Below are 144,179 nucleotides of genomic sequence, written 5' to 3'. Positions count from 1 at the left end.
TGGCAGTGTCCTTGCAGAAGGGGGCTATGGAATAATGCATTTTCTAGGACTTTGCATATTTAAGCTATAAAAAATACATTCCTGTTACCTTTACATATGAACAACAACTTAGTGGAGCCAAGAATTATTGGGTCACAATCCTGGGACTCTGTTCCTAAGTAATTCCCAAAGTAGTGGGAATTATCTATGGATATTAACAGAGGCATAATATTTGTTAAAGGGAAATATTGAATAAACAAAGATAAACCATTTATTTTTTACTAAATTATGGGACTTTGTAAACTTAAAAAGGAACTATGTAGTTTCTAGCATTTCCCAAGCATGTATCTTTCTTCCAGGACAGTGATAGACTTAACGTCCTCTTAAGAGATGATACTGCAGCATTTACCCCACTTTCTTTATCAGGGAGAAATCTGAGTCCAGACTGAATTTCTTTTCTCAATATATCTGAAATATGAAATCTTCACCAGAATGCATTAAAATATCAGGCTCTTTGTTACTCTTTTTTATTGAAACACAGTTCAGTTCTTTTGATTTTTATCGTTTCTCATCTCAGGGAGTACTATTTATGCCTTTAATTATTGCTTCCATTTCATTTTTGTAATGGGCTCCATGCTGTCTCTTCAGAGTTGTCATCCTCTCTCTCATCAGTTTCATCTCTTTGACCTGTTGCATGGCATTCTAGGAGATTTTCCTAAATTGCCCTCTCCATCCCTAATTTTATTTTCTACAATGTCATTTAGGTTCTTGACTATTTTCAATGCATACTTAATGGTGTTATTGAACTTTTGTCTTGCTTGAATAGATAATGCACAAACAGGATGCAAAACTGAGAAAGGAAAAATGCAAACAGTGAAAAGTAGGTCTTCCTTCCAACCCTGTCCCTGAGGCATTTCTCTCCGCAGAGGTAAACATTGTTCCCAGTTTCTTAATCCTTCTAGAGATTATCTATATACAAGTGTATATACAAACACACACACATACCTATCTATGTATTTCTTTATGTTTTTAGTGGTAAATCCCTATACTGTTTGGGATGGTAATATGTATGACAAATAAGTATATTTTCTAACTTTCTCCAGCCTCATGGTGTCAGTTATTACAGCAAAAAACAGATAGCCCAACTCAAAGTAGAATATAAGGACATGAACTGTTTCCCACAACAGAATGGCAGCTTCAGGGCTTCTTGACTCACCAGCCCACACAAGTCATCAAGAACCCAGATTCCTTCCATCTTTTTGTTCCACCAGGTCCACCAAATTATCTTGTTAATGCGAGTCTTTGTGGACCCAAGATGACTGCAGGACTTCCAAGCATTGTACCAGAAATAATAATTTCTATCGAAAAAGTGGCTATCTTTTCCTGTGTCTTTTATAAAGAATTATAAAATAATTCCCAGAAGACATCCTTTTGCTTTCCATTAGACAGAATTTCATTTCAGGCCTATACCTCAGCTAAACATTAGGTACAAAAACAGGATTTTTTGATGGCTTTAACCAATTAGGACCCACTCCCTAGGGCTAGGGAAGGGACAAATACAAAGCTTGAAGATAGAGAGCTAAACAACCACAAGGCTCTTTTAGAAAGTGGGGGAAAGTACAGTGAGGAATGGATGTTGGGTAGGCAGTAAACCATGTCTCAATGCCACACATCCTTAATCATATCAGTTACCATTAGTCCTCCCAAAACTCCCAAATCCTCAGCTAATAACTCCCTGTGACTACCTTTCGTGATGTAAACCACCACCTTTCCCTGCCCTCCTAAACACTTCTACTGTGTCCTCCCACTCTATGAGAAGCACTCCCGCACTACAAGAGAGGAATTCTCAGGACATTCCACTCACCTCTTGCTTTAGTCTAGCTGCCCCTATGACACTCCTTCCCTGAGACCCTCTCTAGTGGTTATCTGTTTCATCTTTCACATCCCCAAAATCTCAGGCTTGGATAATTGCTATGGACTAAATGTTTGTGTCCCTCACCTCCAAATTCCTATGTCAAAGTTTTAACCCCCAATGTGATAGTATGAGGAGGTGGGGCCTTTGGAGGTAATTAGGTCATGAGGAAAGAGCTCTCATGAATTGGATTAGTGCCCTTATAAGAAGACATAAAACAGCTCGCTTTCTCTCTCTGCTCCCCACCATGTGAGGATATGAGAAGATGGCCAACTGTAAACCAGGAAGTGGACCCTCACCAAACACCAGATCTGTTGACACCTTGATCTTAGACTTATCCAGAACTATAAGAAATAAATGTTTGTTGTAACCAGTCTTTAGTAATTTGTTATAGTAGCGCAAAACAACTGACAGTAGTCCTATTGCTTCCTAACCCAGGTCTCCCCACTGGCTTATTGAAACTCCAGACACTTTGAGGTTCATGTCATATGGTTTTGTCACCTTTTCCTGTTTCTCACTGCTGCCATCCCTCAACCTCCTAGTCACTCTTCCCATTTGCTAACAATCATAGCACCTAATGACAGTCTTCTTCTCATTTCCAGTTCTTGTGATTTCAACATCTACAACTATGACCCCACTCAAAACCCTGGTCTTAACTGTGACACTTCCTTCTCCACTCATCTTCCATCAACTATTCCTAACTCACACTCTAGACTTTTGTATCACACAAATAATCTCTAATAACTACTTGTTTTTTAAAAGCTCTCTCATTTGACAATACCTAGGAAAATTCACATATGTATGTACTCTTCGATGCAGCAATCTCACTTCCAGCAATCTATCCCAATGCTGAACTATCAAAAATATAAAAATGTGTGTGAATAAAGCTGTTCATGGCAGCAGCATTCTTTGTACAGTGAAAGACTAGAAACGATCTAAATATCAAAATACGGAAGTGGTTAAATTAGTTACGGTTCATGTATGCAATGGACTACAATGCCACTATAAAAAGCAACAAGGAACTCTCTACATACAGTTAAAAAGTGATCTCCCAAATATTTTAAGTTCAAAAAGAATCAAGGAGTAAGACAATGTGTATAGTTTGCTATCTATTTATAAGAAAAGAAAGAGAGAGGGAGGGAGGGAGGGAGGGAGAGAGAGAGAGAGAATGTGTCTAAAAGTTAGGTGTCTTAGTCAGTTTGGGTTGCTGTAACAAAAATACCATAGAGGGACTTCCCTGGTGGTCCAGTGGTTAAGACTTCACCTTCCAATGGAGGGTGTGCAGGTTCTTTTCCTGGTCGAGGAGCTAAGATCCCACATGCCTCGGGGCCAAAAAAGCAAAACATAAAACAGAAGCAATATTGTAACAAATTCAATAAAGACTTTAAAAGTGGTCCACATAAAAAAAAAATCTTAAAAAAAATCATAGAATGGGTGGCTTAAGCAACAAACATGTATTTCTCATAATTTTGGGTGCTGGAAAGTCTAAGATCAAAGCACTGGCAGAGCCAGTGTCTGGTGAGAGTGCACTTCCTGATTTGTAGACAGCTGCATTCTTGCTATATTCTCACATGACTGAATGAGTAAGAGGAAGCAAGCTCCTTCATGTCTCTTCTTATAACAGCACTAATCCAAATTGCCTCCTAAAGGCTCTACCACCAAATACCACCACATTGGGTATTAGGGTTTTTCAACATATGAATTTTGGGGTAACCAAACAAGAAGGTAAGCCAAAAACTAATTGTTTAATAGTTAATAATAAGGAAAAAGGGAGAACTTAGCAGGTGAAATGGAATTTTGGAATCATGTAAATATTTCATTTTTCTAATAAATAAGTTAATTCAAAAAGAAAAAAAGCATCTCTACAAGTAAAAAAGTAAACTGAAGCAAATGAACTGACTGTATACAAAGTTGGTGGAATAACCATACAGAGGCAAATTATTTCAACTGACTTAGAAACAGTATTTTGATGATGCATCCCTAGTGAGTCATATTCTAAAGACAAAATGAACCACAAAGAAATCTTAAACTATATGCAGTAGTCTTTTTGGTAGAAATAAAGTTGGTGTCTTGGTTTTCTATTGCTGCTGTAACAAATAACCACAGATTTAGTTATTTAAAACAACACAAATATATAATCTTATACTTCTGGAGGTCAGAAGTCTGAAATGAGTCTCACTGGATTAAAATCAAGGTGTCAGCAGGTTTGTGTTCACTTCTGAAGGCTCTAGGAGAGAATCTGTTTTCTTGTCTTCTCCAGCTTCCAGAGGCTGCCCATATTCCTTGGCTTTGTGGGTCCTTCCATCTTCAAAGCCAGCAATGTCCAGTCTAATTTTTCTGCCATCTCTCTGGTTCCAACTCTTCTGCCTTCTTCATCCCCATTTAAAGACACTTGTGACTATTTTGGCTCACTTGGATAATCCAGGATACTCTTCCTGTTTTAAGTTCAGTTGATTAACAACGTTAATTCTCCTCTGCAGACTTTTCTCTTGCCATATGATAAAACATATTTACGGGTTCTAGGGATTTGAAGTGGACATCTTTGCAGGGTCATCTTCCCACTGGCCCCCAAATATTCACAACTATTCCACATGAAAAATGCATTCGCTCCATCCCAAGGTCCCCAAAGTCTCAATTCATTATAGCATGAAGTCCAAAATCTCATCTAAATATCATTAGTTCAAAAATCTCAAATCTCATCATCTAAGTCAGGTGTAGGTAAGGCTCTGGCTATCATCCACCTTAGACAAAATTCCTCTCCATCTGTGAGCCTATGAAACTCCAGAAATAAGTTATCTCCCCCCCACCAAGGACAATGGTGGTAAAACCAATTATAGATATTTGGTTCGAAGAAGAATAAAGTGGAAGGAAAAAAGGAGTAACAGATCCCAAGCAATTTCAATATCCAGCTAAGCAAATTCCATTTGGTTCTATGGTCTGGGAATAACCCTCTCTAGCTCAAGCCTCCACCCTTGGAGTCATGCTCTCTCTCTTTTATGAAAGGTCTTGGGTCTGCAGCTGAATAGTTTTATCAGCTTGCTTCTTTCCTATAGAATTTTAGGGGTCCAGAAGCTTTCTTTCATTTTCTCCTTTCTCTGTACCATTTGAGCCAAGTTGGCAGTGTTTCTGCTGGCATAAATTCTCAAAAGCCTTGTGGATTTCCTGCACATATCTCAGGGATTCACTCCACTAGACGAGAGGTTCCCCTACAGAAATTTCCTGAATGATCCCATCTCTATTCCTGGCTTTGGCTGAGACAGGTGAGGGATCCATGAGTCACGCACCTACAAAGAGCTCTCTGTATGATCAGAAATTCTGAACTTTGATATTTTCAAGGTACTAACAAAAGTTGTCCATCCATAGCCTTAGATTTCTCTCTAGAGTGTGCTTTCCTGACATTGAATCTCCTAATTTAGCTTCTTTTGCAATCTGGATAAGCTGAAAACTTCCCAGATCATCAATTTCTGGTTCCTTCTCTTTTAACAGTTCTTTCTTCAACCTATGTCTTTCCTTCACATTTTGCTATAAGAAGCAAGAAGAATTAAGACCACACATTTAACACCTTGTTTAGAAAGCTCAGCTAAATATCTAAATTCATCATTTGCAAGTTTTGCTTTCCATGTAACTGCAGAACACAATTCAGTAAGCTTTCAGCTAATCACCTTTCCACCAGTTTCCAATAACATGTTTCTCATTTCCATCTGAGCCCTCACCAACAGTACTTTTAATATCTGTGTTTCTATCCACATGGATATTATTCTATCTGTTCATGGAGACATTGCTCTGGGAAAGATCCTCAGTGTTCTCCTTACTTGCTGCAAGTAATAAATCCTTCCTTCTCAAACAAAAACAAACAAAAAACATTCTGTTCATAATGATTTATGTACCCTCTAAGACAACTGAGGCTTTCTCTACCATGCCTCTCACTTCCTTCTGAGTTACCACTAACAAAGCTATTAACATCCATATTTCTATTAACAATCTATTCAATGATCTAGGTTTTTTCCTAGATTCATTCTCCTAAAAATTCTTCCAGCCTCCAGCCACTGCCCACTTTCAAAACCTCTTGCACATTTTTAGGTATTTGTTTCAGCAGCACCTTGTTTCAGACACAAAATAATTGTATTTTCTTCCTATTGCTGCTATAACAAATTACCACAAATTCAGTAGCTTAAAACAATGCAAATTTATTATCTTACAATTTTGGAGGTCAGGTGTCCAGAATGGACCTCACTGGATTAAAATCAATGTGTTGGTAGGGCTGCACCCCTTTCTGGAGATTCTAGGGAGAATCTGTTTTCTTGCATTTTCCAGCTTCTAGATGCTGCCCCACATTGCTTGACTCGTGGCCCTCTTCCATCTTCAAAGCCAGCAATGGCCAGTCTAATCTTTCTCATGATGCTGTCTCTCTGGTTGTGACCCTTCTGTCTTCCTCCTCATCATTTAAGGGCCCTCATGATTGCATTAGACCCACCTGGAAAACCCAGGATGTTCTTCTTGTTTTAAGGTCAGCTGATTAGTAAATTTAATTCTGAAGCCTTAATTTCTTTCTGAAAACCTTATTTCCCCTTGCCTTAAAATATTTAAAAATTTATGGGTTCTAGGGACTAGGTCATAGACATATTTTGGGGGGGGCATTATTCCACCTACTATAGTTGGTACTGTTATTTTGAAATATAGTCACAGATACATGTAAACACACATACATGTATGTATTAGGATAAAGCAAATTAGTAATTATGTTAAGGTTATAAGGAATCAAACTGATTTTCAGCATATGATAAAAGAGGTACAAATATAAAATCAAATAAAGTCAAGTAAAACCCCTGTGATTTTAAATTGAATTGGAAATGCTATATTAAACTTATGATTAATTACTCTTTCTAAAATATAGATATGTATTTTCAAACTCTGTCTACTGGAAAGGCAGTATGATGGTCTTAAGGCTTGTACACAAATGTCTGCAAATTCCTTGACATTCCTTTCATCAAGATGTAGAGTTTATGTCCTCTCCCTTTGAACTTGGGTAGGGGATGTGACTGCCTCTATAAATAGAATACAATGGAAGTAATGCTTCACTACTTCCAAGGCTAAGTTAGAAAATACCATATTGTTTCTGCTCATTTCTCTTGCAACACTTGCTCTGGGAGTCTTCATTACCATATAAGAAGTCCAGATATGCTGAGGCTGCCAGATGTAAAGAGCACAGAAAGGGTGGTGAAGAGAGAGATGCCCAAGGAATTTCAGACATTTCTACCCCTAGAAGTTATTCTAGTCCAGACGTTGGACATCTAAGTGAATAAGTAGTTAGGACCCCAGACACAGGAACTAGCTGAAACCACATGAGAGATCCCTACCCCTGCAGGTGGAAACTACCAGAGTCCAGGTCAATTGCCAGAACCCTTATTGAAAAAAACGAATTCTTGTTACTATTTTAAACTTCATCCTTGGGGTAATATGTTACACAGCAATAGATAATCAGAACAAGTGGTTAGCACTTATATTGTGATCCCTAAAATTAAAGCAAACCAGGATTCCTTGGAGAAACAGCTGAGCCCAGGTCTAGAGCAGGAAATGTACATGATGATCTTGGAATATATTGTTGTGACTGAAAGATCCATAGTAATAAGCTGGCATAGGAGCTAACTTAAAGGATCTTCACAGCTTTAGGAGAGAATCTTCATATTGCCCAAGAGATAAAAATGACTGCAGTGAATTGAAACACACCAAAAACATAAAAATCCATGAGTACTTAAGAATTTTTTGAAGGACGAATAGAATTGATAGGACACCAACTCATTATTCTGAAAGTTGATAAAGAAAAAAAAATCAAGCTTCACATAAAGACAAATAAATAGATCAATGGAATAGAATATAGATCCAAGAAATAAACCCTCACATATGATCAAATGATCTTCAAGAAGAGTTCCAAGACCACTCAGTGGGAGAAGGACGGTCTCTTTAACAAATGGTGTTGGGGAAAAACTGAATAGCCATACACAAAAGAATGAAGTTGAACCCTTATTTAACACTATATACAAAAATTAACTCAAAAATAGATTAAAGACCTAAACATAAGACCCAAAACTATAAAATTCCTGGAAGAAAACATAGGGGGAAATCTTCCTGACATTGGATTTTGACAGTGATTTCTTGCATATGACACAAAAAGCACAGGCAACAAAAGCAAAAATAGACAAACAGGAATACATGAATCTTTAAAACTTTTGTGCATCAAAAGACACAACCAACAAAGTAAAAAGGCAGCCCATTGAACGGGAGAAAATATTTGCAAATCATATACCTGATTGGGGGTTAGTATCCAGAATATCTATGTAAAGAACTTCTGCAACTCAATAACAAAAAAGTAAATTATCTGATTAAAATATGATCAAAGGACCTAAACAGGCATTCTTCCAAAGAATATATACAAATGGCCAACAAGCATATGAAAAGATAATCAACATCACTAATCATCAGAGAAATGCAAATCAAAACCACAATGAGATATCACCTTATACCCATTAGGATGACTACTATTTAAAAAACCTAGAAAATAACAAAGGTTGGTGAGGATGTGGTGAAATTAGAACCCTTGAGCACTGTTGGTGGGACTGTAAAATGCTGCAACCACTATGGAAAACAGTACAGAGGTTTTTCAAAAAATTAAAAATAAAACTACCATATAATCCAGCAATCCCACTTCTGGGCATATACTCAAAAGCAGGATCTTGAAGAGATATTTGCATACCCAAGTTCATAGCAGCACTATTTACAATAGCTAAGAATCAGAAGCAACACAAATATCCATCAACAGATGAGTGGATAAACAAAATGTAGTATATGCATACAATGGAATATTATTCACCTTCAAAAAAGAAGAAAATCCTGTCACATGCCACATTGATGAAACTTGAGGACATTATGTTAAGTGAAATAAGACAGTCATTGAAAGACAAATACTGTATGGTTCTACCTATATGAGGTATACAAAATAGTCAAATTCATAGAAACTGAAAGTAGAACGGTGGTTACCGGGGGTTGAGGGGAAGGGGGGAGGGGTGGTGATTGTTTAATGGATATAAAGTTTCAGATTTGCAAGTTTAAAAAGTTCTAGATCTCTGTTTCACAATAATGTGAATATAATTAATACCACTGAAATATACACTTAAAATGGTTAAAGTGGTAAATTTTGTTATGTGTCTTTTTGTCATAATAACAAATTTTTAAAAAATCAAATTTCTATCCTTCTTTTCTTGCATAATTATATTCCAGAATAACCAAAAAATGATGACAGAAAGTTCTTCATAGATGAATCACAGCTAATAAATGCAGAAGGAATGACAAATGTAGAAAAATCACAGTTTCACAACCTCTAAAGAAATAATGAATCTAGGCAAAAAATGGCTACACAAACCATTGTGTGAAGTTTGTGAGGAAGCTTTATAACGAAGAGACTGGGCTGACAACACCTAAACTCACAGTTTAGTCTTAACATCCTAAATATATGACAGGATATTACAGAATTCCTAATGTGATGCAGTAGGAAATATACAACACAACCTATGAAAGGTACTTGCTAAAGAAATAAAGACAAGAAAAGAAAACAGAAACACAGAAAAACAAAACAAAATCTAAAAACACCCAGATGAATATGTTAAACAACATCATGAGGAGATGGCATGAGCAAAAATGGCAGAGTAAGGAACTCTGAAAATTGTCTCCTCCATAAAAGCAAAATTCATCAGAATTAGCATTTTTACAACTCTGGTAATTAACCAGGGTTTATTGTTAACAGAGTTATTTATTCAAAGAAAAACAAGTGAATCTTATTAAGAACAGTGAGCTTTGTTGCATTTTAACTTGTCTTCATCTCATTCCCCACTCTCCAGCTCCACAGTAGTCTTAAGAAAATAACAACCCACAGTCTCAGTGAAAAGTAGCTGCCTGGCAGCCACCAAGAGCACCACAGAGTTGGAGCGCTTTCAAAACTACAATCCTTAAGAATTTCCATAATTTGACCAGTTTGATGATTCCTTGGAAGATCTGCAGACTTGCAAGGCTGTCTGTATTTGACCTGACTCAGTGCTTTCCAAATATGAAAAATGATTAAAGGCAAATGCTTAACTCCATGCTATCTATAGTGGTGGACAGCTGTTGGATCAAACATTAGACTAACCAAAAATTTTAAAGGAAAACATTAAGAGTGAGATATCCATAGGGACTTTGAAAATCTCTGACATATTCCTGGGAATCTAGAAGACCACTTGCATGCACAGGGCTGCGCACATGCTCAGAAAAGGCCTGAGAAGGCCCTCAATTCTCATCCCTGGCTGACTTTGAGGAGATACACAAGCAAGAGAAGGCAAAAGGAGGAAGAGGTATCAATTGCCTGGCTGAGTGTTAAGTTTGTGCCTCAATATGAACACAGATCCCCTTGGTCAAGAATGGGAGACTTATCTAAGGAAATCTCTGTTTATTCATTATCTGACAACTGAGCTACCAAGCAGACATTTCAGTGGCCACACATGACAAACAACACAGACTTTACAGAAGTAGTTCAGAAAAGTCATTAAACAAACAAAAAACAAAAACGCCTACAAAAAACAGCAACAATGGGCTTCCCTGGTGGCAGAGTGGTTAAGAATCTGCCTGCCAATGCAGGGGACACATGTTCAAGCCCTGGTCCAGGAAGATCCCACATGCCGTGGAGCAACTAAACCTGTGCACCACAACTACTGAGCCTGCCCATGAGCCACAACTACTGAAGCCCTGTTACCCTAGAGCTCATGCTGCACAAGACAAGCCACTGCAATAAGCCCGCACACAACAACGAAGAGTAGCCCCCATTCACTGTAACTAGAGAAAGCCTCTGCACAGCAATGAAGACCCAACGCACCCCAAAATAAATAAATAAATAAATTTATTAAAAAAACAAACAAACAGCAACAACAACAAACCCTGATGGGGAGGAGGGGGAAGAATCTGATTTCCAGACTTGCCATACTGTATTTTTTTACAGACTGTATTTTTAAATGTACAGATTTCAGCAAAAATTTAGGAGACATGCAAAAAATCTAGAAAGTATGACCCATATACAAAAAAAGGGCAATCAATAGAACCTATTCCTGAGAAACCCAGATGAGGAATTAACTAGACAGAGACTTTAAATCAGCTACTTTAAATAGAATGGAGCAATATTCATCCATAAAGAGGAATGAAGTACTGAAACATACTACAACATAGATGAATCTTGAAAATATTAAGCAAGGTGAAAGAAGCCAGTCCCAAAAGACATATACTATTCTGTTTGTATGAAATGTCCAGAATAGGCAAACCTATGGAGATAAAAAGTAGATTAGTGATTGCCTAGGACTGGAGAGGGTAAGTGTGAAGGCATGGGGAGTGACTGCTCATGGGTAGGGATTTTATTTTGGTGGAGGAGGGAGAGTAAGTAATGAAAATGTTCTAAAAATGACTTTGGTGGTAGTTGTTCACATCTATGAATCTAATAAAAACCACTGAATTGTACTCTTTAAATGGGTGAATTGTATGGTATATGACTACATCAATAAAGCTGTAATTTTAAAAAATAATAAAACTAGACCTAAGCAAGAAGTGCAGCCAAGGTGTGACCATACAAGGGAAAATCATTTCTTTGCCAAATGCTGCTTACCCAGCTTCTTCACACTCAAAGGAACTCTTGAAAAAAATTGTACTTACATACCATGTCTACTTTAACTTGCCACAATAACCACTTGTGCCCATTCAATTCAGCCTTGATGATTTAGATGCTGATGCACTGAGAGAGAGTTACTTGCTGGCTTAAACTGCTGCATGGAATTAAAGTGGAAACCAGCTACTATTCATTTATTCATTACTTCAGTAAGTATTTGCTGGGGTTTTTATTTTCTCCTCTTTTTTGCTATTGTGGTTCTGTTTTACATTCTGGTTATTGTTTTGTCTATATTTTTATTTTTTTAATTTTTTCTAATATATCTGTTAGTTTTCTAATATATTTTAATTTTGCTCTTTGTTATTTTTCTTCTCATTTTTTCTGCCACCCCATGTGGCTTGTGGGATATAGGTACATGAACATGGGGTGGGCCCTGAGCTCCTACAGTGGGATCTCTAAGTCCTAATCACTGGACTAACAGAGAACCTCAGACCACAGGGAATGTTCATTGGAATGAGTTCTCCTAGAAGTCCTCATCTTGGCACCAAGAACTAGCTCTACCCAACAGCCTACAAACTCCAGTGCTGGAAGCCTCAGGCCAAACAACCAGTAAGAAAGGAATAAAATTCCACACATCAAAAAAAAAAAAAGTGAGACAACAAAAAAATATGTTACAGATTAAGGAGCAAGGTACAAACCTACATGACCAAATAAATGAACAGGAAACTGGCAACCTACCTGAAAAAGAATTCAAAGTAATGATAGAAAAGATGATCCAGAATCTCAGAAATACAATGGAGGCATGGACTGAGAAAATACAAGAAATGTTTAACAAAGACCTAGAAGAACTAAAGAACAAACAAACAGAGATGAACAACACAATAACTGAAATGAAAAGTACCATAGAAGGAAGCAATAACAGAATAACTGAGGCAGAAAAACAAAGAAGTGAGCTGGAAGACAGAATGGTAGAAATAACTGCTAAGGACCAGAATAAAGAAAAAAGAATGAAAAGAATTAAAGACAATCTCAGAGACTTCTGGGACAACACTAAACACACTAACATTCAAATTATATGGGTCCCAGAAGAAGAAGAGAAAAAGAAAGGGTCTGAGAAAATATTTGAAGAGAGCATAGTGGAAAACTTCCCTAACATGGGAAAGGAAATAACCACCCAAGTCCAGGAAGCACAGAGAGTCCCATACAGGTTAAACCCTAGAAGAAGCACACCAAGACACATATTAATCAAACTAACAAAAATTAAATTCAAAGAAAAAATATTAAAAGCAGCAAGGGAAAAGCAAAAAATAACATACAAAGGAATCCCCATAAGGTTATCAGCTGATTTTTCAGCAGAAACTCTGCAGGTCAGAAGGAAGTGGTAGGATATACTTGAAGTGATGAAAGATTACTCTACCCAGCAAGGATCTCATTCAGATTTGACAGAGAAATCAAAAGCTTTACAGAGAAGCCAAAGCTAAGAGAATTCAGTACCACCACACCAGCCTTACCACAAATGCTAAAGGAACTTCTCTAGGCAGGAGAAACAATAGAAGAAAGAGAGCCACAAAAACAAACCCAAAACAATTAAGAAAATAGTAATAGGACCATACATAACAATAATAACCTTGAATGTAAATGGATTAAATGCCCCAACCAAATGACACAGACTGGCTGAATAGATACAAAAACAAGACCCTTATATATGCTGTCTACAAGAGACCCACTTCAGACCCAGGGACACATACAGACTGAAAGTGAAGGGATGGAAAATGATATTCGATGCAAATGGAAATCAAAAGAAAACTGAAGTAACAATACTCATATCAGATAAAATAGACTTTAAAATAAAGACTGTTACAAGACATAAGGAAGGACACTACATAATGATCAAGGAATCAATCCAAGAAGAAGATATAATAATTATAAATATTTACACACCCAACACAGGAGCACCTCAATACATAAGGCAAATGCTAACAACCATGAAAGGGGAAATCAACAGTAACACAATAATAGTAGGGAACTTTAACACCCCACTTACACCAATGGACAGATCATCCAAAAAGAAAATAAATGAGGAAACACAAGTATGAAATGACACAATAGACAAGATAGATTTAATTGATATTTATAGGACATTCCTCCTGAAAGTGGAAGAATACACTTTCTTCTCAAGTGCATATGGAATTATAGGGGTCCCAGAAGAAGAAGAGAAAAAGAAAGGGTTTGAGAAAATATTTGAAGAGGTTATTCTCCAGGATACATCACATCTTGAGTCACAAGTCAAACCTCAGAAAATTTGAGAGAATTGGAATGGTATCAGGCATCTTTTCTAACCACAGTGCTATGATATTAGAAATCAAGTACGTGTTAAAAAAAACTGTAAAAATCAAAAATACATGGAGGCTAAACAGTGCACTACTAACTAACCAAGAGATCATTGAAGAAATCAAAGGAGAACTTAAAAAATACATAGAAATAAATGACTTTGTAAACATGATGACCTGGCACTTCCCTGGTGGAACAGTGGTTAAGAATACACCTGCCAATACAGGGGGACACAGGTTCGAGCCCTGGCCCAGGAAGATCCCACATGTCCCAGAGCAACTAAGCCCATGGTCACCTGTGCTCTAGAGTCCACGAGCCACAACTACTGAGGCTGTGTGCCACAACTACTGAAGCCCACACATATAGAGCCTGTGTTGTGTAACAGGAGAAGCCACTGCAATGAGAAGCTCATGCACCACAACGAAGAGAGCCCTCACTTGCCACAATTAGAGAAAGCCCATACACAAAAATGAAGACCCAACACAACCAAAACTAAATATATTAATTTTTTTTTAAAGTAAAAGAAAATATGACAACCTCAAACCTATGGGATGCAGCAAAAGCAGGTATAAGAGGCAAGTTTATAGTAATTCAATCTCACCTCAAGAAACAAGAAAAATCTCAAATAAAAAATCTAACCTTACACCTAAAGCAACTAGATAAGGAATGAAGGAAACCTAGGGTCAGGAGAAGGAAAGAAATCATAAAGATCAGAGCAGAAATAAATGAAATAGAAATGAAGAAAATAGCAAAGATCAATAAACTAAAAGTTGGTTCTTTGAGAAGATAAAAAAATGGATAAACTGTTAGCCACACTCACCAAAAAAAAAAAAGGGAGAGGACACAAACAAATAAAATTAAAAATGAAAAAGGAGAAATCAGAACTGACACCACAGAAATACAAAGGATTATAAGAGAATACTATAAACAGTTATATGCCAATAAAGTGGACAACCACAAAGAAATGGCCAAATTCTTGGAAAAGTACAATTTTCCAAGACTGAACCAAGAAGAATTAGAAAGTATAAACAAACCTATCACAACTAATAAAATTGAAACTGTAATTAAAAATCTTCCAAGAAACAAAAGTCCAGGACCAGATGGCTTAACAGGCGAATTCTATCAAACATTTAGACAAGAGCTAACACCTACTGTTCCAAAAATTGCAGAGGAAGGAACACTCCCAAGCTCATCCTATGAGGCCACCATCACCCTAATACCAAAACCAGACAAAGATGCAACAAAAAAAGAAAATTACAGACCAATCTCACTGATGAATATAGATGCAAAAATCCTGAACAAAATCCTAGCAGACAGAATCCAACAGCACATTAAAAGGATCATACACCATGACCAAGTGACATTTATCCCAAGGATGCAAGGATTCTTCAATATATGCAAAACAGTCAATGTGATACACCATATTAACAAATTAAAGAATAAAAACTGGGCTTCCCTGGTGGCGCAGTGTTTGAGAGTCCACCTGCCGATGCAGGGGACGCGGGCTCATGTCCCAGTCTGGGAAGATCCCACATGCCATGGAGCAGCTGGGCCCGTGAGCCATGGCCACTGAGCCTGTGCATCCGGAGCCTGTGCTCCGCAACGGGAGAGGCCACAACAGTGAGAGGCCCACATAGTGCAAAAAAAAAAAAAAAAAAAAAAAAAAGAATAAAAACCGTATGATCATCTCAACAGATGCAGAAAAAGCTTTTGACAAAATTCAACACCCATTTACAATAAAAACTCTCTAGAAAGTGGGAATAGAGGGAACCTACCCCAACATAATAAAGGCCATATGTGACAAACCCACAGCAAACATCATTCTCAATGGTGAAAAACTAAAAGCAGTTCCACTAAGATCAGTAACAAGACAAGGATGTCTACTCTCGCCACTCATATTCAACATAGTTTTGGAAGTCCTAGCCATGGCAATCAGAGAAGAAAAAGAAATAAAAGGAATACAGATTGGAAAAGAAGAAGTAAAACTGTCTACTGTTTGCAGATGACATGATACTATACATAGAGAATCCTAAAGATGCCACCAGAAAACTACTAGAGCTAATCAATGAATTTGGTAAAGTTGCAGGATACAAAATTAATGCACAGAAATCTCTTGCATTCCTATACACTAACAACAAAAGATCAGAAAGAGAAATTAAGGAAACAGTCCCATTGACCATTGCAACAAAAAGAATAAAATATCGAGGAATAAAACTACCTAAGGAGACAACAGTCTTGTACTCAGAAAACTATAAGACACTGATGAAAGAAATCAAAGATGACAGAAACAGATGGAGAGATACACCATGTTCTTGAATTGGAAGAATCACTATTGTGAAAATGACTATACTACCCAAAGCAATCTACAGATTCAATGCAATAACTATCAAATTACCAGTGGCATTTTTTACAGAACTAGAACAAAAATTCTTAAAATATGTATGGAGACACAAAAAGCCCCAAATAGCAAAAGCACTCTTGAGGGAAAAAAACAGAGCTGGAGGAATCAGACTCGCTGACTTCAGACTATACTATAAAGCTACAGTAATCAAGACAGTATGATACTGGCACAAAAGCAGAAATACAGGTCAAAGGAACAGGATAGAAAGCCCAGAGATAAACCTACACACCAATGGTCAACTAATCTCTGACAAAGGAGGCAAGGATATACAATGGAGAAAAGACAGTCTCTTCAATAAGTGGTGCTGGGAAAACTGAACAGTACATGTAAAAGAATGAAATTAGAACAGTCCCTGACACCATACAAAACAACAAACTCAAAATGGATTAGAGACCTAAATGTAAGACCGGACACTATAAAACTCTTAGAGGAAAAGATAGGAAGAACACTCTTTGACATAAATCACAGTGAGATCTTTTTTGATCCACCTCCTAGAGTAATGGAAATGAAAACAAAAATAAACAAATGGGACCTAATTAAACTTAAAAGCTTTTTCAAAGCAAAGGAAACTACAAACAAGATGAAAAGACAACCCTGAGAATGGGAGAAAATATTTGTACATGAATCAATGGACAAAGGATTAATCTCAAAAATTTCCAAGCAGCTCATGCAGCTCAATATTTAAAATTAAAAAAAAACCCAATCAAAAGATAGGCAGAAGTCCTAAATAGACATTTCTCCAAAGAAGACATAAAGATGGCCAAGACGCACATGAAAAGCTGCTCAACATCACTAATTATTAGAGAAATGTAAATCAAAACTACAATGAGGTATCACCTTACACCAGTTAGAATGGGCATCATCAGAAAATCTACACACAACAAATGCTGGAGAGGGTGTGGAGAAAAGGGAACACTCTTGCATTGTTGGTGGGAATGTAAATTGATACAGCCACTATGGAGAACAGTACGGAGGTTCCTTAAAGAACTAAAAATAGAACTATCATATGACCCAGCAATTCCACTACTGGGCATATACCCAGAGAAAACCATAATTCAAAAAGACACATGCACCCCAATGTTCATTGTAGCACTATTTACAATAGCCAGGTCATGGAAGCAACCTAAATGCCCATCGACAGATGAATGGATAAAGAAGATGTGGTACATATATACAATGGAATATTACCCAGCCATAAAAAGGAATGAAACTGAGTCATTTGTGGAGGCATGGATGGACCTACAGACCATCACTTTACAGAGTGAAGTAAGTCAGAAGTGCAAAGCAAATATCATATGTTAACGCATATATGTGGAATCTAGAAAAGTGGTACAGATGAACTGGTTTGCAAGGCAGAAACAAAGACAAGATGTAGAGAACAAATGTATGGACATGAAGAGGCGAAAGCCAGGGATAGGGTGGTGGTGGGATGAATTGGGAGATTGGGATTGACATATATACATTAATATGTATAAAATAGATAACTAATAAGAAGCTGCTATATAAATAAATAAATTTTTTTTAAAAAAAACACTACTTAACACCATACACAAAAATAAACTCCAAATAGATTAAAGACCTAAATGTAAGACCAGACACTATAAAAACTTTTAGAGGAAAACATAGGAAAAACACTCTTTGACATAAACCACTGCAAGATTTTTTTTGACCCACCTCCTAGAATAATGAAAATAAAAACAAAAATGAACAAATGGGACCTAATGAAACTTAAAAGCTTTGCACAACAAAGGAAATCATAAGCAAGATGAAAAGACAACCCTCAGAATGGGAGAAAATATTTGCAAATGAAGCAACAGACAAAGGATTAATCTCCAAAATATATAAACAGCCCATGGAGCTCAATATCATAAAAACAAACAACACAATTAAAAAATAGGCAGAAGACCTAAATAGACATTTCACCAGAGAAGGCATATAGATGGCCAAGAGGCACATGAAAAGATGCTCAACATCACTAATTATTAGAGAAATGCAAATCAAAACTACATTGAGGTAGCACCTCACACTGGTCAGAATGGCCATCATCAAAAAATCTACAAACAATAAATGCTGGAGAGGGTGTGGAGAAAATGGAACCCTTTTGCACTGTTGGTGGGAATGTAAATTGATACAGCCACTACGGAGAACCTTAAAAAACTAAAAATAAAACTACCATATGACCCAGCAATCCCACTACTAGGCATATACCCTGAGAAAACCATAATTCAAAAGGACACTTATACCCCAATGATGATTACAGCACTATTTACCATAGCCAGGACATGGAAACAACCTAAATGTCCATCAACAGATGAATGGATGAAGAAGATGTGACACGCATATACAATGTAACATTACTCAGACATAAAAAGAAATGAAATTGAGTTATTTGTAGCGAGGTGGATGCACCTAGAGTCTGTCATACAGAGTGAAGTAAGTCAGAAAGAGAAAAATAAATAACATATGCATATATATATATATATATAAACAAAAAATAATAAAAGGTTCTGATGAACCTAGGCACAGGACAGGAATAAAGATGCAGACGTACAGAATGTACTTGAGGACATGGGGAGGGGGAAGGGTAAGTTGGGACGAAGTGAGAGATTAGCATTGACATATATACACTACCAAATGTAAAATAGATAATGGGTAGCAGCTGCATAGCACAGGGAAATCAGCTTGGTGCTTTGTGACCACCGAGAGGGGTGGGATAAGGAGGGTGGGACGGAGACACAAGAAGGAGGGGATATTGGGATATATGTATACATATAGATGATTCACTTTGTTATACAGCAGAAACTAACACAACATTGTAAAGCAATTATACTCCAATAAAGATGTTAAAAAAAAAAAGGTGTGGTACATATATACAATGGAATATTACTCAGCCATAAAAAGGAATGAAATTGGGTCATTTGTAGAGATGTGGTTGGACCTAGAGTCTGTTACACAGAGTGAAGTAAGCCAGAAAGAGAAAAATGAATATCATATATTAACGCATATACGTGGAATCTAGAAAAATGGTACAGATGAATCTATTTCCAGGGCAGGAATAGGGAAGCAGATGTAGAGAAAGACATGTGAACACAGGGAGAAAGGGGAGGGTGGGACGAATTGGGAGATTAGGTTTGACATAAATACACTACAATGTGTAAAATAGATAGCTAGTGGGAACCTGATGACTAGCACAGGGAGTGCAGCTCAGTGCTCTGTGACAACCTAGATGAGTGGGATTGGGGGAGTGGGAGGGAGGTCCAATGGGGAGGGGATATAGGTATACATATAGCTGATTCAGTTAATTGTATAGAAGAAACTAATACAACATTGGAAAGCAATTATACTCCAATAAAAAAATAAAAAACATTTGCTGGACACTTGTAAATCTCTTGCAAGCAGGAAGCATGTGGAATGGTCAAGCTCATAATCAGAAGAGTTGCTTCTACCTTAGATGGTCAGTGGGTCAGTCATGATGAGTGACCCAAGCCCAGAGTGGAAACCCAAGGGTGAACAGAACCCCCATGCTCCTGCCCTCAGGCACCCTCGAGTCTAGTGGGAGAGGCAGCCATGAACCATATCATCAGTTCAGGTGAGGACTGAAGGAAAGATGGCTGTCCTGCAGGAGCCCCTAACTAAGGGGCCTCACCAGGACTGGCAGCTGAGAAGGGCCAGTTGCTCACCAAGAGTCTCCAGTGGGATGAGAGTGGGTTAACATTGGGTTTCTTGATCTGGGCAATGGTTACACAGGTAGGTTTACTTTGTGAAAATTCAGCAAGCTATTTACCTATGATTTGTTCATTTTTCTCTATATATGTTATACTTTAAAAGTTTACTCAAAAACATTCCATTGTGTAGAAATTTGAAGTTAAATACAGATGCACAGATTTCTACATCCCTGTGTGCCCCCAGCTTCCTCTCTAGCAGCAACTCATGCCCTCAATCCTCATACTCTATGCTCTAAGCTCACCAGCCTTCATTTGGTGCCAAGAATGCCAAGATTTTCCTGGTCTGAGACTTTTCTACTCACTTTTCTTATGTCTGAGGTGCATTTGTCTGCTCTTCACAAATCTGGTATTTCTGAAAATCCAATCTCAGTTGAAATGCCACACTCTCACCTAAGTTGCCTAGTGCCCTCCATGATCCGGCACAGTGCCTTGTGTGTGTTCCTTGCACTAGATTCATTGCACTTTTGTTTTTATCATCTGTCTCCCATGATAGACTATAAGACCTGTGAAAGTCAGAGCTGTGTCTTGCTCAACATTTTATCACCAGTGACCAGTAAAGTGCCAAATATATAGTGCCTGATACACTTGTAATTCATATTTGAATGAATGAATCAAGAAATGGAAGGCAATGCTCAACCCAAAAGAGTGGAGCAATATGTGGCCTTTCTGGCACTGTGGTAAGGAGTGAGTGAGGTTTCAAAGATGACATAAATGTATGGAGAAATATACCATGTTCTTGGATTGGAAGAATCAATATTGTGAAAATGACAATACTACCCAAAGCAATCTACAGATTCAATGCAATCCCTATCAAACTACCAATGGCATTCTTCACAAAATTAGAACAAAAAATGTTACTATTCATATGGAAACACAAAAGACTCCAAATAGTCAAAGCAATCTTGAGAAAGAAAAATGGAGTTGGAGGAATCAGGCTCCCTGACTTCAAACTATACTACAAAGTTACAGTAATCAAGACAATATGGTACTGGCACAAAAACAGAAATATAGATCAATGGTACAGGATAGAAAGCCCAGAGCTAAACCCATGCACAGATGGTCACCTAATTTATGACAAAGGAGGCAAGAATATACAATGGAGGAAAAACAGCCTCTTCAATAAGTGGTGCTGGGAAAACTGGACAGCTACATGTAAAAGAATGAAATTAGAACACTACCTAACACCATACACAAAAATAAACTCCAAATGGATTAAAGACCTAAATGTAAGACCAGACACTATAAAACTCTTAAAGGAAAACATAGGAAAAACAATTTTTGACATAAAACACAGCAAGATATTTTTTGACCCACCTCCTACAGTAATGAAAATAAAAACAAAAATGAATGAATAGGACCTAATTAAACTTAAAAGATTTTGCACAGCAAAGGAAACCATAAACAAGACAAAAAGACAACACTTACAATGGGAGAAAATATTTGCAAATGAAACAACTGACAAAGGATTAATCGCCAAAATATACAAACAGCTCATGGAACTCAATATCAAAAACACAAACAATCCAATTAAAAAATGGGCGGGAAACCTAAATAGACATTTCACCAAGGAAGATATACAGATGGCCAAGAGGCACATGAAAAGATGCTCAACACCAAATGCATTATCTATAGATAATAATACATGAACCCCTTGCGCCTTGCTGCTCATGGCTTGTCAGATCCATGCCAACCTGGTAAATTAGCACTGGGCTTGAACTCCACACCCTTTGTATTGAATTCTCAGCTGTTTATTACCAGTTTAGCACCCAGGTTTTGTTATTGGTTCTCATTTGTTTGCATCGTTGGTGGAATTAGGACATTCCTTTTCATCTTTTTGGTTCTCTTTTATGCTTCTATTTTGAGTGATGCTGTTAAAGTTGTTTTTTGTCACAAGAAGGAGAAGCACAAGGAAAAACACAGACATAGGCCCCCTTTAGGCTTGTTGATCAAGCCAGCCTCATACCCCTCATAGGTGACTTTGTGGTTCTCATTTATACTGGCTGTAGGTCACCAATAAAACTGGGTAACATTCTTCTTTCATCCCAACACTTTTCCCAGAGAGAGTATTCTCCCTGGCTTTCTGTAGGGAGTAAATTGTCAGCTCTGCATTTGGAGACAGCCAACTGTCAAGCTGAGGGTCCGAGACACAAGATGCCCAAACATCACATTTCTATCCACCATTGCCAGCTCTCATGGGGTCATCAAAGTCCTCTCCTCCTCCAGGAAAAACTACTGTTTTTTGTATGTATTCTCATTAGAATCCTAATTCTCTCTCTAAATGGATAAACTTCACCAGGGATCATTTGGACCTGCAATTGCCACTCTAGGAAATATGTGACTTGAACAAAATTGTTCATTTTAGAGGTGCTTTAGAAAACAAAAGGAATAAGATACTTTGATCAGTATTCAGAGGCTTCCAAAGGAAATTCTGATTTTAAAACTGCTTCACTAAAAGATTCTTTGGCCTATAATGAGCAATAGGACAAACTTAGGCAACAACAAACTAGACTCATTTTTATAATAAATCTCCCCCCTCCTTTTCCTCCAGTTAATTCTTTAGATCTAATCCTACCTCTTCCACCTTCTCCTCCCAAATGTTCAGCCTTCACACCTCCACTGATGCTTCCCTGCTCATCCCCTGTCCAGCCCTTACACTTTCCTAACAAATCCAAAGATCTTTAAATATCAGTTACCTCTAAAGATATAGATAGCCCTTCCATAAGGTAGCTATGCAGACAGCTGTAGAATTTAAACCTTGGACCAGAGCTGAATTAATGACTATAATTAAGGATTGTCCTAAACCCAGACAAGACCAGCAACTAGTCACAGAAGAATTTAGAATTCTTTTGGGCACATATGACCCAGGGTTTCCTGACCTATATCAATTTTTTACATGTTGGTCAGAACCTCAGGTACTGAATCATGGATGACAAAAGCTGATTAGACTGACTTGGATTCCTCTTTCTACTATAAACTTGAAGGTCAAAAACAGGTCCAAAAAGCAGGGTAAAGTCTCCTAAAAGCCATAGCTAAAACATTTCTATAAAAATCTATTGGCCCATAATTCAATTATGCAAAAGTATAAAAGCTGGGCTATGGTTCCCTGTTGTTTGTTCAAACACTAACCTAGGTGTTGCAGTGAAGGTATGTTGTAGATGAGATTAACATCTACAATCAGTTTACTTAAAATAAAGGATACTACCCTCAATAATGTGGGTGGGCTTCATCCAATCAATTGATGGTATTAGGAGCATAAACTGAGGTTTCCCAGAGAAAAGAAATTCTGCCTAAATAATGTAAAATAGGGGAGAGCAACCAAGATGGCAGAGTAGAAAGACCCTGAGCTCAGCTCTTTTCATGAGCACACCAAAATCACAATTATCTACAAACCAATCACAGATTAAAAGGACTGGAACCTACCAGAAAAGCTCTTCTATGACTAAAGATATAGAGAAGGAAGCACAATGAGACAGGTAGGAGGGGCAAATTCATGATATAATTAAGTTCCATACCCTCAGTGGGTGATGCACAAACTGTAGAATAATTATATTGCAGAGGTTCTCACACAAGAGTGAGAGTTCTGAGCCCCACATCAGGCTCCCCAGTCTGGGGGTCCTGCACTGAGAAAACAAGGCCAGCAGGGCTTAGTTTTGGGAGCCCCACAGGACTGGGGAAAATAGAGACTTCACTCTTAAAGGGCACACACAAAATCTCATGCACACTGGGACTCAGGGCTAAAGAAGTAATTTGATAGGAGTCAGGGTCAGACACACTTGCTGGTCTTGGAGAGTCTCCTTAAATGTAAATGGAGTGAATGCCCCAACCAAAAGACACAGAGTGGCTGAATACATACAAAAACAAGACCTGTATATATACTGCCTATAAGAGACTCACTTCAGCTCTAGAGACACATACACACTGAAAGTAAAGAGATGGAAAAAGATATTCCATGTAAATGGAAACCAAAAGAAAGCTGGAGCAGCTATACTTACATAAGCTAAATAGACTTTAAAATAAAAACTGTTACAAGAGACAAAGAACCCTAAAGATGCTACCAGAAAACTACTAGAGCTAATCAATGAATTTGGTAAAGTAGCAGGATACAAAACTAATGCACAGAAATCTCTTGCATTCCTATACACTAATGATAAAAAATCTGAAAATGAAATTAAGAAAACACTCCCATTTACCACTGCAACAAAAAGAATAAAATATTTAGGAAGAAACCTACCTAAGGAGACAAAAGCCCTGTATGCAGAAAATTATAAGACACTGATGAAAGAAATTAAAGTTGATATAAATAGATGGAGAGATATATCGTGTTCTTGGGTTGGAAGAATCAATATTATGAAAATGACTCTACTACCCAAAGCATTCTACAGATTCAATGCAATCCCTATCAAACTACCACTGGCATTTTTCACAGAACTAGAACAAAAAATTTTGCAATTTGTATGGAAACACAAAAGACCCTGAATAGACAAATCAATATTGAGAAAGAAAAACGGAGCTGGAGAAATCAGGCTCCCTGACTTCAGTCTATACTACAAAGCTATAGTAATCAAGACAATATGGTACTGGCAAAGAAACAGAAATATAGATCAATGGAACAGGATAGAAAGCCCAGAGATAAAGCCACACACATATGGTCACCTTATCTTTGATAAAGGAGGCAAGAATATACAATGGAGAAAAGACAGCCTCTTCAATAAGTGGTGCTGGGAAAACTGGAGAGCTACATGTAAAACAGTGAAATTAGAACACTCCCTAACACCATACACAAAAATAAAATCAAAATGGATTAAAGACCTAAATTTAAGGCCAGACACCATCAAACTCTTAGAGGAAAACATAGGCAGAACACTCTTTGACATAAATCACAGCAAGATCCTTTTTGACCCACCTCCTAGAGAAATGGAAATAAAAACAAAAATAAACAAATGGGACCTAATGAAACTTAACAGCTTTTGCACAGCAAAGGAAACCATAAACAAGATGAAAAGAGAAAACTCAGAATGGGAGAAAATATTTGCAAATGAAGCAACTGACAAAGGATTAATCTCCAAAATTTACAAGCAGCCCATGCAGCTCAGTAACAAAAAAACAAACAACCCAATCCAAAAATGGGCGGAAGACCTACATAGACATTTCTCCAAAGAAGACATACAGATTGCCAACAAACACATGAAAGAATGCTCAACATAATTAATCATTAGAGAACTGCAAATCAAAACTACAATGGGATATCATCTCACACCAGTCAGAATGGCCATCATCAAAAAATCTAGAAACAATAAATGCTGGAGAGGGTGTGGAGAAAATGGAACACTCTTGCACTGTTGGTGGGAATGTAAATGATACAGCCACTATGGAGAATAGTATGGAGTTTCCTTAAAAAACTAAAAATAGACCTACCATACGACCCAGCAATCCCACTACTGGGCATATACCCTGAGAAAACCATAATTCAAAAAGAGTCATGTACCAAAATGTTCATTGCAGCTCTATTTACAATAGCCAGGACATGGAAGCAACCTAAGTGTCCAACAACAGATGAATGGATAAAGAAGGTGTGGCACATATATAAAATGGAATATTACTCAGCCATAAAAAGAAACGAAATTGAGATATTCAATTTCGTAGTGAGGTGGATGGACCTAGAGTCTGTCACACAGAGTGAAGTAAGTCAGAAAGAGAAAAACAAATACTGTATGCTAACACATATGTATGGAATCTAAGAAGAAAAATAATGTCATGAAGAACCTAGGGGTAGGACGGGAATAAAGACACAGACCTACTAGAGCAAGGACTTGAGGATATGGGGAGGGGATAGGGTAAGCTGTGACAAAGTGAGAGAGTGGCATGGACATATATACACAACCAAACGCAAAATAGATAGCTAGTGGGAAGCAGCCGCATAGCACAGGGAGATCAGCTCAGTGTTTTGTGACCACCTAGAGGGGTGGGATAGGGAGGGTGGGAGGGAGGGAGATGCAAGAGGGAAGAGATATGGGAGCATATGTATATGTATAACTGATTTACTTTGTTATAAAGCAGAAACTAACACACCATTGTAAAGCAATTATACTCCAATAAAGATGTTAAAAAAAAAAAACTAAAAATAGAACTACCATGTGACCAAACAATCCCACTACTGAGCATATACCCTGAGAATACCATAATTCAAAAAGAGTCATGTACCAAAATATTCATTGCAGCTCTATTTACAATAGCCAGGACATGGAAGCAACCTAAGTGTCCATCAACAGATGAATAGATAAAGAAGGTGTGGCACATACATACAATGGAATATTACTGAGCCATAAAAAGGAACGAAACTGAGTTACTTGTAGTGAGGTGGCTGGACCTAGAGTCTGTCATACAGAGTGAAGTAAGTCAGAAGGAGAAAAACAAATACCATATGCTAACACATATGTATGGAATCTAAAAAAAAAATGGTCATGAAGAACCTAGAGGCAAGATGGGAATAAAGATGCAGACCTACTAGAGAATGGACTTGAGGATATGGCGAGGGGGAAGGGTAAGCTGGGAAAAAATGAGAGAGTGACATGGACATATATACACTACCAAATGTAAAATAGATAGCTAGTGGGAAGCAGCCACATAGCACAGGGAGATCAGCTCAGTGCTTTATGACCAGATAGAGGGGTGGGATAGGGAGGGTGGGAGGGAGGGAGATGCAAGAGGGAAGAGATATGGGGACATACATATATGTATAACTGATTCACTTTGTTATAAAGCAGAAACTAACACACCATTGTAAAGCAATTATACTCCAATAGAGATGTTTTTAAAAAAAGACGAAGAAGGACACTACATACTGATCAAGGGATCAGATGAAGAAGTTATAACATTGTAAATATATATACATCTGACATAGGACCGACAAATATATAAGACAAGTATTAACAGACATAAAAGGAGAGATTGACAGTAACACAATAACAGTAGGGGACTTTAACACCACACTTACACCAATGGACAGATCATCCAGACAGAAAATCAATAAGAAAACACAGGCCTTAATACATTAGACCAACTGGACTTAATTGATATCTATATAGAGCATTCCATATGAATGCAGCAGAATACACATTCTTTTCAAGTGCACATGGAACAGTCTCCAGGATAGATCACATGCAAGGTCACAAAACAATCTTCAGTATATTTAGGAAATTAAAATCATATCAAGCATCTTTTCCAACCACAACACTATGAGATTAGAAATCAACTACAAGAAAAAAACTGTGAAAAACACAAACACATGGAGGCCAAACCATATGGATGGCCAAAACAACCAATGGATCACTGAAGAAATTAAAGAGGAAATCAAAAAGTACCAAGAGAAAAATGAAAACAAAAACACCTATGGGATGCAGCAAAAGCAGTTCCAAGAGGGAAGTTTATATCAATACAATCTTACCTCAAGAAACCAAAAAAAATATCTCAAATAAACACCCTTACCTTACACCTAAAGAAACTTGAGAAAAACAAAACCCAAAGTTAGTAGAAGGAAAGGAATAATAAAGATCAGAGCAGAAATAAATGACATAGAGACTTTAAAAAAACAATAGAAAAGATCAATGAAACTAAAAGCTGGTTTTTAAAAAGATAAACAAAATTGATAAACCTTTAGCCAGACTCATCAAGAAAAAAAGGGAGAGGGATCAAATCAATAAAACTAGAAATGAAAAAGGATAAGTTACAAATGACACTACAGAAATACAAAGGATCATGAGAGACTACTACAAACAACTATATACCAATAAAATAGACAACCTAGAAGAAATGGACAAATTCTTACAAAGGTAAAATCTCTCAAGACTGAACCAGAGAAAAAATAGAAAATATGATCAGACTGATTACCAGGAATGAAATTGAATCAGTAATTTTAAAACTCCTAACAAATGGCTTCACAGGTGAAGTCTACCAAATATTTAGAGAAGAGTTAACACCTATCTTTCTGAAACCATTCCAAAAAAATTGCAGAGGAAGGAATACTTCTGAGCTCACTCTATAAGACCAACATCACCCTGATACCAAAAGCAGACAAAAAAAGAAAATTAGAGGCTAATATCACTGATGAACATAGATGCAAAAACCCTCAGCAAAATAGTAACAAACCAAATCCAACAATACAGTAAAGGGATTATACACCATGATCAAGTGGGATTTAATCCAGGGATGCAAGAATTTTCAATATCTACAAACCAATCAATGTGATACACCACATTAACAAACTGAAGAGTAAAAACCATATAGATGATCACCTCATTAGATGCAGGAAAAGCTTTTGACAAAATTCAACATCCAATTATGATAAAAACTCTCCGGAAAGCAGGTAAAGAGGAAACATACCTCAACATAATAAAGGCCGTATATATGACAAACCCACAGGTAACATCATATGCAATGATGAAAAGTTGAAAGCATTTCCTCTAAAATCAGGAACAAGGCAAGGATATCCACTCTTGCCACATTTATTCAACATAGTTTTGGAAGTCCTAGCCACAGCAATCAGAAAAGTAAAAGAAATAAAAGCAATCCAAATTGGAAAGGAAGAAGTAAAACTATCACTGTTTGCAGATGACATGGTACTATACATAGAAAATCCTAAAGACCCCACCAGAAAACTACTGGAACTCATCAGTAAATTCAGTAAAGTTACAGGATATAAAATTAATACACAGGGGCTTCCCTGGTGGTGCAGTGGTTGAGAGTCCACCTGCTGATGCAAAGGACATGGGTTCATGTCCCGGCCCGGGAAGATCCCACATGCTGCAGAGCGGCAGGGCCCATGAGCCATGGCCACTGAGCCTGCGTGTCTGGAGCCTGTGCTCCACAATGGGAGAGGCCACAACAGTGAGAGGCCCACATACCACACACACACAAAAAAATTAATACACAGAAATCTGTTGTATTTCTATACACTAACAACATAGTATCATAAAGAGAAATTAAGGAAACAAGCCCATTTACCATCACATCAAAAAGAATAAAATACCTAGGAATAAATCTGCCTAAGGAGGCAAGAGACCTGTACTCCAAAAACTATAAGATGCTGACAAAAGAAATTGAAGACGACAAAACAGATGGAAAGATATACCATTTTCTTGGATTGGAAGAATCAATATTGTTAAAATGACCATAGTACCTAAGGTAACCTACAGTTTCATTGCAATCCCTATCAAAATGTCAATGGCATTTTTCACAGAACTAGAACAAATAATTTTAAAATTTGTACAACAACATAAAAGACCCCTCCCAATAGCTAAGCAATTATTCAGAAAGAAGAATGGAACTGGAGGAATCATGAGCCCTGACTTTAGACTATACTACAAAGTTACAGTAGTCAAAACAGTATGGTACTGGCACAAAAACAGACACATAGATCAATGGAAAAGAATAGAGAGCTCAGAAATAAACCCACACACCTAGGGCCAATTAATCTATGACAAAGGAGGCAAGAATACACAACAGAGAAGAGACAATCTCTTCAATAAGTGGTGCTGGGAAAACTGGACAGCTACATGTAAAAGAATGAAATTAGAACATTCTCCAACACCATATACAAAAATAAACTCAAAATGTATTAAAGGCCTAAATGTAAGACAGGATAGTATAAAACTTCTAGAGGATAACATAGGCAGAACACTCTTTGACATAAATCGCAGCAATATTTTTATGGATCCATCTCCCAAAGTTAAGGAAATAAAAGCCAAAGTACACAAATGGGACCTAATTAAACGTAAAAGCTTTTGCACCACAAAGGAAACCATCAACAAAACGAAAAGACAACATACTGAATGGGAGAAAGTATTTGCAAATGATATGACTGATAAGGAATTAATATTCAACATATATAAACAGCTCATACAACTCAACATTGAAAAATAAACTCCATTAATAAATGGGCAGAAGAACTGAATACACATTTCTCCAAAGAGGAAATGCAGATGACCAACAGGCACATGAAAAGATGCTCAACATCACTAATCATCAGTGAAAATCAAAACTACAATGAGATATCATCTCACACCTGTCAGAATGGCTTTCATCAAAAAGAACACAAATAACAAATGCTGGTGAGGATGTTGGAGAAAAGGGAATCCTCATATACTGTTGGTGGGAACGTAAATTGGTGCAGTCACTGTGGAAAACAGGATGGAGGTTTCTTAAAAAGCTAAAAATAGAAATACCATATGCCCCAGCAATTCCACTCCTGGGTACATATCCAAAAAGAAACCAAAAATGCTAGTTCAAAAAGATACATGGATCCCAATGTTCACAGTAGCATTATTTACAATTGCCAAGATATGGAAACAATCTAAGTCCATCAACAGATGAATGCCTAAAAAAGATGTGAGATTTTATATATATATATATATATATATAATCTCACATACACACACACACACACACACACACACACACACACACACACACACATATATACACAATGGAATACCATTCAGCCATAAAAAAGAATGAAATTTTGCCATTTGCAGCAGCATGGATGGACTTGGAGGGCATTAGGCTAACGGAAAAAAGTCAGACAGAGAAAGACAAATACTGTATGATATCAATGGTGTCTGGAATCTAAAAAATACAGTGAACTAGTGAATATAACCAAAAAAAAAGAAGCAGACTCACAGATATGGAGAACAAACTAGAGGTTACAAGTGGGGAGGGGCAGGGAGGGGCATTATAATAAGGGGTGGGGAGTGGGAGGCACAAATTATTAGTTGTAAGATAGGTTTAAGGATGTACGATATGTATAATTTTTTAAATTAAAAATAAATAAATAAACAAACAAATAAATAAAACACCTTCCCCTCAGAACAAATAAAAAAATAAAAAGCACCTTCCCCTCAAAAAAAAAGTCTACCTGAGTATCCAGCCTGCTGGCCTGCCCTACAGATTTCAGACTCAAGACTGCAACTTAAACCCTTAATTTCCAGCCTGCCCTAAATACAGATTTTGGACTTGCCAACACACCACAATTGAGTGAGCCAATTCCTTGAAATAAAAATAAAGCTTAAATAAAGACTTCTAAATTTATTTATTTACAGATATGTATACCTCTCTCCTATTGGTTCTGTTTCTCTGGAAAACCTGACTGTTACAGCCCTGCAGATCAAAGAGCTAGATGGCCCACTTCGCAACTGACCACCTTTGTTAATAAGGACATGTGTCAATATTGTAAACAGAATGCACACTGGTAAAACATCATCCCATTTTACAAACAAACAAACAAAAAAACCCCAAGACAAATAAAAGTCCGTCAATTTAGGTCAATGAAGGTGCTACAAGAAAGGAAAATGCACCCAATATATTGTCTTACCCCTAAACATCCAAGGTATATTAACTATAAATATAGATGGTCACCCTCATCCCTGTTGATGCCTCTCAGAAGCATTCCTCCTAGGAGAAAGGTACTCATGCCTGCCCTAACAGACCAGGCTCCCTAGAATGTGTGAAAACCCTCCCCAGTCATCTATTGCAAAAGGCTGGAACTCTGGGACCGAGACATATACTCTAACCATCAGTGACACTCGAAGGTGCACAGTCCTTCATGCTTTTGTGCATTTATTCATTTCTTCATTTGTTGATTCATACTTTCACTATCTCCAGCTACCACAGGTAAACAATGAAATTACAAAACACTAATAAACAGAGAAATAAATCAAAGATACTGGGGACCCAGAGGAGGAGGTAAATGGGATTTTTGCCAACAATCCTCATGTGGGTCAGAGTTATTATCACTATTTTACACTTATGGGGAAACGAAGGATCAGAGAGATTAAGTGACTAACCCATAGAGGACAGAGGAAGGGAGAACTGGTAGAAGCCCAAGAGATAAGGCATGGAGAACACTAAAGTGGGGAGAGCCAGCCTCACTTCCTAATTTTTTTCCTGGGACACTTGGGATTTTTTGCTTCTTCCATTCTTCCTTTCCTCCAAGGAATCATTGTCAAGGGAAATTCTCCTTTCTTCACAGTCTTCTCCAGAGACTGAATCTTGCCCCAGGAAAAAGGAAATAGAAAATGGCTCTGTGCCATCTTATTTGTGAGCTGGAAGCTTGATATCCTAGCAGGAGTTGCCTCAGCCTCCCTAATTGGGATTGGAGTCATGCAACCCTCTCAAGTTGATTACATGTCACTTCCTCAGAGCTGACTGGCCTATTTTGATTCTGTTTTAGGAAATCTCCCTCATTAGCATTTGCTGCTCCATTTGGGGGTCAGGTTAGCCAAGTTTACACCTAGAATTTTCTCATATTTCTTTTCATTACCACAGAATATCCCTATGGAACTTGTTCCGCACTCCTCACAGTTCCACATCGCACAATGGGTAATCAGATCTCAGGGGCTGGAGGAGATGGTAACCTTATATGTCACCTCTACTAGGAGGTACAAAGAATTTGTAAAGTAATGAGAAACACTGGTTCTTGGAGTTAGAAGACCTAGATTGTAAGGGTGGGATTTGGGGCTGTAATAAAGGAAGGGAAGAGATTCCCCTTGCCACTGGGTGGACTCTACTAGAGAGGGGTTGCTTATTCTCCAGGGAGGTTAAAGCAATGCTAGCTGAGTTCCCACTGCCCACCTTAATTCTCCCTTTGCATTCCCAGAGCTGAGTGAATTGGAATTATCATTGTCACCAGCACATTCCCAAATGGCATTCTCAACTCTAATGTTTTTTTAGTAAGCCATACTGGAAATGTGTACATTGGGCTTGGTCTAGAAGGAATAGCCACATGAAAAGTGTCAGCGGCCTGGGTAGAATATTAGCCAGGGGTTCAGATCAGCCAACCTACCTGCTCTTTTCACAATCCACCCATCGGGAATTGCCTCATTAATGCTCCAATGGAGTCTTCCTGGGACTCTTGCTTTCTTACAGCATAATGTCCTGCAGGCTGAATGGTCATCAAGTCTATTCCCTATTCTTGAGCACTTGGCTGACCCACATTTCTCCCTTGCATCTAAGTGGGGGCATGAGCTTAGACACGAGCGCTGTGCTTGACTCCTAAAATGTCTACATAATCCTCCACAAAAGGAATCCCTTTTTTCTTTGGGCAGGTGGATGTAGACAATCTAGAAGAGGTCTCCAGGGCCCTGGAGAATTCCAGGGCTCTAGAAAATAGTGGCGCACACATTGTGGCTTTGTCCAATATCCTGCTTCCCAGCTTATTTACTCTCCTGAAGAAAATAAAAAGAAACAAAAGAATATCTCTTCGGGGCAGAAGAAAACACAGCTGCAAAGCAAACAGCCACACCAAGGGTCCCCAGAGCAGTAGGCTGCTTGCCAGGCTTCAACAAGGAATATCATTCCACTGGTGCCCATCCCCATCCTCTACCATTTCTACTATCATGGGAAATATAGTCACTAACTTCCAACTCGATTAATTTAGGCAAGTATTAGCATAAATAATCAAATAACGGGCTTCTCGTTCCCTGTAGCTTCTGTTGACATAGGAATGAGGCTGCAAATATGAACTACCAAGTACATATCTCCTTTCTGCTTATCTTTTCAATAATATCTTTTCCCCACATACTCAACAATATCTTTTCCCCACATACTCCGTAACCCACAACCACTGAGAAGTAGCCAGCAACAAACTGTACTGTCCTTATGGTGGAAGAGAGTAGCACTGAGCCCTCACCCCTTTACGCAGTACCCCTGTTGACCATAGTAGGCATCTAGGATGAATGGCACTATTAGGGGAATTGGAAGGCTTAAGTTTGGGGTCAGTCAGGTTGTGGGTCAGCTTGTAGCCAGAGCCATTGTAAGCTTAAAGGTCAGGCCAGAGGTAGAGATCCACTTGCAGCTGAAGAATAGAAAGGATGTCTATGTTCTTCATAGGAACTGATCCCAGGAAGTGGCAGCATTAGCCAAGTTTTCTAGTTGACATACATGAATTTACACCCTTTCAGCCTCCACTGCTATTCTGAGGCAGGGAAGAATTGGAAAACAGTTCCTTTGCATTTGGATTTTCTTTGAGAATTTAATTGAAAAGAGTCTCCAGGACCCAGATACCAAACCCAAAGAAAACTTTTTGTCCATAGGAAAGATCTCCTCTTAACTCTTCTGGGTAGCACTTTCTACAATTTGAATGTAAGCCCCAGGATGGCAGGGATTTTACTTTATACAACATCATATCCCCAGTGCCAGGAAAAGTTCTTAGCATATAGCTAGTGCTTAGTTAATTTGTGTTGAATGAATGAATAAAAGTTGTCCAGGCTTGGTGGGGTAGGAAGGAACTGTAGGTTGACTGGCTGGCCCCCACAAACAGGATATCTGTCAGGAATGCCTGCCTTCTCTCCCATTCAACACCCTGACTGAAAGAAACAACCACCCTGCACCATTTCCATGAGAGTCCAAATCTCCTCATACCTCTCATGATCTCTTGTAGGGTTCCTTTAAACCTCCTCTTTAAGGGCTAAAGTCCCAGTTTACCAGCCTAGGAGTTAACTTCTCAGTTGTGGGATAAACCTTTCCTTTTTCTTTACTCTCACTCTAAAGGGATCTCATAAAGGAGATGCTTAGTTTTCCTTCTTAAACTAGAAGCCATGCTGTTGGATCACAAAGAAGCCAAGGGCCAGCCAGGTCTCCAGGGCTCACAGGTCCAGCAATTTGATCCCTTCCCAGATTTGAGCATAATAAACTGGTAGAGAAAGCTCACAATTTCACACCTCCTGCCTTTCCCTGTTTCTTCCCCTAGAGCTCTAGAACCTCCAAAGCCCTCTTGTAGACCAAGATCTGAGACGTGGTAGAGCTGCCCCATCTCCTTCCAGGCACACTATCCCACAATTTCTCCTCACCCTGCTGGCAAGTATACCTCCAGCCAGCCTTATGCTGGTTCTCTAGACCACGATCAGGCACAGATCTCTATGTGACACCTGTCAGGTAGCCCCCTACCACCCCAGGCTCAGCTTAGATTTAACTTTGTCTCCTATTCCCAGTCATCCTTGAAAACTGACCCAGCCCAGAATCAGATGTACTCCACGAGGGTTATCCCTGTCTTACACTGTGAGATGGCAGCCAGTCACAGACACAGAGGCTGCCATCTGACACTCCCATGTGAGAAGCTCCTGGCCTCTCCTTCCGGAGCCCTCTGCCCCTCTCCTTCAGAGAGGAAGCCCAAACCCACAGTTCTGCTTTTGATCAGCTGCCAAATAATCCTCATAAGGCACCTTGCTTTCAACTCTCCACAGTAAGCCCCCAAAGACCCAAGTAAAAGATGGAAGATGGAATGGGAAGCTGAGGGCCTTGGAAGAGCTGTTTCTAAGCTATGACTCTAACAGCTTTGGCTTCCTAGGCTGGGGAGGGGATGGGGAGGGGGGGTTACCCATCTCTCTCATTTCTCCCATTTTTCTTCTTTTCTCCAAAGCACTTTCTCATCTAGGACTCTCATACATCCTGAGATGTCATTCACAGCTAGTGGGCACTGAGGCCATGAGTTCTTTGCCCCCTCCCAGATACCTCTGTAAACAGGTCCTCATCTCCCTGGCATGGCTCAAGACTTCCTCATCCTGCACTTACTTGGTGGCATTATTCTCCCTGCAATTCCCCCCTCCCCTGGCCACCCAGAGTGTCCAACATAGCTTGACACATGACAGCAGCCTGGTTAGTATTTTTATGTTGGCCAAAGGAATGGTCTCTTTTTGTTTCTCCCTACCCAGTCTTGTTAGTCAACAAGAGGCTCCTTAAACCCACCCCTCCACCTGTGGCCCGAGTTCATACCAGCTCCACATTCCCTCTGTCCTCTGTCCTACCTGTTCAAATCCTGCCCTGCATAGTCCCACTCAGCTAACAAATATAGGCACTGCTCTGGGGCCCTAACAGATATTAATTCATTCAGTCTTCACGCTGGTAGGTAGACACTACTCTTATCTTCATTTTACAGATGAGAAACTAAGACACAAAGAGGTCAAACAGCTAACATAGGGCGGAGCCTAGATTTGGAGCCAGACTGTCTGCCCCACCTCCTTTAACCATCCCGCCAAGTGGCCTTTCCCACCCTCCAGTACCTTTCCCACCCTCCAGTACTTAAACCCTCCCTCCCTAGAACGAGGCCACTTATTTAGTGTAGCAATGGGAAGTTTTATTTCGACATCCGATATGGAGTAAAGTAACAGTGCAGAAGTTGGTGTATGCAGACCAGTGTGTCCTGGGCAGGGTCTGAAGGCTGTAACCATATAAGTAGTCTCTTGTTCCTTCGCCCATCATAGGCCCGCAAAGCTTCCGACACCCTGTGGAGCTCTCCACGCCACGGCACTGGACAGAGGTGTTTGAGACCCTCCTTTGTCCAGTCCCCTGAGAGAAGGAAGGAGGTGCAGCAGCTCCATCCGCGGCATGGCGTGGTCCCGTCAGCAGGCTGCAGATCCCAGGCGCTTGCTGCTCTCTGGCGGCCGGAGCCGGGAGTCCGGGGACCCGGGAATCGCACCTTCTACACTCGGCGCGCCCAAGGGCACCAGCAGTGACCGAGACGCTGGGGAAAGGGCGGGAGGGAGACTTAACTGAGTGGTAAGAGAGAGGAGGCGGGGTAGGGGCGCGGGAGGTGGAAGGGAGCGGACCGCGAGGGGAGAGGGCGGGCGTGAGCACCAGCGGCGCGGCGGGGGTGGCTTCCGCGGGGTCGGAGCGCGAGCCAGCGCCACCGCCCTTTGGGACCCCGGAACGCCAGCTCGCCCAGAGCGCAGATTCCCTTCTTCCGGCAACTGTGGCGCTGGGTCCCTCGGTGCCAGCGTCCCCTCTTCATCCCCGGCGCTGCCCTTCCTCCGCTCCGTCCCGGCCCCGCGCCCAGTAGCTAGCTCCTCAGTGGTCGCCGCCCGCACCGCCCGGCCCCGAGCCGCCGCTTTGCCCGCTCGCCTGGGCACGCTGCGAGAGAGGCGCGCGTCGCCAGCTCGGGCTCTTCGGTCCCACTCCGCAGCCGCCCGCTCCGCTCGCGGGCAGCAGTGCTCCACGTCACAGGAACTGAGGCAGGACCCCGACAGGACCAGCGCGCGGGTCTGGAGCCGGAGCCCCCAGCCCTACCAGTCGCTCGTCCTGCGCCCAGCCCCGGCCCCCGACGGCTGCGCGTTGAGATGACTTTCCGCTATCTCCTGAACGCCAGTTTCGAGGGACCCTGCTCAGACAGCAGCGCCGGGAGCTCCAGCGCGGGCGGTGGCGGGGGTGGCGCGGGCGGCGCGGCCGCCTCCGAGGGCCGGGCGGTGGACGGCGTGCGGGTGACCGCAGGCGGTAGCAGCGGCGGCGGCGTGGTGGGCGCGGGCAACGGCGAGGACAACCGGAGCTCCGCTGGGGAGCCGGGGAGCACTGGCGCCGGCGGCGAGGTGAACGGCACGGCCGCCGTCGGGGGGCTGGTGTTGAGTGCGCAGGGCGTGGGCGTGGGCGTCTTCCTGGCTGCCTTCATCCTCACGGCCGTGGCGGGCAACCTGATGGTCATCCTCTCCGTGGCCTGCAACCGCCACCTGCAGACGGTCACAAACTATTTCATTGTGAACCTGGCCGTGGCCGACCTGCTGCTGAGCACCACAGTGCTCCCCTTCTCGGCCACCATGGAGGTTCTGGGCTTCTGGGCCTTCGGCCGGGCCTTCTGCGACGTGTGGGCCGCCGTGGATGTGCTGTGCTGCACGGCCTCCATCCTCAGCCTCTGCACAATCTCGGTGGACCGGTACGTGGGCGTGCGCCACTCGCTCAAGTACCCAGCAATCATGACCGAGCGCAAGGCGGCCGCCATCCTGGCGCTGCTCTGGGCCGTAGCCCTCGTGGTGTCTGTGGGGCCGCTGCTGGGCTGGAAGGAGCCGGTGCCCCCTGACGAGCGCTTCTGCGGCATCACGGAGGAGGCAGGATACGCTGTTTTCTCCTCCCTGTGCTCTTTCTACCTGCCTATGGCCGTCATTGTGGTCATGTACTGCCGCGTGTATGTGGTAGCGCGAAGCACCACGCGCAGCCTGGAGGCGGGAGTCAAGCGCGAGCGGGGCAAGGCCTCAGAGGTGGTGCTGCGCATCCACTGTCGCGGCGCAAGCACTGGCTCAGACGGAGCCCACGGTGGGATGCGCAGCGCCAAGGGCCACACCTTCCGCAGCTCACTGTCAGTGCGTCTGCTCAAGTTCTCCCGTGAGAAGAAGGCGGCCAAGACGCTGGCCATCGTCGTGGGCGTCTTCGTGCTCTGCTGGTTCCCCTTTTTCTTCGTTCTGCCACTGGGTGAGTGATCCCTCTCCCACCAGCCCCTTCTCTTCCTCCCTGAGCCTGTGACCGTCCCTTCCTGGCACCCAGACTTGTATGGCCCTTCCCAGTGGAGGGTGACTCTCCACCTGAACATGGAAGGTTTACTGCCTGGTCTCTTAGACACGTGCGCATGCTGCTTTGTGGGACACAAATAGGTTCTTCATGCTTGCAGGATTTGTTTTATGAGCTTCTAACTTTTCTGGCCTTCCCCCTTCTTCACTGCCATTACAAGCCCTGGGCTTGTTTTACACTCCCCACTCCTCTAAATACAAAAGGTCAGTGGAAATCTGTACGGGCATCTGCTCCCATAGTATGTGGCAAGCAGTGTATGTGCTTGTCTACATATCTCCCTCCCTCCACCACCAGGGCCTACATTCATTCATGGGCAGCAATCCCTGGCCAGTCTACGTGAACATCAGCAGACACCGGAAGCCACCTGCTTTCTCTGTTTTGGAAGCTGGGCCCCCCTGGGAGGCCCTCCCCAGCTGGTATCTGTGAATGCTGTGGGCTCTCATTTCTGAAATCTCCTCTTGGTTGGGGGGGGGGGTCTGTGTGGGGGTGAGAAAGAAAGGGAAAGGGCAACTTATCAAATGGAAAGTTAACATTGTTCATCGTAGTTTCTTAAATTTACGGAGTCCTAGCACTTCTGGAGAACTTTGTTATTTCTTTCACAGGCTTTCCTGTAGTCCTGGGAGGTGGGCAGCTGTTCTCAGGACCTTCCTCCCATGCCTTGAGGCCCCTCCTGGAAGCCTTGGGGCTCGGTCAGCACAGGGAGAAGAAAGGGAACGGCATCTATGGGGTTGCTTTTGCCCTGAGTCACTTCACCCACAGGTGCAACCAGCCAGCCCAAGCCAGGACCTCCCATGTACCTGTAATCACCCACATTGAACAGATGATAACATTTCGCCATATTTGCCTCAGATCACTCCCTCTCTCTCTTTTCAGATAAACAGAACAGCCACAACTAAGTTCCCTCCTCCTGTCCCTTCCTCATTTTCTCCCTCTCTCTGCAGAGGTAAATCTGGTGTTTATCACTCCCACACACATGTTTATACCCTTACTACAAACACCTGAATCTATAATAATAAATAGCATTGTTTTGTGTGTCCTTTGGACTTATATAAATTGCACCAGCTGTGCACATCCATCTTCCGTTTGCCCTTTTCACCCAATGTTTTGTTGTTGAGATTTATCCATTCTGGTTGTTTTAGCAACAGTATAGTATTCTGTTTGAAAGTATGCCATGGTGTGTTGATGCAGTCTCCTGCTGAGTGTTCGGTTTTTCTAATTTTTCGCTGTTATAATCTACACTGCAAAAGGCTACTGTTTTTTGAGGTCGAGATCACGTCTCCCTCTTCCAAAAAGCATCCCTAAATCTCCATGGCCTCTGCCCTTGCTGGCAGACACTGCTCTTCCTCAACCCCTCATCTCTGCTGCTCCTCACACCTCACGTGGGAACCCTGGGGCTATCTTGCCTCTCCCTTCCTGCCGGTCTGCACTGTGCCCAGCCTCCCATGGCATCTCACCAAGTCTAGAACAAAGCCCAGGGCCACAATGGAGCTGAATTTAGTGGAATCTGGTAATAATGAGCAAGCAGGACAGAGGCCAAGCAGGGAAACAGAATATTCTGATCTGCCATGACGTGGCTTGGAGGGCAGGACAGCAGAGAGAACAGGAGGACAGAGCCTGTGGTACAAGCAGGAGTGGCCTGAGGGTTGTGCAGGAAGAAGGGGGGCCAGGAGCAACCCCCCCCCCAGGAGCTCTGGGGCCAGGCCTGGGAGGAGGGAGGCATCTTTGGAGGAACAGGGAACATTCTGAGCAGCAACTTTTGGGGTTGAATGTGGAATCCAAGGGGCTGGCATATTTTGGTAGGAGGTGCCACTATGTGCTTGGGGGAAGAGGATGTTGGGAACTTAGATAAGGGGACCAAGGATGGATATGGTTGCAGAAGCAGGAGTGTGGGGTACAGTCTCCCAGAAAGAGGATGGATGGGCAAAGAGAAGAGATGGGCTGGGGAAGGAGCCTTGGGGAGTACCCACTTTGAAAGAACCCAGAAGGAGGCAGAGAAGGGGGCAGCCAGGAGAAGGTGGTACTGCCCTCCTTGCAGGCCCTGGTTCCCACACCAGGTGTGAGGAACAGCAAACGTGGGAGGATTGAGAAAAAGCACTGTGTGCCAGCCAGGGCCACGGGCCATGGAAATGAAGGTGCCCAGTAGGGCCACAACCTGGGGTTGTTGAGCAGACCCAGGGTGCCCTTCACCCACATCTCCACACACAAAGCCAAGTGGAAGCAGGAGCCCCAGCCACAGCAGTGATATGGCCAGTGAGCAGCCCAAATAGCCCGGAGGATATCAAAAGCTTTAGGAAGTGGACCCAGGGTCCCAGTGGTACACGCACAGGGGGCCATGAACAGCCATCTATCACCTGAAATGTTTTAGTCAAGCCAGAGCTGCAGCAGAGGGAGATATAGACAAGGTATGCTGACCTGTGGGGCCATTGGGGCTCAAGTTGCTGGGCAGGAAAGAATGGCACACAAGCACAGGGCACCTAAAATCCTGAGGGTCTCAGAGAGGGACTAGGGGTCATCCCCCACACCTCCGTTTCCCTGTCTGTGACTCGATCTAGGCAGTGACTACATTGGTGAATATATATGTAAAGTCATCAGTCTATACTCTTAAAATGTACACACTTTATAAACTTGACTGTCAGTATCTTATGCCTTAATGAGAGAGAGAGAGGGAGAGAAGGTGGGAGGAGGCAGGAGGAGGTTGTGAGCCATCTGAGGAAATGGTGTCTAGGCTGGAAAGCACACTTTGGCAGCCAGGTGTGGAGGGCAGATTCAGCGTTTGCGTCTCAGAGTGCTAGCCAAGTACCGAAGGACCCATCTCCACAGGCTCCCTGAGGTGGTGCAGGGTCCACAGACTCAAGGAGAGAGGCAGGGGGTGCGCTGCAGCAAGTTCTCAGGAATGGCATTACTGTTCCCTGGCCCAAAAGCCTGAAGAAGAGGCTGGCATTACATCTCCTATCTGTGCCTTTGTGGCACCTGGCACATAGTAGATGCTTGGTCAGTGTGTGTATAGGAGGAAGAAGTGGCAGAACCCATGGCCTTTTCACATCCTTCCGTGCCGAGGATCTGGTTGACAAAGCACAGCCCTCTATCTTTACTATTATTATTATTATTATTCCTGTGGTAAGAACATAACATGAGATCTACCCTTTTAACAAATTTTTAAGCATGCAGTATTGTTAACTCTAGGCACAAGGTTGTACAGCAGATCTGTAGAATTTATTCATCTTGCTTAACTAAAACTTTATGCCTATTGATTAGCAACTCCCCATTTCCCCCTCCCCTCAGCCCCTGGCACCCACCATTCCACTCTTTCTTTGAATTTGACTATTTTAGCTACATTCATGGAAGTGGAGTCATGCAGTCCTTCTGTGACTGGCTTATTTCACTTAGTATAACAGCCTCTGTGTAAGCAGAGACCTCCCTTACTCGCAATGCATTGGGGGTGATCCCCATTTATGTGACCTAAAAAAGTTTTTAAACATAACAGCTAACATTTATTGAGTGATTATTATGAAAAAGCAGTGAGCTAGGAGTTTTATTTTCCATTTTTAAAAATCATGGATAGTTTCAAACACATAAGTAGACAGAACGGTGTGATGGCCCCAGCTTCAACAATATCAACCCAAGGCTGATCTTCATTCATTTCAAACCCCGCCCACTTTCCACCACTGCTTATTATTTTGCAGAAAATCCCAGACACCATATCAGTTCATCTGTAAATTCTTCAATGTATATTTCTAGAAGAACTTTTAAAAAATAACCACAATCCATTATAACACAAAAAATAGTTGTTTAATAGTACCAAATATCTTAGTGTTCAAATGTTGCTGATTGCCTCATAAAATTTTAGTTTATTTGTTTGAATCAGGGTCCAAAAAAAAGTACATACATTGCATGCACTTGATTTGTCTCCTCAGTTTCTTTGATTAATAAGATTCCCCTACCCCCACCTTTTCCCTTTCAGCTTGTTTGGTGAAGAAACCAGATTGTTTGTCCCAAAGGAGTTGCCCACAGTTTGGAGTTTGCATCCCTATTAGTGCCATTTAATGTGTCCCCTTGTTCCCTGTACTTCCTGTAAACTGGCTTGATCAGATTCAAGTTCAGTGTTTGGGACAAGATTTCTTTTCTTTTGTGATGTTAAGATTGATCAGGGGTTCAGATGCAGTCAGCCTGATTCATTCATTATAAAATGTCCCATCAGCTTTTCACCTGCTAGTTTTAGCAGCCATTGACCATGGCCTGGACCCATTATATCACTGGGACTGAAAGTGGTGATATCCAAATTCTGTCATTCCTTCTGCATTTGTAGACTAAAATTCTAAAAAGAATTCACCACTAGCTGTTTGGTCACTTGAAATAGAGTACATACAGCAAAATCAGGAGAGCTGCTCGATGCTCTCCTTTATCAAAAGAAGAGTCGGGCTTCCCTGGTGGCGCAGTGGTTGAGAGTCCGCCTGCCGATGCAGGGGACATGGGTTCGTGCCCCGGTCCGGGAGGATCCCACATGCCGCGGAGCGGCTATGCCCGTGAGCCATGGCCGTGAGCCTGCGCGTCCGGAGCCTGTTGCTCTGCAACGGGAGAGGCCACAACAGTGAGAGGCCCGCGTACCGCAAAAAAAAAAAAAAAAAAAAAAAAAAGAAGAGTCAAAGTCAATTTCCTAGCAATCTTTCCAAAGGGGACCAATAGGTTTTTTAGTACCATGTTAAAAGTGATTTTTAAATCTGTCACACATTATAGACATCACTATTTTGGGGTTGGCCAATGGGTGCCCTTGGCCCTAGGGTCCTTGTTACTTCCTGCCTAGGTCAGAGATCAGAGATCAAACTGAAGCCAGGGTTAAGGGTCAGTTGACAGACATGCTTTAAGCTTTAAATCTCACCAAATGCCTCAGCACCTGCTTGCCTCCCCCCAGGCTCAGTTCCAGGCTCGCTTCTGCCCCAGATCCTGGCCATGAGGGCCCTGAGCATTGCCATAGGACATGACCACTTCCTGTGTGGCTTGGTCCTCCCAGACCGCCAGAGCCTTTGAGCCCACTCCTCATGGGAAAGTCTCTGAGTTCCTGAGCCCACCTCTGACCCCACCTGAACCCTGCCCCATCCCGCTTCATGAGCTATATGCCCACCAAAAAGGTCTCCTTGAATGCTAGAAGATTTGCCTGCCCTCCTTTGCAGATGGTGACCCAGCAGAACATTGGCCTGGGCCCCTGAGAGCCAGCATTGGGACCTAGTGGGCAATGCCCCAGCAACTCAGTGCTGGGACTCCTGGACAGAGTGACCACTGTCTGGGAACTTCTCTCCTCTGGCGAAAGCACTGATCCGCTCCAACTTATGAGCCATTTGTCAGTGTGGCCTGAGAACTGAAAGGTTCATGTTCAGATTAGGGTCATGTTCAGCCGAGCACAAGGGCCATTTGGCAGGGACTTCAGCCTTGGGCACGCAGAGCTTGGGGTGTGACCACTCCAAGGCCGCAGATCAGGGAATGAGTTAAGAAGTGACAACAAGAGTGGAAAAGAGAGGGAGAGAGGGAAGGTGGAGAGAGAGAAAGGGGAGAAGGGGAGGGAGAAGAGCTGAAGGGGAATGGGTGGGGTCCAGTGTAGGACACTGAACAGGTCTGTGACTCATCTCCCTGCCTTGGGCCCCACCAGGCAGCCTCTGTGGCTCTAGGAACTACCCCTCCCTGCCAATCCGCACAGCTGCAGAAGGATGTCCAGGGCCAGACCAGTAGCTCTAGGCCAGCCCCACAGAGCTCAAGGATCCTGAGGTAAACACAGGGCACAGAAGGACTTCTGATCTATTCTTTGTCTATCTTAAGCCAGAGGACCCACCAGTTACCTCTCACCATGGAAGATTGGCAATGCAAGGAATTCAAGAGATTTAGCTTGGCACAGCTAGCCCCACAATATCCTCAACTCTGTGTCTTTATAATCCATCTGAGACCTGGACCCTATTCAGGTCACCTCTTCCTGACAGCCTTTTATGATTGTCTCTGCTTCAAAATGGCCTTATCTCTTACCATCTCTCCCTCCCCTTCTCTGTTCCAGCAGTCCTAACTTCTTGGTTGTCCTTGAACTTGTGCGGTACCCTGCTGCCTCAGGGCCTTTGCACATGCCCTCTCCTCTGTCTGGAATTCTCTTTCTTCAGGTAGATGCATGACTCACTCCCCCAGAGGGTCTTCAGGTCTCAGCTCAAGTGTGCCTTATGAGAGAGGCCGACCCTTTAAAATATTGCAAAGAGGTCCACTGCTTCCCAGCCTCTCTTGGGGAAGGTGCAATTGAGTTCTAGAGTCAGAAGCACTGAGTGAGCAGCTGAAAGAACTAGGAGAGAGAAAGGGAGTCTAGGACTGGGAATTCCATCTCTGCTAGCCCTGTTGGCAGAGAAAGACCTGAATATGGTACATGGTATTTTTAACCCCTCTATTTCTTTCTGGCTAGAGAAAATGGCTGCTTGTGGATAGAAAAGTCACTGGTGAGGGAGGAGGTGGGAAAGGGGAAAGGCTGGGGTGCAGCCTAATAGTTCATGGTTGGCTGCAAGCTATGAACAAGACTGGCTGTGAATTATGACATTCTGCCAAGAACAAGTTCCCTTCTGGTGATGCCAAAAGAGTGCTGTTAATCACACAGTCCCCCCTTGGCTTCAGCGCTGTCACTCCTCAGCGAGGCTTGGCCAGATTGGCCAGTTTCAGCCTTAACCACCGTCTCAGCAGCATCTCCTGGGCCTGGACATTGCTCTTACTTAGGAGAGGGGACTGGCCTGTGATAAGGCTGCAGACCTCCGCCGCCAATCTCAGCCTGCCTTAGTTTCCCCAACAGTGTGCAGGCCAGGCTAGCCCAGCCAACATGCCAAAGAGTGGGGTAACCTGCTGACACAGGAGAGGCCCTGCCTCTTCTGACTAGTGGATGTTCAGCATCCCTGGACATTACGTTAGACTCCTGACAAAGGCACCCCAAAACAGGGAATAGGGGAAGGCAGGTGGGAGCAAGCTTGACGGATACATGCAAGAAAAGGCCAAGGAGCAGAGAGAAGCAGGCAAGAGTTGTGTTTGCAGTCATCTCCTACCTACATCCTGACGACCTCTCCTCATAGGTAGGTCAATGTGTTCACTCCTGCGCTCCAGCCTGCCTGTTGAGTGGAGAGAAATGGGCATGAACATGCAAATTCATGCCCTGCCTTTCTCAGCAGTGGGCGGAAGAGTTGAAACAGTGACCAAGAGCTAATCCCTGGATTATAGGTTTAGGACCAATCAAGAGAGCTTGAAGACACATCCATGCAAAGAGTGTCCTGGGTCATGTCCCTGTACGTAGAGACTGGGACAGGAGTTCTTATGCGAGTGATGGATTGAGGGAAGCTCTCAGGAGGTACCTGGGAGGGAGGGAAGCAGGATAAGTCAGAAAAGAGCTAAACCTAGGATGTGGTCTCAAAGTCTGGCCTCAGCCTGATCCCTGGAACAAGAACGACAGCAGAGAATTGTGCCACCTCGAGACAAGGAGTCTGGCCTTTTCCATCCCCGCTGTCTATCACTGGCTGTGGGCTGCCACCTTGGTGGGAAGGTGTCATCTCCCAGTTGAAGCAGCTCCCATTGGTCAAGGGCAATTCTCCATTAGCAGCCAACTATAAGCCATTAGCAGCCAACACTCACAGTAGCTGGGGACCTGGGGCACCTTGGTGGGGCACTAATAGCGTCAACTTCAAACCTTAAAGGTGACTTTTGAGCAAAGACTTGAAGAAGGGGAAGGAGATGGCCAAGTGGCTTTCTGGGGCTCCTTCCAGGAGGCTGGGGTCTGTTTCCTGAGATGCAGCGAGCAGGCAACAGCCCAGCCTTTCTGAGTGTTCTGGATGGGCATGTGTGCACAGGAGCCGAATTCAATGTGGCAGTCCTCACAGGCCACCCTAAAGGCCATAGAGAAGGCCAATGAATGCCACTTGGTGGAGGCAGAATCAAGAAGTGCTCAAAGGCACACACACTCCAGAAACCAGTCTCACCTCCGCAGACCCCGGGAGTGGAATTAATCACAGAACTGCTCCTGGAGAGGTGGTTCTATGCCCAAGTCTGAAGAACTGGAGAGACCTGCTATGGAGAAAGGAAGAGGGCCATCTTCCAGACCAGGCCAAATGTACGAAAGTCCAGAGGTAGGGATGGGCATGCTGCTTGTGGATCAGCTGCTGGAAGGTATTGAGTCTTTGTGGATCCTGACCCCAGGACCCCTGGAAGACCAGGGGAAGTTTTTTTTCTATCTTTACATGATGTCAAGGAAAGACCAAGCACTTTAGGGCTAGACTGACGCAGGTTCAAATCCTGATGCTGCCACTTGCCCTCCGGAGATAACTAGAATCTCTGCAAAGTGGGATGCTAATGCCATGAGAATTAAATGAGAAGTGCTACATACAGGGCCTAGCATGCAGCCTGGTAGGTACTGAACACTCAGAAAGCAAGCGTGAGCTCCCATTTCCTTCCTTGTCACTTTAGAGGCTACCTACATCTACGCAAACAGCACTTATTCACTCACTCAACAGATACTTTATGACCCCTGCTCTGGATCAGGCAAGTGTGTTAGAGGCTGGGATGAAAAGAATAATTAATCCCATCCCTGTCCTCAAGAAACCTAGAGTCTAGGAGAGTAGATAGAGCAGTAACAAATTTTATTTGTTAAGATGCAGGCATGCATAAAAGGGCACCTAACCCAGGCTTGGTGGGGGAGGACACCTGACCTGGGCTGGAGGGATGGGTGGACGGAAGCAGAAAGCACCATGGGAGCAGTTAGAGCCACGCAGGAAGGCAGAAGGAGCCCAGCCTCTGTGGGAAGACATGCTTGTGGCTTCGTATGGCCAATTTGGGAGGGATGTAAGCTGAAGACAGCTTAGGATTCTAAAAAGACTTGAATGCAACACAAGAAAATTTGGGTTTATTCCTCAGAGCCATTAGAAGCCACCAACGTTTTCAGAGGGGAAAGGAGAGAAACCATTTTTTTTTACAATAAGTCTCCAGCAGCTGTGTGCAGAGTAGAGGAGACAAGGGACCACTGGGGGCTGTCACAGCCATGTAAACAAAATGAGATGCCAGAGTCAGCAAAGGCTTCAGGAATGAGGTGAAGGGAGGGACTCCACTAGAGAGAAAACTGAATGTACCAGACATGGTGACATATAGCGTAGAAAAGAGGGACTCATTCAGCAAACTCAGCAAGTGTTGAGCGCCTACTGTGTTCAATGTGTTCATGAGGTCTTCTGGGCAATGGGAGTGCAGCATCAAGCAAAACAGACACTAGTCCTGCCCCATGGACTCTTACTGCAGGCAGAAAGGTGATAGACAAAATGAAGAATAACTCAAATAGTACAAGAGAAGGTGATAAGGGCCACAGATAGAGCCAGCTGAGGGAGATGGGGAGTATGGGGTGGGGGACACTGCAATTTTTTTTATTGTAGTTGATTTATAATATCGTGTTGTTTTCAGTTGTACAGCAAAGTGATTCAGTTTTTTTTCAGATTATTTTCCTTTATAGATTATTATGAGATACTGAATACAGTCCCATGTGCTATACAGTAAATTATTGTTGCTTATCTATTTTATGTATAGTAGTTTGTGTCTGTTAATCTCACACTCCTAATTTGTCCCTCCCTCCCTCCCTCTCCCCTTTGGTAACTATAAGTTTGTTTTCTATGTCTGTGAGCCTGTTTCTGATTTGTATATAGATTCATTTGTATTATTTTTTAGATTCCACATGTAAGTCATATAATATTGGTCTTTCTCTGACTTACTTCACTTAGTATGACAATCTCTAGGTCCATCCATGTTGCTGCAAGTGGCAATATTTCATTCTTTTTATGGCTGAGTAACATTCCATTGTTTATATATACCAAATCATCTTAAACCAGTCATCTGTTGGTGGGCCCTTGGGTTGTTTCCAGGCACACTGCAATTTTAGATGAGAGGTCAGGGAGCCATGTGGATTTCTGGGGGAAGAAGATTCTGGGGAAAAGCAAATGCAAAGGCCCAAGGAGGGAGTGTGTCTGGCATGTCCAAGAAGCAAAAGGAGGGTAGTGTGGCTGGAACAGAGTGGGGGGGGGAGTAGGAGAGGATGTCAGGGGGTCAGGGGACCACATGTCGAGCTGTGAGGGGGAATGGCAGCCCTTAGAGGGTTTTGAGCTTGAGGAGTGACATGATCTATTTCTATTGGGTTGGCCAAAAAGTTCCTTCGGTTTTAAAGTAAAAATAAAAGACACATCTTTAGTTTCACCCAGAACTTTATTGAACAACATAGTCACTGTTTTGTTCCACTACCTTCTGAAATTTTTCAGACAACTTCATAATTCCATCTTTCCAAAACTTTTTATCTTTTTGAGCAAAGAACTGTTCCTTTTACAGTCTTCCAGGGAATTGAAATTTTTTTCCATTAAGAGAATTTTGTAAAGACTGAAAAATATGGAAATCCGAAGGTGCAATATCTGGTGAATGTGGTCAATAGATCAGAACTTCCCACCCAAGCTGTAACAGTTTTTGCCTGGTCATCAAAGAAACATGTGGCCTTGCGTTATCCTGATGGAAGATTATGCATTTTCTGTTGACTAATTCCAGATGGTTTTTGTTGAGTGCTGCTTTCAGTTGGTCTAATTGGGAGCAGTACTTGTTGGAATTAATCATTTGGTTTTCCAGAAGGAGCTCATAATAGAGGACTCCCTTCCAATCCCACCATATACACAACATCATCTTCTTTGGATGAAGACTGGCCTTTGGTGTGGTTGGTGGTGGTTCATTTCGCTTGCCCCACCATCTCTTCCATTCCACATTATTGTACAGTATCCACTTTTCATCGCCCGTCACAATTTCTTTTAAAAACAGAAACTTTTCATTACATTTAAGTAGATAATCACATGTGGAAATACAGTCAAGAAGGTTTTTTTGCTTAACTTCTGTGGAACCCAAGCATCCAAGCGATTCACATAACCAGGCTGGTGTAAATGATTTTCAACACTTGATTTGGATATTTTGAGTATGTCAGCTATCTCCCACGTGGTATAATGTTGATGGTTCTCAATTAATGTCTCGATTTGATCCCTGTCAGCTTCAACTGGTCTACCCGACCATGGAGCATCGTCCAGCAAGAAATCTCCAGCATGAAACTTCACAAACCACTTTTGACACGTTCGATCAGTCACAGCACCTTTTCCATACACTGCACAAATCTTTTTTTTTACGTTTCAGTTGCATTTTTACCTTTCTTGAAATAATAAAGCATAATATGCTGTAAATGATGCTTTTCTTCTTCCATCTTCAATATTAAAATAGCTACATAAAAATTCACCAATTTTGATAAGTTTTTTTTTAATGCACGCTGATATGACAGCTGTCACAATACAATCTAACAAAATTGTTTTGAATGAAGTTAAAGATAACTAAGCGCTACTCGAGCCATCTTATGGAAGAAACTGAACAAAACTTTTGCCCAACCCAATATTTTTAAAGGATCATTCTAGCTGCCAAGTTGAGAGTAGATTTCAGGCTGCAACAGTACATGCAAGAGACAGTCGGGAGGCTGCTGAATTACTCAAGGGGAGAGGGGATTGTGTCTCAGACAGGGTAGGAGGGTGCAGGGAGGAGGGTAGTGGTTGAGTTTCAACCTCATCCCCTTCTGCTGTGCACTCAATCACTCCATTCTATCCACACTAGCCTTGTCATTGTTCTGCAAACATACCAGGGCCACCTCAGGCCCTTTGCACTTGCTGTTTCCTCTACCTGGAATGCTTTTCCCCAAAATGTCCACATGCCTCATTCAGCTCTTTACTCAGACGTCATATTCTCAGCAGTTTACCCAAAATTTATAGCACCACCCCCAGCCACACGCACACACATACATAAACACAACTAGGTATCTTCCTTCCCTGCTTTGTTTTTTATTAGCATGTTTTATTATCTGATACGTTTGCATTTTCCTTGTTTATCATATGTTTTGCTGGTCTTGCCCTAAGAAATGTAAGCTTTATGAGGGCAGGATAAGTGTGAGATGCCAGTAGACATCCAAGTGGAAATGTCTGGGAGGCAGTGAGTCTTGGATCTATGAGTCTAGAATTTGGGAGAGCAAACTGAGCTGGAGCTAGAACTGTGGGCATTACCAGCCAACAGTCTGTGAGCCTGGCTGAAATTGCCAAGAGAATGCAAAGAGAAGAGATTACAAGACTCTTCTTATAAGGGCACTCCTACACGTAGCAGTGGGGACATGAGGAAGGAGCAAAGGCAATTGACAAGGAGTAGAAAATCCAAGAGAATGGTGCCGCAAAAGCCCCGGGTGAGATGAGAAGTGTCCAGGATGGATGAGAGCTGTATCTGCATGTGGGAGGGCTGGGGTGGAGTGGGGCAGTGGGGCAAAGCAGTGGAGTGAAAAGCAGGTGGGGAAGAGGAGATGGCATGTGTGGATAGAAAGCGTGGAGGGAATGAAGTCATAGTCAGAGAACCAGCAAAGAGGGTGCAGCTGTGACAGAGGCAAGCTCACAAGTGACTGATGGGTCGAGAGCTCTACAACACAAGTAGGGACGTGAACCTTGGGTGGGAGGAGAGACTCCTTTCTTACAAAGGAGGAAGACAGGTGAAGAAGGTTTAAGTGAGTGCCCAACTTCTTTGTCTTGTTTTCTCTGTGAAACAGGAAGTGAGATCAACTGCTTTGGAGAAGGGAAAGGGGCAGACTGCAGAGCCTGTGGAGAGGGGTAAAGGCTCAAAGGAGCTGGTGCAGGAATAGGTGGGGGTGGGGGAGTGGGCTGAGAATGGGTGGCAAGATTGCTTGAAGCCAGGACACAGAGCTGAGGTTGGAGACCCTAAGCGTGTTCAGAGTGTGGGTGAATCTCTCCAGAGTTAGGCTCTGGCTGGATAAATACAACCCAAATCCAGAAGGACATGCACATGGAAGGACTGAGGAAAGAATGGCTGGGGTGCAAGTGAGGAGAAGTCTCAGCTAAGCAGAGATGATAGGAGAAATCCAAGGGGCTGGCAGGTCAAAGTTCAGATGAGAAAAAGAGAGAGGACAGAAAGCTGCAGTCAGCAGTGGAATATAGATTTAAGTGAAGAAATGAACTGCTCAGCCTTACGTTTTAAAAGGACACACACACCCCCAGCTGCTATGTGGAGAACAGGGTACTATGGGGGGCACAGGGGCAGGAACAGAGAGCCCACTTGGAAGGGCACTGTAGGTAGATGATGATAGTAGCTGGGACCAGGGTGGTAATGGGGGATGGTGCAAAGTGGGGGATTCAGGACTAATGGGAGTTGGTGATGGATGGGATGCAGAGTGTGACAGAAGGAGAGGGGTCAGAATGTGTGGAGCACCTACGATGTGCCAAGGATGGTGTGGGGAGCTCTCCATTTAAGGATCAGATAGATGGGAAACTGGTAGTTACCCGCAGTGTTCTTGGCATTGAGAAGTGAATAGATGTGCTAGGGGAGGGGGGAATACAACTAACTCTGCTGGGTCGGGAGGGGATGGTGTGACGAAAGCTCCCAGGAGGAGGTGCCACTGGAGCCAGCACTACCAGGTGGAGGAAGGAGGAAGGGCAGTCCAGGATGATCCTGTGCAAAAGCACAGAGACAAGACTGGGGAGCCCGCTGTGGCCAGAGGGCAGTGAACAGTCAGTGTGGCAACTTAGCTGATGCACATGAAGACAGAAGAGAAGCGGGAATTGCAAGAGAAAGGAGAACAAGGAGGTGGTGCTGGGCGCCTGGATGGCGGGAGGCCGAGAGAGGAGGGTCCCATGAGCACCTGTTTCCAGTGACAACTGCCAAGATGAGTTAGCACAGCTGTGCTTTATGCCTGCAAGAATGGCTGTGGACAATGTGGGGAGTAGGAGAGGGAGCCAGCTCAGGACAGAGAAGGGGAGTGCCAGGTACTGGGAGACAGAGGCCTTGCCTCAGAGCCCCCATGTACCCATTGAAGCTTTCCTGTAGCTGGGCTTCCGGGGCTGGCAGAGGCTTGTGCTGGGCAGCTGGAGAGGACTGTGAAGGCAAGAGAGGTGAAACCAAGTGGTCGACCTAAGAGGCCATAAGTCAGAGTAGCTGGAGGAGGAGAAAGTTGGGAGTGGCTGAGAAGGGGCTTGTCCATTGATGCCCTGACAGCAGGGCAGTGCTGCAGGGATAATGCCAGTGAGCACCCTCGGGAGTCTCAGGACAGTTACCCACCTCGTCCATGGCAAAGGGGAGGGAAGTGCCCACAAGCCCCTTTCCCCCGACCCAGAGATCCTTAAAAGAGGCTGTGGGCAGAAGAGAGAACGTTGGGGCAGGCAGGCAGCAAAGAGTGAGGCAGGGTGCAAGGAGGCATGGGGGTAGACTGCAGCACTCTGGGCAGAAGTAGGTGTGAGGCTCAGGACTGCCATATGTGAAAGGAACAGAGTAAAAATCTCTTAGGAGCTCCTGCCTGTGAAAGCTGGAGCCCAAGGCACAGACGTCTGTATTTTCCAGGCAAGATGTCTGTGCACAGAGGGCAGACAGCAATGAAACAAAATTGTGGTGACTGCTGTCAGTGCCCCACCCATCCCCCCTGAACATGGGTCACTTTCCGCCCCAGCAGCTGCCTCCATATCTTCGCCTGCAGCATTCTCTGACCAGCAATATCCTCACTGTCCACCCACACAGCAAGCAGGAAGTATGGAAAATTAACACCCTGAGGGAGCAACCCAAACACTGGCTTATGGTAATGGGAGTATAGATACCCCACCTCCCTCACCTTACTGATCCTGTTCTCCAGTCCCCCAGAGCTCCCAGTGAGAGTGACTAACTTGTTAACTCTCCTTTTATTGGCTTCCTTCTCTTCCCTCTTTTTATCACACTTCACTATTGGTGTTTCATTTACCTTCCAAATTAACAACTTGCATTTGAATCCTTGTCTCAGGTCTGCTTCTGGGAGACCCCAAAGTAAGACAGAACCCTCAGCAGGACACAGTAGGAAAAACCTGGGGCTGAAAGGCTGAGTTTGTATCCCAGCTCCTTTGTGTGTAAGGAATTCCCAGCTGGCAGCAGGCTTCTGCATAGGTTGGTTGAGCATGAATTAGAATTTTAATGCTTAAAACAAGGCCCAGGCCACACTACTATATGCCATGTTGCCCACCAATCCGAATCAAAACCACACCAATAACAAAGCCCTTTGGCTGGCTTTTGGCTTACTGCTTAAAGCATAGTCCCCTGATTTGTCATCCTGGGCTAAATATAAAAGAATTCTAGCCTGAGTCAGAAAGTTATTTTCAGCACTCTGTCTTATTTTGCAGCCATTAAGGGATGCTGTTCAGAAGGCTGCCTTCCTGGAGGCTAAGGTCAACACTGGTGGCCCCCACATTCCAGGGACAACTGCCCAATTCTTCTCCCAAGGGAAATTATCTCCTTACATTCTGATTGATGCCCCAGCCTCCCCCAAACCCACCAGGTCTTGGCTACTGTTTCTGGCCACTCTCCAGAGCTGGGAACGGGGTCCCTTCCCAGGGCTGAGGTCTCCTCTCTCAAAAGCCACAGAAGTAGGGAAAGGGGCAGTGAACAGACTCCAGTATTTACTACAAAACTGCGAAGTCTTGTGCCCTGAAATTTATGAATTGTCACAAAATCCCTTCAGAGAAATTGTTGTATGTATCTCACAGAAAAGAAGAGTGAGACTTAGATGGCCAAATAACTTGCTCAAGGCTGCGTGACCAGGGTTTGAAAATGCTGTGCCACGCGATACTGCCTGACACTCCTCTTCCTCCACAGTGTCTCTTAGCATCAGGAATCCCACTGGGTGGGAGGTGGGTGATACGCAAGGGTCCCCAGGTCAAAGAGAGGGGCATGATGCCTCTGCTCCCTCAGTAGGGGACACTGCTCTTATTTCTTTGAGGGCAAGGAGAAAAGAAAGCAGGTCTTGCTTTGTCAAGGACCACTACCCCTGGTCTGCTCAGCCTGGCAGACACCTGAAACTTTTGCCTGGGATGGGACCCTCCTGCCGCCTACCCCCAACCCCTGCTGATGTTGAGGATAGTGAGGGTGACAAAGTGGCCTCTGCTTCCTGGGTGATGTCTTTGCATTTTGTTAGGTGCCTTTGGAGACATGACTCCTTGAGGTCTATGGTGGGGAAGACAGGGGAAAGGTATGCAGGGAGGAGGGTCTTCCTGGCACAGCTCAGACCCCAGTGTCCCCACCTCCTCCTGCCTGGCACTCTGCTCCCTTTCCAAGCCATCCCAGAAGCCTTCCTGACCACTTCCCACTTCCACTGGGGCAGCCCCACTATCCTGCATTCTGACAGCTCATGGGCATTGTGTTTATTGAGGCTTAATTCTAGGTTCTATCTCTTGCCTGCTCAAAAATATCCATGGCTCCTAACTACCCACAAAATAAAAGCCACTTCCCAGCATTTAAGGCCCTTCACCATTTGTCTCAAATGAAGTTTTCTGAGCATATCCTACAGGACATTCCCATGCCCCAAACTTGTTATCCTCTTGCCCACCTGTCCCTTCCACTCCTGATACCCTCTGCCCTTCCTCATCCTGCCTGGCTCCTGTCCATCCTGAGACCCTGGAAGCCCCCCGCCCCAATATACTGAGCACCACCATCATCCCACCTGCATGCCCATGATATGTGACCCACATTGCTACCGGGAGAGCAAGGCCTCAGGTGTTTGATGACAGCCCAGCACAGTGCCTGGCTCAGGGCAAGCCTTGGTCAACATTTAATTCAGGAGTTCTTACCCTTTTTATGCTAGGGACTACTTGGGCATCTGGCAAAGTGTATGGAGCCTTTCTCAGAGTTACTCTTTCAAATGCAAAAAATAAAATACAGAGGATTGCAGATGAAATCGACTTCATTTAATTGAAATCTGTGATTTAGTCTCCAATGTGTTTCCATGTGAAGGCTTTAAATAACAAGATCTAGTGCCGTGTTCTAGTGACTGACACTTCCAAATAGTGAGAAGCATAGACAATATTCCAAAATATCTGTAGCAACTGCTAATATTAGGGGGTAAACTGCCAATACTGCACCAGTTTTGAGCTACAAAACAGTGATTTCATATCGTTTTGTCTAATTCTACTCAGGTTTGTTGCTTACACTCGCTGGAAATGCTCAATTTCAGGTAAACGTGAGTAAAGCTGAAGATGACTATTTTTTTCTCATTCAAGTTCATGGACACCCTCGAATTATATCAGGGACTCATTGAGGAGAGATATCTTGAGAGCCACTGGTTGATGAATGGCCAGGGCCCCTGAAAGGGGTGGGGGGAGGGGGAGTAGTGCAGAGAGGGTGGCCCCTTTGCACCAGGCGCTGCCTGGAACTCCCTCTCCCTGAGCATCTAACCAGCCTGGGTCTCTGCTTCCCACAGGCTCCCTGTTCCCACAGCTGAAGCCCTCAGAGGGCGTCTTCAAGGTTATCTTCTGGCTGGGCTACTTCAACAGTTGCGTGAACCCGCTCATCTACCCTTGCTCCAGCCGGGAGTTCAAGCGGGCCTTCCTCCGCCTCCTGCGCTGCCAATGCCATCGTAGTCGCCAGCACCACCGCCCCCTCTGGAGCATCTACAGTCACCACTGGCAAGCCTCGAATGGCGGCCCGCGCCCTGACTACGCTCCTGGCCCAGGCGCCGCACCTTCCGGGGCCCTGCTGGCCCTCACCACGCCCTCAGCCCCCGGCTCCCCAGGCACACGCAAGGCGCAGGCTCCGGTCGTCGGCCGTCGAAAGCCGCCCTGCGCCTTTCGCAAGTGGAGGCTTCTCGGGCCGTTCCGGAAACCCACCACCCCGCTGCATGCCAAGGTCTCCAGCCTGTCGCAAAAGAAACACGCCAGAGAGGCTGCGTGCGCCCTGCACTTGGAGGTGGAAGCTGTGTGCTTAGGCGTCCACAGTGAGGCAGCTGAGGGCACTACCTGCCAGGCCTACGAATTGGCAAACTCTAGCCTTCTCCGGGAGACTGATATTTAAGGACCCCTGAGTTAGGCCGAGGAGTGTGCTGGGGGTGGGAGAAGGGTGTGGAGATGGAGGCTGGCTTTGTTCAAGAGGCCGGTGAGAATCAAGGACCCAGAAATCGATCAGGGCGACTGCTCTCCAGAATCCCCAAGGAACTGAGGTGTGGGTGAAGCCCCTGAAGGGCAGAAAGTTATGGGCTCCCCCTCCTGGACACAGATGCCCCCAGCTCCTCCTTTCAAGGGAGAGGCTGAGGGCTCCTTGGGGCCATTTGTTTCCAATCCCTGTTTGAGAAACACTGCCCCATCCATGCCTTGAACCCTGGGTAGATGGCCCCAAGTATGGCCAGGCAGCCCTGTCCCTCCTCTTGGGGAGGAAAGGGCACAGAGGCCCTGCCTGGCTGCCGCCAATGCCTCCCCTCCGGAAAAAGTCAGTGGGGCCAAAGCTTCTCAATGGACACAATTTATCCTTACTGCAGACTGGAGGAATCCAGTGGCCTGGATTTGGTGGCAGATTGGACGACTGTCTTACAAGCCTGTTGTATTAACCTGTGGGCCCACTTTGCCCTACTGAGGCTCCGCCCTGCCCCTCACTTTGTCTCCCCAAAGGCCTTACTGTTTACACTGTATATAGCTCCTTGTGCCTGTGCCCATCACTTCTTGCTGGGCTCTGGAACCATCAAATGGGGAGAACTTTGTCATTTTTAGACATATTTATTGGTCAGAGTACTTCTATTTTGTCCAAACTGTGCAAACTGTTCATCTTCAGCTTACAACCCATAAAGAACTACTTTTTGTTTTTCTAAAATCCTTCAAGTACTAAAGGCCCACAAGAGGATAAATTGGGTCTGTGTTCACCTTTCTAGTTTCAACCTGTCTCTTTAACTGATGGCTGCTGTCCTTTGGGACTTTCAGCATAACCAAAAGATTCGGGCATTTTGTTGGCTTTTAAAACTCACATGATTAGTCTTGGGAACAAACAGTAATTATAAGCACAAAGTTTCGCTTTTTCAGTCTCACCAGATATATCTGTGATGCTCTGAGGGCCTCAGTCTGGAAGGTGGCCATCAGTTAAATGGGTGAAACATTACTTTACATGAAAAAATGTACAAGCCCAAGTAGACAAGTATACATGGTGAGAGAACACCTACTTAGGAACCATGCTTATTGGCTTTGAGTAAAATGTCCAACACTTGTCATGTTCCCAAGAGACTACAGGTAGTTCAGTCTTCAGCTAGATAATATCAACCACATACATCCAACCAGCATGGGAATGATGACTGTAGCCCAATGGACCCTTGGAAGGAGAGCTGGTTAGATAATACTCTGGGCTGTCTGGAGTGGTGGTGTTCTGAAACTGGAAGAGCCAACTGCTGGGGCCAACATGAACCAGTATTTTGAGCCAAAAGCTTCCATCCTGTAGTAGGGAGGTAGTCTGTTTAAAAGGTCACCACAATTTCAGACCCCTCATCCCAATATTACAAGGTAAAAAGACAGCCAGTATCTGGGCTTGGGAGCAGAAATTTCACACTGTGGGTCTACAGCAGGTACTGGACTTTCAGGCCTGGTAACCCCCACAAGGCACAGGAGGGGCAGTTAAAAGCAGGTACTGGGAGCATGTTGCACACCCCAAAGAGGGCCCCATCTTGCAGCACACTGGCTGCCCTAAAGCTGGGGACACTGGGCACAGCCCCCACAGTCTTCTCACAGAGGTGGGGGCCATCCGTCAAAGCAAAGTTCAGCAAGGAGGCAGACCCTAGTGTCAGAGGATTGAACTCTGGGCTCCCCAGCAGGGGTTCAACAGCAGGGGAGGGTCTCTAAGAGGGTTCCCACATGCCAGGGCAGCTGAGCCCACAGGAGGTCGACAGTGAGGACAAGGGAGAAATGTAAGGAGGGAGCCTTCATCAGAAGGATTTTAGGGGGCCTCCCTGTCCTGGATAACAGTGGGTGTAGAGGCAGGTGGGGTCAGCAGCTTGCCCAGTACTTTCTCTAGGCTTGATGATCAATCAGCAAAACATATCTGACCTTTAAGCCTCAGCTCATGTCTCCTGCACACGGGACTCTCTGCACACAGCTGCCTCCTCCTGTGCCCTCCACACCAGGGAAGGAGCTTTCCAGGAGAGCGGGATGGGGCTACAGAGCCCCAGAGAGGCTGTGCCACAGCAGAGGCATCCAGCATCCCAGTTCTAATCATCAGTAAAGCACTGAGCTGCTGACCTTGTTCTCAGGACATGGCAAAGAGTCCTGGAGTGGCCAAGAGGAATGGAGGGAATAGCAACAGCCCTTCTAGAGGAGGTAGCCTCTTGCAAGTGATTCTGGGACATCTGGGAGAAGGTCCTCAGGTACCCCAGCCCAGCCCATACAACTGATTAAAGAGACTGTCCCTGAGGTGCATATAAAAAATGGGGCCCTAGACTTCAGGAGGCCCCTGTGAAATGTCAAGGTGACTGGGGGAGCGGGAAGACTCTCAGTACCCATCAAAATGGGACTAGGAGTTCCTTTACACAATCCTCAAGGGATTGAGTGAAGCCTGAAGGATTCTGTGAGTGGGAAGGAGGATGGTCTTGTGAAATGTGACAGAAACAGAAGCAAGCCTCCAAGGGCACTGGTATTTGCCCAATTTCCCCCCACCACACACACACACACACACACACACACACACACACACACACACACACACACACACACACACACACACACACACACACACACACACACACACGCGCAATTCCTTAGAAAGCTGCATTCCCATTTCCCTCCCAAGGCCCCAGCTCCAGTCTACCCTCCCTCTCCAGCTGGGCTCTTGCTACCCATCTTGCTTGCTTCCCACACTCTTTCCAGGACCTCTGTCCCAGCATCCCCCAGGGCTGCTTTTGCAAGTCACCTGGGACCTTTCACTTCCCCAATCTCCTCCCCACCCCCGTCTCTGCCATAGTCCACACTGGTGGCTGCTCCCTGCTTCCTGAAATATTCCTCTCCCAGCCTGAACCACACCCCTGGGATCTTCTGGTCCCCTGACCACATACTCTCGCTCTCTCAATCTCTCTCTCTCTCAGTCTCTCTCTCTCTCTCTCTCTCTCCCCCCCTTTCTCTCTCCCCCCTTTCTCTCTCTCCCCCTCTCTCCCTCCCTCCCTCCATCCCTCTCCCCACCCCTCTCTCTCTCCCCCCCTCCGTCTCTCTCCCCCGCTTTCTCTCTTTCTCTCTCCCCCTCTCTCTCTCTCCATCCCTCCCTCCCTCTCTCTCCCTCCCTCTCCCCCCCTCTCTCTCCCTCTCCTCTCTCCCTCCCTCTCCCCCCCTCTCTCTCTCCCCCCCCCTTCCTGTGCAGGTGCCTCTCTATGCCCTTAAGTGTCCCTCAGGGTTTTTTTTTTCTTATCTCAACTTGCTACCCAATCTCATCCACTCCAAATCATCTAAATGACCACTTGTACATAAATGGATCTCAAGGGTCTACTCTAGCTCTAAATGCATGCTCACCCTCCCCTGGATGACCCCAGACACCCCAAATACAAGCCCACCGGCCTCATGCAAAGCCGTGTCCTCTACTCCATGCAGGCATGACAAGGCCACTGATGCTGAGGCTTCAGGCTCCCAGAGGCCCTGAGCCTGCCCGCCCTCTCCACTTGCCATTATCTTCCCAAGACCTTCTTCCCAGACCCCCTGTTCAGAATTAAGCCCTGAGTAGCCCTCAGCCTCTCCAGTAGCTCACACCAAGCTCATCCTGGCTTAGAGTCCACTGATAGAATCCATGTCTTCATCCACTATGAGGAAGTGGACTGTCTGACCCTGGGCTGCTCAAGACTAGGTATAAGTGTTCATTAAATACTAGATTGAAGGAGTTGCCCCATTACCCTTGCCTGGGACACTGCCCCAGTGCCAACCGGATAGCTGGCTGACATCACCATCTTTGCAAGACCCTCCCCTCAGCTGGTTCCACCAGTCCTCAAGGGGCTAGAGCCTGTATTCTTCCCCAGCCAGAGAGCCAGCTACACCCTGGACTTCTGCAGAAAGAAGTTCTCCTGCTCCAGGTGCCCTGCAGCCCACCCACCCCTCCCACCTGGAGCCCCACTCTCCCCTGCAGGCCCCTCACCACAATTACCACCACTACAAGCTAGTCCCTTAGTCCCTCCTGCTCCAGGCACTGACAGGTCCTGGGGAAAGGTCTGGGACCTTGGTGACCTGTCAGATCCCTGACTCCTCAGTGCCCTCCTGACCCTGTTTCTATTCCCATCCTGTCATACCCCCAGGAGGTTACATGTTCACTGTCCACTTGGAAAAGAATTTCCTATTTTTTCTTCTTCTTGTGGTTCAGCGAAGCACAAAACCAGATGCTTGTAAAGGCTAAATCCGTCCCATAGCCTCTCAGCTCAGAATAACTCTCTGGGGAGCCCAGTGGACCCAGGTGGTGCTGGGGGTGGTACCTTTGGGAAGTGGGGCTGCACTCAGCTCTCCTGCAGGTCTGGGCTGGCGTTTCTTCCCTTCCCCCATCCACCCCTTGGTGGAAGCAGGGAAACAAAGGGAGTGCTGAACAAGCCCCTGGCCTACATTCTCAAATTGCTCTTGTCTGGAGAAGAATGAAGCAGGAATTCCAGGGTGAATTTGGAACCAAGAAGAAATCCAGGAACTGGGGCCACAACAGGCTGAGCTTTTAGAGCCAGGGGCAGGAGGGAAGGATGCGTTGGAGGAGTACCTCACCCATGACATTTGTGGACATTCCTTCCAGGAGTTTGCCATTCATGTGACTCCATCATGCTGTTTGCATCCACCTTTTTCTGTCCTGCCAGAAACCATAGGAGTCTCAGCTCTCATTCCTGAGACCAGCCACAAAGATCATGGTTCACTAGCCAGCCTATGGATTGACTAATTTGAGGTCAGGTCTGAACAGCTGAGCAGGCAGATGGGAATGAGATGGAGCATGTGATACAAAACACAGCTGTTTGTGTACCGGTGTCTGTGGCCAAAGTAATTCTCCTAGATGGGGGAGGGGTGGAGCACATAATGAAGGACATCTCTAGCACACTGGATCAGTTAAAAATGCAGCTGCAAGTAATAAGGAAGCTGCTTAAACATTGGTCATTATTTTTCTCACCTGACAATTTATGAAGTAGGTAGTTTCTGGCAGTGTAAGTCACACACACAAGCTCTTACTGTCTTTGCTTCATAGTCTTCGGTGTGTTGGTTTTTATCCTCCTTGTTGCTTCACCATGACCAATGGCACCATAACTCACATTCATATTCAAGGGGGAGAAAAATGGAGAAGGGTCTGGGCTATGGAATCTGCCTCCTTTTATCAAGATAATAAAGTTTGCCCCAAACCACCCTTCCCCAGCACACCTCCACTTGGGTCTTAAGGGCCAGAAGTGGGTGCCATGCCCACCCTGCAAGGGAGGCTGGTAAAATAAAAAACAAGATGGAGTGATTGGTTTAGAGCAGAGGTCTGCAAAGTGGGCCAAATTTAGCCCACCACTTGACTTTGTACAGCCTATGAAATAAGAACGGGTTTATACATTTTTAAATGGTTGGAGAAAAAAAAGTCAGGAGAATATTTCATGACAGGTGTATTGTATGAAAGTTATCTCTTGGCCCACAAAGCCTAAATTAAAAAAAAAAAATTTGTTGAAAAGTTTGTCGACCCTGCTTTAGGGCAACGTGGATCATTGCCTCCTGTTGGAAACACTGCTGTTCTGAAAAAAATCACGATTCTGGCAGCAGAAGGAAGCAATGGATATCAGGCAGGCAGCTTTCAGTGTCTGTCACATAGGCGAGTCACCACACTGCAAGCCTGTGACAGTTATCTAATCTGAAACAGCATAAGCTAACAGTTCCCCCTCTCACCACAAACATAACACAAGGGGTTTTTTTTGGAAGCCCTCTACCTCAAGGGCATTTTCCCTAACTGACCAAATGTGTGGGATTTTGAAAGAGACTAGTAAAAAGTAAAAGGGGACACAACGAAATATCTGGCTGGCTGTGCCCCAAAAGGCTCAATGAGGTATTATTTGCTCAATGAACTTGCCTCCAGCCAAGGGGCAGGTCCTCAGTATTACAGGTCAAGAAAATGGGTCTGGTCGGTGTTCCACAGTGTTCCACAGTCTCATAAAAGCTGACACAGATGGCCTAACTCACTAGGACATGAAGATCATAAGCCCAAAGCCAATGTGCTCATTTTTAATGGGAACTATAATTTAACTATCACACAAGCCAATGTCCTCATGATGATAAATGAACCTGATAGGAAGTCAAACTGTGGTCTGAAAGCCACTAGTGAGTTCAGAGACCAAGCCAGGAAGTTAAAAGGAAGAGTCACTTATTTAGTGCACCAGGCATGGAGATCGGTCCCCAGGCCAGGGTTCCATCTCCCAGTGCATTCTGCCTCTGTTTCAATCATATATCCCTCTCCATCCTCCCATCTCATGCTTCAATCCCAGCCTTTTGTCTTACTCTGTACCTTGAAGTTTGCTTTACTTGTCTCTAATCTCATTTATCATGGGTCCAATTTCAGAGTGGAACCCTCAGAAGCCGGTCTTGAGAGCTTTTATGTTCAAGCTCTCAGGGAATAGTCACCCTAGTAGACAAGCCCACAAGTACCAAATGCCTGGGCCTCTTACAGATTAGGCATTTGGTATTCCTCCAACCCCAGGTGGGAAATGCACCTGCGCAGATGGGCCCAGGTGCCCTCTGATGCCTCTCAACCAGTAACAAATGGCCAGGTGACGATCAATAAACAATGCATGCATTTTATAATATTTACTGACCACCTACTATGTGCCCAGTCAATGGGGATACATCCATTTAAAAAAAAATGTCAGTCTCCATGGAGTTCTCATTTCAGGAGAGACAGGAGTGATGGGTAATAACAACAAAACATATAGTAAATGGTGATAAGCAAAAGAAATATAACAGGGAAAGGGAACAGGAAGTGTTGAGGCTACAGGATGTTGCACTTTCAGTTTGAGTACCAGGGAAGGTCTCAGGTAGAAGGTGATGTGTGAGAAAAGGCCTGAAGATGGTAATGATGTAAACCATGCAGATTGCTGGGAGAAAGCATTCCAGGCAGAGGGAACAGCAGGTGCAAAGTCCTAACTTAGGAGGAGACCTGGTATGATCAGATTAGCGAGGACTGTCCTACTGCCAAGAATTGTTTTCTGAGCAGCTGAGAACAAAGTAATGATCACCCATCCTCCTGATTCCCTGCAGGAACTTTCTACCTTCAGCAAAGACTTTAATACTGTCCAAACTTGTGGGTCTGGGTCAGAAGGGACCTTGAGAGCAGAGGGAAACATTGTAGCTTCTCAGGTTCTCCATTTGGTGGAAGAGGAGTAGCAGCAACTCTGAATTTTTAGAACAAACTTCTTCCTCATGAGCTGAGAACTGGGCAGTGGCAGTTAGAAGATCTTTCTGCAGTCTGGTAGAACGGAACTAAAAAAATGCCACTGGCTTCTATCTCTTCCAGCTCCTTAAGCCACAGTCAAGCCATGAAATGAATCCTCCAGGAATCTGAATCCCTTGGCCCATTCCTGCCAGGCCCCTTTGCTGGAACTGTACCACCCTGTAGCGTGGATGGCTTCCCAGTCTATGGGCCATTGCTCACTCTATCACTAGTGCCTAGAAATATCCTTCTTGGGCTAGATGACTCCCCCATAGAGAGGTGTAACAGTCAACTATTGCCATGATAATGCTGCAAAACAAGCCACCCCTAAATTCACAGGTTATAAGAACAAGCATTTGTTTTTCTTGTTTATGTGTCTGTCTGCAGGCGGTAGGTTTGGTTCCAGGCTTCTGTAGGCTCACATCTATTCCCCTTTCTCCATGTTCTCCTTGAAACATCAGCTATCAGGGACCTGTTCCTCTTATGACAAATGGCAAGTAAACGAGAGGCCAAACCCAACTGTGCAAGCATGCTGGGAGCTTCTGCTCATACCACATCATGTCTGTTCATTTTCTGTTGGCCAAAACAAGTCAGATGGCCAAGCCCAAAGTCAATGGGGCAGGAAAATATATTCTGCTCCCAGAGGAAGAGGAAAGAGATTGAATATTTGCTGAATAATCTTTAATCCATTATAGGGAGCTGGGTTAGGACTTCAACACATGAATTTGAGGGGACATAATTCAGCCAATAACAACCTCTTTAGTGGGAGGAGATGCAAGATCACACAGCAAAGCAGGGAGAAATGAAGAACTGAGGTCACTTTTGCCATTAACAACCACAACTGGCAACACCAATCTAGCTTTTGCCCCGAGCCAGAACAAGCTCTATTAAAAGGAATCAGGGTTCCCTGGAGAAATGGCTGTTTCAATGACAGAAGCAGGAAATATACAAGATAAGCCTGGAGCATCTTAATAGTGCAGAAAGTAAGGAAGTGCCCAAAAAAGAAAAAAAACCCACGCATTGATGGGGGCATGTCAAAGGGACATAGGAGCCAAATGAAAGAGCTCCCAGTGACCAAAGTGGGAACAATTTAACAACAGTATAAAGTAGTATTAGATTATAATCCAAAGTATAAAATAAATATCCATGAGTCCATTCTGATATAAATAAATGATTGAATAAGTTAATAAATAGAGAGAGGTAAGGGAAGAGAAGGGACAATTTTCATACGTAGAAGAATTCCAAATAAATTATGTAGATACTCTACTCTAAAGGAGGGGAGTATAACTCCTCAAGTGTGGGCTGCAAAGCAACTTCCTTCCAAAGAGGACAGTATGATGGCGCAGGGTGGGAGGTGGGTGGTGGTGGGGGTAGGGGTGGAGATAACTTTACAGTACAGAAACCTGACAAAGTCTATCTCAGCAAAGTGATCAAGGTCATGTGATGAGATGAAAATGGCACTTTTAACTCTGTGGTTTTCCTCCAGAAACCTATAACCCCAGTCTAGTCATGAGAAAAACATCAGACAAATTCTAATAGAGGTCCATCCTACAATATGCCTGACTATACTCAAAACTGTTAAGATCATCAAAGACAAGGAGAGTCTGAGAAAACATCACAACCAAGAGGAACTTAATGAAACATGATGGCTAAATGTAATGTGGCATCCTGGATAGAATTTTGGAACAGAAAAAGACATTAGTTTATTCATTTAACCTGTGGACTTTATTTAATAATAATATACCAATATTGGTTCATTGATTATAACAAATGCATCATATTAATGTAAGATTTTTTTCTGTAGTTGGATTTTTTAAAATATTTTATCTATCTATCTATCTATTTATTTATTTATTTGGCTGCGCCAGGTCCTAGTTGCAGCACATGGGATCTTCATTGCAGCATGCAGGATCTTTTAGTTGCAGCATGCAAGATCTTTTTCAGTTGCAGCATGGGGATCTTTTAGTTGCAGCATGCGAGATCTTTTTTAGTTGAGGCATGTGGGGTCTTTTAGTTGCGGCATGCGGGATCTTTTAGGTGCAGTACGTGGGATCTTTAGTTGAGGCATGCAGGATCTTTTAGTTGCAGCACGTGAGATCTGTTTTAGTTGCGGCATGCAGGATCTTTTAGTTGTGGCATGCAGAATCTTTAGTTGCGGTATGTGGGGTCTTCACTTGTGTCATGCAGGGTCTTTAGTGCGGCATGCGGGGTCTTTAGTTACAGCATGCAAACTCTTAGTTGCAGTATGTGGGATCTAGTTCCCTGACCAGGGATCGAACCCAGGACCCCTGCATTGGGAGCATGGAGTTTTAGCCACTGGACAACCAGGGAAGTCCTGTAAAATGTTAGTAATAGGGAAAATGGAGGTAGGGTCTATATACTCACTTTTTCTGTACATCTAAAACTGTTCTTAAAAATGTCTATTAATACAAAAAAACTGATAGGGTTGAAAGGATAAAGAAATACACAATTATAATTGGACACTTCAACTATTCTCTCAACAATCAGTAGAAATAGACAGAAAACCAGCAAGGATATAGAGGAAATCAACAACACTGTCAGCCAGCAGGATCTGATCAACATCTGTAGAACACTCCACCCAACAACAGCACACTACACATCCTTTGCAAGCACCATAGATCATACACCAAGATAGACCATATCCTGGGCTATAAAACAAACCTCAACAAACTTAAAAGAATTGAAATCATACAGTCCAGATTCACTTGGGGAATAAAATAAGTTCATACTTCTTATTTATTTACTTAATAAACTTATTTACTGAAGCATAATTAAACATTTCTAGCACAGAAGCTGGCACACACAAGTCTGCTGGATGAACAAAATAGTGAATGAACGAATGAATAAAAAAGAAAATATCTTGGGGGCCAATATTGGGGGGGAATCTTACTTTATTAACTTATTCAGCATTAATTAAAGGTACTTTCTATGATTCATTGAATTTTTTTTTTTTTATTCAGAAAAGCTCACAGAATCCAGGACACAAATGTTCCCTGTGCAGCAAGGGTTGCATTCCAAAATGGCCAGCAGATGGCGCCAAAGGATGTGGTTCAGCCCATGAGGTTGTGCTTCCGCAGACCTAGAGGTCCTCCTCACCTCTCCCAGCCATGAAAAGGAGAGCCGGCCCAGTCCTTCCTGTGTCTCCCTCTGCGGCCTGAGGACCCCCACCAACCACTGCTAGGGTGAGGATAGTAAGGATGCAGAGAGAGCAAGTGTAGGAAATGCTAACGTGATGCTTGGCCGAAAGAGAGGCAAGGAAAAGTGGGAGTAAGATGAGGGTTGGTGATGGGAAAGATGTGAGGACACTGAAGTGTGGGTGGCAAGCATGGAGTGGAGAGAATGTGGATAGGAAAGGACAAGCAAAGTCCCTGAGTTTGGGGCATGGGATGCACAAGTGATGGGTCACACACTTCCATCGTGCCTGGGAAAGGTCTAAAAGAGCAGTCCCCAACATTTTTGGCACCATGGACCGGTTTCATGGAAGACAATTTTTCCACAGACCGGGGGAGCAGGGGGGATGGTTCAGGCGGTAATGCAAACAATGGGGAGCGATGGGGAGCAGCAGACGAAGCTTCGCTCACCTCCTGCTATGCAGCCCGGTTCCTAACAGGCCGCAGACCGGTACCGGTCCTTGGCCCAGGGGTTGGGGACCCCTGGTCTAAAAGGACAGGTGTGAAGGCTAGCAGTTTGTAGATTTGTCGAGGAAGTTGCCTCCAGATGGCTTCTATTTTGTCCGTGAAGCAGGAGACCATGGTGCCTATTGACAGTTGGTGGGGGAGGGGAGGTGTCAGAGTTGAAGGGGAGCTGACAAGGGAAGCCCACGAGGACTGCTGGCCAGCACCAATGGTGGGTCTGGGGGATGACGCCATTCAGCTCAGCTTCTTCATTCACTTGTTCATTCATTCTGCAAATATTCATTGATAACCCACTATACCAGGCACTATTTTGGACAATGTAACCTACATCCTGGGGAAGGGGTGGGGGGGACAGATGGACAAATAAATAAACAAAAAAAATATGACATCATGGCAAGAGAAGGGCTATGAAGAAACAGGCAAGGGGAGGGACAAAGAGTGCTGGGAGTGCTGTGAAATGGGGTGCTTAGGGAAGTTTTCCTAGAGAAGTGACAGCTGATTAGAGAACTGAATGCAATGAGGGAAAGAGACTTGCACTACCTGGGGGCAAGCATTCCAGATAAAGGGGACAGCTAGGGCCAAAAGAAGGGGGCCACGGAAGGAAGTGGGGGCCACAGAACAGATCACACAGGACATTGGAAATCACCTTTTATGCTCAGTATGGTGGGAATCGCTGGAAACCAGGGAAGCACATAACTGGATTCATATAGTTTAAAGGATCACATTGGCTGCTGTGTGGAGAACAGGCTAAAAGGGCCAAGCATGGAAGAAGGGACACCAGCTGGTCATTATGAGAAAACACGGCTTTCATGTGAATATACCATTATGTTTGGCAGACCATTAATTAGACAGGCAGTTCTCTAGAACTGAACCAGCAGCCCACCTCACTCTGCACCTTGGGATCACCTGTGGGCTCATCCTGACAGCCCCGAGCAAATGCAGAGTGACTCAAACCAAAGGCACTTCACTCCTACCTTTGTTTGTAGGTAGGGCAGACATTCCAAGTGGCTCCCATGAAGGCGGAGCTAATATTCCTCACCTGTTCCAGAGCAGCAACAGTGGAAAGAGACAGTATTTGCCAAGTAACCCAGGCCCCCTGAAGGAACATTTCTGAGGCTTCCACAAAGCCATAACTGAACACCTTGCCCATGGATTCACTAATGCCCACAGCACAAGAAACCATGCAACAAATTCTACATAGAATCCAGTGCCAGGAAAGAACTTTCCTCTCAAGTGACCTCCCACAGGAGACAGAAATTGTATAGCAGGCATAGGCACAGGTGTTGGCCTGAGCATGCCATATTAGACACCACTAAGAGTCATTTGGGTTTCAATCAATGCCACGGCTGTTTCAGGAACCTAATCACAGCAAGGAACTCATCCTGTGTCCCTGGTACATCTAGTCTCTGGTACATATTTCTGGTGGGCATATGCACTCATTTCTTTTCGGTATATACCCAGGAGTGGAAATGCTGGCAGGCACATGGCCTGCTTTAGTAGAACCTGCCACCACAGTCTCCCAGTGTGGCTGTACCCAGTTCCACTCTGTCTGGTAATGGCCTAAGATTTTTTTTGATGGCACCAGCCTCTTCTTTTTATCACATAGTAACTAGAATAAGCCTGCACTGTGGCACCAAACAGACCTTGGATAAAGTCTCAGCATCACCACCTACCTGAGTGATCTTAGGCGCATTACTTGCATTACTTAACTCTCTGGAGGTTTTGCTTCCCTGATGGGATGAATCACCCTCCCCAGCCTGAGCTGGCATCCATGTCAAATTAAGAGACTACCTCCAGCACTTATGACTACCCTCCTGACTTGGGCACACCTGAAGCTCCCCAACATGCAATCACCAAATAAACATTTCCAGCCCTTCACCCTCATAGAGTTCTTCAAAATTCCTACACCTGTGATCCAGAGACTCTAAGTATTACTTTCATCCCCCATACTTATGTGATGGGCCACTTCTTTCACCACTTTCCCTAGCACAGTTGGTGGGGAAAATCCAGGACATGGGGAGGGTCCAAGACTGTATCACTTGTCCATTTAAGTATTGTTATGGAAATAGCTCCAAGATACATTATGTTAACTAAAACAAGCAAAATGCAGAACAGGATGAATACTTTGTCACTTTAGCATAAAAAGGAGAGAGAACAGTATACATTTACAGTGACATATCTAAAAACGGATACACAAGATACTAATAACATGAGGCCATTGGAAGTGGCAATGGTATTGGGGACAGGCGTGGGAGGAGGTTGTTCAGTGTATCCTTTTATGACTTTAGAGCTTTAACTACATTGATAGATCCTCTATTCAAAAAAATTTTTTAAATATATACTTACAGTTTTTCAAGTTATGCATCAGGCGAACATGAATCCCTGACATAAACTCCATGAGGGATGTCTGGTGGGTCAACCCTGGCAAAGCAAGGATGCCTATTAGATATGTCCATGTAGGTGTGTGTGTAGGGGTGTATATGCATGTAGGAGGGTGTGCATGTAGGGATGTGCAGGCAGGTGCAGGGAGGCGTGCAGAGGAATATCTATGTGTTAGACATGTCCATCACAGCCTGAGGTGAAGGGGGAAAGGATGTAGAGTCATATCAAGGGCACTGCCCTATACTTCTGAAGAGTGGACCCAACCTAAGTTCATAGAGTTAGACCAGGGGGTGCACCTGACTTTTCATCACTTCCTCCACCACCCAACCCCTCAACCCTATAGAATTCAAACTGTCACTAGAAATCTGGAGTAAGAAAATGACTAAATGTTCTTTAAGGTTTTATGCATGTGTGTAAGTGTAGTTGCGTATAGGTGTAAGGGTGTGGGGTAGTGTATCTGTGTGGGAGTGATGTATGTGTGTGTGGGTATATAAGGGGTGTATATGTGAGTGTCTGTGTTTTCACTCAGCAAAAAAATGGCTGGACTATCCACCTTCCCAGAAGTCAACAGAAGCTAAGCCAAGGGCCAGACCCAGGGCCCTGTGGCCAGGTGACACTGATTAATAATTAACACATCTGAGCTTGGCATGGAGCCACAACAGGTGTCCCCTCCCATAAAACTCACCTTCACTCCATGTGGCCATGTTACCCGATCAGGCTCTGAGAAGTCTGGCAAATGGCCAACAGGCAGACCCGGGCCTGTCCTGAAGGAGCTGAGGCTGGGCAGTGAGGGGCCCTTACTCCAGAGGGGTCTCACGGGCAGGAAAGGAAACAACCACAAACAGATTGGGGTGAGGGGATGCCCCTTCCACTAAAGGCAGGCACCTTCCTTTCTGGGGGTATAGCCAGACCACAGCACCCCCACCATCCTTTCACTCAAAGAGGATATGACAGATAAACACAGACACACATACACACACGTACACACACACACACACACACACACACACACACACACATATACACACAAGGCTAAGAAAAACGGAAGAGAGAAGCTGAGGAGCACAGGAAGGGCAAGCCTCTTTTATTATCCCAAAATGCAGAGTATTGAAGGCACTTACAATAACAAGTTCAGAGATGAGGGGAGGCATGGGGAGGTCAGAGGTCAGAGCACAGAGGTAAATCAACAGACCCCACCCTGGTCACCACCCAGCAAGGAGAAAAGGAAAAGCTACAGGGCCAGGTCTGAAGCCATTTAGATGTCTAGCTCTACAAAAGATACAAATCCATTCTCCAGAGGATTAGGAAATGAGGAGTACACAACAGCAAGGGGCAGGGCTGAAAGTCACAAGTTAGTGGTTCTTTAAGGAACACGCTTGGCAGCAAGGAGGCCCTCAGGTCCCCTGCTGGAAGAGGTCTCGGTACATCTCAATGAGACGGGCAGCCTCGCGCTGGCCAGAGAGCAGAGCACCATGGGTGGTGGAATAGTACTTGCGGTGGGTGGCCTCACCTGAGAACAGCACCTGCATGGGCTGGGCAGGGGGACAGGGAAGTGAAGGTGGAGGAGCAAGAAAGGCTACCTGTCTGCCCCAAAACCACCCATCCATACTACAAGTCAGAGAGGAATAAGCAGGCATCTGAGATGCAGGTACTATTTCCACAGGATGAGGAGTTGCCCATCCCCATCTTCCCCTGCTTCTTCCCCAAACATCCAGGCCTCAGTCCTTTCTGCTCTGAGGCTTTCATGAGTCCTGTCTCTACAATTTCAGAGACAAACTGTGCCTCTTACTAGTGAACTCAGGGAATGAGTTAACCTCCCTAAGCTTTGATTTTCTCATCTCCAGAATGGGTTTATACCCTCTACTTCTGAGAGTGGGTGTAAGAATTAAGTGAAATAATGTATCTAAAGGACTCAGAACCTGAAAGAATATAAGCACTCAATAAAGTTAGGCAGTAATTTAACAAACCTTTATGGAGCCTCTATTAGGTTCCAGGGACTGTTCTGGGCACTTGGAAGATAAAAGGTGACCAGGCAGCTGCTTTGAGGAGCTTCCTTGCTGGTGGGGAAGCCAGACACGAAACCCAATTACTAAATGGCGTCATACGTGACGTGATGGGTGTTTGGGCGAGGTGCTGAGAGCCCAGGAAAGAGGCCCACTGTCAGGGAGATCACACAAAGCTTCCCAGAGGACAGGACCTTTGGGCTTCTTCTCGGAAGATGCTGGATAAATAAACAGGCAAAGGACGTTTCAGGAAGAAGGAAAAATGGGGGCAAAAATGCACCAAAACAGGCCTGGTCTAGGAGACAGTGAGAATTTTGGTATAGCCAGGGCTCAACCTTAAGAAAGGAGGCTGTTTAGGTGGGGTCCAAGCACAGAACTAATGCTTGCATTCCAAGCTTGAGTTTGGATTTTACTCCAGTACATCTCAAACTGAATGTGCAAAGGTACCAGCTGGGGACCCTGGTAGGATGCAGTTTTTAATTCACCAGGTCTGGGGTGGGCTGAGAGTCTGCACATCTAACATGCTCCCACATGATGCCAGTGCTGCTTGTCCATGGACCACCCACCTTGAGTAGTGAGGTTTTAACCCACCAACAAAGAGCCCACAGAGGTGGTCAAGCTGAAAAGGGGGCACATATTGTGGCAGAGGGCAAGCTCCCTACTCCCACATCCATTCTCTTTCTCCTCAGTAACAAAAATCCTGTCTTTTAACTGGGTCCATTGCCATCCGGGAAAAAAAAAAAAAAGATGTATCCCAACCTAGTATCCCACTAGCAGCTGGTGGAGTCATGTGACTAAGTTCTAGCCAATCAACTTCAAGTTCACTGTTGCTCAGAAACACTGACTCAGCCCAGGGGTTCCCTTCTTTTACCCATCAGCCTGTCACAGATATGAGAGCAAGAGCAGCAGCCTCCACAGACCTCTTGGACCACAAGGTGGCCTGGAAGATGGAGCCAGGTGCTACCGATGCTGGGCCCTGGCACCTACCTCCGGATTTCCTTTTATGTGACCTAAGTAAAGTTCCATCTTGTTTAAACCACAGTTTGTTTTGTTTTGCTTTTTGTTATATGCACTAGTCCTAACTGATGCAGGTGACAAGAAAAGCTGTGCTTTTCAGGAGGATGGCTGTAGCAGCAGTGAAGGCCTTTTCCTCTCTCCCTCTGAGCACAGCCAGGGCAGGCACAACACATATTGGTTGACTACAATCTTCTTCACCAATTACACCAAAGAATTATTTTAAATGTAATTCTGTTGGGGTTTTAACATTTATTGTATGTGTGTGCTTGGTGGGGAAAACTCAAAATTTACTTCATGGGAACAGAAATATATAGAGATAATTTCTTTTCAATTTATTATTTTTCTGTGTATATTATTACATAGTTGATGTAATTTGGGGGAGGGTCAGTATTCTCAATTTTATTTTCTAAAACATATTGGGAATCGCTTCTCGGCCTTTTGGCTAAGATCAAGCGTAAAACATATTGGGGAAAATAAACAAAACATACTCGGTCAGTGCTGTCCAAAAGAACTTTCCACGATGACAGAAATGCTCTATAGTGACACACTCTAACATTGTAACCATGAGTGACACGTGGCTCTCAAACTTGAAAGGTGGCTAGTGCAACTGACGAACAAAATGTTGGATTTATTACTTTAAAGCTAATGGCTACCATATTGGACAGCACAGCATTAAATGGCTCAGTTTTTATAACCTCAAGAAAGAGTTTAACACATCTCAATTTGACTCTGTTCTTCCAGATGTTGAGTGCACATTGTCTGTTTTCTCCTTCATTATGGGAGCTACTCCATCTATCTTACCTTGGCACTCCTCAGTGAACACTACCCTCCCACTCCTCCCCTGGACCAAACACACATACAAAATGCCCACCGCACCCCTCACAGATCCCCTCACTCTGCACCCCCTCCCTCACATACCCAGCACACCCACACTCACCGCTGTCTTGGAGCTCTCCGTGTATGGCAGGGGCTTGGCCAGCTTCTCCACATCTGCCCCACTCGAGCCCACCTGTGTATATGAATAGGATCCCCGGAAGTAGGGGTTGCTGCCCCAGGCTGAGCGCAGAATTCGCCGAGGCTTTGGAATGTTGGGGTTCCCTGTTGGGGAGTGAGAAGAGCCAAGGGGGGGGGAGAATATGAAATGGCTGCACACAGAAGACACCCCTGAGAAGACAACTCCCACTCTACCTCTAGGGCTCCAGGAAGGCCAGGCTGCTACGGATAAACATGGAGTATGGAGGAGGGAGGGATGGAGGCTGGGGTTCAAGCTGTGTACCCCTCAACGCCTCGTTGTGACCCCCAGCAAAATACCTCCTCTCTGTGGACCTTAATTTTCCTATCTGAAAAACATTCCAGATAATAATGTTCCCCCTTCCAATTTTAGGGGTTCTTGTGAGGCTCTTCTGGGATAGTGGAGGAAAGATGTTCAACTAAAAATCAGACAGAAAAAAACCACAAATCCATCTCTTAGCAAGACAACATGAGTAGGAAATCGGCAATCTGAGGTTTTGCGGTGAAATCTGAGTTTTTCACCAACAGCCCTTAGAAACAGAGAAGAAATACAGAGCCTGTGGTTTTGAGTGTCTCAAGTTCCAAACAGGGGGAGAGCCTGCAATTTAGGAGGCCAAGGCCAAGACGCAGTGCCCTACCGCATCTCTCCCAGTGGGCACACCACCTCAGTGTCACGACCTAGGGACGAGGATGCTAGCACACAGTTCAGGAGACCCAGAGGGTCTAGCGGAGGAGGGCAGACGCAGCGAGGCCCATGGAGCAGGCAGCGGGACAGGGACAGGGACGCACCTGTGAACTGCCGCAGCATCTCTGTGCAGATCTCAGCCACTGCCTCGTCATCACACTTCTCCATGACAAGGGCCTCCTCCCCACAGATCCAGCCACTCAGCACGTGGCCGTAGCGCTCAGGCGGGTAGAGGACATCAAAGCCACAGATCTTGCGGTACCAGAGCTCGGGTGGGTAAGTGAGCGTGTGGCTCTCTGCCTCGTCCTCCCACACAAACTGTAGGCTGTTGCACTCGGGGCCCCAGAAGGGCTCCTCGAATTCTAGAAAGATCTTGTCGGTGGTGCCGATGCCCAGTCGGTGGATGGCAGCCACCTTCTCAGCGGGCAGGCCTGGCCGGAAGAAGCTGGCATGCTGCGTCTTGAGCACGCCCAGCGACACGGTCACAATCACGTGGTCCGCTGGGATCACCTCACAGTCCTCGCACTCCACCACCACCGGCCACTGCTCATCCTCATCCTGCCTCTCCCCCTGGGGCTCCTCTCCACCCTGGCTGCCCTCCCCAGTGTCATGATTATGGTTACCCTCACCCCGGGGCTCAATCTCAGGGCCCCAAGGGTGGGACGAGGCCTGGTCCCAGTGAACACAACGGACGGGTTTCCCCAGCTGGATGATGTGGGCCGGGATGCCCTCAGCCAGCAGCTCCACAACCCGCATGAAGCCCGAGGGGATGATGTGGTGGGCACCGGGAATCTCAGTCCACTCCCCAAAGGCGCTCAGGGACACCTCGTCCATGCTGTGCGAGCTACTCTCACAGCTCTCCACCTGTGGGAAGAGCCAGAGGGGAGCCAGGTGACCGCCAAGGCTGGGCAGGGGTAGGAGCAGGACTTTAGGGCAGTGCCGCCCTCCTCGGACCCAGATTCCCCAGGGTCAGTCTTCCTCACTCTGGCATTTGTACTCAACAGAGCTCCGAGATGGCAAAGATACCTTCAGGTACTGCTGGATCATGGCGAGCTTCAGGCGCTTGGTGGCCTCTGGATCATCAGGGTCGTCCCTAATGCGGTTGCGCACCTCCTCTCGGGTGAACACCCCCACGCTGTTCTGACTCTCAGCATTGACTGGTTTACCGTGCTGGAAGAACTCTTGGGTCAAGTTATAGACCTACAAAGAGACCCCAGGAGACTGAAAACACATTCACTCATCCTACCTCCATCTCAGACCTAAGAGCTCCAATTCAGTAGTCACCACCTCCAAGGTGTTCCCGGATGTGCTAAGCCCACGGGGCCTCTCCTTTGGTAAATCAACGTCATGCTCAGTGCTGCACTGAGGCTGAACCAACAAAATCGAGGTTTGGGGCTGAACCTGGGCAGTCAGCTTCCTTGCTTCCACACACAGGAGGTGGGGTGGGTCCCAGAGGCTCTCTTACTCAGCCCCTGCTTAGAACAAAGTGAAATGTCTGGTGCCTATACAGCCTGTGGGGAAGGTACTGCCCCTACATGCGCTCTACATGGCTGAGCATACTGCCCACTGAAGAACCCAGGTCTACACACATTTCCCTTTTCCAAGAACCAAATGCACAAATTCTTCCCCTGACATTCCCGCTCAAGTGTATCTGCTTCACCCTATCCCAGGAGGGCAGTCTGGAGCTGTGGTCTGGCCAGTGTTTTGGGGGAGAGGGAGCAGTAGGGGCCTTGAAATCTGATCTTTCTGGAGACCCTCCCAATCATACTCAGGTCCACACAAAGTGTACCCTTTACTGCAGGACCCAGACGCATTTAAGGAAGATGGCCATGTTGGGGCAGGGCATGTGGAGAGGAAGGAGGCCCCAGTGCACCAAGGAATGGAAGTACACTTCACGGGCATATTTTGGCAAGAACTCCAGACCACACTTCATCAACAAAAAGCAATGAACAGTTCCTTGGAGTGGGGGCCTATTGCCTTCCCTGCCTGCCTGATACATAACTCCCACCAAACACTGGGCAGGTCTCCCTGAGGAAAGTAAGCCAGTCCTGGGTCAGGCTGGGATCCCCAAAGGGCAAGGTCTGAGCCCCAACACTCACTCAACAAACACTTACTGGGCTATGTGCCCAACACAAGTTGTAATGTTGAGGAAGACGGACATGGAACCAAGCTCTGGTCCTCACTCAAGCTGGAGAGATATCATAACTGGGCTGTTTCTATATGATGTGCTGTGACAAGAAAGAACCCAGGGGTTGTGAGATCAGCTCAGAAAACCTTGGACAGTCAGGAGATAACCAAGTAGGCAGTGGAAAGGAGAGGGAAAGTATTTCAGGCAGAAGGAACAGCATATTCAAAGACAGGGGAGAGGGAGAGTGTAAGATGCAAAGTGGCTCTGTCTTGCTGAAGTGGGCAGTGAGGAGAAAGACAGTTGCAAGAGAGGACTTTGGAAAGGCAGGCAAGGGCCAGGGCACAAAGAACTAACAGTCATGTCAAGGACCCTGGACTTTGTCTAAGACCCTGGCAGACTTCCCTGGTGGCGCAGTGGTTAAGAATCCACCTGCCAATGCAGGGGACATGGGTTCAAGCCCTGGCCCAGGAATATCCCACATGCAGCGAAGCAATTAAGCCCATGAGCCACAACTACTGAACCTGCACGCTGCAACTACTGAAGCCCGCGTGCCGCAGCTACTGAAGCCTGCGCGCCTGGAGCCCATGCTCTGCAACAAGAGAAGCCACCACAATGAGAAACCCGCGCACTGCAAGGAAGAATAGCCCCCGCTCACCGCAACTAGAGAAAAGCCCGTGAGCAGCAACAAAGACCCAATGCAGCCAAAAATAAATAAATGTATTAAAAAAAAAAGACCCTGGCATCACTGAAGGGTTGTGAGCATGATCACATGCCCACTCTCCCTCCCAGGACACTGGTAGGTTTGGGCTCCTTGGCCAAACATCTGTGGCTGATGCTGATTAATGGCGTGTTTCCCCTCCTAAAGTGAGTCTGAATTTGGTCAACACACATTCATAGGAATATGTCTGCCCTGCAGCCCGGCCCTGGGGCTGCTGAGTAGAGGAAGGAAAGTGGCATGGCCCACCCCCCACCACTCCACTCAAGGGAAAAGCCTCCACATAAGATAGAAACAGGAATTAAACATGTCTCTGAATATAAAGAAGAAAATGACTTAAATTATCCCTTTTTCTTCTCCCTACAGTCACAAGATGCTGGGCGTTTGGTCTTAACTGGAGTCCTCAGCAAATTCCTCACCCAGTTCCACTGCCAAGGAGTCAGGCTTTCAACTTCCCTCCTCCCTACCCCGGGTTTTTCCCTTCAGTGATAAGCAACACAGTAGCTAGTCAGCTTATGTTAACTAAAGGCCAAAATGCCCAACTGAGGACAAACAAATTTAGTCCATCTATGTGATTCTTTGTGTCAACCACTGACTAGGACAGCCTTAACTGAACATGCATTTGTCATGTTCAGTCTCCTGTCCTGGGTTAAATGACATCTTCCCAATGTGATGCAAGGGAAATGGGACAGGTCTGTAACAGCTAATAATACTTACCCCAATCCTCATTAAGCACTTTTCATTGGGATCTCATTTAACCGTCATAACACTATGAAGTAGGTATAACTGTGTCCATTTTACAGGTGAGGAAAGTAAGGCTCAGAGAGGCTCAATAACTTGCTCACGATTATGCAGCTAATAAATGGTAGAACTGGTATTGGGTTGGCCAAAAAGTACCTTCGGGTTTTTTTTTGTTTTTTATAAATTTATTTATTTATCTTTAGCTGCATTGGGTCTTCATTGTGGTGCGTGGGCTTCTCATTGCGGTGGCCTCTCTTGTTGCAGAGCACAGGCTCTAGGCGCACGGGATTCAGTAGTTGTGGCTCGCAGGCTCCAGAGCGCAGGCTCAGTAGTTGTGGAGCACGGGCCCAGTTGCTCCAAGGCATGTGGGATCTTCCCGGACCAGGGCTCGAACCCGTGTCCCCTGCACTGGCAGGCGGACTCCCAACCACTGCACCACCAGGGAAGTCCCAGTACCTTCGGTTTTTGAGTAAAAATAAAAGACACATTTTTCAATTTCACCAAGAACATTATTGAGCAACATATTCACCATCTTGTCCCACTACCTTCTGCCATTTTTCAGGCACCTTCATAATTCCATCTTCCCAAAACTTTTTACCTTTTTGAGCAAAGAACTGTTCCAGGTGCCTTTTACAGTCTTCCAGGGAATTGAAATTTCTTCCATTAAGAGAATTTTGTAAAGACCGAAATAAACGGAAATCCAAAGTTGCAATGTCTGGTGAATACGGCGGATGAATCAGAACTTCCCAGCCAAGCTGTAACAGTTTTTGCCTGGTCATTGAAGAAACATGAGGTCCTGCGTTATCCTGATGGAAGATTATGCATTTTCTGTTGACTAATTCCAGACACTTTTCCTCGACTGTTGCATTCTAATTGGGAGCAGTACTTGTTGGAATTAATCATTTGGTTTTCCAGAAGGAGCTCATAATAAAGGGCTCCCTTCCAATCCCACCATATACACAACATCATCTTCTTTGGATGAAGACGGCCTTTGGTGTAGTTGGTGGTGGTTCATTTAGCTTGCCCCGCCATCTCTTCCATTCCACATTATTGTACAGTATCCACTTTTCATTGCCCATCACAATTTGTTTTAAAAACGGACCATTTTCATTATGTTTAAGTACAGAATCACATGCAGAAATACAGTCAAGAAGGTTTTTTCGCTTAACTTTTGTGGAACCCAAACATGAAAGTGATTCACATAACCAAGCTGGTGCAAACGATTTTCACCGCTTGATTTGGATATTTTGAGTATGTCGGCTATCTCCCGCGTGGTATAACGTTGATCATACTCAATTAATGTCTCGATTTGATCGCTATCAGCTTCAACTGGTCTACCCGACCATGGAGCATTGTCCAGCAAGAAATCTCCAGCATGAAACTTCACAAACCACTTTTGACACGTTTGATCAGTCACAGCACCTTTTCCATACACTGCACATCTTTTTTTGCGTTTCAGTTGCATTTTCACCTTTCTTGAAATAATAAAGCATAATATGCTGAAAATGTTGCTATTTTTCTTCCATCTTCAATATGAAAATGGCTACATAAAAATTCACCAATTTTGATAAGTTTTTTTTAAAATGCACGCTGATATGACAGCTGTCACAATACAATCTAACAAAATTGTTCTGAATGAATTTAAAGACAACAAAGTACTACTAGAGCCATCTTACGGAAAAAAACGAATGAACTGTTTAGCCAACCCAATATTTGAATCAAGGTAATCTTGCTACAGAGATTAAGCTCTATATGTTAACTACTGAACAAACTCATTTATTTGTTAACAAATATAATACATTCAAATGAGTAGCCCTTCAAAGTCATCACCTTGGGAGGGAGACTACATATTTATTATGAAACCACCCTCAGGCAAGGCTTCACATTCTTAGAGCACACCTCTTCAGAATGGCCTCCAGCACTGTCTAACAGCTATATAAGGAAATCTCTCTTTTGACTTCTCTTTTGACTTCATTAACACCTCTTCCTTCTGACCCAAAGCAGCACCACCCAGAGTGATAACCCACCTTTATCCATCCTACTTTCCATGACTCACACTCTTGGCTTTCAAAAATCAAACCCACAAGCAGAAGTTGATGATGATCTACTTTGAGGGACATTTAAAAGAACAAGTAAGTCATGGACCCTGAAAGTCATTCTCAAGAGGCATCCAGGCTTGAAGCACTCACAATAACATGGGAATCAGGACATGACTGATTCCCAGTAGACCAAGAAGGTCTACTTTGAAGAATACTAATTCTTACCTGCTTAATAATAATATTAGAAGTGAGAACACACAACACTATAGGATTGTACATAACATACTATGTGGGTGCACACACATAAGACAGTGAGTGTGCCTGCCCTCCACTGAGCAGGGATAACCCCAAAGCAAGAGTCATTTCTCCTTTCCCATGCCCAAAAGACATAGAAAATGTACAATAGGTGGCTGTTGACCAATTTACTGACCTGAAGTGAAGGGTCATTACACTATAAATGACAAGCTATCAGAAGGCAAGATCTACATGTTACCTTGCTTGTTCTTTGCAGTTCACAGCACCACTGAAAGTTACTAAAAATATTAACATTCTTTTTAAAAACCTGAATAAGACAAAGATGTGTGTCATTGATATTTCTATCCAACACTGTACTGGAGATTGACAGTGCAGTAAGGCAAGAAAAAAAAATTAATAGTTTTAAGTTATGCTGTCTAATACAATAGCCACTAGATCTCTATAGCAATTTAAAATTAAATTAAGCATTTAGTTTCTCAGTATTACTAGCTACATTTCAAGAGCTCAAAGGCCACATGTGGCTAGTGACTGCCAAACTGGATAGATGTCTAAAACATCTTCATTATCGTGGAAAATTCTATTGGACAACGCTGGTCTGAGGATTAGAAAGGAAAAAGCAAAATTCTCATTCTTTTGGTATATAGGATTATACACATAAAATTCCAAAATACCATTAGAACATAAATTAATGTGGTATATTAATAGATATAGTATTAGAGTTAAAATAATAATTTAGCAAGGTAGCTAAAATCAATAAATAAAAATCAGTTATAAATACCCATGACATTTTGCACATAACTAGAAAAAATAATCTTAAAATTTATATGGAGGGCTTCCTGGTGGTGCAGTGGTTGAGAGTCCACCTGCCGATACAGGGGACACGGGTTCGTGCCCCAGTCCAGGAAGATCCCACATGCCGCGGAGCAGCTAGGCCCATGAGCCATGGCCGCTAAGCCTGCGTGTCCGGAGCCTGTGCTCCGCAACGGGAGAGGCCACAACAGTGAGAGGCCCATGTACCGCAAAAAAAAATAAAAAAGAAAAGAGAAATTTATATGGAACCACTAAAGATCCCAAATTGTCAATGAAATTTGAGAAAAAAGAACAAAGCTGGAGGTATCACACTCCCTGACTTCAGACTATACTACAAAGCTACAGCAATCAAAACAGCATGGTACTGGCATAAAAAGAGACACATAGATCAATGGAACAGAACAGAGAGCCCAGAAATAAACCCACACACAATTAATCTTTGATAAAGGAGGCAGAATATACATGGAAAAAAGACAGTCTCTTCAATAAGTGGTGTTGGGAAAACTGAACAGCCACATGTGAAAGAGTGAAATTAGAACACTTTCTCACACCATATACAAAACTAAACTCAAAATGGATTAAAGACCTAAACGTAACAATGGAAACAATGAAACTCCTAGAAGAGCATAAGCAGAACACTCTTTGACATAAATTGTAGCAATTTTTTTTTCAATCAGTCTCCTAAGGCAAAAGAAACAAAAGCAAAGACAAATTTAATTTAATTTAACCTAAAAGTTTTTGCACAGCAAAGGAAACCATTAACAAAACAAAAAGCCAGCCTACCGAATGGAAGAAAGTATTTGCCAATGATAGGACCAATAAGGGGTAAATATCCAAAATATATAAACAGCTCATACAACTCAATATCAAAAAAGCTATCAACTCGATTAAAAAATGGGCAGAAGATCTGAATAGACATTTTTCCAAAGAAGTTATACAGATGGCCAACAGGCACATGAAAAGATGCTCAACGCAGCTAATCATCAGAGAAATGCAAATTAAAATGACAATGAGATATCAGCTCACACCTGTCAGAACAGCTATCATCAAAGAGAACACAAATAATAAATGTTGGTGAGGATGTGGAGAAAAAGGAACCCTTGTGCACTGTTGCTGGGAATGTAAATTGGTGCAGCCACTGTGGAAAACAGTATGGATGTTCCTCAAAATATTAAAAATATAACTACCATATAACCCAGCAATTCCATTCCTGGGTATATATCCACAGAAAAAGAAAACACTAATTTGAAGAGGTATTTATACCCCAAAGTTCACTGCAACATTGTTTACAATAGCCAAGCTATGGGAGCAGTCTAAGTGCCCATCAACAGATGAATGGATAAAGAAGATGTTAGACAGATAGGTAGACAGATATAAAATATATAGTTATATAGTTATATATATTATATATATAATATATATATACACATACACAATGGAATTTTACTCAGCCATAAAAAAGAATGAAAATCTGCCATTTGCAACAACATGAATGGACCTAGAGGTTTAGTGAAATAAGTGAGACAGAGAAAGACAAATACTCTATGTTATCACTGATATGTGGAATCTACAAAATAAAACGAATGAACAGAACAAAACAGAAATAGACTCAGATATAGAGAACAAACTAGTGGTTACCAGTGGAGAGAAGGAAGTGGGGAGGGGCAAGACAGGGGTATGGGATTAAGAGATACAAATTGCTATGTATAAAATAAATAAGCAACACGGATATATTGCACACAGCAGGGAAATATAACCATTATTTTGTAATAACTTTAAATGGAGTATAACGTATAAAAATGTTGAATCACTATGCTGCACACCTGAAACTAATATAATACTGTAAATCAACTACATTTCAATTAAAAAAAGATGCAGTTATAATTCTATACACGGGGAACAATTTGAAAATAAAGTATTTTAAAATTACCATTTAAAAGAGTATCCAAGAGCAATAACAACAGTAATCATACCCACTTATCTAGTAATAAATCTAATAAAAGATGTTTAAGGACTTTATGGGGAAATATTTAATCATGAGTATCACTAATCTCTTACCTAGTACTGCTCCACTCATTGTCTTCATTCTACCCTCAGATTGTCCTGATTTTCCAAATGCAGGGCCCAGAGAATGTGCAGACATGACCAGGATCATAGAAGACCCCAGCAGGTCGCCCAGGCCCCTCAAGTCTGATACATACACACACACACACACACACACACACACACACACACACACACACACACTGCCAGGGCGTTCCCTGCCCCACAAACCCTTGTGCCCAACTATCCCCCTAATACCTCACCTCGTTGTATAAATCACTGAATTCCTCAACCACATCCTTGGGGATCCTGCAGCCATGGTTGGTGAGGTAGCAGGCCACGCCATTCTTGGAGTAGAGGCTGATGCGGCCCACACTGCGCTCCCCATCAGTTGTCTCTTCCAGAAGGCCATTGGCTTCTGCTAGATGATAGATGGGATTCCCGTGGGAGCCATGGATCCACGTGGCTCCCAGCTCAAAGGTGGCGTGTCCTGATGGCGACAATAGGCTCTTATAGGGGCAAGGAAGAGAGCCAGAACACTGCCTCACCCTCCTTCCTCCAAGAGGATCCTTCCATCCCCAACAACAGGGGGAAGGAAGGGGATTAGGTACCGCTCTAGCAACGAACCAAAATCTTCAGTGAAAATATCTCAGTAGAAACCACATGTGGCACAAAATGGATTCTACTTTATAGCTAACTTCTACCCTGAATAACTCTATGATCTGACACCAAGTCATCTCACTGGAATAATTAGAAGACTCTCCTAAGATAACACCAGACAACAGACCTCTCCTCCTCCTCAGGAGAACTTCTATGGGTACCAGTGGGTACAATGGGCCCAGTGAGGGGAGCAAGGATCCTTGAAATACCCAGTGAGGAGGCCCAGCCTTCCAGACCCAAGGTCCCCATTTGGCCTTATTCCAATTCCTCAAAATCCAGTGGCCCAAGAGTCTAAGCCACTCTGCCAGATGGAAAATGGTCACCTCCCAACACAGTCTGGGGCAGAAGAAAGAAGGCAAACATTCCAGTTTGGAAGACTCCTCCCCAAGGCAGTCTAAAACAGACTTCTGGAGAAAACTAAGCTTTCTCATCCTATGGCACAGGTGGCAGAACCCTAAGAGTCTGACTGGGGCAGAGGGAAACTCCTGGGCCCAGTTGGGACAGGGCTGGTGGCTCATTTTACCACCCCATCCATAGCCAAGGTATCAGATGCTCTGAGGCAAGTTGTCACTGTGCCTGTGCCTATTTCCTCTTCTGGGCCTCAGTTTCCTTTTCTCATGCTGCATGCTGTGATACATTTGTCTCCTCCCTTGCCTAGCTCCCAGGGAAGCTGAAACAATGAAAGGAAAACAGGAACATTTTTTGGTGTTTCGTTTTGTTTTTGGAGGCCTGATTCAAGACATCATGTGTGGTAACTTTTTTGCCAAGATGGTCACAATAATCCCTCCTATCCTTCCACACATGGCCCTTTGCAATGTGACTTTGCCAGTCCTGCCATCAAGAGATGGAGTCTTTCCGCACCCCTTGACTCTGGGCTTGGCTTGTGACTTGCTTTGATTAACAGAATGCAATGAAAGCAATGTTTGTGGTTTCAGAGCCTAGGCCTCAAGACACCGTGTGGCTTCCACTCTCCAGACTGTGACCACCATGAAGAGAAACCCAAATTTCTGGAGCCACAGAATATCAGCAAATAAAATGATGTTGTTTTAAGCCACTACATTTTAGGGTGGTCTGTTAATGCAGCAATAGTTATCTAATACACTATAACAGACAACACTCACCCCTCACCCCAGGAACTGGGCATTTCTCTTTTTTGTGTCTTCTCTTTCCTGGGCTGCTTCTAATTAAACCATCAGTTACTTAAAAAAAAAAAAAAAAAGAAAGAAAAGCTCTGTGTGCATCTATGTGCCAAACACAGAGCAAGAGAAAACACAATCAACCTCAAGCCACAGCCAGCAAGACAGAATTTCCTGGTGACTCTGGAATCAGAGGAAGCAATGTGTGGGTCCCTTTGTCCAGGGAAAGTGGGCAGACCAGAAGGCACGAAAAGCTAGAAACCCAGTGCCCTTCTTCCTCCACGGGGTTCCTGGGGGGTGGGGGTGGGGGGCACTGGGGACATTTATTACTAATTCTCCTTTAGAGCCTCAGGCTCCCCAAGGTCTTTTGCCTGGTTTGAGCTCCCAATAGGAGCAAAAGGGGCCTGTACTCTCCCCAGGGTACACCAGGGAGCTCCAAGTCATAGTCACCGGGCAGTGATGTCCAGGCATGGGGTATCCAGGCATAAGCAGGAACGAGGTGAGCAGCTCAAGGTCAGCAGCAAGGTCAGTGCTCCACTCCATCCCCCAAGCTTTACAAGGAGGTGGGGTAGCCCAGAGTACACCTCAGTCTGAGGATGTTTCCTGCCCTCTCCCACAGGCCTCTCACCTTTGTCATCCTTGTTACATCCTGCATCCAAAGGGTACCAGGCACCATCTCCACATCTACCTCACGGTGTCCTTGGGGCTTCTGGTCATCGCCGCTGCCCTTACCACCGGGATTCACAGCTAGCATCTCACACTGCTGCAGGTCCAACTGCAGCCTGGGCTTTCAGCCCTGGGTGTCTGCACACACAACACACACACATACGCCCTTGCCTGGATTTGCTCTCCCGTATCCTGGCAGGGTCTGCCTTGATCTGATTCTTCACATATATCATGTGTGCAATTCCATGTGTGCAATTACCCCCTTCCTTCTTTTCACTACCTATCCAACTCCCCTCATCACCTGAGGCCCACCCAAGCTCCCTCCCCTCTGAGGAAGGCTTCCTGCCATGTGCATCCCCTCAGCCTCCTGCAGCCCCATCCTTTCCACCTCCCTCCCTTCTACAATCACTTCCCTGCACAGCACGTCTCGGCTGCCAACTACCACTGAAACTGGGCTGTTTGTCCTCCCGTCTTCTGCTTGTATGTCAGACCCTGAATGTCTTATCAAGATTCAAGAACCACAAATGGAGCCATCCCATCCCTAAGGCTCCTAGTCAGCCAATCAGGTGTTGAGCAAAGAGTCTCAGGGCTTCCCAGCTGCCTGTCCCCAGGTTTGCACATGCCTTGGACTGCACTTTCATCCTCACTGCCAACACATACTCCTGTGTGTGCCAGGGGAAGACAGACATAATTTCACATACACCTTCCAGGAAATACTCTAAGGGAAGACTTTTAACGTGATCAAAGTTTTTGAAAGAAGAGAGAAGGTTGCTCCTCAACCTCTGCTTATTCTAAGTCTGTCCACCTACTTCTCTGAGCCAATTGCCCCATTCATCAAAAGTAAGCACACAGAATCTGCTTGGCCTTGCTGCCCATGTAGCAACAGACACAAAATCCTCTGGAGGGTCAGTGTAGCCCACACACTCCAGGCCACCATGAGTGGTCCCACTGGGCCATTTTCATGGTCAGACCCCCTGGATGGGAAACCCCCCTGACTTCTACCTGCATTTCAGGCAATTTTCCACCCTCTAGGACCCCTGGCAAAACCTGCCCAGCCCTAGGGTATGTCTCTTATCTGGCTGCTTTCTGCAGAGGCCTTATTTCTCTGCAACCTGGAGAGACCCTCCTCCTCGACAATCCTAAGACCTGCCCATCACTCACAAGGAGGCCCAAAGTCTTCTTCCACCTCCATTGCCCTTACCTCCTATTGTCCCAGGGCTAGCGCTCAGTCATGATAACACTAATTCATACTCAAAAGTTAACAACTAATAGAAACTTGCAGAATTCCCCTTCTTGTGAAATAGAAACCAGTCTACCCACTGCGAAGTTTGGTCCTGGGTGTCCTTTCCCTCCTAAACACTGTGAACTCTAGATCGTGTTCCAAAGATAGAGGCCAGAGCCCCATCCTGCCCACCTCAGAAGGGTGCTGAGAGGGGCAAAGGAAGGGAAAATGCCCAGGCAGCATGCATGATAGAACACTAACCCCCGGGAAGAAGATAAAATAACGAGATTTCAGGCTAGGTCAGGGCACTGGGAGATAAGAAGTGACCTTAGGAGATGACTGGACTGAGGTGAACTGAGGCACTTACCAAGCTTCACGCTCTGTACGCGGCCTCCAATGCGGCTGGAAGCCTCAAGCACAGTGACATCCGTAAAGCCCTGCTCCAGAAGTGCTTTGGCAGCAGCCAGGCCAGCCAAGCCGGCGCCGATCACCACCACACGAGGCTGTCCCCTTCTCCGCAGGCCACGACTGAGAGGGTCATCCGCACTGTCACCACTGGATTCACAACTTTGCATACCGTCCACACTCGCCTCCTAGGAACCTGCAGGGGGCAGGGGGTCACAGCTCACCTGCTCTGCCTTCACTTCCCACCTGCCCCAAGAGATGCTCACAGGCTCTGCCTTCAAGGGGGGACCCTGAGCCCTCTCAATCCCTTCCGAGGACCTGGGCAAGAAGAGCCAACTCCAAAGGGTGTGGGGAAGGAGGGAGGGAGCCACAGGGAAGGAAACAGGCAGGGAGGATGCACCGTGGGCCCCCAGCAAAAAGGAGAGCTGACAGCCCACCCCAAACCCCTGAAATCCATCAATCCCATCTCAAACCTAGTAGGCACCAAGGATGAGACAAGAGTCAGTAAGACAAGAGTCTTGGTCTTGTATGACCAAGAAGGTCAAAATCAGGAGAAACTGATCCTGGTGCTGCTAACCCTGGACCAACACCGCCTAGCACAGCCCAGCACAGCCCAGTACCACTGCTGTGGTCCAGCTCACACTGACCTCAGGATGCTCTCATGAACCCCAGGATGCTTGTACAGACCTCAGGGTGCTGGAGCCAACCCCAGGATACTTGCACACACTGCACTAGACCCTCTGCTCTCCCTCCCTCCCCTGGCCCTTCCCTGGCACTCACTCTCCCTTGCCCTGTCTTCTCTTCTCCTCTTGCTTTCAGCTAGTTTTTCACAGCCTCAATGAGGTGGCAGTTTGGTAGGCAGGACACAGTCCCACCCTCCCCCCAGAAAGTGCCACGAGGCTGGTATCGAATGAACCTCTGCTATTCTGGGTAGGTCTCCAGTTTTTTTTCCCAGGCCACCCAGCCCCTCAGTCACCACAAAGCAGCAAAGAGCCCAGGAAACAGTGGACCGTGAGGACCCGTGGCACCAGAGGCCAGACATCAAATTGACAGTTACGCTAAGCCAGCTTGCTCAGAGACGCCAGCCTAGGGAGCTGACGGGAGGCCAAGGGGGTCCGTGAATCTGGCCCCAGGGCTGGGAGAGGCTACCCTTCTATTCCTGGAGTGACTACAAGGGTTTGAAGGTATCTGTGGGCCATCCCAAGGGGCCACTCAGATCTGATCCTGTCCGCATTCCTTTCCTGACCCAAGCTGCCTAAGGTTTCAGTGGCAGAAGTTGCATACTGTCCAGTTAGTTACCCATACCATCCATAGTATCCAGGACCTAACAGGGGAGTGAGTGTGAGTGGAAAGTAGCTGCTGGGCAGTGGACAGGGGGCATATAAAAAGCTGTCACCCATACCTAATCAAGCTAAGTAAAACACTTCCTATGACACAGCAGTCCCACTCCCAAGAATACATCCAAGAGAAACAGGGTATACTCCACCAAATAGACATAGAATGTTCCTAGCAGCTTTATTCATGATAACCAAAAACAAATATCCCAAAGGTCCGTCAACAGAAGAATAGATAAATATACTGTCCTATTTGTAGCATATTCATACAAGGGAATATTCTTCAGCAATAAACAGAACTAAACTACTCTCAACACTATTACATTGAACAAAAGAAGCCAGAGACAAAAGAGCTCCATACGGTATGACTCCATTTACGTGAAATCCATAAAGAGGTAAAATGAATCTGTGATGACAGAAGAGAGACTGGGAGGAGGGGAATGAGTGAAAAGGGTCAGAAGGGAACTTTCTGGGGTGGAAGGAATATGTATCTTTATATGAATGGTGGTTATACAATGTACATAGTTGTATACTTAGGATTTGTGCCACTCACTACATATATGTATGCATATACATCTCAATAACTATTCAGATATTCATTCCTGGTTCACTATAAAAAATAAAATAAAAGCTGTGCGCTAACTTCCTCCTTCACACGCCTCAAGGTCTGACCACTTAGATTTCCACTCCACCTCTAACATCTTTTTATCACAGATTTTAGAAGGGGTCTTTTTCTAAATATTCTCAGTCTGAGAAGCTGCTCCTTGCACCTCCCCCGCCCACTTCACCTGCCGATGCCACACCTGGGCACGGACAGGAATGTCACCCCACTCCTGCTCTCAAACTCCCTCCAAACTACACCCCACCCCCCACCCCCGGGCGGCCAACTCGGTGCGGGACTGGTTCCCTAGAGGGCCGGAAGGTGGCGCCCGAGGCCCAGAAACCCTCAGAGGCAGGGGCTCCCCACACAGCCTGGATCCCTGCCTTCTTCTAGGAGAGCCTGTGTCCCGGCTTTCCCATTCCTCCCTCCTATGTCTGTCTGTCCTTCTGCGGTCCACCTCAGCCCCCCACCCCCGTCCCAGTGATGTTCTGTTCGGCCTCCTGGGAGCATGGAGGTCAGAGCTGGCGCAAGCCCTTACCTCCCCTCCCCCTTACCCTTCCTCCTCTCCCCCTCTGCCACCTTCCCGTCCCTCCCCCAGGTTCTGGCGGAAGACTAGAGAACTAAAATTAGAGGTGAGGGTGTGGCTGACTGCACCAGAGGCCAGCAGGGAGGAAGAGTCCGCCCCGCGGCGCTGGCAAGGAGCGTGCTCTGCGTCAGGTTTGTAAACACACAGGGAGCTAAGAGCTGCTGCTATCGGCCTCCACAGCTGGGCACCCTGCTATGCTAAGCCAGAGTCGAGACTGCCCACCTCGCCCCCACGCCCCAGTTCCCCAGGACTGGGGGGCTCCGCCTGTGCGCTGCTCTCTAGGCCTCCAGCCCCACCCCCAGCCTGAGGCGGCCCTCCCCAAAACAACCACTTTTACACAGTAAAGGGGTGGGATCGCTACAGTGGTTTTCAGACCTTACTGGTGGAACCCCTTCTCGAAAAGCTCCTGTGGAGACCAGGGTGTAACTGGGTTGAAACTGGAGTTCCCGCTACCTCCGGAGGTCCCTAAGGTCTCATGGCAGAACCTCCCAGGCTCCCTGGAGCACCACCTATGAAAACCCAGGGATTAGGGTAAACTGCAGCCTTGGGTAGAGGTAAGGAATGCTTGGGGCAGTGGTGCATTCCCAGGGGGCTACCTGAACTTCCTGGCTTCCCAGCCTCCCTGTCCTTCTCTCTGAAGTGGCCCAGCTTGTCCTAACTGCATTATTGTGACAGTTAAATACGGCCCTATATGGATGTCAAGAGACTGTCAGCATTTTTAAGAGCCTTGTGCGGGAAAATCATTTGTAAAGTTCTGTAGCTAAATTATGAATACACTGCCTTTGGTACAGGCTTCAGGAATGGATTGTGGGAAATGCAGGCAGGCAGTCTGCCTTTAAGATGAACACAGAAAGGACCCCAAGTTCCCAACATATTAGAGACCTTCAACTCAAAGAGACATCACACATATGGTGCCATGGTGGACCATATAGGGACCATATAGGTCACCTATTCCCCTGGCCCTCACTGCTAACCCCATAGTTCTGTCTCTCCGCAGGCCTTGTCCCAGATGAGCCTGTCAACCCCTGGGGCTCCCGCAAGAAGCCAGAGAAACCACATGCACAGTCCACAGATGGCAAAAATGAGGCATCTGCCTCATGGTCCCCCATAATGGCCCATGGGGCCAATGTACCGGTCCAAACTGAATGGAAGAGAGAACACTGTATGTAGCAACACCTACTGTGTGCTGGGCCCTCAGCTAAATGCTGAACTGGAGTTTTGGGCCCTCTTATCTCAGGATGCGGGGCGGGGCGGGGGGCACATTTGTTTTCTGTTGGGTTGTGTCATCTCTTCCTTTGGAATTTTTTTAATCTTATGAGAAAATGCCTAAGAAGAATCACTTAATGTTCCTTGGTGCCTCCCTGTCCTTCTCTTGCCTTCAATAAATTAAATAAATAAATAACATCCCCCTCCTTGATCTGTATGCACAGGAGAAACAGAACACCCTGAACTTTTTTGAGCAGATAAAGGAGAGAAGAAAAAAGTGTTGGCTCAGCCAGGCAGGGAGGGGGAGGAGGGAGGCACAGGGCAACAGACACTTGCCTACTTGCTCCTGTTTCCAAGGCAAAATAGGGGTGGGAGGCTGGGGCCGCTGTGTCCCCAGGCAGGCCATGCCTAGCAGCTTCAAGAAATCAGGTCCACCCCCATTCAACAAGCCCAAATGCCCCACTGCCTCCCACCCTTACCCCACCCCGCTCCACCCCCACCCCCACCCCCACCCCCACCCCCACCCCCACTTCTCTGGCCTGCAGGCCACCACCTCCCCCTGCAGGCCAGAGCCAACACTACCCTGATTGAACCTGCCCAAGAAGCCAAATTGGAAAGAAGGCAGCAGGGAAAGAAGAGGGAAGAAAGGTCCTGTCCCATGGCAGGGTCACCAAAGAAGGATGGATGAAGATTAGGAGGCCCTGGGAGTGAATCACAAGAAGGGTCAGTGGCCCAGGTTGGTGCAGGACACCCCTTCCTCCTCAGCGTTGGAGTCCACTTCAGCTCATCAGGCAATCAGAAGGTCACTTCCCTCCTTAACACTGACCACTACAACAAAAACAATGCCACAAGGGGCCCAGCCTCCCAGGTGCCCCATACCCTTCCAGAGTTGCCCCTCAGAAGAAACAAAAGAAGTCTGCCCATCCTTGGCTCCCTTCTGAACACCGCCTACTCCCAAATATGTCTGTCTCCCTGTCCTTTCCCCAAGGTCACTCCAGGATGAATGACCATTTCCCAGAGAAGAGTATGGCCAAGGTATTTAGCCCACCTGGACCTTAGGGTCCAGACTCCAACAGCTGAAGCACTCTAAAATGGGCCCACTCCAGGACTTCCCTAGCAGTCCGGTGGTTAAGACTCTGTGCTTCCAACGCAAGGGGCACGAGTTGGATCCCTGGTCAGTGAACTAATAAAATCCCACATGCCGCATGGTGTGACCAAAAAAAATTAATTAATTAAAAAAAAATGGGCCCACCCTTTCCAATAAGCAGGCTTCTCTCCTCCAAGCCACACATTTGCTCATGTGAGCTCTGTCCAGGGCTTTGGGGGCCACCTGCACCTTCCCCATCAGGGACTTACAAGTGTCACCTCCCAACAGATACTCCTAGTGCCCTAGGGCAGCAACCCAACCTCAGTTTCCCTGAAGGAATCCGTCTCTGCCTCAGGCTTCTAACAGGAGGAAGGGAGGGGGAGGGAAGCTGGGGTACTGGTCCTGAGGAATCTCTCTGGACTGCCTGGCAGTTTGCGGGCGGGGGGGGGGGGGAGCTGCAGATTTGGATTCTCGAGGACCCCCCAGACAATGCAATTATTCTTCAAATGTAAAAAACGCCCAGAAATCCCAGACCAGCTGCTTTGCACAGTGGCCCAGACAAAGGGACTCTGTGTCTGCCCATGAGGCTCCTCCCACCCGTAAAACCCAAGGAGAGACTGAGCCTGAACTCCTCCCAGCCAGACCCTCCCAGTCTTCCTCACCCAGGCCAGCCAGCCAGGAAGTGAAAGAAGTCGGATTTCTGGGCCAGGCCTGGCCAGCCACGGAAGGTAGATTGGGGTGGATAAACATGGGGCCAGGGCAGGAGCAGCCTGTCAGCCCAGAAGACACAGGGGGAAGGGAGAGAACATTGGCCTGGGAGCCCAGAGACCTGGATTCGGGCCCCAGCTCAGTCTCTCTTGGCAGGTGACCCCAGACCAGTGTCTTCCCTTCTCTGGGTCTCACCTGGCCAACACCTCTGAACTCACCCCAAGGACACAGCATCTGTACCCCGCCTCCTGGACGTAGTTATCTAAGCCCCGTCTGATGCTTAACTGCCTGCCTCCTTCAGTCTTTAAACTTTCCCATCTGTAAAATGGGGATACAGCTACCTGGTGGGACTCCTGGGAGAATTAAATGATAGCACAGGTAAAAGGTGTGGCCACCTGCCAGGGCCCCCTCAGAGTGGGAGGGAGAGGGAGGATAATCCCCAAAGAGACTAGTACGGAGGAGGGAGCCACCTGTCCCAGGACCCAGAGCTCCATTTCATGTGTAAAAGAACCCAAGTCTTCACCTGAGCTTAGACTCCAGCCTCAACCTTGGCCCCAACCCTAATATCAGAGTGGACCTTGATATTGACATCAGTCAGACTATCCCACAGCCTGTGTTTGACTGACCCCCAACCCTGACTCAGCCTGACCATCCCACCAGTCTTGGCCAGAGAAGGGGTGGGGAGTAGGCATCAGATACAGTGGCCGTTAGCCAACCCTAAGCTCAATCAATAAAAGAAACAAGGCACGGGGCCTCGTTCTGCAGAGCCCTCCAGCCAGCAATGTTCTCTGGCCCTCACAGGCCGACATGAGGAAGGGGCTCTAGGGGCCCCATCTTCCTTCCTGGCACTTAGACTTTTCTCCAAGCACAATGTCTTTATTACCCACACCTGTTCCCTGCAACCAGATGCGTAAAGTCCCTAAAAACACAATTTTAAAAGGCTTTGTAAGCCTTTTTCAGAAGAGAAGTGGGGAGCCTGTATTGCATGGAAAAAGACAGCCCTAAACTCAGTGTTTGAGGGAGGGGAGGCCAGAGCCAAAGGCATGGCCCACAAAGGAACTGGTGGGCAGGAGGGGAAGGTATTCCTGGAGAGGTGAGTGCTCTGGCTGGCTTCTGTTCCCCTTGATGCTCTGCAAGGTGGGATAGACCTGAGTGAATTGTTTCAGGACCCCAGCTTATAGCTGCCTGAGAGACAGAAACTGGAGACTACCTGAGTGGGGGTGGAGGAGGGGAAGAAAGCATGGACAGAAGTCAGAGAAAGGGTTGGGTCTTTCTGATGGGCATAAAGCTCAGCTGGCAGTGGAGAGAGAAACAGAGGTGCAGATGGACCAGGGCAGAGTCCAGGACTGCATTCCTGCCCCCATACTCACACCCAAAGAGCTTTATCCCAAACTCCATCCTAGAGATCCCATCCACCTTCAGCAAAAATGAATGGATCACCCTCTGACAATAGATCAGATCAGGTACTAGTCATCTAAGCATCTCCTATGAACCTTTCAAAATCTGGGCCAGCCCCACCAGCTCAGCTTCCATCTCTGATCCATGCATGCCCTGGTTTCCCATCTTTGTGTGTGTCTGCACACAGAGGTCCTAACTGGCCAGGTCACCTCTCTGCAAGCAAGGCCCACATTCTTCCCCTTAGATCCCAGATCTTCCAGAGGCAGGCACAGCCCACGCTCCCTCAGCCCAGAGAGAGGTCAGGGGTCTGACATGATAGCTGCCACTCCTGGAGAAGATGAAATTGCCCAGACAGCAGCTTTTGTCCCTAACCAGCATTCCCTTGGGTGAGTCCATTAGCACCTGAGCTTCAGTCACCCCATCTGTAGAATGGGAACAGTCACCCCTACCTTGAATGAGGCCAGCCCTGACCCCAGACCCTATTAGCCAGTTTCCTTTTCCTCAGCAAAGTCCTAAAGGAACAGGTTTCACTGTGGCTCCCTTTAGCAATCCTTAGGATGAGAACTCATGGCCTGTATTCCCTCCCTCTGAGCAGGATGTGACACCCAAACTCTAAACCCGCCCCCCTAGGAAGTCATCAACCACAGAAATGTAAGAGACCACAGAACTGGTTACTATGCCAGTGACTACATTGGTGTGAGACTGCCCTTAGTGACATCAAATCAGGCCATGAGCAGGGGAGGGCTGATGGGAGATGGTACTCACAGTCACTCACTACCCTGGGAAAGGCTGAATCTGGAGAGAGAAAACCAGCCTCAAGACCATACCAGCCCTGTTCTGAGGCACCCAAGTCACCATGGCCCCTGGGGAACCCCAGGAAGACACCTTTCTTCCTCTCTCTCTCTCCCTTTCCCTCTCTCCCCACCTCCCTTTAGTCTTTCTCTCTTTCTTTCTCTCTCTCTCTCTCTCTCTCTCTCTCTCTCTCTCTCTCTCACACACACACACACACACACACACACACACTTCCCTTATGTTTCCCTTGATGACTCAGCTTGCTAAATAGCCTCCTCCTTCGGGAATACCTTATTGCACCATGGTTTTCATACAGGCCCTTGTTTTTGAATACCAGGGGTTTGAGGCTCCACAACTTTTTAGATGAGTGACCTGAGCCTCAGTTTCTTCATCATTAGAATGGGGATAAAGAGTCCCTGCCTCACAGGGTTGAGTGTGACAATGCAGAGTGCTTAGCCCAGAGCCAGGCACGTAGCAGCAATGGTTTTTATATTAGCTTTCCTACAGGCCTAAGTCTGCACACTACCGGGGTCACCACAGGGATGGCTGGGCCAGGACATCAGACATGGGTGGGGATGGGAAATCCAGCCAGTAGAGAGGTCACAGACCCTCCTGCATGATGACTCCAAAGCAAGACCTCCAGGCCTCAGAACTACACCACCCCACCGTGGCACTGCTATGGTCTGATGACGGGGAGGAATAGACAAGTAAGAGAGAAGGGCCACACCACTTACTGGGGGTACTTGCTCCACCCAGGCAAGGTCTGTGAGGCTGAAACTGCAAAAACAGGACAATCTGTATGGTCACCAGCCTCCAAGATGGCCCTCAATGATCCTCCCCTCATGGTACTCATGCCCTACAGTCCCCTCCAAGCTGATCTGTGTAGCCAATAGGATATTGTAGAAATATGGAGTGTGACTTTCAAAACTAGGGCATAATACACACTGTGGCTTCCACCTTGCTCTGTTAGACTGCTTACAAGAGGGGAAGCTAATCACCATGTTGTGAAGAAACCCACATAAGCCCACTGAGAGGCAAGGAACTGAGTCCTACCATCAGCCAAACCATCCTGCTAAGCATGTGACTGAACCACCCTGGAAGCAAATCCACCAGCCCCAGTGAAGCCTTCTGATGACTGCACTCCCAGCCATCACCTTGACTGCAACCTCCTAAGAGATCTCAAACCAGAAACAACTAAACTGCTTCCAAATTCCTGACCCACAGAAACTATGAGGATAATAACTGTTTATTGTCACTTTAAACTACTAAGTTTTGGGGTAGTTTGTTACACAGCACCAGGTAACTAACAGTCAGCAGTTCTCTCTCCTTGGAAACCCCTCAGAGTAGAGACCCCAAGGTAAACTCCCCATCCTACTCAGGGTCCCAGCTCCCTCTTTTCTAAAACTCAGGGCTGGGGTTAAGTAAGCAGAGAGCCTGGCCCAGGCCCTACAGCATACAAGGCCCGGGAGACAGGAATGCCTTCCCAGCCTGTGCATTACACTCCCCTGGAGATTTTTACAAAAGACCGATACCAAGCCCGGAGATTGGGTCATCTAAGACTCTTCTGGGTGGGGTCCAAGCATGGAAATTTTTTAAGGACTCTAAATGATGCTAACATATAGCCAAGGTTAAGAATCACTTCTCTACAGCAGATTCCAAATGCAGATTCCAGGCCAGCCCAGAACATCTGGGATCTGCCTGTACAGGAGTAGAGGAGGCAGAGAGAGCAGAAAGGCCAGGCAGTACCCAAGGTCCACTCCCCACCTTCCAGCTTAGGCTGAGGGTCTCCCTCTGTCCTCCCTCCCCAGCTGCTGCCCGACTCCCAAAGCACTCTGCATTGAACACCTGTAATGTACCTCTGCTCACAGGGACTGCTCCCTCAGAGAGAACACAGGGTGCAGGGACGGGGTCTAACTCTGAGTGACCCAGGGAAGACTCTGTTTTCTCATCTGCAAAATGAGTATTGCCATCACACCTGCTCTGCTCTCTAATAGGTATTAGGCTACCACTCAGAAGTTTTCAGAGAGATTTATTTTTTATCTCCCTCAAGGCAGTTTCCCACTCCTTCATAGCAGCATTATTCACAATAGCCAAAAGGTAGAATCCACTCAAGTCTCCATCGATGGATGAATAAACAAAATGTGGTACATGCACATAATGGAATATTATTCAGCCTTGAAAAGGAAATTCTGACACATGCTACAACATGGATGAACCTTGAAGACATGATGCTAAGTGAAATAAACTAGTCACAAAAGGACAAATACTGTATGATTCTACTTACATGAGGTACCTAGAGAGTAGTCAAATTCAGAGAGACAGAAAGTCGAATGGTGGTTGTCAGGGGCAGGGGAGGGAGGAAATGGGGAGTTAGTGTTTAAAGGATATAGAATTTCAGTTTTGGAAGATGAAAAATAGTTCTGAAGATGGATGGTGGTGATGGTAGCACAACAATGTGAATATATTTAATACCACTGAGCTCTATACTTAAAAATGGTTAAAATGATAAATTTTATGTTATGTATATTTTACCACAATAAAAACAACACGAACAACAAAAAGTTGAGTGAGTGCTACTCTGTACCAGGCACTCGAGATACTGAAACAGCCAGATGCCTCCCCTTGGAGGATCAGGGGTGACAGGTGCCACAAAGCAAAGCAGGAAAGGGGAGAGGCAGCTGCTCTGTGTAGGGAGGTCAGGGAAGCCTCTCTGACAAGGGGACACCAGAACAGAGGAAGTGACAGGCAGGAGAGGACCAGAGGGCAAAAAGTGCTATGGTGACCTCCTAGGGACTTGCTGAATTACGAAATATGGGGGTAAGAGCAAGGATGGGGTCAGGATGACTTGGGTGACCAGTCATGACACCAGGACCAACCCTTACAAGTTCTGTGTCAAGTGGTCATCTCCCTTCCCCTTCACAACAAGCCTGTGAGGTAGGAAAGACAAAAAGTTGGTGCAAGACCCACAGGTGGGAGGAGGGCCCCGGTGGTCTGACTCCAGAGCCCAGTTCTCTCCTTGGGGCTATCACAAGAGTTGGGAACGCTTCTCCAGGCCATCTCCCATCGAAGGGCTGAGCCTGCCTCCAAACACACAGCCCAGGGCCCCTCTCCCAGCCCCACTGCATAGGGCATCACATGCAGGCATGGCCCTGACCAGCCCCTGACCTGGGTTAGTGTCCCCACATGGAGATCCACCCATTCAGCAGATGGGGCACTTGAAGCCTGGGAGGTGTGAATTGGCAGATGAAGAGGTAGCCTCCCGGCAGGCTCCTCCCCTCTCCCTGACAGGAGCCACAGGCCTCACAGTTCTGGAGGGAAGGAGGACAGCACAGTCAGCACTTTCCCCTGACTCTTTCAAAACCACTGACAAGAACTGAGGCTTGTGAGACAGCTCAGCCGGTGCAGTTCCCCCTTGCTGGCCCCTCGTGACTCTGCACAAAGCCCGTCTGTGCTTCGGCTCCAGCCCCTGGGGGAGGCGGGGGAGGGAGGGGGGTCTCTTGCAGGCCAATCCTCTCTCCTGAGCCACGGGTGGGTCCCCACTCTGCCCAGCCCAGGACTCGTGCTCCTGGCCCACAGGGCAGATCGTAGCCCTGACAGCAAGGCTGGGCTGTCCAAGGCTTTTGCTGGGTTCAGGCAGTACTTGTGGGAAGAGGGTCCCCTCCACTGTAAACTCTCTTCCTGCAAAGCTCCCTCTTCTATGCTCATCCCCCACCCCCAACCCCCATTCAGCATGGTTTATCACAGAGCAAAGGTGGTGTGCATCATCACAACATGGAAAAAAGAAAACATCCCCCAAAAATCCAGCCAACAGATAACCCCCATAGCAAATCTCTATTTATTAAGCCCTTCATGTGCCAGGTCCCATGCTGGGCACTTTCCATTCATGGCATCATTTAATCCTCCCAAACACCTGGTGCCCATTTTATAGATGAGGAAATATCAGAAAGGTTCACAGGTGTGATGGAGGCCACCCAGACAGAGTGAGGGGTAAAGCAGGGCTTGAGAATGCTCAGCTCATCTCTCTCTGCCCAGCACTTGCCCACCTCTCAGGCCCTCACTCAGCCTCCCAGGGCAGCAGGCCTAAGGACAGCCCTCAGCCTGGCACTTCTGTCTTACCCGTCCCCACGCACTGACACTGCACACATTGTACCAGGCACCCGGGACTAGCAGGAGGTGTCCCCAAGCCTGGCAGCTTACCCCAGCTACACTGCCAAAACTGGGGCTGCCGCCGGGAGATCACCTGCCTCCTGGCCAGGGCGTTAGTCAGGTGGGCTGCAGGCCAGCCACCCTGGTCTCCCTGCCCCAAGGGACTGGCTTAAGGCTGGCCAGACCACAGCCCTTTGCCCTTGATTTTATCCTCCATAAAGAGTGACAAGGATAGTGGTCTAATGGCTTTTGGCAGCACAAAAGAAAATTCTAAGAGCAACTAAATGATAATTCCCTCTAAACAGTCACCTGCTGTTCATCTGGCCCAAGATTTTCCCCTCCTGGTAACTCCAAGGTGGTTTAATTGTGCTCTCCTAACAAGTCCTAGCACAGGATCTCCTGACACAGGATCACCCAATAAAGGGCTCTTCATAAAGTTCAACCCTGAAGCAGAACACCACCCTCCCCCACCCCTGCCAACCTCAGAAAGAGCTGGAACTCGGTCTGAAAAGCCAATGGTGTTCATTTCAAAATGCACCCAAGGGCCCCATGATTCAATCCATAAAACACCTATGGAGTTAAGACGTTGAGCTTAGACAATAAACATATTCTTCAAGTTCTTTTATTGAGTTCAAAGAGAGCTTTTGGAATCAAGAAATGTCTGTTCTTATAATTCTATCATCATTGTTACCACTATTTTTCACTGAGTACGTCCAAGGTACAGAGGGCAATGCTAAGCATTTCACGTGGAATATTTCGGTTAATCTTCATGTCACTATCCCCCTTCTACAGAGGAAGAAACTGAGTTTCAGAGAGTTTCCACAACCTGTCATCTAACATAAGGCACTCCAAAATATACTCAGTAAGATACTAAAGCTCAGGCTTTACTCTTTTTTTAAAACCGAGGAATGAATCAAGTTTATCACCTTTTCTTGAGTTACTTTCTCAGATTAACTCAAAAGTTTTCCATTAATTGTATATGATTTTTTAATTTTCCAAAATAGAAAAGATAAAAGAGATATGTTTATTTAACATTTAAAGGCCTCATTTTAAAATCTTTCCTATGAATGTCTGCCCACTGGTGGTCCTGCGTGTCTCCTACTTAGCTGACTCAAGGTCTAGTTATTTGCCAGTCCACTAGGAGCACCCATCAGTGTCTTCTCCCTAGAGTCAGGAGTTTGGGCTGGGCTGGCTTGGGGAAGAGGTCTGGTTGTGGGTAGGAAGGCATGGTTGAAGGTTTGGAGATGGGCTCTGAGGGGTCTGTGACTTGAGGAAAGGGCATGAAACCAGATGTCCTAGAACCTGGGCTTGAGACCCAGTCATGCCATTTGCTGGCACTGCCAGTGTTCCCATTTGTGAAATAGCTCATGCCCCGTGGGCCACATGGGGAGGACAGGAATTATGGGTCTACCAGGGCCTGGCACAAGGCTGCAAAGGGTGGCTGGGTTCTTTGTTCTGTTTCCTAATAAATTACAACTCATTTCCAAGTGCTGCTTCTCTTGGTCTTAAATCACACCTTCCTTAACACCCTCCTGCAAGAAGCAGCTAGATGATAAACGAATCTGGACTGAGGGGCAGGGGTACTGGACTTACCCTCGCCGCACAACAGCCAAGCTACCCTGGTCTGATTGAACCCAAATGCTTTTCTTCATCCTCCCTCCTACTGACCCCTGATTTAGAGCAAGAAAAAGCCTTGGGCTCCTGCCTATTTGAGGAAGAAAGAGACAGGGTCAAAGGAAGAAGAAAGTGCAGCTGAACTGGGTAAGAAAGCTCGCTGAGCACCCCCTACCAGGGCCTCCCTGAGGGCTGTTGTCACTACGTAGGCCTGTTACCCACATCGCACCATTACAGCAACTTCTGGGTCGCTGTTTGAAATGCTGCACCCCATCACTTCCACCTGAGCTGCTGAACAAAGAGTCCTCACACCTCAGAGGATATGAGGTGTGGTGAGGGGCAAGGCAGGGTGGCCTCACTGACCTTCTCTCCCAGCGACAGGGGAGGCAGGACGAGCACGAGCCCAGGGACTCTCCCTGTCCTACACTTCAGACACCCCTTCCAGGAAGGTGACAAGAGTGAGATTCCTAAACTGTTGGGAAAATGACTCAGAGCTCTGATAATCTGAGGGTCATATTAGCAACTCGCCCCTCCCCATGCTTGAGACATGAAAGCACACAGCAATTCTCTGAGGAAGCCCAATGAGGGGGGAGGGGTCCTGTACCCCCAACCCACCATCACACTCTGCCACTTTTCTCACTAAACCACTGATCTGATCAAACCACTGCCCTGCTCAAAAACCTTCAATGGCTCCCAGTGGGCTAATGAATGAAGGCAGGTCCCTGACACCTCCTCCCTGCCCTCAGCCCCGCTGTCTCCTACATACACCCACTGGACCCCAGGACTCCCATACCCAGACTAGGCCCACAGGGCCCAGGGTGGCCTGTGAAGTCTCCTCACTCTGCCCAGATATCCCCACCCTGCTAGCCACTCCCTCAGGAAGTCAGTCCTCACTCTTTTCTTGCCTTTCTGGAAAATCACCCCTCTGTTCTAATCAAGACCCTATCCTGAGCCTGACATGCTCTCTGCTGACCTTTGTGCCTCTCAAATCCCTGACGAGTGTCCCCTTCCCTGGGTCCTTCCTGGAGACACTGCCTGCAGCCATGTCAATCACATTGAGAGCAGCCAACAAGAATCTGGGTGTCACAACAACCCTATCAGGGAGGTAACATTATCCCCACGGTACAAATGAGGATAGTGAGGCACAGAGAGGTTTTACCTTCTTGCCCAGGGATCACAACCTCACTCTCTGAGATGAGAGGCTGGGAAAGAACTTGCAGGGCAAGAAGATGGGAGGGAAGGATGGGGTAGGAGGCCCTCCCAGAATCCAGAAGACCCAGGCCTGGCTACTATTGGGTCCCTTGCCCACCCACCCAGTGAAGCAAAGCTACTGCCACTAGAACCCAGGGCGGGTTCTGGGCCCCAGTCCCCTCCAGGCCATCCCTCCCTCTACAGTACCCTTTTCTTCCACTAACTCTCCAAATGTACCCATCCCACCAAGCCCACCTCCCCCAGGAAGCTATTGTTCCATCCTACCTTCCCTCCCTGGCACTTCTGGGCCCACCCATCACCCGTGTTTGTAGTCTCTGATGGAGCAGCATCCTCCCACATCAGCCCTTCCAACCAGGTGTTCTATTGGTCAGTTGGTCATTATTAGGATGTCTTCAAAAAAAAAATTGTCTATGGTCTAATCAGTTTAGAAAACACCAGTTTCTTTTCTACAGCACTTGTCAAAGCCTTTAATTCTCTTAAATGCATTCTGAATCTCCCATAGGATAGTGGAGTGGATTTTCCAGTTTCTACCCTTGTTTGTTCCCTGAACCCTTGAGGTTTCTCAGAACAGTCTTTGAGAAATGCCACCTCCTCCCACCCCCTCAGGACAGCCTGGCACAGCAGGGAGCACATGGGTAGGAATCAAGAGGGGGAGTGGGGGGGGTTATCCTTTTAGGAGTTATAAGTGACATTTTGAGAGCTTAGCCTGAAAGCCCCTCTTGGCACTGCCCAGGGCAACAGAACCTCTGCCTTTAGTGTCTGCCCTTCCCACCTTTCTTTGGGTGAGGTGACTGCCTACCCTCCTGCTAGGGTCTAGAGGGACCTCATCTGACCAGTGGTATCAGATACCACCCTTCAGCCTCTGCAAAGCCCAGAGAACAAGGGGTCTTGGGAGATCCCCAAATCAAGCTGGACAGCTCTTCTGGGCAAATTGCTCATTCGACTCCATCATCAGCACGCAAGTTTCAATAGTAAACCAAAATTAAAATGTATTAAGCTGCCATTCTGGGAAGATATAGTGCTCTACTCAACAAACCCTGCAACTCTCCACCCTGCTCCCCAGAGAGGGGACTGAATCCCTCAATTTACAGGAAACTGAGTCCTCAGAGCACACACTTGCCTGTAGTGTCTCAGCCAGGGGCAGAGCAGAATGAAGCATCCAGGCCTCCCCACTTCCAGGTGCACTGGGGAGGCGGCCTGAGTGGGATAAGACCCCAACAGCAGCTCATGCAACCATCAGGGCAGCTACAAGGACTCACGCAGGCCAGGCAGGGGTCAGGGATGCTCGCTGGGGGTGAGAGCTCAACAGCTGGGGGAACTTTAGGGGCTTTCAGGGGAAGATGGCATGTCTAAGGCTGGCGTCAGCTGTTTCCCCAATCTCCTTGGCCCAACCCTGGCTGGAGGAAGAGTGCTCACCCCAGATTGGCTAACCACAGGGCCGGGCTTGGCTGTGGGGAAAGATAAGACGCCCTACATGCCATCTCCATGTCACCCTGCCCTGGGGCAGTCGCCTAAAACACTTTCTCATGGTTTTGGGAGCTCCTCAAAGTCAGGCACCCTAGAAATCAGGCCTTTCTCCCAGCCTGAGATCCAAGTCCCCAGAAGCACCTCACCCAGCCCCACCCCGCCAACAGAGTAGCCCCTGCATCCCATACCCTCCACATGCTCCCCTCTGCCCTGCCCCCATACAAGCAGTCTATATGCCTCCCCAACACAGTTCACAGGAGCCAGGACAGTCCCCTTTATCTGTTTCGGGTCTCACCTGATCTGTGCCCATCCCTGTACCTGCCTGGCCCAAAGTCCCCAGTCTCAACCCTCACTACACAAAGATAACCCATGGGCCAGCAGCATCATACCACCCAGGAGCTTGTTAGAAAACACAGAGTCTCAGGCCCCACCCCAGACCTGCTGAATTGGAACCTGAATTTTAACAAGCTGTCCACATGTATGCTAGAGTTTGGGAAGTAATTTTATGGACCACTGCTCTAATCAACTCCTTGCACCTATGGCCTATAAGCTTCGATGGCTCCCCAGGGCCTAGTGAATCAAGTCTAGACTCAGTGGCTTGACAATCAATGCTCTGACTGACTTGTCCAGGGCTCCCCCTCCACCTCAGGAATGTCATCCCCTCCTGTGTCGGTCAAAGCTACCCAAGACATCAGGGCGCTCTAAAAGCACCTCCTCCTCCAAGAAGCTGGTCTGAACTGCACCTCATTACATCACATCTGGCATAGCTCATTCTTATTTCCTGGTGAGTGGGGACCCTGTCCTGTGTTCCCAGTGGCCCCAAGCACCAGGGTGGGGCATAGAAGATGCCAGATGCCAACCACAGGTAACAAGGCCCAGTGTCCAGTTGTTGGAAAGTCCACCCTCAGCTCTAGCCTGCTGGACTCAGGCTCTGCCACAGCCTTCACCTCAACTCAGCAGACGAGGACTCAAGCAGTGGGGACAAGCCTCCTGCATACTCCAGAGAAGGAGCACTCCTCAGAAACATGGGCCTAGTGAGCTTCCAGCAGCAATGTGCTTGCTCTGGGCCTCAGTTTCCCAAAATGCAGAAGAGAATGCCACTGAGTCTGCCTCCCTCTTTTCCTGGGGGGCTGGGAGGATCTGAGATAGATGAGCAGATCCCCTAAACCCTGGGGTCAGAACTTGCAGCAAACAGACTCCAGCCCTGTGTGGTCAGCAAACCCTTTCTCAGCCTATTAGCCAGGCCCCTGGGAGGCCAAGTCACCTGCCCAGAGGTGTCCTCATGACCAAACAGGAAAGCCTCAAAGGACAAGGCTGTCTGTAGGAACCGGCTGGCCCAGTTCCTACAGACGGGCATCCCATGGGGAGTCCTCGCTCTTTACCCTGGGTCTGCAAGAAGGTACTCAAGCATGTAACCTCAAGGAGTTCCTGGCTTCTACAACCTCTGGGGAGCAAAAAAAAAAAAGTCTCTCTAATCTCATTTTACAGACAGACAAAAAGGGGTAAGGACAGGGACAATACTGAAGTGGATTAAGCTCTTTTCAGTTCCCATTTCTCTGTTCCCCCAGCTCTGCTCCCACCTTCAGTCCAGCCCTACTCAGACCCCCATCCAGGTTTCCCAAGGCCAAGTCTGAAGCTCCACCTCACAACATCCTAGATGGAATACAAAACAGGCCAGTTTATCTGCAGAGTTCCTACCTCACCTCTCTGGGCTCTCCAGAGGCAGATGAAGAGGGCAATGTGGCAATGCTGAACCCAGAGAAGTGACACTCCAATGGTGGCATCTCAAGCAGGGAGCTGTTTTTGTACGAGAAGTAGTTGTCCTCCCTAGCTCCCGGAAATCACAGTGTGCGTGACACCCAACTACCTGGCCTGGGCCCAAAGCCCCTCCTGGAAGAAACAGAGAGACTCAGCTGCCCACTCTGAGTGAGGAGCCCTTCTACCTTACAGGGTGTGACTTCTTTCCTACTTCCCCAGCCCCAAGGCCAGGCACCTCTGCGGGTCACGAAAAAACATTTGTTAAGAAGACTTCAGCTGGCGCATATCTGAGAGGTATGAAAGAAGTGACAGAGTAGAGTGTCTTAGAGCATTTATTCTGGAGCCAGGCTGCCTAGGTTCAAATCCTTGCTCTGTCGCTACCGAGCTGTATGACTGTGCCTCAGTCTTCCAGTCTGTAAAATGGGAATAAGACCTACTTTACAGAGCTGTTAAGAGGATTCAAGGAGGACTTCCCTGGTGGTGCAGTGGTTAAGAATCCGCCTGCCAATTCAGGGGACACGGGTTCAAGCCCTGGTCCAGGAAGATCCCACATGCCGCGGAGCAACTAAGCCTGTGTGCCATAACTACTGAACCTGTGCTCTAGAGCCCACGAGCCACAACTACTGAGCCCATGTGCCACAACTAATGAAGCCCATGCACCTAGAGCCCGTGCTCCGCAACAAGAGAAGCCACTACAATGAAGAGTAGCCCCCGCTCGCTGCAACTAGAAAAAGCCCATGTGCAGCAACAAAGACCCAATGCAGCCAAAAATAAAAAGATAAATAAATTTATTAAAAAGAAAAGAGGATCAAAGGAGCTAATATTTGCAAAGTCTTTAGAACACTGCCTGGCACGCAGTGAGTATACCAGGGCCCTGGCCTAGCCTCTTGGCCTCTGCCTGATTTCTCCCACCCAGGATACCCTCATTTCTTCCATCTATCCTAGCTCAAAGCCTTTCCTAGGCATGCCAGCCCAGCCCTGACCTGAACCCCTATCCCCTAGTTCCAGCGCTCACCTCCCAATGTTACCTTGGTCCATCACCAGTCCCCCTGTCCAGGGCCAAGCTTCCCTCTCCCAGATCTGAGGTCCCTCAGTTCTTAGCCCTCCATTCTGAGAGCACTAGCCAAACAGCTCAATTCTCAGTTGGCTCCTCTGTGCAAAAAGGGGAGCTGTGGGTGGAAAGACAAGGGTCTACAGAGACCCCCCAACTCCAGCTTCTTCCTCCCCTTCAACTCCCTGCCCTGAGGGCTAGGCACCCAGCAGCCACCCAAGAGACTGGGTAAAGTAAAGCCCTGGCTGCCCAGGCCATCCCCATCTCACGAGTTAGAAATCACACACAAGCACACAGGCACACACCCCTCTGTTGACCCAGGCTGGATTTCCACCAAAGAGAGCAAAGGAAATCATTTCTCCCCAACCCACAGCAACCCACATCAACTCCACACACCCCCAGACCCACCCAATCTCCCACTAGGCATACAGGCCTGCCTTTGAGCCTTCCCTTTTTCCCACTGACCCCCTCAGATTCTTGCAGTGATTTGCACAACTGCTTTCATGGAAAGAAAATAAAAATCCTTAGGATCACCTGAAGTTTACAAGGGGCTCCTGCACTGCCCTGACCTTTCCACCTGGCTCAATATTTCCTGAGTATCAGCTACATGCCAGGTACTGTGCTAAATGCTCTAGATTCAGCAGTGGGCCATTCAGTCAAGGTTCCAGCCCTTAGCAAGCCAGAAAAAGTAAACAGACAACTGCAACAAATGGTTATGAACTGTGATAAGCACAATGAAGAAAGTAAACCAGGTGCTACGATGAATTACAGGGAATGATGGGCTTCTACCAAGACTGGGAAGGCATATTTAAGCTGAGACCTGAAAAATAAGAAGGAGCATAGCCAGCCCAGTAGAAAACCTTGGAAGAACATTCCAGGCAGAGAAAACAACACAGGCAAAGGACACAGGGCAGGAAAAAGCTTAGGTGTTCAAGGGGCAGAAGTGATTCAGGTGTGACTGTCAGGAAGATGAAAAGGGGACAGTGTTAGGATAAGGCTGGGGGAGGTCAGCAGTGACCAGACCTTGGAAGATCTGAAAGGCCAGGGAAAAGATTTGAAATTTCATTCCAAGTACAACAGGGAGCTATTGAGGGTCTTAGAGCAATGAGACTAAATATTTTTCTAAATTGTTCTTGCTGCTCTGTTAAAATGGATTTGAGGAGGCAATTGCAGACTTAGGGAAAGCAGGCAAAAGCTACTACAATATTCAGGCAAGATATAAAAGGTGGCTTGGCCTGGGGCAGTAGCCTAGGGCAGCAGCAGTGGAGTCAGAGCATGAAGAATAGGCCTGAGATAGATTTAGCAAAAGGAACCAAAAGCACTTGCTGTAGCACTAGATATGGAGAGGGAGGAAAAGGGAGGAGATGATGCTACCCGGTTTCCTTTCTTTAATGGTGGGTGGGTTACAGGCCCTTTACTGAGATGGGAAGGCCTGCGAAGAGTCATGCTTGGGGAGCACAGTCAGGGTTCTGTTTCACCCATATTAACTTTTTCATACCTATGACACCTTAAGTCATCAGATGGGTGGCTGGATAGAGAGGTTGGGACTGGAGATAAAATTTGCTACTTAAAATCATGAGAATGAAAATGATATACACTTAAGACCTGTGTTTGTAAATAAATGTTTGATTTTAAGAATTATAAGAAAAAATGAGAGCTTGAGGGGTATGTAAATAGAAGGGACTCAGGGGAGAGGAGGGGGCTGAGAACAGAGCCCAGGGAACCTCCAACATTCAGAGTGAGTGAAGGAGTTGTCCTTAAAGACAAGTAAGGAAGGGCTTTGGTGGGGGGAAAGGGGGGTTGGTAAGGAAGAAAACCAGGAGAAGCCAAGAAAGGATATGGGAGAGAATGATCAAGACCAAGGGAGGTCAAGGAAGACCTACTTGTGGGGCAGTGTAAATCAAGGGAGACCTTTATTTGGTAGTTTCAGTGAATCGGTGGGACCAAAGCCAGGTCAAGTGAGCTGAAGAACCCAGGGACCACAGGTACAGACAGCTCTCTGGAGAAGTTTTGCTGTGAAGGGAAGTGGAGAAGTGTGTCTTTAGCTAGGGGAGAATGAGGGATGAAGGCAAAAAAGGGGGCCATAAAATGGAGGGGAGCAGTGGCAAAGCATGTTCTTACACTGTTGTGAATGATCCAGGGGGAAAGTAGCCACTTTTAATACCGGAGAGAGGGGAAGTAACTTGAAGAATGGGGGACAGGGAGCAGACCATCTTGGAACCCTAGTTAGGCATTAGCCTGTGGCAGGAGCCCAGCTAACAAGAGGAAAGGGGAGGGGGGCAAAGAAGCAAAACGCAGACGTGGGGCCTTCGCTACACACACTTTCAGATGCACACCTACCCATTCCAGTGACCCCCCTAGACACTTGCCGTTTTGCTGCCTGCTCCAAACACGGACAAGTTACCCACCCCCTCCGCGGACTGGCACGGCATGTGCCACCACAGGCAGACTGTTCAACCAACCTGTGGGCACATTTCACCACAGGTGCCAGCCACGGCGCTTCTCTTATCAGGCCATACACCCCTTCCTGGTGCAAGCTCCGAGGGGGACCCCAGGCCCCTCACCGGCTCTACCGGAGCCCCAGCCCCCACCCCTGGGCAGTGGCTTCTCTGAGTCCCTCTCCCAAATTAAGCATTCGACACTCCCTACCCCATTCCGAGCCTGGCTCTCGCCTAGCCCAGCGCAGCCCATTAGCCCCTAGTTGGCTCTTCGGAGAGAGCTGCTCCCCACATTGTCCAGGGGATACCCCGAGGAGACCACCTGGACGCCCTTTGGGAGGGCGGCCCAGCCCCTCCCCGTGTCCCAGCCGTTGCCCCGGCGCCTCCTCTTCCCTCCCCAGTGCCCATGCTCTGGGCGGCCCAAGCCGTCGCGGGGCGTCCGCGCCCGGCTTTGTCTGCGCCCACGGAGCGCGCCCGCCGGGCGCCGCCGGTGCTCCCCAGCTGCACGCAGCCCTAGGGTCCTGCCTGCCTTCCACCCTCCCACAGACCCCCGCCTCGGGACCACCGCCACCCTGCCTGACCGCCGCCTCCCACGACGCGAGCGAAGGGGCGCGGCGCCCACAGCCCTCGCCGGCCTCCGGGAATGCCAGGCACCCTGGCTCTCCCGCCAGAGCGCCGCTCCGGCTGCCGGAGCCCCGGGCCGGCCGAGCCCTCGGGGCCGCGGCGGGCCCCTCACCCTCCCGCGGCGGACGCAGCCCCAGCCTGCGCTCGAGCGGGGCCGGCGACCGGGGATCGGGGAGCCGGGAGCAGGCGCGCGTGGTACCTTTCCCTGCTGAGCCGGGGAAGTGAGTTTGCGACGAGCGGCTCTCCACCTCGGCCTCCTCCGCCTCCCCTTCTCTTCAGCCGCCTGGCTTCCTTCTCCAGCCGCCGCCGGGACCGTAGGGGCCCGAGCCAGCCGCTGAGGCCTGTGTGGGGCCCCGCTCCGCCTAGCGTCCCCGGCCCACCCCTCCCAATCTGTTCAGGCCCGGCCCCCTCTCCGCCTCGGGGCGGGGACGCGCCGAGCTCCTCCCCCGACCCGCCCGCCGTGGGTGGGGAGGCTGGAGGCTGCGTTGGCAGAGAACCTCAGGGACCCACCTTGCGGAGGGACCCCGGCCCAGCGCTCCCCACCTGGGTTCCACGGCCCCCTCCTCAAGCTGGGCGCCGAACGTCCCCACCTGTCCCCAAAAGAAAAGCAGGCAGCCCAGCCTTGCGCGCCCTGTGCTTGGGCGTAACGTGGAGCCGAAGCTGCCTGTCAGGTGACGAGCAGAGCAAGGATGCAGGCCTCAGTTTACCCGCAGAACTCGAAACCCTCCTGTTGAAAGGAATGGGCGCCTCTCTCTCCTCCCGGAGCTGCCTTCACTCCGGCAGACCCTCCACTGGATCTCAGTTGTGGTCAGAGGGCTCGTCACCAAGGGGCCACCTCCAACCTCATTTTCTCTGCAACACTACCGCCGCACCCAGCCACCACCACCCCGTCCCATACCTCCTCGCATTAATCTCGAACCTTCAACTGCAAGGGGAAAGGGGGCATTCAAATCGCTGGAGCCTGTCCCTTCACAGCCACGACATTGAGCAGAGGTGGCCTCTGTTAGAAATATCTTTCACTGGTACCTACTGCCTCGTCCTGAATTTAATAAAACCCGAAGCAACTGTAAGTATGAGGGTCATTTTTTTCCTTAAAAAAAATCAAAGATTTGGAGGTTATTTGTTTATTCTTTTTCTATTTGAGATTCTGCTCCCCAGTAGTCTTTCATTGTTCTACTTTAAGAGGGGGTAGGGGGCAGTGGTCTCTGACAATTTCATTCTGTTTAACCTGTGAGCATCTCCAGGGCCTCCTGGGGCTGATAGAGATCCAGTCCAATGGGGGCAAGCCTTCTGTGGAAGCTGGGTCCCTGCCTGAACTGTCTTTCAGGCTGAGGAGGGTGCCCCACCTAACCTGGACCCCACAGGGAACCCACCGGGCCCCAGTGCAGAGCATAGGTCCACATGGGTCCAGAGGCCAGGAAGACAGAGGTGTTCCTGCAGAAATGGAGTATGATGCTCCCCTGAAAGAAGGACACTCTTGAGTACAGACTGCAGGCCAGGGACAAGGTGAATTTCAGGTGAGGTTTCTTCTTAGCGCAAAGTCCTTGTCATTGCCCGAGCTATTCCCTCCACCTAGAAGCCTTTCTCCCTGCTCCTAACAAACCCCTGTGTCCCCTTGGAGTTAAATGTCAGGTTAAATGTCACACCCTCCTTTGTGAATCCTTCCCTGTCACCAAGGAGAGCAGAATGTTTATAAGTGGCCTCTCAGGATTAGCTTTCTTGGGTTTGGATTCTGCCTCCATGTGGCCTTGAGGAAGTTAATCTGTGTTTCAGTTTTCTCATCTGTAAAATGGTCTCTACTCCAAAGACTTGTATTAAACAAGATTAAGATGGACTTGACAGGGCTTCCCTGGTGGTGCAGTGGTTAAGAATCCGCCTGCCCATGCAGGGGACACGGGTTCAAGCCCTGGTCCTGGAAGATCCCACATGCCACGGAGCAACTAAGCCCATGTGCCACAACTACTGAGCCTGCACTCTAGAGCCCATGAGCCGCAACTACTGAAGCTCGCACGCCTAGACCCCGTGCTCCACAACAAAAGAAGCCACGGTAATGAGAAGCCCACACACCGCAATGAAGAGTAGCCCCTGCTCACCACAGCTAGAGAAAAGCCCGTGCGCAGTAACAAAAGACCCAACACAGCCAAAAATAAAATAAATAAAATAAATTCATTTTAAAAAAATCTTACACTCTTTAAAAAAAAGAAAAAGGTGGACGTGACAAATTACAAATGATGGGAAACTATTTAAATTGACTTGTTGTAAGCAAATAGGAAATGTACAGGCTCACATAACAGAAGACTTCAATGGTATGACTGATCCAGTACCAAGAAGCTCAAAAAATATCGACTTGGTCTTCCTCTTCTCATCTCTCATCTCTGTTCTTTGCAGCAGCAGGATGGCTGCCAGCAGCTCTAGGCTCCATCCTCACAGCCCAAGTCCTCTTCTTTCAGCTGTCCCAGCAAAAAGCAAAGGTTACACCAAGTTGGCTCTGACTGGGTCACATGTCATTGTTGGGGCCTGAATCACAAGCCCAACCCTGGGGTCAATCCCATCTAAACCACACGGATGGAGAGTGAGGAAGGGTGAAGTCAGGGTTTACCATTAGAAGATGAATGGACCCCAAACTGTGTGCCAAGCACACAGTAGGTTCACAAAAATGTATTAGCCATTATTGAAGACCTTCATTATGTTTCAGTGGTGCCCACTACCTTCTGAACATTCTTCTATGTTTGGGAAGCTTTCCTGCACCACCTACTTTCAAAGCCAGAAACACTCTTTCCCAATCTCCTGGCATCATCCAACTCCTGCCAACCAGATGCACTATTGCAAATTTTCATATGGAAGTGAGCAATGTCTGGAGACAGGCATCACCCAGAATCCATTCAGGAGGAGAATAGTACTGGTGGCACCTGGCTTTAGGAACAACAGTGGCAGAGGTGCTGGAGTACCTGCCAAAAAAATGAAGGCGCACATTTCAGTTGTCTATTGCTGTGTAACAAACCACCCCCAAAACTTAGTGGCTTAAAAGAACAATGATTTCTTCCTTACAATTCTTTTGGTGTACTGGGCCCAGCTAGATTGTTCTTCTGCTGCATTCAGTGTTGACTAGGGACATCAACTGGAAGCTTGTCTGGAGCTGAAACAATCCAAATGGCTTCTCTTTCCATGTGAGCTCTCCAACAAAATATACTAACAACATGGCAGCCTGGCTTCCCAGAGGGTGAAAATGGAAGCTGCCAGGCATCTTAAGACCTAGGCCCAGAACTGCCAATTCATTATTTCTGTCACATTCTGTTAGCTAAAGAAAGTCACAAAGCCAGCTCAGATTCAAGGGGAGGATAAACTGACTCTACCTCTTGATGGGAGGAAGTGGGGTGCTATATTAGTTTACTAGGGCTGCTGCAACAAAGTCCCACAAACTGGGTGTCTTAATCAATGTATTGTCTCATACTTGTGGAGGTTGGAAGTCTGAGACCAAGGTGTCGGGGGGGGTTGATTCCTTTTATGAGAGAAAGAGAATCTGTTCCATTCCTCTCTCCTAGCTTCTGATGGTTTGGTGTTCCTGGGCTTGTAGATGCAACACCCCAGTCTCTGCCTTCATTCCTTTATCTTCATGTGAGTTCTCCCAGTGTGCCTATGCCTATCTCTGTGCCCAAATTCCCCCTTATAAAGACACCAATGGACTAGCGCCCACCCTGATGACTTCATTTTAACTTGATACCTCTGTAAAGACACTATCTCCAAATAAGGTCACATTCTGAGGTCCTGTGGATTAGGACTCCAATATATCTCCAACATATCCAAGATGTCTATTGGGAGGGACATAATTCAACCCATAACAAATGTGCATACAGGAATAGAAGGAATCCTTAGGAACCATCTTTGCAGATAATCTACCACAAAGCAGAAGCCCCAAGAAATACCTCTCTCTTATCTTCAAGAACAGATTCCTTGGGTAGGCAGTTTTAACTAGGGCCTGGAACTTTAAATGCTCCTTACACATCAAGCCACCAGCATCAGCCTTGGGTATAACCTGTTTTCCTGTCCCCCCAAGGGAGACTTTGGAGCCTGATTGGTGCAAAGTGGCCTGGAGTTAAGACAGCTCCTCATTGTTTTCTCCAGAATGACAAGAGGAAGAAGGTCAGGCTCAGGCACCTGACCAGCTGTGAGGCCTTTAGCAAGTTTGCCAGATTCCCTTTTCTCATCCTTTAAATGGGGGTAGTGATAAAAGCCTCTCTCTCAGGGTTGTGGTGAAAATTTAAAAGAATAAAGGATGTGAAAACTGATGTCTAAACCATCAGGCCCCCTCTAGATATCAGTAATTATTAACATCAGTCTCTGCCACGTCAGTACAGCTGACTTACACTGCATTTTGAGTTGAAACATTAGTAAAGCGTTAATCATAGACTTCACGTGTGTGGAGAACTTCACAGTTTACAAAGTACTTCCACACCCACCATCATAGGGAGTTGCGTCTCCCTGTGTTATGAGAACAGAGCCCTTGAAGAAGGGCTTTAAGAAGTGTATTAGTAACAATAATGCTGCCTGCTATAGCAAGGAGACCCAAAAATACAGTGGTTCAAACATAATAGAAATGTATATCTTACCCACATGATAAAGAAGTGTTCCCATTTCATAACGGCCTTCCTCCACATAGTGATTCAGGGATCTAGGCTCATTTCAACTTATGCCTACAGCAACCATTAGAGCCTTATAGTCATCTACACAATGCTAGCAGCAGAGGAAAGCCTTAGCTTGAAAAATGACATTACTTCAACTCACATACCATTATCCAAAACAAGTCACATAGTCACACCTAAATACAAGGAAGGCTGGGAAATGTGTTCTAGCTGGGAGCCCAGGCAGGGTAGGAAAGTGATTTTTGGTGAAGAGCCAGCAGCCTCTTCCATGGGGGAGTTTATAAAGTTCTAGAAGGGATGGGTCACATATTCCCAAGGCAGTATAGTTTCTGGTTGGAGGATGCAGTGAGTTGACGTATGGGCCATAATTCTTCATTTCCCTGTGTAGTATTGTGCTCCCATATTATTGCCATGGACTCAGGGAGGTGGAGTATATTTTCCCACCCACTGATATTGGGCTTGACCGTATGACTTTCTCTGGTCAATGAAATGGGGTAGAAGTGGTAGTGTGTCAGTTGTGAGCCTCAGTCTTAAGAGTTCCTGTATGTTTCTACTTCCTTCTTATGCTTTCACCATCTCCATTAGAAATGCTCCCCTGGATAACTACTGCCCTTCAGTCTGGGGCCAAAGAATGAAGGCACAAGAAGCAGACCAGAGCTCAACCCAGCACTTAGAGCCAAACTCCCTAAGGCTATTTATCTTGAAGCGCCTGTCTGATGCAAGCCTAGATAAGCCAGCACCCAGCGAACTTATAGATACATGAGATCAACAGTCATCTCAGTCAACCCACATACACATGAGAAATAAATACTAGTTGTTTTATGCCACCGAGGTTTCTTGGTTGTTGCACAGCACTGTTGTGGCAATAGCTGCTGATATAGAAGGACAAATAAAGAGTATCATCGTTCCCCACTCCCAGCCTTTTACAAGTTATGTCTATTCCATCTGATTGAAGAAAGAGTTAGAAAACAAGAGAGTACTTGGCTCAAAACCGGGCATGCAGTATATTAATATTGCATCTGAAGTCAAGGCCAAACTGTATACTTTATCTTGTCCTCACCACACATCCTGACTGGTGTCCTTAGGTTTCTCCTCCAGGACAGGATTCCCTGATCTTCAGCCAACATCCTTGGTCACTGTACATTTATTCTGATGGAATAATGATGCACTAATGAAAATACACTAACAGACACAGCCAAAGGATACAAGCTCCATTGCTGTAAGTCTTCAGCTTTGTACACCCAGCAGCAGGAGATACTGAGCAGACTCTAATGGAGGGACCAGCACCTGTGGCCTTCAGAGTCCCATTAAAGGAGGCCAGCTGCAGCTAAGACCACCCCATCAAGATGAGCCTTCTGAAAGCAATCTTGAGAAATAGAAACAGAGCTGGAGGAATCAGGCTTCCTGACTTCAGACTATACAAAGCGACAGGAATCAAGACAGACTTTTCAAAGCTACAGGAATCAAGACAGTATGGTACTGGCACAAAAACAGAAATATAGATCAATGGAACAGGATAGAAAGCCCAGAGATAAACCCACGCACATATGGTCACCTTATTTTTTATAAAGGAGGCAAGAATATACAATGGAGAAAAGACAGCCTCTTCAATAAGTGGTGCTGGGAAAACTGGACAGCTACATGTAAAAGAATGAAATTAGAACACTCCCTAACACCATACACAAAAATAAACTCAAAATGGGTTAAAGAGCTTCCCTGGTGGCGCAGTGGTTGAGAGTCCGCCTGCAGATGCAGGGGACACGGGTTCATGCCCTGGTCCAGGAAGATCCCACATACTGCGGAGCGGCTAGGCCCGTGAGCCATGGCCGCTGAGCCTGCGCGTCTGGAGCCTGTGCTCTGCAACGGGAGAGGCCACAACAGTGAGAGGCCCGCCTACTGCAAAAAAAAAAAAAAAAAAGGATTAAAGACCTAAATGTAAGGCCAGACACTAGAAAACTCTTAGAGGAAAACATAGGCAGAACACTCTATGATGTAAATCATAGCAAGGTCCTTTTTGACCCACCTCCTAGAGAAATAAAAATAAAAACAAAAATAAACAAATGGGACCTAATGAAACTTCAAAGCTTTTGCACAGCAAAGGAAAACATAAACAAGACGAAAAGACAACTCTCAGAATGGGAGAAAATATTTGTAAATGAAGCAACTGACAAAGGATTAATCTCCAAAATTTCCAAGCAGCTCATGCAGCTCAATATCAAAAAAACAAACAACCCAATACAAAAATGGGCAGAAGACCTAAACAGATATTTCTACAAAGAAGATATACAGATTGCCAACAAACACATGAAAGGATACAACATCACTAATCATTAGAGAAATGCAAATCAAAACTGCAATGAGGTATCACCGCACACTGGTCAGAATGACCATCATCAAAAAATCTACTAACAATAAATGCTGGAGAGGGTGTGGAGAAAAGGGAGCCCTCTTGCACTGTTGGTGGGAATGTAAATTGATACAGCCACTGTGGAGAACAGTATGGAGGTTCCTTAAAAAACTAAAAATAGAACTACCATACGACCCAGCAATCCCACTACTGGGCATATACCCTGAGAAAAACATAATTCAAAAAGAATCATGTACTACAATGTTCATTGCAGCTCTATTTACAATAGCCAGGGCATGGAAGCAACCTAAGTGTCCATCGACAGATGAATGGATAAAGAAGATGTGGCACATATATACAATGAAATATTACTCAGCCATAAAAAGAAATGAAATTGAGTTATTTGTAGTGAGGTGGCTAGACCTAGAGTCTGTCATACAGAGTGAACTAAGTCAGAAAGAGAAAAATACCATATGCTAACACATATATATGGAATCTAAAAAAAAAAAAAAAAATTGGTTCTGAAGATCCTAGAGGCAGGACAGGAATAAAGACACAGACATAGAGAATGTACTTGAGGACACGGGGAGGGGGAAGGGTAAGCTGGGACGAAGTGAGAGAGTGGCACAGACACATATACACTACCAAATGTAAAATAGATAGCTAGTGGGAAGCAGCCGCATAGCACAGGGAGATCAGCTCGGTGCTTTGTGACCACCTAGAGGGGTGGGATAGGAAGGGTGGGAGGGAGACTCAAGAGGGAGGAGATATGGGGATAAATGTATATGTATAGCTGATTCACTTTGTTATAAAACACAGACTAATACACCATTGTAAAGCAATTATACTCCAATAAAGATTTTAAAATTTTTTTAATTAAAAAAAAAGATGAGCCTCCTGACAGATCCACTAAATCAGGTTCTTTCAGACTGCATACAAAGCACTGGGGAACTCTGTTAAATACATGTTCTGACTCAGCAGCTCTGGGGTGGGGTCTGAGATTCTGCATTTCTAACCAGCTCCCAGGTGAAGTTGATGCCTCTGATCCTCAGGCCAGACTTTAAGTAGCAAAGCTCCAAAGCAAAGGTATCAACCTTAGCTGAATAATGGAATAACCTAGGAAGCTTTAAAAAGCACTGACACCTGGGTCCCACCCCTAAAGGTTCTGATGCAGGGGGTCTGGGGTACCACTTGGGCATCCTGATTATTCCAATGTGTAGCCACTGCTCTGAAAACACCCTCTGCTGTTTTCAGGGGATTTGTGCCCTCTTGCCTCCTCCCTGCTTTTCTGGAGGCTCTGGCTCTGCTTGCCTGCCTACGCTTTACTTTACCAAGTAAGGGAATTTAATTTTTTTAACTAAAATTATTCCCATTTTGTGAAAGAAGAGACAATTAAACACCAATCAAAAAGGTAAAATAAGAAGACAAAAATGAAGTCCTTTAAATTGAACAAACATGACCTTGTGAAAGTCCCACCCTCCTGCTCTTCCTTTCCTAGTTCACTGGTACCTGGTGCAGAGAATCCTAGGGCCCCGTGTGCAGCCCAGGGCCTCCTTCTGTCCACCTGGAAAGTTGGCCATTGAGATGGGAAGGCCTTAACAACTCCAAAACCAGGTGTAAATAAGTGAAATATGTTTGCTTTCTAACCCAATAGTTTAATACCTGTTTTATATCAAAACAAGGATAGAAACATGGAGATGAACTTAAATTTTATGTAGTTTTTTAGATGAAATGCCAGACTTCAAAGTAATTCAGGGTCTGCTACCAATGGCCTCGGGTTGGAGGTGGGGGCCGACTTTTGGAGGGTTTGGAAGGGTTGCCAGATTTAGTAAATAAAAATTTAGGACACCCAGTTCAATCTGAATTTCAGACAATGAGTCATTTCTTAGTGGAAGCATGGGCCCCAGTCACACAGTAATGAGTGATGGAGTTGTGCCCCTGAACCCATGTCTGTCTGGTTCTTCACCGTCATAGTTGGACGCAATCAGGCCAGGACGTAGACCCTGGCGAGCTCCAGAAGACCTCAGGAATTCTGCAAAGCATCAAAGGGCATCTACCTAGACTCTAAGCTTATGTGGGTTTTATTTGTTCCTTGGATTTTTTGTTTGTTTGTTTGACCATCTTTGTCTACTTGGGCTCTTGTGCTCAGAGTTTAGCGGTCGGGGCGTAGGCAATCACCTCGAAAGCAGAGCACCATCTTCTTGGCCTCGATTCCTCCATGCCTCCACCACCATCTGTCCCCCACACGTCTAGCCTTACTCCCGCCCTTTCCCCACTCGTACCACCAACCCCTAGAAACCTTGTCAATCTCCAGCCTAACCCTGTATAGTAGCCACTGCACGGGATTTGGAGAAACCAAGAAAAACAAAGATGTGTGTCTCAATCACATGAACTAGTCAAGAGACGCAGAGCAGAGAAGGGGCGTGGTTAAGGGTGAACCATTCTCCAAGCTCTTTGCCGTCTCTGGTCCTAATGCCCTCATATAGAAGTGGGAGCTCTGAGCAAGATGCCTTCTAACATTTAACATTATCCCCTCTGGGTGCTGCCCTTCTGGCTTCTGAGACCTCCCCCACCCTCCGAAGAGCTGTGCATTGTGCACTCAGCTTCAGTCAGGAGATATTTTCTGAGCCCTGAGTCTGTGCCAAGCTCAGTCCAGGGGACTGTCTCACAACATCCCAGACATCAGAGTGGGACAGCCCAGGACCTCATAGCTCTGGTTGGGCAGACTGACCTGGCCATGGCTGAGTGTGTGTGCCTGTGTGTGTCAGTATCCTGGCCCCCACCCCACCCTGGGAAGCTGTGGCAGACAGCGTTTTTGACCACAATGCACTGTGTCAGTGACAAGTAAACAGGATGGGTTGATTGCTGCTTCCATAAGCAGATGCCAGTCACCATCTAAAGAGGAAAGAAAACACTCAACCCATGGGGAGGGGAACCTTCACTACTCACTGTGTTGTAGGATAGAGGGGAGGAATGGATACAGAAAAACAAAGATGGACAGAGAAGCAGTGAAGGAGACAGGGAGAAGAAAACCAGAGCCAGCATCATAGGCAGTACCAAAACCAAAGTCTTGGGCTGCTGTGTTTCCACCAGCTGCTCTGTGCCCCAAGAGGTGCCCCTACTTGCCAAGCTCCCTTTCCTCAGGCCTGCCTCCCCACATCTGACCTCCTGCCTCTCCTCCCATGCAGGCCTCCCCACACTCCTGCAGGCCCTGATCAGGCTATAGCTTGTCCTAGAAATCCTCGAGGACAAACCATCTCCAGGGCTCCCTCCCTTTTGCACAGAAAAGTTCCAAAGTGTGTCTGTCTCCAGCCAGATATATTCCTGGAGGACACATCTCTCTCCTTTTGGGCCACTTCTGAGTCTATTAATATTGTAGGATACTCAGTTTCTCCCATTTTCAAATAGGGACACTGAGCCCTTTGTTGGTCCACCCAGGGCCACCAGAAAATGAACAAATTTAGCCTCCTGCATTTTAGCCCTTCATCTCCTATCCTCTTTCCTGGTCCACTTATCCCTGATCTTTCTTGGCCTGCCTTTCCGGGTCTCTGTGTCTTAATAGGAGCACCCAGGGCTGGTGACTCAGGTAGGTGGAGGCTGGGGCTACCAACTTCCTGGGAGGAGCACTTACCCCTTAAACAGACCATCCTCTGAGTCACTGGGAGGACTGGGAGATCCTGGAGGTTGGCAGAGACTGACTCATCCTTGTCTTTATTTAGTGGAGAAGGAAAAGGCCTCACACATAGGAGAATGGCCAGTTCATCATTGTTTCCCCACAGACTTGAAAGCTGGAATTGAGCCATGTGGAAAAGTGGAGCAGGTCCCTTTGACAACCCTGGAAGACATGACCTGGGGAGAGAAAGGAGAGTCCAGGGTCCTTTCAAAACGCTGTGGCAGGAGCAAAGATCAAGATACACAAAACATTCAAATTCAGACTCAGAAAAATAAAAAGTACATTTGAAGGATGTGTTTGCCTTGTGAAATAATCTTTCATCAGAAAGATCAGAGCTCCTTTAAACAGCATTCTGTTCTTGGCAATTCCCAGGATTTGTTTATAGATCTGTCACTAGTTAAGAGAGAAGACACGCCAGAGCTCACAGCACTAGGAACTTCTGCCGCAGAGAACGGTAGCCGTTCTCACCTACAAGATGCAGATCATCCCCAGTGCCCTCAAGTTCCTTCACTCTAGTTCAGAGCTTCTCAAACTTTCAGAGTTCTAATGTGCATTTTTATCATCTCTACATTTTCTTTTGTGAAGTGTCTGTTCAAATCCTTTGCCCATTTTTTATTGGGTTGTTTGTTTTATCATTGAATTGAGAGCTCCTTTTAGATTTCTTTTTTTTTTTTTTTTTTGCTATACGTGGGCTTCTCACTGCTGTGGCCTCTTCTGTTGCAGAGCACAGGCTCCGGACACGCAGGCTCAGCGGCCATGGCCCACGGGCCCAGCCGCTCCACAGCATGTGGGATCTTCCCAGACTGGGGCACGAACCCATGTCCCCTGCATTGGCAGGCGGACTCTCAACCACTGTGCCACCAGGGAAGCCCCTAGATTTCATTTTTTAAACAGTAAAAAAGCCTTGAAATGATTCCATAATGTGTTTCCTTTAAGCCATATTTTTCTCTCTCTGGTTTCCATCACAAATTTCAAAATAAAGGTAGTCATAATCTTTCTGATGACAGCAAATACTCTGGCCTTGAAATGACTTTCTCTCAACCCCCTAAACGCATTTGGTAGCAGTGGTTTTATTTTCCATTTCAGAAGCTCCTAAGAATTGGGCAAGTGGGGAAGCCATAACAAGAGAGTTTGTATGATATTGGGAAGTGAATACAATGGAAAAACACATGAGCACATTTACTTTTTTTCTCTTCATCTATTTTTTGCATCTCAACCCTTTCATCTGAGTTCATTTTCCTTCTACCTAAAGTACTGACTGAACAATCTTTAGTAAAGTTCAGCTGGGGATAAAGTCATAATTTAGATGTTCTGTTTTATGGAAATGACTTTGTTTCATCTTTCTTGAAAGATGTTTTAGCTGGGTATAGATTTCTATGGGGTTTTTTTCCCCAACACATTGAAAATATCATTCCACTTTCTTCTCACTTCTATTGCCAGCTAACTAAAAGTAATCTTTCTCTTTTTTTTTCTCTCTGGCTGCTCTTAAGATTTTTCTCTGTGTCTTTGGTTCTCTGTAGCATCACTATGATGTATCTAAGTGAAGATTTCTTTTTATGTAGACTGTTTGGAACTAAGCTTCTTAAATCTGTGGATAGGTATCTTTCAGTAGTTTCAGAAATTTTTCAGCTATTGTCTCTTCAAATATTGCCTCTGTTCCCATCTTCTATCTTGGTCTTCAACTTCAGGAACTCTGATTAAATATATATTAGAACTTCTCACTGTGTTCTCTCAGTCTCAGGCCCTCTCATCTATGTTTTCATTGTTTTCATCTCTTAAGCTTATTATATCACTGTTCAAATAAATGCCCACAAAATGCATCAAGACTAAAGTACTAAGTGGATTGGTTGCCCACGGCTCCTCTATATCTATTCTAGGTGGCTTTTAGCTCGTCCTTCATTGGCCCAGCCAGCATCCTTCCATTATTTTATGCATCTTTGGAGAAAATATCCTCAGAAATTGCTTTATAATTTAAAATTAGGGTGACCCAGTTTACTTGGGACAGTCCTTGCTATCCTTAAAGAGGAATCCATAACTCTTTTACTCTCTGAAGTATTCTATTTTGGAAATTTGCATATCCAAACACCTTATTCATATTAAGTATATTGGCATCTTTTGGTTAGCAGCAGCTACTTATAACAGCACAGTGATTTCCTTGTTTTGGTAACCTATGCTTATGATATTAATTTCTTTAGTGCTTTTAGAATTGACAGTACAGTTTTGAGGTATTTAAAGAATGTGTGATTTTGTCATCATTCTCTATTTGCCTAAAATCATAGTTTCATCTTTTTTCCCAACTGAATCACATAACAAGAAATTAAACAGCTTCTGTTCAAAGCAGAAAGCTTCTGGAAACTCATTTTCAAAGCTTTAGCAATAGTTTCCACGTGACACGTCAGTCATACCAGCTTCTCACTGTTTTGAAACATCTTTCATCCAATTTGAGGGGTTTGGGAATTTCTCCTGCCTTTCATTACATTGCTTGGTGAGTGACAGGCAAGCTTTTTAGTCATAACACAGCTTCATCTGCTTATGGATATCTTCATTTTATTTCATAAAATCTCTGGTTGTTGTTTTACAAAAAAAAAAAGAATGATAATTGCTTCAACATCATTTAGCTGCTTTTGCCTGCTGCTCTCTTTCTGCACATAGAATGTACACAACTTTTTATTTCAATGCTGAGTTAATATAATATTGTTAGGCAAAGTAAAATGGACATTAACTTCCACACATGATGTGCCAACATGCACGTCACTCATGTGAAATAATGGCAATAGGAATAACGATGCCCAAGTTCATCCATGCTCAGGCAATGACAACTTCATCATGACTTCCACCTGGCCAAAAGCGATCACAATTTACCTTCAATTGTGAAATGTATCCCAATAACAGAAATGTTAAAATGTGAAAAAAATATGTACACCTTAGAATTGATGCAATATGATGAAACAAAATTTGATAGCGTTATAAGAAGAAATTGACAAATCAATCATCTTAAGGTAAATTTTTAACAAACTTCTTTCAATAATTGAGAAAAAAGTAGATTAAACATTTTAAGGAATATAGATGGTTTGAACAATAGTATTAGTAAGCTTGATCTAAGGCATATGTAGAACCTAGCACACAACAAGAGGTAAAAAAGCACCATTCTTCTCAAGCACATATACAATATTTACAAAAAAATTGACCACAGAATAAAGCATTTCAAAACTAATGGCAAAGAATGAGTATCATAAATGTTCTCTTAACATAAAGCAATTAATTTATAAATCTGACAAAGAGATAACTAAAAACCACATTTATAAATTATTTTCAACTCATTTCTAAATCAGTTATAGATAAAATAAATTTAGTATAAAATCATATAGTAGTACAAATATGAAATAATAAAAATGTTACCTATATATTATTGGATGTAGTAGCTGCTGTTGGTGCCCCTTTAACAGGTCAACGTGCCCATCTCCAGTGTCTATGAGTATCCTGCTAGCAGCTCAGGTCTGCCTCTTATCCAATGAATTGCCCTTACTCATTTCATGGGATCTATCTCACCTGGGAGATTATGCCCCCATCCACCACTCCCACCAGCAGTCTGTAGCCAATCACTGACTCAAATAGGAGTACAAATGTCCAGCCCACTTGCCTCAAGGTGGGAACGGTTCTATGGCCAGGCGTGCTCTACAGCTCCCCATATATCAGGCCCAAGTAGACCGGCTGAGCCCACATCCTTGCTTAGCTCATTCCTCTGCTTTATCCAGCTTCCCTCAGCTCCGTTATTCTTAGAGCCCTCTCTCAATAAATCGTGTACACAAGAATCCCTATCTTAGGCTCTACTTCTAGGAAACATGGCATAAGATTGATATATAACCATAAATGATAATACTAGAAAAGAGGAAAGGCTGAAAATTGGGTTTTTTAGTTTAAGTATAGTTGAAGTACAATATTATATAAGTTACAGGTGTACAATACAGTGTTTCACAATTTTTAAAATTTATGCTTCATTTGTAGTTATTATAAAATATTGGCTATATTCCTTGTTGTACAATATATCCTTATAGTTTATTTAATACACATAATAGTTTTGTACCTTTTAATCCCCTGCCCCTATATTGCCCCTCCTCCCTTTCCTCTCCCCACTGGTAACCACTAATTTTTTCTCTGTATCTGTAAGTCTGTTTCTTTTTTGTTATATTCACTAGTTTGTTGTATTTCTTAGATTCCACATATAGAAAGGTTGAAAATTGTTGAGTTAATCAGCCAACATTAGACAAGAGGAAAAGAATAATAGAATAAATCTGAAGAAAGCAGAAGGAATGATATAATAAAATTAAGGAATTAAATACATATACAATATATAAGAAAAAGGCACAACTTAATGTTAAAAATGAAAAAAGGTGCATAACGATAGAAATTGAAACTATAAACAACTATGAACAACTTTTTGTTACTAAACATAGATGAAAACTTAGATGAAATGGGTGACATTCTCATTTTATATCTATCCAAAACTGACTCAAGAAGAAATAGAAAAGCTAAATAATTTGATATCCATTTGAAAAATGTAGTCAAAAGTCTAAAAATCTACCCATTAGAAAATAGTCTCTGATGGTTTTATAGGCAGTTTCTTCGAAGCATTCAAGGGACAGATCATTCCAATCTCATGCAAACTGTTCCAGAAAATAAGAATAGAACATGCCCCAATTCATTTTATGAGGTTAGAAAATCCTTGATGCCCAAGTCAAACAAGAATGAAATGAGAAAGAAATATCACAGATCAATATCTCTCATAAACATAGATGTAAAAATTCAAAATAAAATTCTACAAACTGTATCCAGCAATGTATTTAAAGCAACAATACATCATACCCTAGTTAGATTTACCTCCAGAATTCAGAAATGGTTAAACATTAAAATGTATTAAATATTCACCATATTACTAAATTTTTTAAATGCATAAGATTATCTCAAATTTTTAAAAATTTAATTCACACCCATTAAAAATAAAAATTCTTAGTTATCTAAAAACAGAATGTTGATTCTTCCAACCCAAGAACATGGTTTATCTCTCCACCTGTTTGTAACATCTTTAATTTCTTTCATCAGTGTCTTATAGTTTTTTGCATACAGGTCTTTTGTCTCCTTAGGTAGGTTTATTCCTGGATATTTTATAATTTTTGTTGCAATAGTAAATGAGAGTGTTTTCTTAATTTCTCTTTCAGATTTTCCGTCGTTAGTGTATAGGAATGCTGCTCAATATCAAAACAACAAACAACCCAATCCAAAAATGGGCAGAAGACCTAAATAGACAATTCTACAAAGAACATATACAGATTGCCAACAAACACATGAAAGGATACTCAACATCACTAATCATTAGAGAAATGCAAATCAAAACTATGATGAGGTGTCACCTCACACTGGTCAGAATGACCATCATCAAAAAATCTACTAACAATAAATGCTGGAGAGGGTGTGGAGAAAAGGGAACCCTCTTGCACTGTTGGTGGGAATGTAAATTGATACAGCCACTGTGGAGAACAGTATGGAGGTTCCTTAAAAAACTAAAAATAGAACTACCATACAACCCAGCAATCCCACTACTGGGCATATACCCTGAGAAAACCTTAATTCAAAAAGAGTCATGTACCACAATGTTCATTGCAGCACTATTTATAATAGCCAGGACATGGAAGCAACCTAAGTGTCCATCGACAGATGAATGGATAAAGAAGATGTGGCACATATATACAATGAAATATTACTCAGCCATAAAAAGAAACGAAATTGAGTTATTTGTAGTGAGGTGGATGGACCTAGAGTCTGTCCTGCAGGGTGAAGTAAGTCAGAAAGAGAAAAACAAATACCGTATGCTAACACATATATATGGAATCTAAAAAAATTTTAAAAATGGTTCTGAAGAACCTAGGGGCAGGACAGGAATAAAGACGCAGACGTAGAGAATGGACTTGAGGACAAGGGGAGGGGAAAGGATAATCTGGGACGAAGTGAGAGAGTGGCATGGACATATATACATTACCAAACGTAAAATAGATAGCTAGTGGGAAGCAGCCACATAGCACAGGGAGATCAGCTCAGTGCTTTGTGACCACCTAGAGGGGTGGGATAGGGAGGTTGGGAGGGAGACGCAAGAAGGAGGAGATATGGGGATATAAGTATACATGTAGTTGATTCACTTTGTTACTCAGTAGAAACTAACACAATATTGTAAAGCAATTATACCCCAATAAAGATGTTAAAAAATAAATAAACAAACAGAATGGAACTACCTAAACCTGGTAAAAGATATTTACCAAAATCCTTTTTAAAAAATCATACTTGGGGCTTCCCTGGTGGCGCAGTGGTTGAGAGTCCGCCTGCCGATGCAGGGGACACGGGTTCGTACCCCGGTCCGGGAAGATCCCACATGCTGCGGAGCGGCTGGGCTCGTGAGCCATGGCCGCCGAGCCTGTGCGTCTGGAGCCTGTTGCTCCGCAACGGGAGAGGCCACAACAGTGAGAGGCCTGCGTACAGCAAAAAAAAAAAAAAAGAGAGAAAAAATCATACTTAATGGAGAAACATTAAATTTTTACCCTTAAAATTCTAGAATAAGACAAGAAAACCCACAGTCACTGCTTCTATTCAGCTGGTACAGGAAGTCCTGGCCAGCCTCCTTCAAAAAGTTCAGGTAAACTAACTCCACATAGAAATAAACAATAGAAAGTTATCAAGGCCAAATCCCATACAGTGTTATTACTTTAAAAAAAGAGGACAAGGAGCAAAGTAACATCCCTACAGATAATGAACATGAGCCAGAAGGATGTGGTCACAAAGAAGATTTCAGAATGTAATGTACTATACCAAAATGAGCTAAAAGAAAATGAGAAGAACATATAAGATAGGAAATGGCAACATAAATCAAAATGGAAAGACTTAGAAATAAGGTGAGAGTGCTCAAGAGAGAATTTGAAATAAAATATCATCTCAGAGTTGAAGATTAAACTAGAATGAACACAAGTAAACTTTGTTTAACAGTACAACCAGAGAATTACATGCATCACTGCCACAAATATCCCATTGGCCTGGATACATGGCCCCATCTAGCTGCTGGGGAATCTGGGAAGTGGGGTCTTAGATGAGCAATCAAGTGCCTAGCAAAAACTTCTACTTCTACTGCCATAAAATAAAAGGAAAATAGAGAATATGGGGTACAATTTAGTAATCTTTCTAACTGCCCACCACTTTGGCCATGTAAACCCTTCTGCCTATACATGGGAAAACCTTTGCCCCTCCCCAAGGAAGATGACCCCAAAGTCTTATCCAATGAATGATTCCAGCTCAAAGTCCAGGTCCAGGGGAGATGTGCTGCTTTCCCCATCAGATCTGGATAAATTTCTCTCCATTCAGTGACCTATAAAATAAAAGACAAATCGTCCAGCCCCACCACACATGGTGATGTATACAATGCTGAAGTAGAAATAGCATAATTGCAACAGAAACTCTCATTTGAAAAATGGGAGAATGGGAAGCCTGCTCAGCAGTCAGTGGTCTAAGCTATGATCAAGCCGCACTTGGTGGACAAGGAGTTGTAAAATTTCTGCCCTGAGTTTCTCAGCTGGCTCACTTGGCTCTGCACTTTTCCTCTTTGGCCTTGGAATTGCCACTTGGAGATTAATTTTTCTCCATTTTAAAATGGACTTTGGGACTTCCCTGGCGGTCCAGTGGTTAGGACTCTACACTCCCAATGCAGGGGGCATGAGTTCAATCCCTGGTCGGGGAACTAAGATCCTGCATGCTGCACAGCGTGGCCTAAATAAATAAATAATGAAACAGACTTTGAAACATGTGCCCTCCCTGGGTTCTGCACACCTTTCACAACTGACTTCTGACTGGTGCAGCAGGTCTGGTGTTGCTTTAAGTGTTGCAGACCAGGCTTGGAATCTCTTTAGCAGTCCAGTCCCGTCCAACCTTTAGAAGCCTTCAGGTGTATGTTTATCCACACTCAATTTGATGTTAAACTTACCCAAATAACAACGTTTTTTCTTTCTCTTTTTTATTTTTACATTTGAAAACTCTTGACTTTTATTCATTGGCCTCTGTATTCTGACATCCTCCATTATTTAGCTTAATGACAGCTCCCTAAGGCCTATGAAACAATAGACTTGGATTTTTCAATGTGTGTGTTTATTTCAACACCACCCAGCAATTCTTCAATTCATGGGGGACACTCACTGAGTGTCCTACAATTCAACTCAATTCTGACACTATCTACCTGGAGATAACGTCAGATCCCACAGGTTAAGGGCCCAGCCCCACAACACTGCCCCCCTCCCACTTTAGATACCAACTGCTGCAAGTCCAGGTTGTCACCTGTGCTTCTGACTGACTGGCTATAGATCAGAGGTTCCCACAACCCCTTTCTTGGATCTGATTAAGTTCTTGCTCACAGAATGCATGGAAATATTTTATTTACTATATTACTGGTTTATTATAAAAAGATATAACTCCAGAACAGCCAGACAGAAGAGGTGTGTAGTGCAAGGTATGGCATGCCACTCTCCCCATCTCCACAGGTGTGACTGAATAAATCATTGGCTATTAGTGATTGAACTCAATCTCCAGTCCCTGTCCCCTCTCTGGAAGTCAAGGGAGATGAGACTGAAAGTTGGTTGCCCTGGAAACCAGCTCCTCCATTCTTAGGGGCTTTCCAAAAGTCACCTCATTAACATAAACTCAGGTGAGGTTGAAAGGGGTTTGTTATGAATATCAAGACACCTTTATTGCTCTTATCACTTAAGAAATCCCAAGGGTTTTCAAAGCTTTATAACCAGAAACCAGGGACAAAGACCAAATATATACTTTCCATGATAAATCACATCACAGATGTGAAGGCAACAGCTGTATTCTGATCTTTGCTGCTAGACAGATGTTCATTGTACAGCCAAGAACCCTTCCTATAAATGCTTGAGAAAGCCTTGGGGTCCCAGTCTTAACACTTGCTTAGAATGTCTTTTCAAAGCCACCTCCTTTAAATACCCATATTCTGGGATGGTTTACCTTCAGGCTCCTTATGCTGGGATCACCCTGTTATGCCAGGTAGCCCTTGGGGAAGAACCTAAACAATCCTCCTTGCCTCTTGTGTGTGGCTACATCTGGTACAAAAAAACTAGTTCCTTTGACCCACCACCTCACAGGCTGCAGTTACTTCCCAAACACAGTCACATTTCCATTTAGATCTCAGACAGTCAGTCTGAGGCACAGTCTTTCACAGATCAACTTTCTTCGGTGAATCAGATGCCAGTCTGCTATGTCCTGCAAACTCCAGGGGGCACATATGGTGCAATCGAAGACCCTCTCATTTGACTCTAGATAAGGGAGAGCACCCCCTACCTCACCACAAGGGAGATAGACCCATAGCACTCATTTCAACTCTCTTTCTCTGCCTTGCCAACCTCTTTTATGGGCCAGAGAGGGAAGGGTCATCTAAGGTTCCTAAAGCTGGTTTTAGAGACAGTCCTTCCACATCCTGCATAGATGGTCGAACAGGACTTCCTCTTGGTGTGGAGGTTGGGATGGTGCCACCTATTCTCTTAGGACCACAGCTGAAATCAAGGCACAAAGAGTCCAATCTTGCCATATGCATTTAACATCCTGCCACATTCAAGGGTGACAAACAACCAGCAGAAACTTCCAAACGTCAGGGATATTTTTTGACTGGAACATAAGGCTAAATTAAGCACTTCCTCTGTGGGAGGGAATGGGTTTTTTTGGGGGGTGGGGGGTGGCTGATGACTTAATTCCAACTCTTTTTCATGAATGAATAAATAAATAAATAAAAAGAATTCACCAGGAACATCCTCACTGCTCGGAAATTCCACAGTAAACTCAGCTCCCAACACCATTTCCTGCTGCAGACGGAAGATGGGTTCCGTTCCAGAGATTCTGGGCCCAGCCTTGGCTGGTTTCCCTGTATGGTGTGTTTATTTGGCAGTTAGCACCATCCTCCTGCATTCCTAGGTCCCATCACAGCTTTGCTCTCACTAGCTGGATACTGAGGAACAATGGAGAATGGGAGACCCATTTCAAAGAGCTTTCCCTCCTCCATCTACCCATCCACTACTTCCAACTCCTTCCTTTTGCTCACAAAGCATACCCTCATTGGTATCTCCCTGCCTTGGGTTCTGCTTATCACCCAAGTACCTGGAATCTTTCTGCCCTTATCACTCTATTGATACTGTCCTTCAATGATACCGTCTCCCATGGACCTTTGTACATCCTCATCTGTCTTACCCTCTTGGGATCATTTGGCTCACTAACCATTTCATCCTCCTTTGGTAGTGTTGTTCGTTTCTTTGGCACCAGGTCCTGGCTTTCCTCTCACTTCTCTGGCCACACCTCAGTCTTCTTCTAACTCTTAAATGTGGCGGTTCCTGCAGGTTTGGGGCTCAGCTCATTTCTCCTCTCAAGCCACACTCATTTCCTAGGTCTGGTGTCATTTGCCATTCATACAGTGAAGCCCCACAAGTCTGTATCCTGGCTCTAGATGAGTCCCCTAACCTTTCATATAAACTCCCAATTATCAGATGTCTCCACTTGGATAAGCCTCAGGAAATTCAAACAAAACACGTGGGAAAGGAAGCTCATTTCCCCCACCCAGCCGTAAAATCTCATTTCTTTTTTCAAATTACCTGATTCATTGAAGGCAAAGTGTCGGTCCAGTTGCTCAAGCCAGAAATTCGGATGCTTTATCCAGTTTTGACTTATCTCCCTGCTCATCCTCCCACATCTACTCAATAACCAAACTCTGCTGATTGTAACCCCTTAAGAGCCCTAATATCCATCTACTCAAGTTACACTGTGATTTTCTTCCAGATTACTGCCATAGCTCCTCAATAGTCCCTGTTTTTCTCCAATCCATTCTCCATTCAGTGGTTCATTTGTTCAAACAATATTTCTTAGAGCAGAGAAATTTATGTGGGTAGAGAAATTTTCCTGACATGAAAATCTAACCGAGGCACCTTCTACCAATCCTGATCTGCCCCGACTCCACATGCTCCCGTGTACCCTTCAGCTCCCGGGTCAGAGACCATCTGCCTCTCTGAAATGCCTTCTCTGGCCGCCCCCAGCCTCAGGGAGGCACACCTCCTCTACCTCCAAGAGCACTGAGTCCCAGTGCCTCCTCAGCCCCCCACACTGCAGATTACCTGTTCCGTGCCTCCAACACCTGCACTGCAGGCTCCCTGAGAGCAGGACTGCGTCTTGGTCTGAACTGTTCTACTCAGGAAATCTATAATGAACAGTAATATAACAAAAGAGGAGAGTAAGTGATAATGTCAGGGAGGTGGGGTTTGCAGTAGACCCTGAATCTGCAGACAGTCTGGGCAGGTGAAGCCATGCAGGGAAACATTCGGTGGAAGGAAGTGGCCCAGGAGAGAGGGCTGACAGTGACTAAGCTGGATTGTAGGACACTCTACAAGAAACTGACCTGGATTCTCAGGAATCTTTACTCTTAGGAGATGAAAAGTGGTTAGAAGTGAAATATCATGATATCTGCAATTTACTTACAAATTGTTTTAGAATGTTTTCATTGCTTTCAAAATGTTTCAGGAAAAATGTATATGTTTTAATATATATAAATATATCAAATATGAAAATATATTTCCAATTTTGAATCTAGGCGGTGGGGTATATTGAAAATTTATATAGGTGTTTGTCATACTGTTCTTTCCATTTTTTTATGTATGCCAAGAAATTTTCATAATACAAAGTTGAGGAAATACAAACTTTCCATTGATGTTGTGGGTAGAGAGGAAACTGACACTCAAGGAATAGGTGTTTATAATTAATCTTATGGTTTCATTTTTAATTATTATACACATAATTCATGTCAATTGTAGAAAGTTTCAAAAATGCAAATAAACACAAACACAAATAGAAACCACCCATAATCACACCTCCCAAGGGGAAAAAATGCTGTAAATGTTTTACTATATTACCATAATTACCCAGGTTTTGCTGTTGTGGCTTCCAAACAGCAAAAACAGCAAACAACAAGAGTCAGAACCCCACATCCCTGAAGTGCCAAAGCAGGGAGGTGGCTAGAACTTAGACAGGTCATCCCACTGTCCTGTCCAGTGCCACCTTCTGTTGCTCCCAATAGGCTCCAAGAGGGTAGCAGATGAGAGCATATCATTTGTGAGGCCTGAGGCAGAAAACTGGGACTACGGGAGAGATGGACACCTTCTCAGGGAGTGATAAGGTCTCTGGCCTTGGTTACTATTTCTCAGTACTGGAACCCAAGTCCCAGTCTCTCACACATGCAAACACATCTCTGTGTACATAATATGCAAACATATCCCTACACACATACACACACACACACACACATTTACCATCTGCTCTGAAACTCCCAGAAACTAATTGGAGAAATTAATTCATGTCTTGCCTCTTTTTTTTTCTATTGAGGACAAAAAGTAAACATTTTCCTTCTCTCTCCTCTCAGGAAGGAGAGTTTGGGGAGGAAAATCATTGACAATTTTTTTGTGTTTCCTGGGCTCCCTATGAAACATGTCCCTGTGATGTCTGGATCAAGGGTAGCTGAGTTGATTCTTTAAGACCAAGAGGAAAATGGTCCCAGCACAGTTGTGGCCACCAGGGCCTGTGACCAGGGCCCTCCCCAGCTTCCCGGACTTCAAGAGGCCCTCCTGGCTGACTGCAAACCAGCATTCAAAGGAGGGTACCAAGCATAGCCATCTTGGCAGACAGGGCTTCGGAGCTAGGTTTATTTTTAGTTTTCCAAAGCAAACCAAGTGACATTTTCTTTTTACACCAGGGTCTTGTGCGGTAATTCATACCTATTGTACCAACAAGAGCCTGGGATTTGAGATAAGCAGCAACTTGGAGCAATTGAAGTCTAGACAACCTAATTCACAGAGGGGCTCCAGAGAGTAATTCACACCAGAGTGTCCCATCTTAAGACAAGCGGTCAGCCTGTTATACCCCATCCATCAGTCATTGGCTGTGGCCCACATATGATGGGTGAGTACATAACCTCTCAGGCATTTCTGGGCATAGGGATTTAGCACAAGGCAATGCTCAATAGAAGGACCAGCTGGAGGCCTTAGAAGACACCCTCACTCATAGTAGCTGAGGAATGGCATATCTGCAGCTAAAAGGGATCTAGGCAAGTACCAGACCATCCCCTCCTGCATCTTTTGTATGAGCGACAGCTCCAAGCTAGTTCTAGAAGAGATCCAAGTAGTTCTCACACTTGGAGGGAGCATCCCCTGGAGGGCTCCTTCAAACATATGTTGCTGGGCTGCATCCCCAGAGTACCTGATTCTGTAGGCCTGGGATGAGACCTGAGAACCTGCATTCCTAACAAGTTCCCAGGTGTTGCTCTTGCTGCTGGTGTGGAGTCCAGACTGTGAGAACCACTTCTCTGGCATGTGAGACAGGCAATTCCCAATGATTAAAGGCTGAGTTGTGAGAGCAGATGGGCTTTCCTGATAAAGTCATTCTTAACATCCTGTGCTCAGCTTCCCTGAGCACTGATTCAGGACAGGATTTGGGGAAAGAGCACAGAGGAGAGAAAGGCCAGAAGCAAAGAAGAAGGTTCAGCTGCCACAGCATGAGGCTCTCACCCTGGCTGGGAGCCCAAGTTTTCTCAATGAAGAATGGAGGCAGGAGGGCCCTGGCTCCTCTCCCAGATGGAACAAGGCCTCATGATCTGAGAGCCAGGTTTGAATCAGCTGCTCCTGGCCTCCACACCCCACCAGCGGCTCCCAGGGCCCATGCACTGGCAAAGCAGGGAAGGAAGGTCTCCCCCTTGGCTACCCGTGAGAAGCCCAAGGCCCTGAGAGCAGAAGGAACATGTCCATTGACCCAGCTCATTAAAAGCAGACCCAGGTTTGAGCCCAAGCCTCCCAAGAGACTCCCACAAGCATGGAGAGGCTTCTTCTCATGTGTGTAGTTTTGTCCTGATCCTTCTCACACTCAACAGCAGGCCGGTGAAGCAAAGTTTCAGTGGCTCTCATCCCTTCCAGGTCTCTTTCCTTTGCAAGATCTGGGAAAACTTTCTCTACATTCTCACACAGAACACTTCAGACACCAGGGAATTCCCTGGCTGTCCAGTGGTTAGGACTTGGCGCTTTTACTGAGGTGGCCCGGGTTCAATCCCTGACCGGGAAACTAAGATCCAACCCCACTCCCCCCCAAAAAGAACACTTTGGACACAGGATGTGTGGGTTTTTTCACCAACTGGTTGTTCTATAATTTAACTCAATTCTGACACTCTCTACCTAGAGATAGCATCAGACCCCAAAGGTTAAGACTGTTCCCCCTACTTCAGAATGTAAGCTGGTGGAGCCACTATGGAAAACAGTATGGAGGTTCCTCAAAAAATCAAAAATGGAACTACCGTGGGATCCAGCAATCTCACTTCTGGATTATATATCCAAAAGAAATGAAAGTAGGATCTCAAAGAGATATCTGCACCCCCATATTCATTGCAGTATTACTTACAACAGGAAAGATATGGAACCAACCTTAATTACCTGTCAATGGATGAATGGATAAAGAAGATATTGTTCATATATATACAATGAATATTACTCAGACATGAGAAAGAAGGAAATCCTGCCATTTGCAATAACTTGGATGAAACTTAAAGGCATTAATTATGCAAAGTGAGATAAGTCAGACAGAGCAGGACAAATAGGCCAAACTCAGAGAAAAAGGGAGTAGAATGGTGGTTGCCAGGGGCTGGGGTGTGGGGGAAATGGGGAGATGTTTGTCAAAGGGTACAGACTTCCAGTTGTAAGGTGAATAAGCTCTGGGGACCTAATGTACAGCATGGCGATTATAGCTAATAATATTGTAGTGTATGCTTAAAAGTTGCTAAGAGAGTAGATCTTAAATGTTCTCACCACAAAAAAAATGATAACTATGTGACAGGATGGTAGTGTATGTAGGTCCATCCTAAACTCCCAATTCGTCTCACACTCTCCTTCCCCACCATGTCCACACGTCCGTTCTCTACATCTGCGTCTCTATTCCTGCCCTGCAAATAAGTTTATCTGTGCCATTTTTCTAGATTTCACATAGATGCATTAATATATGATACTTGGTTTTCTCTTTCTGACTTACTTCACTCTGTATGACAGACTCTAGGTTCATCCACATCTCTACAAATGACCCAATTATGTTCCTTTTTATGGCTGAGTAATATTCCATTGTATATACATACCACATCTTCTTTATCCATTCATCTGTTGTTGGTCATTTAGGTTGTTTCCATGTCCTGGCTACTGTAAATAATAGATAGCTAGTGGAAACAAGCTATAAAACACAGGAAGCTCAGCTCAGTGCTCTGTGATGACCTAGATGGGTGAGATGGGGCGAGTGAGAGGGAGGTCCAAGAGGGAGGGGATATAGGTAAACATATAGCTGATTCACTTCATCGTACAGCAAAAGCTAACACAACATTGTAAAGCAATTATACTCCAATTTAAAGAAAAAAACTATATAACAGGATGGAGGTGTTGGCTACAAATGGTGGTAATCATTTTGCATCAAATCATCACATTGTACAACTTAAACTTATACAATGTTTCATGTTAATTATATCTCAATAAAGCTGGGGTGGGGAGGGGAAGACTACTCTCTACCTCAGACGCCTATTGCAACTCTAGGCCTCCCATACTTCTGATGGATTTTGGCTATAAATAGGGAGTTCCCATAACTGCCTCCTCAGTTCTTATAATTTGCTACAATGGCTCACTAACTCAGGGGAACACTTACGATTACTAGGTTATTATAAAGGATAGAAATGAACCATCAGATGAAGAGGTACACTGGGTGATGTCAGGAAACACTCCCTATCCAGAGACTCTGTGGGGACCCTACCCTAAGTTACCTCATTAACATAAACTCAAGTGTGATAGAAAGGGCTTGTTATTAATAACAACAGACATTCATCACTTAGGAAATTACAGAGGTTTTAAAAGCTCTGTGCCAGGAACAAAGATCAAACATACAGTTGACCCTTGAACAACGTGGGTTTGAACTGTGTGGGTCCACTTATACATGGATATTTTTCAATAGTAAATACTACAGGACAACATGATGTGCAGTTGGTTGACTCCGAGGATGTGAAGAAACCTCAGAACAACTGTAAATTATACTTGGATTTATGCCCTTGTTGTTCAAGGGTGTATATTTCTTATCACACACAAGGGAATGAACACTCCATATAAACTGGCTTTAAGCAAAAAGGGAATTCATTGATTCATATAACTGAAAGGTCCCAGGGTAGCTACCTTCAGGAATGGCTTAATCAGGGCTCAAACAATGACTGTCTCTCAGCCTTGCCTTCCCCCAGGTTGGCTCCCACCCTGGATTTAAACGGGTGGCCGCAGCTCCAGATCTCACTGCCTCTTAGCAGATCCAACAAGAAAGAAACACTTTCTGGTTACTTAGGTCCTGGATCAGCTTTGGTTAAGCCTGACTGGCTAACTGGCTTAGGCTTAGGTCGAAGGTGAGCTAGGGGGCTGAGAGTGAGGGAAGAGAGGCTCCCCAAGGGAAAATCTTCTACTAGGAAAAGGTAGAATGGAAGTGGAGCAGCAAAACCAGCAGATGTGCACCTCAGAGAATGCTGCCTACTTTTCTGCTTGCCTTGTTGTCTGGTTATCTGGTGGCCTTGTTTTCTAATTATCTGTTTGTCTGGTTACCTGGTTGCCTGATCAAAGGGGACCTGTTCGGGGGTAGGGTGCTCTGGCTGAGGGACCCATCTTTCCTCCATTAGACCCTGAAGCCGAAGAAGGAAAAGACACGACGTCTAGGGCCCTGGTTCCCAATTAGCTGTGGATGGAAGGTATGGTAGACATGTCTGGGGCAACATGAGGGAGAGTCCCCACTTCTCCTTGGGTGCTTTCCAAGTAACTGAGTTCCTGGGTACTCACGCCTTGACTTGGCTGTTTCTACGGATTGGGTGCTACATAGATAGGGGGTACAACAGAGAACAAAGATCCTTGTACTGTTACCAAACCGAAATTGGGTCAGCTCACCTGCCACACCACAAAGCCAATTTACTGACACCGGGTTGTAGTGAGGAAAGTATAGCATTTATCACACACACCAAGCAAGGAGTACAGTAAGTACCCTACTTACAAACCTTCAAGCTGCGAACTTTCAAAGACGCAAACGTACATTCATGTGTCCAATCATGTAAGTTAGTTCATATGTCTGGCATACACTGTCACGTGCATGCATCCTCTGCAAGTGGCTGTGCTTTTGTGTACTTTACTGTACAGTACTGTATAGAGTACAGTAGTACAGTATCTTTATTTCAAGCCCAGGATGTCCAGAAGCAAGGGTAAAAGCAGCAGTGATGTAGCTGGTACTGTTAAGATGTAGCAGCGGTGATGTAGCTGGTACCTCCTACTGCTGACAATCCTTCAGCTCTACCATCTCTCACCTCCTCTCCCTCCTCCAGTCAGTAACTCTTCTTGCCTGTTCACTTGATGCCAGCCCCTGTGTGCCAGCTGTTGTACTGGACTATTGTACTTTTCAAGGTACTGTTCTGTAATATTAAAAGTGTTTTCTTTTTTGTGTTTCTTTTTAACATCTTTATTGGAGTATAATTGCTTTACAATGGTGTGTTAGTTTCTGCTTTACGACAAAGTGAATCAGTTATACATATACATATGTTCCCATATCTCTTCCCTCTTGAATCTCCCTCCCTCCCACCCCCCCTATCCCACCCCTCCAGGTGGTCACAAAGCACCGAGCTGATCTCCCTGTGCCATGCGGCTGCTTCCCACTAGCTATCTATTTTACGTTTGGTAGTGTACATATGTCCATGCCTCTCTCTCACTTTGTCCCAGCTTACCCTTCCCCCTTCCCATATCCTCAAGTCCATTCTCTAGTAGGTCTGTGTCTTTATTCCCATCTTGCCCCTAGGTTCTTCATGACCATTTTTTTTTTTTTAGATTCCATATATATGTGTTAGCATACGGTATTTGTTTTTCTCTTTCTGACTTACTTCACTCTGTAGTGAAGGTCCATCCTTCACTACAGAGTGTACTCTAGGTCCATCCACCTCACTATAAATAACTCAATTTCATTTCTTTTTATGGCTAAGTAATATTTCACTGTATATATGTGCCACATCTTCTTTATCCATTCATCTGTCGATGGACACTTAGGTTGCTTCCATGTCCTGGCTATTGTAAATAGAGCTGCAATGAACATTGTAGTACATGATTCTTTTTGAATTATGGTTTTCTCAGGGTATATGCCCAGTAGTGGGATTGCTGGATCATATGGTAGTTCTATTTGTAGTTTTTTAAGGAACCTCCATACTGTTCTCCATAGTGGCTGTATCAATTTACATTCCCACCAACAGTGCAGGAGGGTTCCCTTTTCTCCACACCCTCTCCAGCATTTATTGTTTGTAGATTTTTTGATGATGGCCATTCTGACTGGTGTGAGATGATATCTCATTGTAGTTTTGATTTGCATTTCTCTAATGATTAATGATGTTGAGCATTCTTTCATGTGTTTGTTGGCAATCTGTATATCTTCTCTGTAGAAATCTCTATTTAGGTCTTCTGCCCATTTTTGGATTGAGTTGCTTGGTTTTTTGATATTGAGCTGTTTGTGTGTGAAAAGTATTATAAACCTATTATAGTACAGTACTATATAGCTGATTGTATTAATTGGGTACCTAGGCTAGCTTTGCTGGACTTATGCACAAATTGGTCTTACAAACACGCTCTCAGAACACCACTGGTTCATATGTAGGAGACTTACTGTATGGGTGGCTCAAGCTCAAAAGACCCGAAATTCTCGAAGGCTGCAGGGTACATGACTTTCTTCTGATTGGTTGGTGGTGAGGTAGCAGGGTGGTGTTCCAGCAATCTCAGTCATCAACCTTCTGATTCCAACCAGTCTGGGGTCTCAGCATGTAGTTACCTCCTCCACCTGGCCAGGGGCCGGGGTGGGGGGGCGGGAGGGGCGTAGATGCTGCAGAACAACTCAAAGGCAAGTATCAGATTGTTCTGTATATCCCTTGAGAAGGAACTAGGACTCTGCTTTGTCGCTGCACTGTTATTTCTTGGCTGATTTTCCTTTGTTTCTGCAGTCCCTTCCTCTCCTAATTATGCCCTTTGGAACTTAGAGAAAGTCTAAGAGGCTGAAGCCTTTTTCCTAGAAACAAGACATAGGGGTCATGGAAAGGCTTTTATATATGGGAGGGCCCCAAGGGGTCCTGCTCAGTTTGAATCCACCCTTTTCTTTGATGCTCCTTAATCTTGAGGGGAACAAGTGCAGGACAAGAAACTGAATGAAGTTTTGGATAGAGAGGTTAACCATAAACTCGGCAGAGGAACTCCGTTTTAGGGGCACTCAATTTCAGTATCAGTCAGGGTCCCAGAAGGAAATAGATGCAAATTCAAATTAGGATAATTCTGGGAGAGTTTAATAAAGGGACAGTTTACAAAAGTTTAGGGAGCATATGGGAAAATCTCAAGGGAAGGAACAGTAGAGACAGCTGAATTCTATGACCACCCCACCCCGGTTCTGACAGGCCAAGGGGAGGGAGCTGTTAGCCAGGAGGTTTAAAACCTGGAGGCAGAGAGGGCTACATGGAGATGGCTGCCTGACAAGAAGTTGTGACCTAGGAGACGGACACAGCCAGGGCCCGGGAGGCTCCAGGAGGGAGCTGGGGGAATAAATGTTCCACCTCTCTCATTTCTCCCTCCCTGCAATTTCCTGCTGCTGACAGGATTAGTCACACCCAACCAGAAGCCAGAGTAAAGGCAGCCCACTGGAGTAGTCACACAGATCAGCCTCTTGGGCTGGGAGAAGCTGGGGGAGTAGGCCTGGAGAGAGCCTAGAGGAGCCCTATGCATGGGGAGTCTGTCTGGGGTACTCTCCAGGGGCTGCTAAGATCTAAATCCAGAGGTCTGGTGGCCAGGACAGAGGAATGGGAACTCAAGGGATCAGACCCATATCCCAGAGCAGACAAGGCAAATACAGCAGTAGAGAAAGGTGAGTAAGGACCCACCCTGGGGATCAGCCAGGCCAGAGGCAGAAAAGGCCCTATATGCTACCAGGACTCCAGGAGCCTGGGAGGCAGCCCAGTGAGAAAGGCTAGGTGCGCAGAGAACACTTGATTCAAGTATCTCTGAGACAATAGTCGTCCTGAGCTGAGTAAAGGACACATTTTGACTTTTTCTCTGAGCAGCTCCAGGGCTCCTCCTTGGTACAAGTAAAGTTGCTGACAAGCTCCATCACGCTAAGAAGTAAGGGCTGCAGTCAGAGGCAGCTTCGTGTGTGTGTAATCTGTACAGTCACACAAAGCCCCACACGTGGCTTAATGCTCCACTGTCACTGTCTTGAAATTCTTCATAATTTTTGAACAAGAACCCATGCATCTGCATTTTACACAGGGCTCCACAAATCATACAGCTGGTCCTGAGTGCAGTTTGCTAACATTTTCAAAGTACCTGGAAGAGGGCAATGCTTACCCCACAGGGTTTCATGCAGAGTCAGAATATGACAGGCTGGTAGGGGAGATATTTAGGCTGGGGGTGGGGAGTATGCTTTTGGAGTCCCTTGTAGGCCAGGTAGATGCATGCCTACTGCACCCAGGGTAGCTCCACCAAGAACATGAAGACCAAAGGCAAAACAAACCCCAGGAGGCAGCCACAGAAAAGAGTAGCATCCTGATATCAGTGACTGTTGGAGAAGGTCGTTTGCCCTTGGCCCTGCAGGCTGTGGGCTGAGGGGCTGCCTCACCTCCAGGTCTTCAGCCTGAGATGGTCCAGATTTTGAGAGCGCACACAGCACCAACTGCCCTGCCAAGGGTGCCAGGGTTATTTGGCAGCCCCCAGTGCCTGGGGTCCTCTTACATCCTATGACACAACTCAAGCATCTTAGGTGTCTGAAAGGGGGTAGACAGGAGCCACCCTGGGTGGCCCAAGGGCAGGAGGTCAGGAATGGTAGAGCAAGGAGCCACCAGCGAGCCAGACCCGTTCAGGTCTCCCATCCCTCATTCACTGCCTGATATGCTTACATGGCCACTCCTGTGGGTAGGAGAGTACAGAGATGGGCAAGAGAAAGGCTAGTGCTATGTCTCCCCAACAGCAAAATTCTATGCAGGGCACTAACAAGGCTCTCCTAGCAGTGCTGTGAGGTAGGCACTAGTATTACCTCCATTGTACAAAGTTTTATGGTCCTGGCACCACAGTGGGTACCAGCAACCAGTAAAATCCCCAGACAAAGAGATACAGGTGCTGGCTGGTGGCAGTCATAACATTGGGGAAATGAGTGGGGCTCAGATAGCATCCACTGCACCTGGCATGAAGCCTGTGGAGTCTGACTGTACGTTGTGCTTGGCAGTACATGAGGGGAAGCAGAGATGCTGCATACTGTGCCCTGTTTGTGAGATCGTAGGCCAGAATTCCTTTATAAACAAGCTGTCTCTAATAATAGCCCTATGAGAAAAGTCTTATTAATTGCCCCCATTTCACCAATGAGGAAACTGAGGCTCAGAATGATGTGTCTTGCCCAAGCCACACCCAGATGGTAAATGGCAGAGCCGAAATTCAAACCCAGGTCAGTCCGACTCCAGGGAAGATACAAAGAGAGCATGAGGATGAGCAAGATGCAGGAGACAGGAGATGCTACTGGGAAGTTAAAAGGCCTTTAGTGCCATAGGGAGCTGCTGAAAAATTCTGAACCAGTGTCACAATCAGGTTTGAGGTTTCTAGAGGTTTCTCTGGCCTTGTGGGGGGAACTGAGTGGGGCTTGGGGCAAGACTGGAGTCAGGAAAGGCAGGGGGAGGCTTCTGCATTAAAAGCAAAAGTGGGTTGCTCTTAATGAGCCTGTGCTTACCTCACAGTCCTGTGCTGCCCCCAAGTGGTATTTCAACAGATTTGATCCCTTCAAACAAGCGCTTGGAGCGACACTGGAGGGTTCTCATCTGGAGGGATTATTAAAACACAGAGATTCTGACTCAGTAGGTCTGGGGTGGGCCCAAGAATTTGCCTTTCTAGAAAGTTTCCAGGTGATGCTGATGGTCTAGAAACCACACTTTGAGAACCATAGGCTTAGTTGCTTTCATGGGACTACCCTGTCAGGCTGCCCAGTGGGAAAAAGGGGATTAAAGAGGATTTTGACCCTTGAGAGCTACAATCTCAGAGACACCCAAAGCAAATGGGGAATGCTTCTGAAGGTTCTGGGCTCTGAGAACTGTTAGGACTCAAACGAGCCACTTCCGGAGGGGGCAGGAGCTTTGGGGCATCTGTGAAATGGCTGCCTCATTTCCACGTCATTTTATATGTCATCTTTAGCAATAGAAAACATTTTTCATCACTGTTCTGAGACTTTACATGTTCTAATTCAATTAATTCTCACAAGTCTATGAAGTAAATTCTGTTATTATCCTCCTGGATGGGCTGAGTTGTGTCTCCCCAAAATTCACATTTGAAGTCCTAACCTCCAATAAGCTCATAATGTGACTGTGTTTGAAGATAAGGTCTTTAAAGAGGTAATTAAGTTAAAATGAGGTGACTTCCCTGGAGGTCCAGTGGTTAAGACTTCACCTTCCTATGCAGGGGGTGCGGGTTCAATCCCTGGTTGGGGGAGCTAAGATCCCACCTGCCTCGGGGCCAAAAAAACAAAACATAAAGCAGACGCAATATTGAAACAAATTCAGTAAAGACTTTAAAAATGGTCCACATCAAAGAAAAAATTTAAAAAGTTAAAATGAGGTCATTAGGGTAGGCTTTAAACCAATATGACTGATGTCCTTATAAGAAGAATAAATTTGGACAGACACATATGGAGGGAGGACCATATGAAGAGAAGGGAGGAGATGGCCATCTACAAGCCAAGAAAAGAGGCCTCAGAAGAAACCAAGCCTACTGACACCTTGAACTCAGACTTATAGCCTTCAGAACTGTGAGAAAATAAATTTATGTTGCTTAAGCCACCCAGTTTGTGGTACTTTGTTATGGAAGCCCTTGTAAATGAGTACATCCCATTTACAAATAAGGAAACTGAGGCACACAGAGGTTAAATAACATGCCCAGTTGCTGCCTGAACCCAAGTAGACTGGCTCCGAGCTACATTTTTTTTTTTGAGCCACTAGTACTATGTTCACCAAAATGAGGGAGTCTTGCCCTCATTCCCTCCCCTGTACTGCCTCCCTCCCCATCACCCACCACCACAGAGTGGTAGCTTCTTCAGCTCTTCTTGGACTGTTCAAATGGTTACCTGAAACTCATCCCACCACACTTCTCCCACTTCCATCCCTTCCTCCTCACTGCAGCACATTGCTCCCCTCCACTAGTGATTTTTCTCTGGTCCAAATCAACCTGTCCCTCCCCTGCCTAAAGCCCTCAATGGCTCCCCACTGCCTTCAGGATGAAGCTTTTCAAAGCCAGTTGCAGACATCATGACACATCATTCCTCAATATTTCAACATGTGTTATCAACCCAAGGAGTCAGGATGAACCCCAGCATAGCATAGCAAGCAGGGTGTCTAAGTGATGACCACAACTACAGGAGGTCTCTCTTCTCTTGTTGTGGCATGTTAACTGGCTCTGCTGCTTGCTTTTTAGCTTGTGTTTTGAGCTATGGTGTTTGTGCTGCATTTGCTGAGTCCTATTGAGCACCAGCTATAGATTTTACCAGCCTATGTTGGGAAGTTTCAATCGTTGGCATTTAGGGACAGAAGTATGAGATTGGGGCCCTCCTTAAAATGGTCCTGGGTTGTGTACCTTGGCGTGGACCTAGATATGTGTCTCATTGAATTGTATGTCTCAATTCCAGCAAAAACTATGGCTGACACTAGGCTCAGGGGAATGACTCTTACACTGTAACTATTGGTTGTGTGACCAATGTCCTGTGCAATAGTCAGACCAAGTGATGCTCGCTCATGTGAAAGAGGACAGTCACTATGTGGCCTGCTGAGGACCACATTCCTAAAAGCAGGTGGTTCACTAGGACCTATGAGCTTCAAGTTCTTCTGCTGCTGCTGTCAGTGCAAAAGGTGATGGAGAAGACACCATGGCACCCCAAGGCACAAACCCTCGTGAAAAGTGCCTCAAATGCTTTATCCCTGCCCCTCTTAAAGGGCTAGAGGATACCATGACCCCATTGAACAACTGTAAAAGGGACCAAAAGAGACTCTGACATCAACTGAGTGTGATGTCTTATCAACACAACTCTGCTCCCTGCTTAGGCTGTGGTTCCTTAGCCAATAAGGTGACAGTTACCAGGCAGGAGGCCTCTAACCCTGATGATGCTAATTTGAGGCTCTCTAGAGGAAGAAATTTA

At 45.5% G+C, this 144,179-nt stretch overlaps 2 protein-coding genes and 1 long non-coding RNA gene across 10 annotated transcripts; 1 reads left to right on the top strand and 2 right to left on the bottom strand.

Annotated features, from left to right (window-relative positions):
- Positions 1-36,616: 36,616 nt before the first annotated feature.
- On the top strand, positions 36,617-57,005 carry ADRA1D (adrenoceptor alpha 1D). 3 transcript variants are annotated; one of them, XM_060124733.1, is made up of 3 exons: positions 36,617-38,246; positions 38,637-38,758; positions 39,216-39,369. In XM_060124733.1, the coding sequence occupies exons 1-3, from the start codon at positions 37,127-37,129 to the stop codon at positions 39,342-39,344; spliced, it is 1,371 nt and encodes a 456-aa protein (XP_059980716.1). In that variant the 5' UTR covers positions 36,617-37,126; the 3' UTR covers positions 39,345-39,369. The 3 variants fall into 3 exon arrangements, with proteins under 3 accessions (XP_059980716.1, XP_059980717.1, XP_059980715.1); XM_060124734.1 differs by having other exon boundaries at positions 38,945-39,357; XM_060124732.1 differs by lacking the exons at positions 38,637-38,758; positions 39,216-39,369 and adding an exon at positions 55,645-57,005.
- SMOX (spermine oxidase) lies at positions 48,557-109,547 on the bottom strand. Of its 6 annotated transcripts, none has more exons than XM_060124726.1 (10): positions 109,377-109,547; positions 87,118-87,351; positions 83,330-83,556; positions 75,362-75,535; positions 74,440-75,199; positions 73,577-73,737; positions 71,587-71,676; positions 70,305-71,151; positions 69,584-69,658; positions 48,557-49,616 (listed from the first exon to the last, which is right to left on the bottom strand). In XM_060124726.1, exons 2-8 carry the CDS (start codon positions 87,323-87,325, stop codon positions 71,014-71,016), a joined length of 1,758 nt encoding a protein of 585 aa, XP_059980709.1. In that variant the 5' UTR covers positions 87,326-87,351; positions 109,377-109,547; the 3' UTR covers positions 48,557-49,616; positions 69,584-69,658; positions 70,305-71,013. The 6 variants fall into 6 exon arrangements, with proteins under 6 accessions (XP_059980709.1, XP_059980710.1, XP_059980713.1 ...); XM_060124727.1 differs by having other exon boundaries at positions 48,557-49,156; XM_060124730.1 differs by having other exon boundaries at positions 74,440-74,794.
- Positions 109,548-111,391: 1,844 nt separating this feature from the next.
- LOC132505491 (uncharacterized) lies at positions 111,392-126,598 on the bottom strand. Its single transcript, XR_009535430.1, has 4 exons — positions 126,171-126,598; positions 119,796-120,013; positions 112,226-112,313; positions 111,392-112,125 (listed from the first exon to the last, which is right to left on the bottom strand). It is a non-coding gene; the product is annotated as an uncharacterized LOC132505491 (long non-coding RNA).
- Positions 126,599-144,179: the final 17,581 nt, after the last annotated feature.

This window comes from Lagenorhynchus albirostris, chromosome 15 (genome assembly GCF_949774975.1).
Source record: "Lagenorhynchus albirostris chromosome 15, mLagAlb1.1, whole genome shotgun sequence".
Lineage (NCBI taxonomy): Eukaryota > Metazoa > Chordata > Mammalia > Artiodactyla > Delphinidae > Lagenorhynchus > Lagenorhynchus albirostris.
Note: the sequence above shows the minus strand (reverse complement) of the source record. Positions and strands in the feature narration are given on the sequence as shown.

Excerpts from the sequence above, each read along its gene's own strand:
- ADRA1D (XM_060124732.1), top strand. The coding sequence starts at position 37,127 with ATGACTTTCCGCTATCTCCTGAACGCCAGTTTCGAGGGACCCTGCTCA. Across the intron at positions 38,247-55,644 it reads TTTCTTCGTTCTGCCACTGG|GCTCCCTGTTCCCACAGCTG; the intron begins GTGAGTGATCCC and ends TGCTTCCCACAG.
- SMOX (XM_060124726.1), bottom strand. The coding sequence starts at position 87,325 with ATGCAAAGTTGTGAATCCAGTGGTGACAGTGCGGATGACCCTCTCAGT. Across the intron at positions 73,738-74,439 it reads GATGCTGCGGCAGTTCACAG|GGAACCCCAACATTCCAAAG; the intron begins GTGCGTCCCTGT and ends ACTCCCCAACAG. Across the intron at positions 71,152-71,586 it reads CTAATAGAGGCTCCATAAAG|CCCATGCAGGTGCTGTTCTC; the intron begins GTTTGTTAAATT and ends CCCCCTGCCCAG.